We start from the raw sequence: 144,179 nt of genomic DNA on the forward strand, positions 1-144,179 counted from the left end.
CTAGTGCAGGGGGAGGGGGCAATTCCAGGTGGCGGGGTCAGAGGAAACCAAGAGCAGGGGTAGGCTGGTCGGGGGGTGGGGGCAGGTGCCCTGTAAGAATCTGAAGGAACCAGGCAGCCAGTCAAACGGCAGAGGTGGAACATTAGCAGGGGAGGGGGTTAGGGAAGCAGGAAGAGAAAAGGAGTGTCTAGAAAAGCTTCCAGAACTTAAGGAGATCCAGCTGAAATATGAGAGGGGCAGGGAGGCCATTCTAGAGGCAGGCACCTGCAGAGGAGAGAGATCTATCCCCACTCACTGCTTGGAGAAGCTTCTGATCTGCAGAGAGTTGGAGCTAGAAGACCGAACGGGTCTAGCAGATAGATATTTAGGGAGAGAGAGTTGGATGTAGCAGGATCCCAGGCCCCAGAAAGCCTTGTGGATGATGCAGAGGGTTCTAAACTTGATCCTCGCAGCAACCGGGAGGCAATGAAGAGATTTTAGGGCTGGAGAGATGCGGTCCCTAGGCTTGAGGCCAAGGATACATCTCATTGTCCTATTTTGGATTAGTTGAAGGGGCAAAGGGAGGAGTTAGGCAGGCTTAGGAAGAGGTTGTTGCAGTAGTCCAGTCTGGAGAGGACCAGAGCTCTGGGGACATTGAGTTTCTGGTGGAAGGTTATGAAACAATATGAGGAGAGGAAAGAGAGGAGTCAAAGGTAACACAAAGGTTTTTTTCCTCACTGGAGGGTGAGGGGAGGGGGCCCATAGAGAGTGGACAGAGAATAGGAGGTAAGGAGCTAGATGGGGTCCCCCTGAGAAAGACCTCAGTCTTACTGGCATTAAGGCAGATTGTTAGCAGCGCACCATCCCTAAATAGCAGACAGAAAGGAAAGAATGAAAGAGGAAGAGGAGGAGGCAGAGGATGGAAGCTTGAAGGAGAGCTGCATGCAGTCCACATAACACTGGAAGTTAGGAGAGAAGGCAGAGATCAAATGGTCTAGGCAAGGTACATGTTGAAAAGCCAAGGAGAGAGAATAAAGCCATGAGGGGACACCACAGGTGGAGAGCGAAATGGGGATGAGCAAAGGGCCCAGTTGAACTTGGGAACATCGTTCAGAGAGGAAGTAGGTCATCCAGTCCAGAGCCAGGTCCGTGATGCCAAGGGTATCACAGAGCTGATTAATAAGGGTGCCATTATTGACCATATCAAAGGCAGTGCCATTATTGACCATATCAAAGGCGGAGGAAAGGTCAAGAAGGATGAGAACGGAAGGAGAGTTGGAATCAAAATGACACTGCTTATCAATCAATTGGGCAAGAGCCTCATAAAATGGGTGATGAAGTTCAATTGACCACTCTACTCCATGTCACCAGCACTGTCACTTAATTTTATGTTTATGTACCTTTAAGGATAATGTACACAGTGGGCCATAAAATCATAGCGACCCACTATTGTTCAGCCAGTACGGTATGTCCAGGTAGCCAGCGTGCTTAATTCTATGTGGGAGCAGGGATTTCATGCGAAGGTTCTTGTCCCTATACAAGAGGGGAGATAATGTATACGGTACATTGTGCTTAATGAACAGTATGTTATAGGCAGTTTGCTGTAAAGCAACTGTTACGCATAAAGGTCACATCTAATTCCCACTGAAATTATAATGCATACTCTAATGCATGCATACTTGCACTTCAGTACCTATTTCAAACATGCAATTGCTGTACAGATCCAGAGATACAAATATGATGTGTGCAATGTTATGTTTTGCATTTAATATGAACACCTCAACAATGTGACCAACCTCCCAAAGCCCACCCCCAACATTCTGAGTGGACACATGATATTTCCGAAGAATTTTGCTCTTGCAAAGGTGATCCCATCTAAAACTTGAGAAGGCGGTAGGGAAGAGTGAAGCAGTGCTCACCGTTGCAGTGAGTGTTCACAATACAAATATCACCGCAAATATAAGTATAACAATTAGCAAAATGTAAATAAAACATGCATCAGGACAGCAATCAAATATAAGGGATTGATCAAGCATTTCATAATGCATTTTATTGCAGACACTTTACAGAATATAACACACTGCGCTTGTAGCAACTGACCACTTAATAACAATGTACAGTAGGCTGCAACAGATACTATAAAAAGGTGATTATGCTCAGAGCAGCCCGATAGCCATATTGGTAACAACAAGAACCACTTCTGTCCCGGTTGGATCACCAACATCAGCAGAAAGAATGATCATTGTGGCTTGCACTCATATCTGAATCTTTGTTACATGCAAATAAACATAGAGAATGATTGAGATGAATCTTGCAAAATTATTCGGTTTCTATGACGATTGGATGGGGGTTTCAATTTAATTTATTGTCCTTAGTGTAATCCACGCACCACATCGCGACACGTCCCCAGCTGAAGCTGGCACAAGGGGCCGGTTGGCATAGACACTTCAGGGTTCCTAACAGCCAGATACAGCCAGAGACATCCTGCTACAGTACTATGTTGTAGGCTCATTCAAGGGAAAGTGATTTGTTAATTGGTATTTCGTGACCCATCTGTCTGTATTAATGGAAATAATGCCCGAACCCCAGGCACCGAAACAGCCTGTCCGCACGAGATCAGCCAACTAGTGCAGAGCTCCAGTGGGTTGTACACGTACATTATGTAGACACCTCAGTCAAATCATTGTGTGGATCATACGGTATTCATTACAGTGGCCAGGCTCTTGGTAGTGCAAAATATAGCGTTAGTTTTTGTCACCCAGCCTGGTCCAGTAAACAGTTCAATACAGCACAGTGGACACAGCCCTTCAAATCCAGGCCGGTTTGCAACAGGAGATGTACAAAGTAAAAGTGCGTTCTCCTAGCTAAGGTCAGAATGCTGAGTGCTCCTGGTGTGTGCGGTGTACAATACTCAAGACATTGGAAGTATTATGTTGATTGCTAGTATCAGGACAGGCACAACTATGCTCGTTACTGATTACAGTACATAATTTATAGGGACACTGGAGCTCTTTGTTTTCCAATGTATTACCAAAAATACATACCTTCTTAGGAGTGAAATACCAATATTTGGGCCTTGATCATTATTGGCAGGGCCCAAGTAAAAGTGGTTAATGTGACAAAATAGCTACTGCTCTGAGTACAGGGATGAGTAGTGGCTAAAGTGCCTACTCAGCCCCTCACTACTACTGAAGCAGCAGTGGTCCCATTCACAAAGGTGAAACAGGTACAGCCCAAAACATGTACATCTATCGCTATTGGGGGTACAAGAGGCCGAGGTCATGCAATTCTATCAAGAAAGGGGTGGGGGGTTGCTGTTGCACAAACAACCCAGACAAAAACATCTTTAATTAAACTAACATAACTACATACAAGTAATACCATCACTACTGGCCCACTACTGTAAGGTAAACTAGGAAGAACACTGATTTCTTTTAAAAAAAGGATACTTTAAGGTTTGTAGATTATGTTGTTCAGAAAGGGATTTTAGCAACAAAGCATCAACGCTATTAGAAATGTATTTCAAAAAGCTAGAGAAGGAGGCACACATGTCACCGGGTCCTTTAAAACAGACAAAGGGGACACAGATTCAGCAAATTCACTTTTGATTCGACCGACTGACAACTAACACAATTTACCAACCGCAACACTAAAGCAGTTATCTATTGTATAGAACACCCTTGCCATTTAAGATATATAAATCAAACCCAAAGGCAGTCAAGACACGTATCTTGGAAAACAAGCCTAGAATTATATGCAAAAAGGTTAATGCTCTATTTTTCCAACACTTTTTAGAATGTAACCTTAAAATAGTTTTCTTTTTTGTGGTGGATCATAGAAACCCTACCTTCAGTTGTGCCAGCACACATGATTAGTAGAACACTCATCTGCCACGAACAAAACAGGATCTATCCCCTAAACACACACATTCTTTGCTTGAATTAATGCATTAGTTGGTCTGCAACAATTGTCATAATGCAACCATAAATGTAGAGAAATCCTCTTAATTACAGACACGTTAATTCATTATCAACATGTTGCAACCTTGAATATAAATGATTGTTTATCCGTCCTTTTAAAAAATATATATATTTTGCTGCATTATTCATTTATATATGACTTTGACATTCATGTATCTCTTAGGACTGAAGCAAAATAATTGACCCAGTGTTTGTGTCTGATCATAAGCAGTTACAGAGTTCAATGTCACTGTCAGCTTCCCAGAAGGCAGCGGAACTCCATTTAGAGATAGGAAGCTGATGCAACTTCCTGAGCCTAACTACAGCATAGTTTCTGCAATGCTCATACTCTCTGCGTCTTAGTGAAATGGTGGTTGGTTATCATGCTGTCTCCACGCAAATGATACAAAACAAGGGGCTCATGGGAGTCCCTCTGCCAGCCAATAAATCCTGGTTTCCAGGGTCTTACCCATTTTCTTTAGCTCACTATCTCTTTCACAGACGAGAAATAGCCATAACATATCAGTCTTTGTCCTGCCCTGGGCAAGTCCAGCACTGAAATGCGAGGCAGTTCTCCTCTGCACAAGAGTACAGACAGAAACCCCAGACACGTGTTTTGGCTTTGTTAGGCCTCATCAGTAGGGTGTAGCTGTGCCTCTCTAAGAGCAGTGAGCAAGGGCTTCACGTCTGGATTGCCTTAGTAACTTACGGTAAGACCCACAGTTACTTTAATTAAGCAAAACAAGGGGGGGTCCTGGGCGTCCCTCTGCCGGCCAATAAGTCCAAGTTTTGTGAGTCCTACCCAGATTCTTTAGCTCACTATCTCTTTCACAGAGGAGAAATAGCCATAACATACCATCTTTGTCCTGCCCTGAAGCGGTCCAGCACCAAATCACCAGGCAATTCTCCTCTGAACAAGAGTACCAAGATTAACCCCAGACACATGTTTCGGCCTCCTTGGGCCTCATCAGTAGGGTGGAGCTGTGCTTCTCTACGAGCAGTGAGCAAGTGAAGCACATCTAGCACCACCTGGTGAGGTGAGTTTTTCATATTCACTGTACTGTGAAAGGCACGACTGAAAGTAATTTAACAGTCTGTGAGGCGAGCTTTTCTGATTCATTCATAGGTTCGGACTCTGCACTTTAAGCTGCAACTTGAAAAGACCACACCATTGCGGCCAACACAGGAAATGCAACTTTTGTGAGTTGTACTTCTCAGAGATCAGATTCACTGATTTTTATTAGAACTTTTTGGAAAACCTTTTCTTGTTTTGATGTTCGCTCTAGGGCTCTAGGATACAATGGGTGTGAATAAATATCCCTGCTATTGAGGTCTGCCCTTAGTACCTTTACCCCGTACAGAGGTGAGTAGTACTCAGTGTGCTTTTAGTATCAATTTCTCACAATCATTGCTCTGTTTTTGCTAAACTGGTTCTAAATTGCTAACATTTGTTTTAGATATTCTTTTATTTACTTGTGAAATAATTACTGTAAACTACACCAATGTTGTAATCAACATGAACAGAACACGATTGATTGGTTTTTCTGCATTACATGTTGATTGGCATAATATATGCACAGCAGATTAAGGGACCTTGTGAACCATTATTTATACCACATTTCTTGCTCCTGATGAAGGCAGAATTTCCTTTTGGGAACGCTGGAACATTGTACACGTCAATCTACGTCTGATCATTTACAATAATGCAATTAATAATAAAATGCTAGAAATACATTAGACCCGCACCTAAGGATTTATGAATAATGCACTTAATAATGAAATGCATTAGTGAAGTAATATAAAGAGATGATTTATGTACAAATTCCATTTTGATTCAGGGCACACTTTGATGCTCTACTTTTTTTGTTTTCTTTTGTTAGTATGACAAAACATTTTGAGGCACTTTTTACAAACATGTATTTGAAGTAAATATGTCTGCATTGTAGTGAGTAATTGCTGTATATGGCTATGTTAAATAATGATTAACTTTCTTCTTTTTTATGAATTCATGATTTTTGATTTTTTATAAGTGTTCTTTTATAAGCAGGCCCACTGAATTGATTTCATGTGTTTGATTATCTAAAGTGTAGATCGAAATAATTACCTGGTGGTTGGCAACTATGTCCGTTTTTTCTATTTCAGGGCTCAACGACATCAAGCCAGGCTTTCCAGAATTGAAACAGGAGTCTGGGTGCTTCTGGCAAGAACCCGAGGTTGAGTCAGAAATGTCAGCAATGGGTTCAAACAATGTAGTCCTGTTTTGCAGCAACTGTTTACACATCAAAGATGTAAGGAATCACAGTCAGTGTTTGGTCAGCAGCATCAGCAGCATCGGAAGATTCTGTGGCTTGCAGGGAAGCAGACAGTTGCCTTTGGCTGTGAGTGGGCCCGACTGGCTCAACACAGCATTATGGTACTCCAGCGGGAATGGAATGGAGTTAAAAAAAAAAAGCTGATGTCCAGGCAGACTGTGTCACATTGAGTGCTAGTAGCATTGGCATGTCTCAGATGGGGATAGGGCTAGGGTGGACCTTCAGCATTAAGTGAAACTCAATGTGAAGGTGGACAGATTTTGTAGTCGAAGATCACTCTGGCTGGTCCCCGGAGCTCCTTGGACAGCGTTAATGGTTCCCAAACTGAAGTCAAGCCAGTTCAGGAATGCAATGGGAGCTTGCGATTCTTGTGAAATGTCCTTGGGTGTTCAGTGACCCAACCCAGTGACCCTGGGGCAAGTTAAGACTTTCGTATACTCCTCCCCATCAATAAGGTTTGCAGAGAGCATTTGGAGTGTTCTGTCATTTCCAGAGAGAGCATGGTCCTGTGTCATGTAGTCTGAGATGCAGTAGGGCTTGTCCATTCAGCTGGTCATCCAACATAGGCTGTTGGCTTCTGACTCTCAGACCAAGAAGGTTGCTAGCTTAATACGCACCTGGCCCTGTCATTAATGAGTCAATGTCCACCACGCTGAAAAAATGGCTTGTTGCTGTTTAATTGTGCAATCTCATTAGCCACCATGTCAAACCTAGATATGGCTCATTTTGGTTTATAGCAACTGACACCAGATTACTGAAGTACACAATTAAATGAGAGGTGCATACATTTAAAAATTCTGCTTCCTCTGCCAGGCAGCTTCCCGGGATGACAGCAGACAGTCACACATGTTGATTATGCTTTTTGACAAGGGAAATTATGAAAGTGGGGTCTGATTGACTGTTTACACTTACAGAATTACATGCATCTTTTTATTATTAATCATCAAAATGCTCAAGCTTTCCGATCCCTCACAGTTGTCATTCTATCAGTTTTTTTTAAATCGCTTTCTATTCCAGTTTTCCAACATGACACACAAATAAAGTGAATGCTCACATTCCCGCCCCACCTCTCCCACAAACCCCCATAACACAGGTGCGTATATTGCAATATAACATATGCCATTTTCGATCTAGAGTAGGATATGTGCATTACCCAAAATGTCTCATATGGGTAAACTTTAGCAGGGCCTGCCAGCTCCAAGCAATAGGTTTCTTCAACACCAAAGAAGAATCGCCATGACTAGGGGCTGTCAAATCTTTGTCCACAAGAGTGCATTCATTGCTCTTCACAGTGTTTCTTGTTTTCATTCCCAAGTGCATAAGAATGGAAGGGTGCCCAATAGTCGAGTGGTGTGCTACCCGAGGGAAGAGCGGCGGAGTAGGTGGCTTCCAGCAGTTCACACACTTTCATTGTACACAGCCATTCCTGCACTGATCGTGGTTTCCTTCTCATCCAGGTCTTGGCCACCACAGCTCTAGCAACCACAGAGGCCATGGCTGATAATTTCCTTTTGGATATGGAGGGGGCATTCAAAACGACTAGCAACCAGACCTCAGGAGAATCACGGGATAATCAAGGTCATAATCCCAGACACACCCTCCCAAAAGAGCTGCATGTGGTTGAAGTTCCAGACCATGTGAAGGAAGTCAGCATCACTGACGTTGCACTTTGGACAGGCCACACTTCTCTCAGGGTAATATTTATGCAGTTGGGTCGGGGCAGATAGGGCTAATGCAAAAATCCTGGACTTGTTGGCTGAAATCAGGGAAGAGTCTAATAATAGAGGAGCCGTGTTGGAGTTCGTCCTTGTCCCTGGCGGTTCTGAGGAGGGCATCTCTGTATTTATGATTTAGGATCTGGCCAATTATTGGTCTGGCGGGAGCACCAAGAGGTGGTTTAGCCATCAAATAGCTGTGTGCCTTCTTGATAGAAACATAGAGGACAGCATGGGGTGGTCAATAATTTCCAGTAGACGTTTTTGGACTAATAGCTCCATATTGTCGATGTGCGTGGACTCCGAGACCCCCACAATGTGGGTGTTATTTCTCTGTGATCTTCCCTCCCTTCAGGTCATCATTCTTAGCTTCCACCCACCTCACTGATTGTTGTAAGGACACCAACTCCCTTTGTAAGGATGTAAGGAAGCGACCCTGTCCTCAGTATCCCCTATCCGGCTGTTGCGTCACTATCATGCGGCCACACAATTTGTCTATCTGTATAGCGGCGGTCTCAACCCAACCTTACGGGTCAGTGTATCTTTTCTTGACTGTGGGAATCAGTGCTATTCTTCAAGCTCAATAGATTTTGGTTCAGACGGGTTATATCGATGGCAGTGGGGACTGAGATTGAAGGGGGGGCGTTGGATGACTGTTCCTGTCGAGTGAATTGGTCCATCTTCACCTGTTTCCTGTTACCCATTTTCGCGTGCCTCAGTGGTGGCCCAGTAATGGGACCCCAAACAGGGGCCGCGTTCTACCTGCCCCCCATGTAAAGAGGTGAAGCCACCACTAAGATCAGGGGCCACAAGCCCTATTCTCACCACCACGGGGCAATGTAAATGAAGAATTTGCTCTGGGGTGTAGTTGGGCAACACTGTAGTGTAGGGCCCCCCAGGGAGCTGAGCTCCAGTCTGTCTTGGCACTTGGCAAGTGAAGGGTAGTGAGGGGATTGCTCAGATTCAGCCTACACCCCTGTGAAACAATAGCATGCACAGTGATCACCCTTCCAGGGGTGCTGCAATGGTAGAATGCACTATGGAGGAATGTCAGCAGGGGTGGGTGTCCAGTGCGTGCCGGCCAGCACCCGAACATCACGCTGCCCAGGAAGGGAATTTATGGCCTTGAGGAGGGACCAGGCCAAGAACACACACGTGGCTTGTAATACGCTTTCTGTGGCTGGGTTAAAGCTGGAGGCTCGGTGCACCGGGGGCCAGGAGCTTCAACAGGTTTCTCTGCGGCATGTGCTGGAGTGTGGTGTAATGCGCGCAGCTGGGCCTGTCATTGTGGAAGAAGCCAGTGTGGGCACACTGCAGTAGCGTGGAGAGAAGCGTCCCAGAATGGGATGCACATCGGAGGAGGAGCCGGCCCAGGATGGGTAGTGAGATCGGGGGAGGTAAGCCCTAGGCTGTTGCTTGGACTCAAGGGGGGCCCAGAGGTGGCAGACCCACTTCACTTGTGCAGCGGACTGTGTCCCTCCCAGGAAGGCCATCAGGGAGGATCAGTGGGTTCAAAGTCCGCAGGCTCGAGCCCAGCTGGCTCCTGAGGTTCCGCCTTCAGGGAACTGGAGAAGTGCCACAAGCCACTCGCGCTGGTTTCAGCATCCTTCGGCGACCCGCAGACTTCCCTCAGAAGCGGGCCGCTGGGGCTCATGTACAGGGATCAGCACGTCGGGAACATGAAAATTAGATCCAACTGAGCGCTTCATCTTCTCCAGGGCTGTGATGATGTTTTATCTTACGGCAGGCAGTTATGAGCAGGATATTGGAGGATTTTCTGCGTCATTGAGAGTGAGCTCTCTCAGGCAGCTGCCATCTTTCAGCCGCACAACAGCACCCCCTGCCACAGTTACTTTTACAAATAATGCTAAAACAGGGGCCTGAAGAGAAGAGTACAGTCAATTTATTGCATTGGCTTACATTTTTAGAAATGGCAATTTAGATTGCTTTTGTTCTTTTTTTAAACACATTGTTTTGCAAATAACAACTAATGAAAAGGATAAAAAGCCAAAACACAGATCAACTGGACAAGATTGGGAAACATCACAAGACACAAAGGTCTATCAGGAGGATCACAACCAAGGACGAGGAGGTAAAGCAAATATAATCCCACCATGAAAAGGGCCTGAAACCTCCCCACTAAATCCTCCACGTTCCCCATATTTTCACCCATTTTTCTGGGTAGCCCTGAGATATGTACACCCTTTTCTTTGCTAATTGTATTTTTCATAATTGAATTTTAATTGTTTGAAGTGCTTATACACAAGTGTAGTGATTCAAAGCGCTTCAAGGCGGGAAGGGAACAGGGGAATACAGTCATTCTTAGGGCTTGAAGTTTCCAAATGATCTAGCAAAAAAGACTAACAAACTAAGCATGACAGCATTACTTCTAGTGACAGTGCATGACAAAGAAGGGAGGCGAAAAAGGGGAGAGGAGAGGGAGAGAGGCATTCAATCCTTAAACAATCGTGCAAGGCCAACAATGTTTCAGTGCATGGTGAACTAGGCCTAATACAGTCTAAGGTAATGTAAGTGCGCAGGCAGGAATGGGAGGGAGGGGAAGGGAACAAGGGCGCCCAGTTCGGCAGGGACCTGGATTAAGTGCAGAGAGGTTACCCTTCCCGTGAAATGAATTCCAGAAGTGCAGTGTTCGTGAGCAGAGTGCAGAGGCCTGGGGGCAAGTGCGAGGACTGGTGGGAGAGCCTGAGACCTGTGTGGCTCTGGATGTGCATCAAGCGACCAGTCAGCAAACAAAGCAGTGTTAGGGAGAGAGGTAGGCGGGAAGTAGGCAAGAATAGAGAGGAGGTTAACAAGGGAGCGAGAAAGAGGAAGAGAAGAGCAAGGTATTGAGGAGTTTCCGGAGCTTAAGGAGATCAGGCTCAAGGCAGAGGAAAGCATGGAGGTTGTTCCAGAGGGAAGCACCTGCAGAGTATAGAGATCGACCCCTAAATCTCTGTTTTGAAAATTGGCTCACCCGCAGACAGTTGTAGAAGGAAGTGCGGAGGGCTCTAGAAGGAGAGTATTTCGGGAGAGTTGTAGATAGTGGGGCCCCAGCCCCAAAAACCCTTGTGGACTATGCAGAGGGTCTTGAACTTGATCCTTGCATCCACGGGGAGCCAGTGGAGGGATTTTAGCACCGCAGAGATGCAGTCCCTGGCCTTGAGGCCAAGGATAAGTCTTGCAGTTCTGTTCTGGTTAGTGGTATCATTCTGTCCCCCGGAGGCTGAACGTGGTTGGCAGGTCATCAAACAAGACTAATGCACCTTCCTTTACCACATCTGCTATCTGTAACACCCCACATCTTACCAGAGACTCAGCCTCCCAAGCTTATTAACCTCCCGCAAATGTCCATAGCCCCAAAGCGGTTGGCACAGGGTGCCCCCCATCCCAAATGCTGGTTTTCATCTCTCCACACCTGTATAGTGTGTTGCATGATGGGTGAAGGCATCCAACCCCCTGGCCCACTATAGAGAATCCGGAAAGGAGGCAAACCTTCATCCACTGCATCTCCACTTCAACATGTGGCAAATTTGTGCATTCATGTAGCCAGTTGTTTACAACTGCCAGATGGCCTGCCCAATAATAGCTAAGGAGGTTGGGGAGCCCATTACCCCCTTCCCATACCGAATGCTGGAGTTTCACAGGGCTGGCCCCCACCGAGAGGAGCGTACAGAGGATAGCTTCTATTCTATCGAACTCAGCTTTGGGAATAGGAAGGGGGGCATTCTGGAGCACGTACAGATTCTGTATCAAAGCTAACATCTTGAAGAAGGCCGCCCTTTCAAGTAGCGTCAGTGAAGGGATCCCCAATGAGTGACATCCCTGGTGAACCTGTCTGTGATAGGCTGAAGTTTGGCATGTATGAAGTCCTCAAATTTAGATCCCAGGTGGACTCTAAGATATTGAAACCCCTCAACGGATACCTTGTACCACAGCCCACTAACCTCCTGAAACTCCTGCAGCATGTGTGTGACCTGGCGGAAAGCGACACCTGGGTCTCCCAGGTAGACCAATAGGTCATCCGCATAAAGTGAGAATCTGTCCTCCTCCTCACCCTGCCAGTGGAACACCAAGCAAATCAGATCTGCCCTCAGATGAATCACCAGATGCTCAATTGCCAATGTGAATAACAAAGGAGACAGGGGGCAATCCTGTCTCGTCCCCCTCTCCATTCACCCAAGCTTCCACAATTGGTGATTTATACAAAATGTGAACCCAGCTCAGAAAATTCACCCAAACCCCATGCAAATCATCACGTCCCAGGGAAACCATGACCACAGAGTCAAAGGTCTTCTCAAAGTTTACAGAAAGTGCAAATGAATGCAGAAGTTCAGATTGCTGAGATATCACCAACCACAACCTTCAGATGTTCATGTGGGTTGATCTGTCAGGCAAAAAACCATACTGGTCTGGATGGGCCACGGAAGTCACCACCCTATGCAAGCATTCGACCAACACTCACGCCAGGATCTTCACCTCCCCATTAATCAGGGCAATTGGCCTGTTGGATGCACAGGACTTACCCGCCTTGTGGATGAAAACAATATAAGCCCTCCAAGGGTCCTGGGAGAGGAGGGCATTCGTCTTCGAGTGGGTGAAGAGATTATTCATGTGCAGGGATGTTAGTTCTCCAAGCCTCTTCCAGAGCGCAATCAGGAAAACATTGGGCCCGGGGGCCGTCCCTGAATGAAGGTGCAAGATGCCTGCAGAAAATGTCATCCCCCATAATTTCTGCCTCAAGGTCAGACTGCTGTACAGGGGTCAGTTGTGGCAGGGAAAAGCCATCCAGAAATGTGAATCCCACTGATTGGCTTCTGACCTGTCAGGAGCGAGAGAGGTCCTCGTAATAAGTGGTAAATGCTTCTGCAATCTCTGCCCTGTCCGTCATCTGCACACCCCCAGTGCCAGTCAATGCCCTCATGTGCTTATGCCACTTGTCCCTTCTCTCAAGCCAGGTCTACAGTTTACCATCACGGTCACCATTCTCATAAATCTGACTATGTTTGAGCCAGTGTGCTTGCCTGGTGTTATTGAGAGCAATGCTTCTGAGCCGGTCTTTGTCACTAAGGAGAGCCTCCGCTTGTCTGGGGATCCTGCCTCCAGATATTCCTCCTCTGCAGCGGTCTCAAGGTCTTCTGCCTCATGGACCGCTTGCCTTTGGGCCCACCTGTGTGCTGTTACCGAAGAAATAATTTTTTCTCCTGAGCACTGCCTTGTAACCCTCCGACAGTATCCCCAGATTATGCACTGACCCCTCACTTAGAGCAAAATACTCTGTTTCCTTGGTGGTCACACCCTCTAGGAACTCAAGGAAACCCATGTATTAGCTGTTTAAATACCACAGTGTCCTCGCCCTGGGTCGGATGGTAGTGAGCTCTATAAGTAATGGGAAATGGTCAGAGATGCCTCTGGCTAGAAATGTAATGGATGCAAATTTATGAAGGTCCTGCGGTGAAAGGAAGAAAGAGTCGAGCCTAGACATGGAGCCATGCAACCCAGAGAGAAAGAAGAAGCCACGATCCAAGGAATGTAATGCCCACCAGATATCCACCAGATACACTGCATGGGAAAAAGTGCTTATCTTCATGGGGGTGTCAGTGGTCTTGCCCCTGGTTTGAGTATGATCCATCAGCGGTTCCATGACATCATTAAAATCCACCCGTCAGGACCCAGGTGTCTACCTGATTATTCCAGATGCATGTATGGATATTATTCCAGAGCTACATTGCCAGGGGTGGAGGGGCGTTTACACACACTATATCCTAGACCTCTCCCCATATCTCCCCCTTATCAAGACAAAGAGTCCATGGGAATCCTGTTTCACAGACAGAAGCCATAAGTGGAGCTGCAAGTGTACCAGTACCAGAGCATCTTTAGCCACTGTAAAAAAACAGCATGTACCGCCATCTGGTAGTTAGTGCACTTGAAAAACGGACACTCCAACTAAGTCAAGTGGGTCTCCATGAGGAGGGCTAGGTCAGGTGAATGGCAGTTGAGGAACTGTAACACCAGTTCTTTATTGACACACAACCCCAACCCATTCACGTTCCAGGTCAAAAAAACAGAGTGATGTAGAGCCATCCCCCTGTCATGGTCATGTATGAAAAGCATTACACGAAGAGAGCACAATCCACTTGCCTTGGTCTAAGAAAACAAAAATGTCATGTCCCATCCTAAAACCCCTATAGGCAAACCGAACATTAGAACAGACTACAAACGAACTTAGACCAACATATCCCTGCTGCCCTCCCCAACAGCCCAATGCCATCTCCCCCACCCTGCACTTCCCCCCAACTAGAAGCACCTGTCGCCCAAACCCCATGCCAACATGGCATGAGAAAACTAAATCAAACGTGAACAGGATTGTCAAGAGAGCAGCCAGAGCACCCTTTGAGTCATTGCATGGAGCACACCGTACATAATAACTTTTGTTGCAGGATACATGAAGCTGAGATCAGCACCACAGTCACTATTCAAAAGTCAATAAGGAAGTTGCGATGCCCCCTCCTTCTTCACCCAGTGCCTGTCAGTTCCGAAGCGCTGACCGTACCGTCAGGTCGATCAGGGCCCTTCATCGCAAACAAGGCAGTTGAAGACTCCTGTGAAGGTCGAGGTTTGGGATGTTCCCTTGGTGATCTGTACCTCGGTTCTGATAAGATATACGTCTCCACCCAGTCTCACGCTTCTTTAGGATTGTAGAAAAGGTGAACCATTCCCTTGTGGTACACCTTAAGCTGTGTCAGGAAAAAGAGGGCATAGTTAATATCGAGGGACAACAGCTTCTTCTTGATGGAATCGAAGGGTTGGCATATCTTCCTTGTGTAGTCCGTAAATAATCCGATCCAGTTCCCATTACACGTGATCGGGCCAGTGGCCCTCGCCATGTGGAGGAGGATATTGCGGTCCCTGTAATTAAGGAGCCATGTGATAATAGTGCACAGAGGCATCCCAGGAACAGGGTGACCCATCGTGCCCCATTGGGCTTGCTCTATAGAAAAAAGGTTTGACAGTTTTCTCTGTGCCATCAGGTCCGTTAAAAATTGTTCCAAGAATAGTTGCATACTAGGCCTTTCCCCCATTTTTGGAAGCCCAAGTATGAAGAGGTTGTTCTGCCGTGATCGGCCTTCACTGTCCTCTTAACTGCTCTCCCGAGCGTCACGTTTTTGTGAGATGGTCACTAGTTGTTTCCTCATCATCAGGAGTGCGTCCTTCAAGTCTGAAATGTGTTGTTCTGCCTCACCCACTCGTGAAGAAAACTTGCAGAGATCCTGCTGCAGGTAGGATACCTCTGATTTCAGTACCTCAATCGCCTCCACATCTCCCCTGCTACTCGCCAGTTCCGTTCCAGTGCAGGGGAAACAGGTTGGGGTTCCTCCCCGACCTGCTCAGAAGGAGCAGGACCTGCTGGGCACAGCGATCTGTCAGCCCGCAATGCCAGCCCCACCCGCACACACTCTGTTGTCCTGGGGCACTCTCCTCCAGCGAAATGCTCCTGGGATAGAAGCACAGCAGGGGGCTCCAGCCCGATCGCTGCAGCACCAGTCAGGGATCGCACAGCATGGGAGCCACCCCGGTTCACTGTCCACTGGGTCACGGCCGAATGAAGCCAACCAAAAAAGACCCTGCTTTAGGCATGTCAGAACGGATCTTTCCTGGCCCGATTCCTGCCCTGGAGGTAGACAGTGTATAGCCAGGACAGTGTGCACAAGCTCCTCACCAAAAACCAACAGGATTGAGTAATTTAAACAGAATATTTCGGTCAGGATGTCGGCGGTCCCAGCAGAGCTCATGAGGCTCAGGGCTTCATGCGCCAGATGCTCAACATTACCCTCTAGATTGCTTTCTTAAATCATATCCTGAAAGCCCCACTCTCCCACTGGCCACATTGCATGACAAAAACAAAAAAAAAACAAGAAATGTGCTTGTCCCACATTGCTCGACTTTCCACTGAAAACCATTTCAGATAAGCACGAGTGAACAATTATTGATAAGGCCTTTGAGCTATATTGTTTTCATTGTATTTGTTTTATTTTTTCATAAAAACCTATACAAAATTATTTTAAAAATATTACAAATTTTAAAACACAATTTCTAATACATTTCACATTGAGAAACAGGACAGGCTAAAGGAAAAAAGAAAAAAAAAGCTCAAATAAGTTACAAATACATCCATCTAAAAAAAGACAGGAGAAAATTAAACTTGACATAGACGATTCCACTAAAATAAAAATCAATAATCCTCCGCAGGCAATGCGACTCCAGGGGAAGGACCGCTCTTAATACCCAAGTGCCACCATATCAAAATGACTAATATCAATTTCGAGCAAGCAGTTGCTTCTAAAAGGTTGGAGATTTTCATTGGATTAACCCACAAACGTATGATAAATACCTAACAACAGCTCTCTTAAGGGAAAACGAATTTCCATGTAACATGTCCCACCATAATAGGTCCACGTTCACTCAGTATCCGTTAAACATTTTCCAAAGCTGGAGATGTGCTTCAAACTAATAGAAGTGCATTCTAAAAGACGATGCCTAAGCGTTTCTGTTTATTTTCACTTTTACAGAATCTACAAAGGGCCAGTCCACTGGGCACTTGATCGCGGATTTCAGTAATTTCCCCCATTAAATAAACATTAAATCAAAACCTCATATAGGCATTACGCCATAGCTGATGTGGGAAACAAATCAAATAAAACTCTAGAGTTCCCAACCGTTTGGATTAGATACTAATTGGGGATAAAGTTTGGAGTTAGACACAGTATCTATAGTATTCAACCAATTAGCGTATTGCAAAAAAACGTTTCAGTCGTAATGGATTGTGCAAAAGGTTATCCCTAGTCAAGCCAACCTCCAACCTTTTCTAATAAGATGTGGCATCCTTGGACAGATGAGACATAAAATAAGATTCCTGTGTCCCTGCTCTTAGCCTAGTTCCCAAATGAAAGTATAAACTGTTGCCTGTCTCCATGATAAGATTCCTGTAAAAAGAAAGACGTCTCCATTCAATTAAGCTGACAAAAGATTAGAGGCCCAGTTCATACCTCAGGGCGGCAACAGATTCTAGACTCAATTTTAGTCAACTCTGGCTTCAGCCTAGCAGGGAGCAACTCCAGACCATAGGACAATTTCAGAATGACCTCAAGCTTATAAAAGCGTAAAAAGAGGGGACATAGAATATGTACAACTTTTTTTTTTTATTATTTTTTTTTAATTTTTTTATCGGTTTATTACAAACCTTTAAAAAGTTTACAGACAACAAACAGCACTGAACTTCATCAAGAGAGAAATGTCCTTGACAATCCCTTAACAGACTCTTGGCAGTCACTAGCAATGCCCCTCCAAGATCGCCGACGACAATGCGAAACATTGTCATCCTTGAACATCAACCGACAGGGCGTTCAGTCGATTATCAATCAACATCAGAAATCGAGTTAATGGTAAGCTCAGCTTCCGGTCACGTCCTTGAAACATGGAAGCCCACCACTCATCCGCACAGCGGGAGGGGTAATTTGCTCCCCAAGGCCCCAGATGGAATGTCCTTTCAGAACGAAGTTTAGTGCAGAATAGCACCAAGTGCTTTAGTGTTTCCCTGTCTTTAGAGCATATTCTACACTTCAAGGATGCAACTTTATTTACTCGCCAAGACGCCAGCCGTTCACTAGTTTTAAATGCATTCAGCCGCATCAGCATGAACGCTCTTCGGGCCTGAGGGCCTGGAAATAATTCAATGTAACGTTGTAAGATGTAAAAAGGCCTTATCTCGAGCGGGGCGTCCTTCATCATGGCAGCTGTGGTGCGTCGAGTACAAGTTTGTTCCCAGTCGGCACGCCAGATTTTTAATTTAGCAGCATTCGGGTCATTATGCAGCTGATCCATGGTGATTCCGTGAGTACTTAGGATCGCTTCGCATCTTTTCGACCATAATGATAACATACTGTTAAATGCTGGTGAGGGGTCGTGAAAGATGTCAAATTGTGGAATGTGCTCTCGCAGGCGCGATTTTCGAAATAAGCTTATTAGGGCCCAGCACACCCTTGCGTGTAACGAAATAAGCGAAAGTTCGTACCTCACACAAGCAGTTGCGATCCCCCTGGGCAGCGCCAGTACCTTCGACCAAAAGCAGTTCTCCAGCGAAGACCATGTGTCATAACTGCAGCCCAAGGCGTTTTCTGCGCCATATAGTAATACTGGGATTACCTTCTGATGATAAAAGGCAAGGACCGGTTTTAGTGAAAATTTCCCATATTTGTTCTGTATGATGGCTGCTTGACTGGCCAATTGTTTGCATTTCCTTTTATTTTCAGTTATCCAAGGGCCGTCGTTGATTGATGAATTTAGTAACATTTGCATTCATTTAGCCTCATTTGAGCTATCAAATAACCGGTCTTCTCCAATAGATGGTAGTAGATAAGGCCGTTGAGCTATATTCGATTGGGTACAAGTGGGCACCTTTGGTGGCACTGATAGCAAGTTTGGGCTGCAAGATTCAACTGTGATTATTTGCAGCTGTGTAAGATTGAATCAATTGATTCTTGCACATTAAACAAAAAAAACAGCCCCCATTCCACCCAAATCCCTCTGCACCAGAATTCCCCCTTGACACCGTTTCACAGCAGCTACAGCATGTCCGCTTTGACTTAACACTGTATTTCACACAATCCCAGTCTTCCCATATATGAGGTAATAAAATGCGTGTCTCCTACCGCAATGAAATTATGTTTGCCAAAAACGTTTCCAATACACCCGGTGTTCCATGTGTCTTTACTTAAATCGACAGCTCCGGGAATGACCACGAAATGACCACCGGATGTGATTAAGGAAGGCCAGAAAGAATATGAAGTAAGATGGATCATGGACGCCAGAAGAAGACACAGAATTTATGGTATTTAATTCATTGGGAAGGTTATGGCCCTGAGGATTGTTCTTGGGAACCGGCAGGAGCGGTGCATGTCCCCAGGTTGGTGAAACAGTTTCATGTGCGCCACCCGGATAAACCTGGCCCTGGGAAGAGCCCTGGGAGAGGAGGTACTTTCAGGAATAGAGGATGGGGCAGACGAGGAGTGTTACATTATGCACGATGAAGTGCATTGGAGAGCTGGGGAAGCAAAGACTACCTATCCCAGCAGAATTAGCAGTCACTTGTAGTCCTGGGTTGCGCACGCGTTGCCAGCTGTCTCTGATTACTCACAGCTTATTAACTGGCAACGGTACCAGACAGGTGTGGCTTATTTTGGTTTGCTAGGCGTTATTCTGTCGGAGGAAGCAGGAGTTCAGGGTGCGCCCGGCGAACGGTTATGCTGATGGTTGGAGGACTAGCGTTTCGTCAGGAGGACAGATGCGCTGCCGGCTCGCCTTTTTCTACAGAAGTTCACATTGTCCGGGTAGTCCCGTGGGGTTCCCGGACTAAAGATAAGAACTGGAGGGACTTGTGATTATACTGTCCTTGACAGATCGACTATTGCATTGCCATCGTGGTTTGGGGAGATGGGGCTTATGTCTAGTTGTTGGGTTATAATCACCCTTGATGGAACCTGTGTAATTACAAACGTTCAACTGCAAAACGGCCAGTATCACAAGTCATTGTTGGTTAAGTCACAACAGTTCCTGGAATCAGGAAGTTATATGTGTTCGCAAGAACTAGTGCTGTTAACTAGAATCTGCTACTACATGTGTTCACGTTCTGTTACATGTCGCTTATGCTTGCTAACAGGGCCATGTGTGTGTCTCATCATGCTGGGAAACTTCCCATTTGTTTGCTTCATCTCGTTTATGGCAAAGTGTTTGTTACGTGTTCATGTTGAATTTCCATGTATATGTATTAGACAGGATTAGGAGGCAGGTCGTTTAGGAATTATTTGCATTATGTGTGTATGTGTTAGTTCTACAGGTATCACGCATTTGAATATGTATGATAGGGTTGTGTAGGTCAGGTTTTACCCTGTGTTTCCCCAGTCCTATCCAAACTAGGTATTTCCTTACCCTCTTTCCGGTGTTCCTCATTCCCCCACCCTATACACAACCTGTCCCTAATCCCTCTTCCCCCCATTAGCTGCCACGTGGTGTCCTATGTATCTCTATATCAGGTACCTGTGCCAACCACGGTGGGAGGGGTCAATTCATTCGGCTTCTGTGGTTCAGGAGAGAGTGTCGAACTCTCTTTCCTTACAAGGTGTGATTGTGACATATTGTACTGATTGTACTGATTGCTGTAGACGTTTATTAAAGTAAAACGAGGGTTGGAGAAATACCTATCTTGCCCTATCACCAGAATGGGTTTCCCTGCCTCAACAAAACGATTGGCTGTCGGGGTCAGCCTGTCCAAAAATGAAGAGTTCTCTGTCCTGTGTTCAAAATCCCAACCTGACCCCTACATGCTAAACTCAAAATAATGTGCAAAGGGGTATAGCCTTTCAACTGCCCATCATTAGCTTGTTCCAATGTTCCAACACAATGTTCCAGAAGGTGCTAAAATAAACAAATGATCAACATTCTACACAGTTCCACAATCCTTAGATGGGGGGTGCAAGGTCCCTTACCCTGAGATTCCAGGTTTTTCACAGTTCAAAATAACAGTTCCCTTCCTCTTGATATACAATTTTGTAATCCAGAGGGTATGGCTCCCTTCCCCTGGATTTTACACACTCAAGGGGTTTCCTTTTTCTTCTCCTTGATTTGCACAACTTATTCACCTTTCCAGCCCAAGGTGCTATGGTTCACTTCCTCTGGGGTTCACACTCTTGAGAGGCTTTGTTTCCTCTTCCGGTATCTCACAGTTTGTTTATCTTGGGTGCTGGTCCAATAGATACATTCACATTACCTGGTGTACTTTCCTGCCAGGACTTTCACAACATTCCCTTTAGGATTGTGTATGGTCCCAGTCACACAACAGGTTGCCTCGTATACTCTTCTGCCATGACTTTCACAGTGTTCACTTTTTACTTGGGTGCAGGTCCCAGACTTGCAACAGGTTGGCTGGTATACTCTCATGCCAGGGGTTTCTCCACATGCAACTATTCACTCCATTCAGCTACTGTGTCTTTGACCCCTTTTCATTCATCTCATTTTCAAATGCACTCAGCATTTCTGCTCCTTTGCCCAGGTACGTCCTGTGAATCTCACTGCCTTTGCTTGGCGTGTGGTATAGGTTGCGAAGTGCCCCAGTATCCCTCCCCTTTCTGGGCTCACCGGTGCAATCGCTTCCCGACCTGCGTTGACAATAGTGGAACTCCATCTTACTCACAGTGCCAGAGTTTTAAATGTCCCGGCACCTATTGTATCCTCCCGACCACTAGAGTGAGTCTCTTTTTCTGCAGCTTCAGCATTCTACATTACTCTTTTGTTCTTCCTCGTCTCAGTGCTTTTATGAAAAAGATCAGAAAGAGTTCTAATATCAATGTAAAGTGGTTGGACTTGATCTATACATCAATATGCCATATAGGTTTGGGATTTCAGGGGGATGGCATACCCTGAATGGAAAGAGGGATGCCATGTTCCTGCCAGTGAATCTCCTTCCCTCCCATGAGGGTTGTCTCCACCCGTAGGGACCTCACCCATTCAGCAACCCTCATGATTGTGATCAGGTAGTGGCTGCCCTCCGCTGGCCATATGGGAAGAGAGTTTTCCTGGAGGGGGAGTGATGTAGTCACTAGGTTCATCACAACTCCCAAATAAAATGTTCAAGGATTATTTGAGCCCTTATTGATATATGAACAGACTTAAAACACTGTTTACAATGAATATGACTAATCAGCAGCATCTTCTGTGCTGCACATCTGTTGGTTAAATAGAATTTGGAATATAAATTGTCTGTATTTCTTTCTTTATTACATTACACACTTTTTATTTTGGATAGCATCACCAAAACATGAAATAGGATGACAGTAGAGTTAGATGTACAGTACTCTAGAATCGCACCGCAGGGTCAGAGAAACAACAACACATCTCTGATTGCTTGTTTGTTCCTCTACCATTCAACTAAAGCATGAGATGGAGGACCTTAATTGGTGGTCTATTTTCAGCAGAGAGGTGTCAGATGTCAGTACCTCAATCAAAATGTGTGTGATCCTGGCAACCGCCTCAGCCTTCCTGGGGGACTTATAGACATATTTCACGTAAAGCTTATGTTGAGCCAAGACCATCTCAATGGGGCTTAGGTATGGAAGTTGGTCCACCATAAATGCAACTACTGCACAGTGCTTGGGGTTGTATACTGGGAGACCCAGACAAGTTTCCTTAGGTAATGGTGCAAGAATAATTGCATTTTGGTGTTTTCTTTGGAAAAGGCAGTGTCCATTAGCTACTCAAAATTGTTAGTGCCAATTTACCCCTCTTGGAGATACCACCACAAACATGTATATTCACAGGGGTCAGTGCTCACATCTTGGTTGATTAGTGTCCTTTCCTCTTGAATGCCATTAGATAAAAACTTTTTAATGCAACAGTAACATTGTCCGTAAAAATGTATGTCCCTAAATTTGCTGGTCTCCATCAATGTGTTACCATGGGTAACCTGCTCTTGTTTGTTAATGGAATAGTTAATATGGGAAATCCTGTGGTTGAAGGACAACACAAGTCAGTTTTTGGCAAATGCTCTGGAAAAAGAACACCTCATGCTTGGTATTGTTGAATATAACAGTATGAACTGCATTTCTGATGTGGTGACCATAGACACAACACAGCAAAATGCAAATAGATAAAAGAAACAGGTGATTTACAAATGTAACATTGCCTTATATTACAATTGTTTCAAAGTACAGATGAAAACTCAACAGATATATAAAATTAAACATGCAATGTGTTAGGAGATCCAAACTCACTGTGAGAACACATCCAGCAGAGACCATATGGTCTGAAGGCACTAAGCTATGAGCACAGACCTCACTGTAGGCTCATATCTTGGAGAAACTACATTTCCAGGCACGCACTGCATTAAGAGGACACAACGTACTGTGGATGTATATCTGTTAGAATGCACAGAAACGTGTACAGAAAACAAGCACGGCCATATAACCTGTTCTATGGGAAGGTGCCCACATATTTCTTCCACTATGCGCCATCCTTCTCCACCATCCTACCAATTCCTGAACTATCTTACAAGTTCTCCTCATCTGTTTCCAATGCCAGCCTCCATCCTTGCCATTCTCTTTCTTTTTCATCTTTTGCCACCTGCCACTCTCCTCCAATGTTAAACTCCCTCTCGCCCCTGCCTTCATGCATTTTCTCTTTTTGTTTGTCATCATCAATAAAACTTTATGTTGGCAAAAAGCCTCAATAAGCCTTAAAAGCAACCCAAGAAATGCAATTCATCATCACGTGGCAAATGCCTTATAAAAAAAGTGCAAATTGCAAGTGTGCCATATATGTATGTGCACACACTAAACAAGGCTACAGCTTAACTGAGGAAGCTTAGTTTAATACAATTCATAAATCAAAATTCAACAAGGTAAAAATCATCACTTAACAGCTTTTTTGAAGTAAATATCCTAAAAAAGAGAAGCCTCGCTCCATTTAAATACATACATTCAAAATCTCAGTTCATAAACCATCATTCCGGTACACAGGTTAAAAAAACATCAATGAATCAAGTAGCAGTGTATTTTTGTATTTTTATTTATTTGTATAGCGCACCAAGCCCAGGGGCAACCAGGCGCATCACTTGGTTACAACATAAGAAAGACAGATAGAGCAATAATTACAAAAGTTTACAAGTATAATACAGAATTTACAGGTATAATGATATCAGTGGAAGGGCAAGCAGATTGTATATACGGCTATGTACAAGTTAAACAGTGAACCCAGAGCTAGATGTCTTGGGCGGCCAACCAAGTTTTAGTAAGGTGTTTGAATCTCAGGAAGGAGGGTTCTGCTCTGAGCTCATTGGGAAGCGTGTTCCATAGTTTGGCTGCCATGATAGGGAAGCTAGTTCCACCTGATCTTTGGAGATTGAAACGTGGAACGACAAGGCTGTTTGAATGAGCCATTCTGCGGGGTCTAATGTAGTTGTGGAGTGCAAATTGGTTGGCCAGGTAACAAGGGGCTTGGTTATGTAGGCATTTGTGGGTAAGAGCCAGGGTTTTCAGGGAGATTCGGTGTGGGATGGAGAGCCAGTGAATGTTGCGCATAGCGAAAGATATGTGTTGTCACCTGGGAATGTTGAGGGCCGCTCTAATCGCATTGTTTTGGAGAATTTGCAGCTTGTTTAGGTTGCAGCGATTGGTGCCTAGGTACAGTGCAATACAGTAATCAGTCTTGGATAATACAAGAGTCCGGGCCAGGTAACACAATTGGTTGCAGAGAGAAAAGGGCGACAGGCTGTAATAAGCTTGCAGGGATATGCCACTGTGGATGAGACTGAATTGGTTTGTCTGGTCAGGGATAGAGTTGAGTCAATCTAGATCCCTAGGGTTTTTGTGTCCTTGGCGGTAGGGATAGTATTCCCATCGATGATGAAGGACTTGAACGCAGGGTCTAGTTTGGTACTTTTTTTGGCGAACCAAGAATGAGGAGCTCTGTCTTTTCATCATTAAGACAGAGTCCGTGTTGTGCCATCCACGCTTGGATGACCTGGTAGATGACATTGATAGCGAGGGAGTCAGCAGAGTAGTCGCCAGAGATGGGGATTAGTATCTGGGTGTCGTCGGCGTAATTAGTGTAAGTGACACCCAGATAGTCCAAGATATCGAAAAGGGGTTTGGTGAACACGTTATACAACGTGGGTGAAACACAAGATCCTTGTAGTATGCCGCAGGAGACAGGTGCAGGTGGGGCGGCTGCTAGTGGGGAGAACACGCGCATTGCTGTATTGTCTAAAAAGGAGCTAATCCAAGTTGTAGCTTTATCAGAGAAATGTGCAGCTGATTTGAGGTGGTGGCAAAGAATGTTATGATTTACGAGATCAAAGGCCGCCGATTGGTCCAGGAGGAGTAAGAGAGCAAGTTTGCCTTTGTCTTTTAGATCTTCAATCTGTGTTTTTAAATCTATGAGGGCAGTTTCGGTGCCGTGACGTGGCCGAAACCGAGATTGCCTAAGTCCCAGGAGGTTGTTAGATTCAAGGTAATCTTGAATTTGTAGATATGCTGCTCGGTCGAGGATTTTTAGTAAAAATGGGACCGTGGTGATTGGCCTGTAGTTAGTGGGTATGCTAGCGTCCAAGGTAGGTTTTTTCAATAGGGGGGATGACCCACGCATCCTTTAGATTGTCAGGTACAGTCCCAGAGCTAAATGACGAGCTGATGAACGTAGTGATGAATGGCGCTAGGTTGTGAGCTACTTCCTTAATAATGGGTGCCTGGCAGACGTCGCCTTGGCAATTGGATGGTTTAAGGCTAGTGATGATCTTTTCTACTTCGGAAATGGAAAGTGGAGAGAAGCTGAAAGGAGTCAGAGAATCAGGGAAGGAGTGGATTGGGGTGGGAATGGGGTTAGGTTGTGGGTTGGATTGTAGGCTCGTTTGTTTGCCGAGGAGGGCCTCTTGGATTTTGGTGCACCAAATGCTATCTTTCATGCAAGTATCTGGTGTGGTGACAGGAGTTTCAAGTTCTTTTAGAATTCTGAACAATTCTTTGGTGTTAGATTTGGCTTGTTCGATACGTTTATTGTAAGTATCTTTTTTAGCCTGGAATATGGCTTCCTTCTAGTTAAGGGTGGCCAGGAAGAGACAAGATTTGTTAGTATGCTGATTGGTTGCTTTTCCAATGTGATTCCGCAATTAATTTTTCTTTGCGCAGGGTTCTGAGCTGGAGAATGAACCAAGAGTTTAAGTGGGCTTGAGGTTTGGGTTTTCTCAGTTTGGATGGGGCGATGATGTCTAAGGCTTTTTGCATAGCGAGGTTGAAGGTGTCGACGATAGCCGTGGGGTCGGAGCATGAGCTAGCCTGGTCATTGAGAGCAGGAAGGAGGAGGGGGAGGAGTCTGTTGCAGGTGATGTCACGATTATTACGGGTGGCGGTAGCCGGTGCAAAGATAGGAGGGGGGCTGGCAGGTTTGGACTGAATGTTAAATGTAACTAAATTGTAGTTGGTCCAAGCATACTGTTGGTTAGAGATGATATGGACGGGACAATTATGGGAGGCTAGCTAGTCAAGGGTTCTGCCCTTGGCGTGGGTCGGTTGGTTGATAAACTGTATGAATCCTGCATTCATAAGCAAGTTATCAATGGTTATGGCAGCAGTGTCGTTGGGATCAGTAAGGCCAAGGTTAAAGTCCCCTAGTATCGAGGCTTGGGAGTTAGTTTTGGTGTTATGCGTGATGATGTTAGAGAGGTCCTCAGCGAAGGTGGATAGTGGCCCGGGTGGCCGCTAAAGTAGATGGAAGGTGATGGAGTGGTTAGGGGTGACAGCTAATTTGGCTGTCAGTGCTTCCATGGAGGAAAAGTGATGCACAGAGGAGAGATGGAAGTTTAGAACATTTTTATGGATAATGGCAATGCCACCACCTTTGCACTGGTTAGAGTTACGATCATGTCTGATAATATTGTAGCATGGAGGGATGGCAAGGGAGAGTAGTGGGCCGGAGGCTGCGTGAAGCCAAGTTTCGGTGATAGCCATGAAGTCGAGGTCGAGGGTTAAGATAAGGTCAGCCACTTATAGAGCGTGTGCCGTAAGTGATCTGACATTGATTAGCGCACCCTTGATATTGCTAGTGTTAGGGCGGTTGGAGTGAAGTGATGAAGGGTTTTGCATGTGTGTAGACAGGGTAGAGGTCGGAGGCTGTTTGTTAAGATGTGCAAGGTGAAGGGAAGCGTGTGTGAGTCGCGAGCCAAGTCTGGCATTTCTCACAGTAACGGAGCATGGCATGTTTGGTGAGGGTTTGGATGCAAAATGTTGGAGCCACAAGGCTGGGTTGTTAAGGTAGGGGTTGGTGGGGTGAGCTATGGAGGACATAGTTATGGTGTTCAGAGGGTTGGGGTGCCGGAAGGAGGCGGTGGTGTGCTTGAGAGCGGTCCCATTGGTGTGCTGTGTGAGGTAGAGTAGAGTGGGAAGTATTCTTGCAAATAGAGTAGTCAGGGTGGAGGGCTTGTTGGCCTAAGACAGTCTTGAGGACAAGTGCCCACCGGATCTATAGAAGGGTGGTTAAGGTAGAGGTACTGTCGTAGGCACTTACACCCAATGGCATGCACACAATGTTAACATCAATGACAATGACCACGGTAGATGCAGTGGCATGCACGGAAGGTAGGGAAACAATAACCACAGTAGTAGTGTATTAGGGTACAGAGACCTAGATACCGAGATTTGATTTTAGCAGAAGGAGCCAAAAAGGCACAAATTCAAATGCAATGGGGCACAATTTCAAATGGATAATTTAGGGACACCTAGATTCGATTTTAGCAGAAAGGAGCCAAAAGGCACAAATTCAAATGCAAAGAGGCGCAAATTCAAATGCAATGGGGCACAAATTCAAATGCAAAAAGGCACAAATTCAAATGCAAAGAGGTGCAAATTCAAATGCAAAGAGGCACAAATTCAAATGCAATGGGGCACAAATTCAAATGCAAAGAGGCACAAATTCAAATGCATAAATTAGGGATGCCTAGGTTAGATTTTAGCAGAAGAAGCCAAAAAGGCACAAATTCAAATGCAAGGAGGCACAAATTCAACTGCAAAGAGGCACAAATTCGAATGCAATGGGACATACATTCAAATATCAATTTGCCAAAGGTTTTTAACTAACACCACATAAGCTGCGCTGCCCCAGCGAATTTACAAACAGCACCAAGTCTCCATTGCAACACACGAGGTGTGTTCATTTCAAAGATGGCCGTCGGTGTTATTCATCTGGCCCTCCATACTCAGCCTCCCCACCAGAGAGATGCCTGGTGTTGTTTGGGCTGTGGACTACCCTTCCGAGCCTATCGGAAGCGGGTAGGCGTGTGCCGGTCCTCCAAGAAAGGCTTTGTGAAAACGACTACATCTGCCATTACCCACACTGTACTCGAGCAGGAGCTCGGATCTACTGCAGGAGCAGTGGCTCACAGCACCATCCGGAGGCAAGGCAGCCCCACACGAAGGTATGCTGCTAACCTTCGTTTTAGTACGCCATTATTAGTTCCTTGGCTATTCTTAGCGCACTAAGTGCGGTAGCCCTGAAATATTGCACAACATCGTGTGCTTTTATTGTTATGTGCTCTTGAGGCACATGAGCTGCGCTGCCCCAGCGAATTTACAAACAGCACCAAGTCTCCATTGCAACACATGAGGTGTGTTCATTTCAAAGATGGCCGCCCGTGTTATTCATCTGGCCCTCCATACTCAGCCTCCCCACCAGAGAGATGCCTGGTGTTGATTGGGCTGTGGACTACCCTTCCGAGCCTATCGGAAGCGGGTAGGCGTGTGCCGGTCCTCCATGAAAGGCCCTGAGGGCAAGGCCAACAACTGTCCAGAGACTGTCCTGAGCTGACCAGAGCCCAGGGCCATACCCCTGCTTGCCTCGAAGTTGTGAGTAATTCATATTTGTCTTAGTTGTGCTACCTGCCCCCCTTAAATTATCCACTCAATCAGCTCTCATCACTACCTTTCCAGCACTTGCCATGTGCTCCAGCCACTGTGTCGGACGTTAAGGTTGCTTAAACCTTCACAACAGTGCGCCACATCAGTCGGCCCCATGTACTCCACTTCCTGATGGTCATCCTTACTATGCCCTCTCCTCTTTAGGCAAATCACATTGCTGTGTTCTTTGTTTTTACACTTGAATTTAGTGCCTTTTTGGCTTATTCTGCTAAAATCTAACCTAGGCATCCCTAAATTATGCATTTGAATTTGTGCCTCTTTGCATTTGCAAGATGCATGCTGGAGAACAAGATTTACAGGTAAGTAACTAGTTCCTACTCTAGCATGGGGTTTGGTTTGGGTTTTTATTTGTATAGCACACACAGCCCTTAGGCATTTCGGCGCTTAGCTTGAGAACATTGTTACAACAACTGCTAAAAAGAAAATGGTTCCATACAGTAGCATAGATGAGAAAGAGGTGCAGAAGAATACACACATGAGGGCTGCATAGATGAAGGAAGGGAGCTTAGCAAATACAAGTAGACTGAGACCTAGATATGGAGCATTAATTACATGTGAACAAGTGCAAAGTACGTTGTAATCCGGGTAGGGAAATATGCAAAATGGAAAGTTTGCTTCTTATAGGAAAGCTACATCAAATGCATGTAAAGTCGTAATCAGGGCAGAGGTATGCCATTTGAAAAGATTGCCTCTTATAGGAGAGCTTCATCAAATGCATGTTAAGTTATAATCCTGGTAACGGTATGCAATATGGAAAGTTCACCTCTTGTAGGAAAGCTACATCAAATGCATGTAAAGTTATAATCAGGGCAGTGGCATGTAATATGGAGAGGTCACCTCTTCTAGTTGCGGGTACATATATAAGGATAGGCAGTATGAACTATAGGAGGCAGTGAATGCATGCTGAGTAGCAAAGTAATAGTGGCTGAGGTGGCATCAGGAGTATAGTTCGTGAAGAATGACTAGCAAGAGTAATAGCAAGGTTGAAAGTGTTATATTCATGCCGGTTCAGTTGGTAACGCGGGTAGGTGAATGGTCAGATGTTTTCGGCGACGATAAAACACGGGTCCGGCGAGGAAGCGGGAGGTAAGGGCCGGTTGGTAGAATAATCATATCGTGTTAGGTCCATGAGCCAGATAAATAGTACATAGACAATGAACATGGGGTGGAGTAGCAGATGTCGTGAATGGTTTCAGGGGAACGTGGAAGTACAGGATAACATCAAGTACATTTCCTCAGGCTTGTACCGCAAATGTGGCATTCGAAGTGGGCAGAAGGGTGAGCTGGCAGCAGGTGGAATAAGAATGATGTTGGGAGTAAGCAATAGCCACCGGACAGGCTGCATCCAAAAGTGTAGCTCGAAGAAAGGAGGTCATAGAGAGCACATCTCTTACCTTGGTCAGCAAGTCAGGCTAAAGGATCTTCTTAGGTGCCCCCAGGCAACCAGGCAGCATCGGTAGATTTAGAAAAAGAACGCTAAAATGCGACGGCCATCTTCTTGTGTGCCGGCGATGTCTACTGCATGATGGTGTCGCAGCATGCTCTGTCCCATGGTTGGATAAGGGACATCCTTTCAGGTGCGCAGATGGGGGGAAAAGAAAGGGCAGAGTCTTAAACTGCTGGCCTTTAAATGCGGGGCATGGCTTTGCCTTGCGGCTCGGCCATGCCCCGGCTTTTGCACAGAGAGGTAGCCAATCAGGCTAAAGGATCTTCTTAGGTGCCTCCAGGCAACCAGGCAGCATCAGTAGATGTAGAAAAAGAATGCTCAAATGCGGCGACCATCTTCTCGTGTGCCGGCGAGCTCTACTGCATGATGGTGTGGCAACAGGCTCTGTCCCATGGTTGAATGAGGGACATCCTTTCAGGCGTGGAGATGGGGGGAATAGACAGGGCAGAGCCTTGAACTGCGGGCCTTTAAATGCAGGGCACATCTTCGCCTCGCGGCTCAGCCATGCCTTAGCATTTGCACAGAGCTGTAGCCAATCAGGCTAAAGGATCTTCTTAGGTGCCTCCAGACAACCTGGCAGTTTCGATGATGTAGAAAAAGAACGCTGAAATGCTGCAGCCATCTTCTTGTGTGCCAGCGAGGTCTACTGCATGATGGTGTGGCAGCAGGCTCTGCCCCATGGTTGAATAAGGGAAATCCATTCAGGTGCGGAGAAGGGGGGAAAAGTCCTGGACTTGCATGGATTCACATTCTCATGCATCTGACTATACAACAGTACATATACACAACCACAGGAGGTGGCAAGGCTCAACCAAAGCAATAAATATGCCCCTGGAACAGTCTCACCTCAAACAAACAGGTTACATAAAACAAATTGGCCGACCTGGTACTCCTTCCTGGAATTCCTGTTGAAGCAGTAGAATTTCATAAAGGTTTAGGTAGACCTCCATGTAGCAGCCCTCCAGATTTCGAGCAGGAGAACACCAGAGAGAAACGCTGTCCTTGCTGTGATGCTCTGGTGGAGTGGGCTCTCGGCCGGTCTGGAAGAGGTCTGTTGGCCAGACAATGACAGTGCATGATACAGCCGGAGAGCCACCTGGATATGGAAGCCTTAGGCAGGGCCTTCCCATGTCCCATAGGTCCAAAATTGACAAACAGCTGAGGTGTCTTCCGAAAATCCTTGGTATGTGCCACAAAGAACTTCAAAGTATGAGCAAAGTCCAGCAAAGGCAAAGCCCTTTAAGCAGGTGTAGAAGGGTTTGGAAAGAACACAGACAGGAACAAAGGCTTGTTGAGATGAAAATTTGAAGGGACCATTGGCATAAGGGTGGGATGAGTCTGCAGAACAACCTTTTTAGCATGGAAGGCCAAGTACGGCTGCTTGCTATATAGAGCCTAGATCTCCCCAAACCGCCTGGTCAAGGTGATTGACATCAGGAAAGCCGCCTTCCACGGAAGAAACCTAAGAGGGGCATGATGGATTGGTTCAAATGGAGGCCCCAGGAACTTTGAGCTTAGTCAAGACTACATTCAGTTCGCAACGCAGGGCGTACCCTTCTGAGTCCTGCACCACAGTGTGAAGCACTATCATTTGTGCCTGTAACAAGACAACATAGAGGCACTTAGAGTTGGCAGCTGTCACAAAGAGATTAATCTGGGGAGGAACTGACCTGCTAAAGAGCTGATATACCTTTGCTTGTTAAAGTTCCCACTCATGGAAGGACTGCAGCTCCCCGCTTAGCGAGTCCGCGATGGTGCTCTTGGTGCCTGCCAGGTGAAAGGGGACGAGGAACATGTCCTGAAAAATCACCCAGTGCCACAGGGACTGAGCTTCCAGGGAGAGAGCGAGGGAGTTCGTCCAGCCCTGTTTCCATATGTAAAACATGGTGTTGTCTGTTAGGATCTTCTCCAACTTGCCCTGTTGTTGAGGCTGGAACGACTTGAGAGGTCAGAAGACTGCCTGAGCTCCAGAACGTTTATGTACAAGTCCTTCTTCTCTAGGAGCCCGAGGCCTCTGGCATTAGACTGTCTTGTGTGGGCTCCCCAACCCTCTAGGGAGGTGTCCATGCGGGCTGTAGCCTGGTATGGGGGATCCAAAAGGGAGCTCCTTGTGTGAAATGTGGATGCACTGACTACCAATACAGAGCTGGTAGGAATGCCCGATTGAAGGCCATCTTGTCTGTCCAAGAACCTGCAAAAGGGCACCAGATGGATGCAGGAGGACATCATGCCCAACAGGGATTTGATGGATCAAACTGATGCAATGGATGCTGTCGACAGCTGCTGCACCCTCCCTAGAATGGCCTTCACTGTCTCTTCCAAGAGGGTTGCTAGACACAAGACTGCGTGGGGACTTGCTCCCAGAAAAAGAGTGTTCTGAGATGACACCACATAGGACTTTGGATAATTGATGGAGATTCGGAGGGAAGTCTGCAGGCATATGGTCTCCAGTATGTGCTGGGTCACCAGAGGGTGGGAGTGGGATCGAATGAGCCAGTGTTCCAGATAAGGGTAGATGTGAAAGCCCTTGCAGCCTAGATGCACTGCTACCACGGCCAAGCATTTAATGAACACCCTTGGAACTGAGGCCAAAAGACAGGGCCTTGAATTGGTAGTGCCCCCATGACATCAAAATGCAGGAACAAATGCGATGAATGGGGATGTGAAAGTATGCATATACATACAATACCGACTCTCTGTCCTCACCAAGAAGAGAGTCCAAATTCAAGCTCGTGTCTCTGCGGCATCTATCAACTCGGCCAAACTCTTTACCCCTCCTGTTGCCTCCCAGGCTCTTTGCAATGCCCTTGCCTCTCACTTCGTTTCAAAAACCCAGGACATCCTGTCCACCCTCTCCACCCACACCCCTCCCCTTCCCTCTCCATCTGTGCTTGCTGACCCTCCTTTAGCCACCCTCCCACCATCCTTCTTGTCCTTTCCTCTTTTCACCCCTGACAAGGTCGCTAGTCAAGTCCGATCTATGAAAGCCTCCTCAAAACAAGTTCATCCCTGTTCCTCTAAAACCATCAAGGACCACATTGACACCCTCGCTCCGGCCCTTGCTGATTTTTGTAACCACTCCTTTGCCTCTGGATCCTTCCCCTCCCCTCTGAAGCACTCCTTTGTGCATCCTCTTCTCAAGAAACCCACAGCTGATCCTTCTTGTCCAGCTAACTATCGCCCAATTTCCATCACTCCCTTTCTTGGCAAACTCCTGGAAAAGTTGGCCATCTCTCAGCTTAACCTTCATTCCAATTCTGTTGGCTGTCTCCATGACCACCAGTCTGACTTCAGAACTGCCAGAAGCACGGAAACTGCTCTCCTGAACATCCGTGAAGATCTGCTCTCCAACCTTGACTCTAACATTCCCTCTGTCTTCATCCTCCTTGATCTCTCTTCTGCCTTCGACACGGTCAACCATAACATCCTGCTCAACCATCTCTGTGAAAACCTGGGTATCACTGATCAGGCTCTGGCTGTCTGACCTCTTTCCTCTCAGATTGACCTCCCAGGTTGTTAGGAAACATTTCATAATTGTATGTAATTTTCCCTCCATGTGTCAACCCCCACACTTTTTGCTGCTGTTTTACACCCTGATCTAGACTTTGCCAGAGAAGCACAGCCCTCAGCTGCACTCCTCTGGGCTTTCGCTCACTTTTTATTGGGAAACTGACATGCCCTTGAGACAGTCAGTACTGGGAGATTTTGTTTCCCTTAGTCCGTTTCCTCCTGTTGCAGCTTTTGTGCAACATGTAACAAGAGTGCAATGTAACTTACTTTACAGCACCCTTGGGTCTCTAGTCTTTCCTAAGGCCCTAGAAACTCTCGCTGAACTTTTTATGAACTGTGCAGATGTGTCATAGGCAGGACTGGTGGCAGCTATCATTTTCATGTATTTTTAACCCTTTTCTTGCCATGTTAACCGCGCTTACTGCGCTTGGCACGAATAGGTGGCCTGGCCCCAAAATGGCCATGCCACGAAGTTCTTTCTCCTGTCCATTGGCCATCTTGCCCCTTCACCTCCCCCAGGTCGAGCCGATCCAGGGCAGTCCTTATTTGGTCATGCACTTTCCCGCAAAACCCAAAGCTTTTGTGGGCTTCTGCATGCCTGATGTGCGCCTCCAGGATGTGGGCTGGGATGTCTGGTCCCAATACACATCCTAGGTGCCAGAGAGTCTGGAGTGTCCTAAATGCCTGGGACCACCGTGGTCCGTGATTGATCCACGTATGGTGTGTGTGTTTGTGAGCAGATCTCCCATTGGGTCCTCTCCGTTTTGGCGCGAAGGGAACATTGGATAAGAGGAGGCTGGAAACACCACTACCATGTCGATCTCCTGAGTTCACACGAACAAAGGAAAAGGAGCCAAGTATTCTGTAACAAGAAGCAGAGTTGAGGAACAGCTGGTGATCCGCTGGAAGGTTTGGCACCCTGAGCCCGCTGTCGTCCCGTGGGACCCCTCTGCATCTGATCGTCCTAGAAGGTCTGCGAAGACGCTTCGACGCATTGGAATAATGGGATCAACTATTCTCGGCACCTTCAACAAACCCTGCAAGTAAGCCTCTTCGGAAGTGTCCCTGGGCCAACCAGTGGGCTGACCAGCTTACATGGGACATTTGCTACCGCCGCTGTTTCGAGGAGGCCCTCGAAACTTGGTATACTGCTTGCTCAGGGTCCACGGCATCCTCACTCTGAATTTCGTGCACTTGGAATTCCCAGGTCTGAAGTGAGACGAGTGCACCCTGACCGGAGTAAACGTGATTACTGTGTTGCCCTGCTGTGGCAACAACCTGTGCAAGTTTGCTGCATTTGTGACCCCTTTGCCCCTGAAGCCTCCTGCAGTGGAATAGGCTGTTTCTTCCTCCCGGAGCGGAGAAATCACCACTGTCCCATTTGGGAATCCTCGCTGTATCTCTGAGTCTACACGGTGTCGAGTCATCCTGATTGTCGCATTCGAACTTGCCAGCGATGTGGACTGTACTGGTGAAGTTTGGGTCTGCCTGCGTCGGGTACCGGTGAGTAATCCTTACCCCAACAGGTGGCCCCTAGCGCAGGAGCCCATTTTTGCGCATGAAGCGGCCCCTGGGGGCCCGTTTCCTTTCCACAGCTATTGCGAAATAACGACTCCATCTGCAACTGTTAAACTGCCTCTGCCCTCAAGTGGAGGTCCTATTTTAATAGTGGGAACTTGTTCTTCATCGCCTCATCCACCTTCCTGAGCTGCTAGTGACCCTTGAAGAGACCCTATTTTGTCCATTGGCACAAGCGCGTGCATGTACTATTGAGCATAAGGCTCATCTCTTCGTAGGGCTTGGACTGCCTCTTAGTTAGATGTATTTCTGATGTCGAACTGGGTCTAAAGATTACCTGCACTGCCTGTTTTCCTCCCCATCTAGGTGGTCTACATATTTCGTGCTTATAATTCCTTAGACCCCTATGGTCTTGTATATATATTGTATTGGTTGTGATGTATTGGTTTACTTTAGTATTACTGTAATTCTTTGCTATGGTCTATGTTACAAAGGCCTTGTAATAAATGTGTCTATATTTTTAATATAACACCTGTCTGGAGTAATTTGTAAGTGTCCTTGTTTTGTGTGCTCATTGAGGTCTTTCAGTCACCCTCACCCCTCCTGAGACTTAGTCTTGACCGCCTGCCATAACTACCCTGATTGGTCTGGCTTGTCCAGAGGTTACCCTGTTCCAAGAAACTAGGTTGGCCTTCTGAATCTCTGCTCCTCCTGGTCAGAGTTCAGAAATCCTTCTTAACACAGGTCCAACTTGGATCCTTCCTTTCATCTATATTCCTCTCTACCTGTGGTGTTCCCCAAGGGTCTAACCTCTCGCCCTGGCTTTTCAACCAATACCTGGCAACTCTTGTCCACTGCATTGCCACTTTCTGCTCAAATTTCCAGTGCTACACTGACAACACTCAACTCATTTTCAGGCTGCCCTCCGCCACCTCCTCTCCCTCTCTCATCTCTGATTGCCTAACTGCCATTCAAGATTGGTGTGCCACCAATGATCTTTGTCTGAATGCCAGCAAGATGGAGATCCTCCTCATCAGCACACCTTCACCATCCTTTCCCCTCACTCTCTGGCCGGCCTCCTTTGGCCCTGCTCCTACCCCCACCTGCGAGGCTAAGAACCTCGGGGTCATCTTTCACTCCACCCTGTCCTTCTCTGCCGACATCTCTGAGGTCTCTAAAAAGTAAAATTTCCGACTGCACCTCCTCAGAGGTACTCTGCCTTTCCTCTCCTTCCCTCAGAAGCTCATGGTATCCCAAGCTCTGGTTCTCTCTAGCTTGGACTATTGTAACAGCCTCTTTCTAAATCTACCTGCCTCTACTCCCCACCCTCTGCAACTAATCCAGAGCAGGTCTGCGAGACTTGTCCTTGGCCTCAAGCCCTGGGATCGTATCTCTCCAGCTCTGAAATCTCTGCACTGAAATCTCTGCACTGGCTCCCAGTGGATGCAAGGATTAAATTGCGTTGAAACGTATTTTGATCTAATCTATGATTCAATAAGAACTAGGTATTTTCGTTGTAACTTCCTTCTCCTGATGAATGTTCATGACTTATGTTTTTGGAACAGAAACATGTCGAGACAAGCTCTCTGGAGTAAAAACAGAGATATGACAACACGATTTACTAACCTGAATGGAGTTTGGTACATTACTATTTGTCTTATACTGTACCTTGTATATTTGTTTGAACTTGTTTTAGCTAGCATTTTGTGCCTGTTATGTATTCCTTGTTTTATATTGAATGTGAAGCTTTGTATTGTGGACCTGTTAATTTAATGACTCGTTTTACCTTGGATTTATTATTAAAAAAAGACACTTATTTTTTAGTAGTTTCTGGTCCGTCCCCTCCTTCATAGAGGTCTTACTCTAGCCTCTGTTTCCACTAGCTTTGTCTTCTATTATATATTGTCTCCATCGAAGGGCATGTCCATAACCTTGGACTGCACATCCGCCTGGAAGTTCATGGTGTTAAGCCAACCTTGACGCTGAAGGGCCTGCTCCAAAGGCACTACAGACTCTCTGTCCTCACCAAAAAGAGGGCCCATATTTAAGGCCACATCACTGCAACCTCTTACAACATAGCCAAACCCTTTAAAACATGCAAGGAACTGGCCAACCATACTGCAGTCTCCACCTCTCCTGTTCCCTCCCAGACCCTCTGCTCGGCTCTGGTCTCTCATTTCACCATTAAATCTCATGACATCCTGTCCTCCCTTTCCTCTTCCTCTCTCTCTCTCCATTTACCTCTCCTAGTACGCCTTTGGCCACCTCGTCCCCTCCTCTCCTTTCCTCCCTCTCTCCGATAACACCTGATGATTTCACTAGACAAGTTCTGATCTATGAAAGTATGTTCCAAACATGTGCTCCCCTGCCCTTCCAGAAAACTATCAAGGACCACATTGCTTACCTCATTCCAACCTTGGCCGATTTCTATTTTGCTTTGGGTGTTAGACAAAACAGTCTATAGGCAATACCAAAGTTGTATTGAGGCAAACAGTATTCTTCATCCTAGACAATCGGGTTTCATATCCAATTACAGCACAGAGACCGTACTTGTAGATCTACAGGTTCATATGCTTAATATATCTGACAAGGGCAGAGCCGGCATCCTGGTCCTGTTGGACCTGTCGACGGCTTTCGATTTAGTTAATCGTGATATGTTAAAACAATTTCTTCACCTCTCGGGGCAATGTTTTGACAATACCTTTAAATGGTTCCTTTCCTTTCTGTCAGTTCGTGAATCCCTCATCCAGTGGAGTCCAGCCAGCTTTGCCACCAAACCGATCAGGTGTGGCGTTCCGCAGGGGGCAACCTTATCACCAACTTTATTCTATCTATATATCTGGCCTCTCTGTACCCTGCTACACAATAAGGGGTATTTCTATACCAACTACATGGACGATTTCCAACTAATCATTGAGACAATTGAAGACGATCTTGCAGACTCCACCGCCTTGTCCACTGCCTACCATCTGATCAAGAAATGGATGTCTTGCAAATGGCTCTGTTTAAACAGCAACAAGACAGAATTATTGATTTTTCGTCCCAAAACATCATGCACCAAACTTAGCCCTGAATATACCAGCTTCCTAAACGACAGGAACAGCATTTTCATGCTCAGCAGGCTCAAAACCCTGGGCATCTGTATCGAGGCGTCTCTTAATTCTGACGCACATGTCGACCTACTAACAAAGTGTTTCAATTACTCTCTTCACCTGTTAAAATACATAAGGCCTTTCAGCTGCAAGAATAATACTGCTACAATCAGCCAAGCTACTGTCCTGGCAATACAGGACTGTTGCAACGCCCTGTTGATAGGAGCCTCTGTTAAGAACCTGAGGAGATGGCAACTAATACAGAACAGTGCTGTGTGCATTAGCAACAATCTCCCTAAGCGTGTGCCTATTGCTCCCTATAGACGGAAGTTGCATTGGCTGCCCATGTGTACATGGAGATGCTCCAATCTACCTAAAAACGTTGATTCCACAATATAGCCCGGCAAGAGCACTGCGTATGACTAGCAAAGGGTTCATTATCTGTCCGAGGTTCAAAAGGGAGAAGGGTCTCGGCAGATCCTTCCAGGTCAAAGCTGCCACATTTTGGAATACTCTCCCTCGTCCCATGATGCAAGACCAGAATTCAAAGACCTTTAAAAAATCCTTAAAACCCAGGTTATATCAGTAGATTTGCCCTCCAGTCCAGTCTTCTATGAAATCGTCACATGCTATCTATTCGTCTCTTTGTGTTTGTGTCGCGCCCTGATGCCTGCAGGCTGTCGGCGCATTATAAATAAATAAATACATAATATAAATAAATAAATAACCCAGAATAAAATGAAGTATGTCATTCATCGTTCCACTGATTCTTGGTGAAGCTTCAGATTGGATTGTGTGTATATATTTATGATGGACAGCAGAAGGGTGGGCTATCATGTGTTGCAAAATGAGGTCTATTTGATGTGTGAATCTAGCAAAGCTAGCATACTATAAGTAAACATTGAAGCATAAACATAAAGAGTCATTCCATGCATCGAAGTTAATAGAAGCACATATAAGCCTTTACTCCGCATATATGTAAAGACGTGCTGTAAAATGAAATTTTTGACATAACATGTTATATGATTGTTTAGCTGGTAATGTAGCTCAGCAGGTTGAGCACTTGCTGCCGCAATCTGCGTGTGAAATGCAGGTCACAAGTTCGAATCCCGGCAAGGACAACGCAGTTTTTCATCGTTCCGAAGTTGATAAATGAGTGCTAACTTTGTTTGGGCGATAATTGTATGTAAATGCGCTATGTAAAGCACTGCGGCGGAAATCTTCACAACATTAACATAGCATTACGCACTATTTGTAGGTTATGACCCCTTCAGGTGGTGGGGTTCACCCGTGTCCTCAGTTAGCCGGTGTGAGAAAGCAGGGGTTTGACAGAGAAATGAAACCCTAAGGCTGTATTTCGTTATCACGCCAGCTTTAGTCTGGAGAAAACATGCATGTCATCCATCAATGTGTACAGATATGGATTGCTTGCTGAGGCATCAGAAAACATAGGACGTTTTGATGAGCACGGATGTTATTTCCCCCAAACTGTATATGAATGATGTCATTTAACTGTGCAGACTCCTCGTGAAAGTTTGAAATCGGGTGCCTGCTGCAGTAGCTGAAAATGTTAACCCTTTATGGTAGCAGCAGTAAAGACAGTCGAAGGCTGATATACAGAATGCATGCGGGCTGAGGCGCTATAGAAATGCATAATTGCATAAACAAATCGTTCAATGCAATGCACTTTACTTTAATGCCGCTTTATGGTGAACATTTAAAACGTGGCTTTCTCTCTTGTCATACCACACAGAATGCCGTATTACTTATGAAGTGTGTGGAGCATCCTGTATTCACAAAGAACTGTTTTAACATCTTGAAAAGAAAATATAAAGTCGCAGAGAAGACGACTGCTCAGTTGAAAGCAAACAAATTGCACTTCTTCGTGCATGCATTATTCATCAGAACGCCAGAGATGCAAGGTGATAAGAAAGACACACAGCTCTGCATCCTTTGCTGCAGATGTAAACCACGCCACTGCTCTCCAGACAGCAGGTAGCTGCGTTTATTTCACCCATCTGCGGATGTGGAGCTCTGAAGCGGACAGCACAATCAAAGGCCTTCGCCGGGAGAGCTGATTTAAGAGGAAGGGGGGCTCTGCTTCTGTTCAGGCTTATTTTCTGTCGGAGGCAGTCTTTCTGTGCTGCGGCGGTTTCCATAAATAACAAGAAGCAAGTGCGCGGGATTGCTGTGTGTTCTGTGACAAAACAATGCATCATCAAGCAGGCCTTTTCAACGTGCACCGTTCATCTGAAAGAAAGCCTCGACCTTTCCGAAAAAGGTGTTTTTACCGACAAAGGACAAGAAGACAGTGGCGAAATGCATATTATATCAGTGGGGGTCAGCAATTAGCGTGCGGAATGACAGGGCTTCTACGATCAACAGAAACCTTGTCTAAACGTGGTTTAAAGTGCATTTTTTTTACAACACAACATTATTTATTTATTAATGTTGTTATTTATATAGCTCACCAAACCCGTAGGCATCTGGGCGTTTATATTACATAGTGAATGGTACATACATTACTTGGTTGCAAATACTTATCAGTAGCATATTCACACTGTTACATGGTTGCATACACAGATGTCATAATAGCATACATATTAACATATATAAATGGTCAAATCAGTTGACCTAGGGGAACTATTCAGTGTCTAGTCTGATCCTTTGCTGTGAGGCACAGGTTTATTCATGTGTTCCCTGTCTGAAGAGGCGGGTTTTCAGTAGTTTGTGGAAAGACCAGAAAGAGTTTTCGTCTCTCAACATGGCTCGTAAAGCATTCCATTGTTTCGCAGCCATTGTGGGGAAACTGCTACCTCCATCTTTTTGCAGTTTGAATCTGGCCGTGGCTAAGAGATTCTAGTTCGCTGAGAGCATGGGCCAGTTGGAGTGGGCTCTGACCACTTTGTCTGTGATGTAAGTGAGCGCTACTTTAGACAGACATTTGTCAGAGTTTTGAAGTTGATACGTTCTTGCGCTGGTAGCCAGCGGGCTTTTTGACTGGTGGTGGAAATATGTGTAGTTTTCTGAACGTCGACTGCAGCTCTCAGGGCATTATTTTGTAGTACCTGAAGTTTTATTTTATTTTTTGGGTCTTGGTGCCGGCGTAGAGGTCATTACAGTAGTCCAACCTGGTCAATATTGGCGCTCTGGCTAGCGTGATGTAGCTGTCGGGTGACAGGAACGGTCTGCATGCGTTGATGAGCAGTTGTAGACGCAGTGGCGTTTACTTGTTTGGCTAGAGTTAGAGATTAGTCTAAGTAGAACACAAGGGTTTTCACTTCTTTGGACACTTGTATTATGTTACCGTCAATGTTGAAGGCTTAGAAGGCCTTGTTTAGTTTGGCAAGGCGGAATTGAGAGAGTATGAGTAGCAGCTCCGTCTTATCATCATTGAGGCACAGACCATGGTGGCCCCCCCAACTTGAATGGTTAGGTAGATATCATTGAGGGTGGCAGAGTTAGTGGCATGGTCCCCTGTGATTGGGATGAGGATTTGGGTGTCATCTGCATAGTTAGTTTAGGTGACACCCAATTCGTCCAGGTGGTCAAAAAGAGGTTTGGTAAATATGTTGTATAGCGTTGGAGAGACGCATGTGCCTTGGGGTACTCCCCAAGTGACCAGGGTTGGTAGTGCTTCTGCACAAGGGGAGAAGACTGTTATTGTTCTATCTGTCAGGAATGTTTTTATCCATTGGATGGCGTTGGGGGAGAAGTGGGCTGCTGACGCTAGGTGTTTACATAGGATATTGTGGTCAACAAGATCAAATGCAGCGGATAAGTCCAGTAAGAGTAGTAACGCTAGTTTGTCTTTGTCCTTAAGAAGCCCGATTGTCGTAGGCCAAGGAGGTTATTAACTTCTAGGAACTTTTACATCTGTAAGTAGGCTACTCTATGTAGTATTTTCAGCAGGAAGGGCACTGTTGTGATCGGGCAGTAATTAGTAGGTGTATTAGGGTCCAGAGAGGGTTTTTTAACAAAGGGAGAACCCATGCAATTTTTAGATCGGTAGGTACAGTATTGTTAACAAAGGAGGCATTCATTAGGCTCGTAATAAATGGGGTGAGTTTGGGGGTGCAGTCCTTTATGACTGTGGCAGGGCAGGGGTCGCCTTGGAAACTTAAGGGTTTAAACCGGTGATGATTTTAAAAACGTAATGATTTGTGGCAGTTGTGAATTCAAAATGGGGCGCTGAGCTCGAGTCTAGGGCAGGGATGGGTGAACGTTGACGCTGTGACGGTTGGATAGTGTTTTTTTTCGATTTGATATTGGACTGAAGTAGTCCTATTGTGTCTGACAAAGCCTTTTGTATGTTGGAGCACCAGTTTGTGTCCTTGTTGCAGGCTTCCTCTGGTGGAACAGGGGACTCTAGTTCTCTAAGGATGGCAAAGAGCACCTTAGTTTCAGAGTTGGTCTTCGTTATTCTTTCATTATATGAAGTACCTTTGGCCAGATGTATAGCTTGTTTGTAGTTGTGTGCCGCTGTCATAAATTCTGCTTTGTTTGATACATTAGGCAGTTTTTGCCAGTTTGTCTCCGCTAGTCTTTTAGCGGTACGTAATGTTTTTAAGGCAGTGGTGTAACATGCATTTAGGTGTGCTGCTGGCCTAGCCTTACGCAGTGAGAGTGGTGCCAATTTCTCGATGGCAGTGAGTACAGTTTCATTATACATTGCTGCCCTTTATATGAAGGCCTGGCGGTGATGGGAGCAGTTTTAAGTTTGTGGGGGATCCCTGTAGGAGGGAGCTCCCACCAACATCTTCACTGATAGATTGTGATTTTATGCCAGCATATTTCCAGGGGGACATGCCTCAACTTCAACACCCCCACCATTCTCTAATCCCTGCCTTCAAATGACAATTACGTGTTGTGGACCTGACAAATCAGAGTTAATGGGACGATCAACACGATCAATTTTCTCATGTAAATCTCTGCACATTTTTGTAGGTGGTGACCTGGTGACTCAAAGAGACCAATAAGTCTACCCTTGCCATATGTGTGGCACCATATGACTTCACTTCTCCCTGCATCAACTTTTTGCATCTTTTTATTGCCCACCCAGGTGGAGGGTGATCACCATCTGTGATTCCATTCTGCCCAAAAATGACAATAAAGCGGATATATACTATAATATGGCCACGTATGTAAAACATATTCTGGTTTATTGCATGCAGCAAGCAGGTCTGCCAGACCTTTAATAGTGTGGAATCCCCCAATAAACACCTGTGTTATTGCTGAGAGAATAGGACTAGGTAGATTGATCTTACCTCTTCCCCAAATCTAGTTTGCATTTCCTAACTTTGGAAAAATATGTCACATGATGCCATGTTGCTATTGTAGTGACACCATTTACAGGCGGAGATGATCTGCAACATTGCATTTTAATGATTACATGATTTTTGTTTGTTTTTGTAGAACTCTCACAGATGCACAGAATTCCCCAGCGCCTCGTTGAGTTCCCTTTATGGCTGGCATCACCTGCTGGCCCACTCCCCACTGCACACTGGCATCTGGAGCCTTTGCCAGGACTTGATCCATTCATGTGAAAGTGAAGGTTGGTCAGAGAGTGAAGGTTCTTTGCTGTTGTGATCCTCTTTGTTGCATTGACCAGTGCCCAAACCCCCAAGTGAAGTGCCTCCCAATGTGACATTGGCTCCTCAAGTGACATTATCAGAGGAATTGTATTTATGGACACCAATATGGCAATCATTTCTGGCAATATTATGCCAACTAATTTGATGCTGTGTTTTTTCCCATTCAAGTCTCCAATTAGGAAAACATCCAGGGCATGCGCCCACAGTCTCCACAACAACTTTGACAGTGTGCAGATGACGTGTCTGCAGTTGCACTGGATGCATAACATAATTCCCAGAACTCTGGGAACTGTCAGGGTGGATTCTAAGAGAGCCAGAAGCAATCGTCGGAATAGAGATGCAACTTGTAGGACATTTGCCCAAATGATATTCCATGATTCGCATGGATTCCACTGAAAAACTGTTGCCAAAGTTTTGATGACTAGGTCAGACTGAAGCATGGAGAAATGGCATCCCTGTTGGGTGCCACTTCAGTTATCCAGGCTTCTGCATGTCAACCAATTGAATGAGCCCACGGCCCATAAAGCTGAGTATCTAAATGGTCTGGAAAAAAGTGTAGGGCAAGTCCATACTTCTCGGAATTGCAAACAGAGAGAACCAATAGACATTGTTGAATGCTTTGTCCATGTCCATCCTGAGGACTATGGAGGAATCTGCGTACGCACTAGGAATTAGGTCACTGTTTATATTCTTTTTTCTTGATTTGGTAGAAATGTCACTAATGCATGGGCAGCTTTATGACTGAATCAGTTAGTGATGTGGCGGGGTAAAGGTCAGATGAGCTAAGAATTATTTGGAGTAAATGCTATTGGCTTAGATGAGAGGGTATTGGTTGTTGACACGTGGGTTGTGGTTGGCGCAGCCTTTCGGCCAGAGGAACTGGCACTAGCATCCCCTCCCTGGCAAGCTTGGATGCATGTTGTGAGATATGAGACATGCTGTCACTTGCAGTGTTGTCAAGGGCCTTTCTGTGCATGACACTGATGACATTTTGAGGTAGCTCAGTGCATCTCATAAAAAATGTGTATACACATGACAAATTAGGCATGCTGGGTTGACCTCTTGGGCTAAATATGTGAGGTGACATGAATGTGACTGGGTGTAAATGGCACAACTTTTCATTTGGTTGGTGCTGAGTGGTCAGATGGACAATTCAGCTGCTCTACTCTCTGTTTACATTTTGCAATGTGTCCTCTCAGAAGTCGTAGGTGCTGTGAGATGATCATATCACCACTGAGAATAAAGGTAATGTAGAGGAGGAGCCAAGTACCTCTACCGGAAGTCGCACCCCCATTCTGCCTATATGTTGGAAGCCGTAAATGGCAGCATGCGCAAAGCCAGTAATGGTACATATACCACGAAGAGTACTCGAAACTAGGTATCCATTGAGAAAACCCTATATGTATCCACAATGAAATGACGGTCTTCTGACTGAAGTTCCAGAAGAAGTGTGAAGATGAATGAAAGAGAAGACAGGTGACACCATATGAAGCAGAAATGACGCCCCCAGAAAGATGCCAATGAAGAAAGAATATAACCTTATAGAATCTGATGGCGAAGTAAAGAATTGAGTGGGATCAAAATGAAGATTGCATGTGCGGAGAAGCATTGAATAAAATACAAAGCTGTTTTAGAATTGTACAGATGCAGTACTGCAAGTAGACAAAGTAATCATAAGGTTGGCTATACGTAGTAACTTGGACCCCGCGAGTGAAAGGGTTGAAAGTGTGGCGGAGCAGAATAAAACATCTGACGGCGAAGGAGGATTAGAGAAGGCTGCCTCTCCCAGTGCCAAGAGTCGGGGCCGCCAAGAGATTGGTTATCTACTCGAGAAGATACAATGAATGTGAGAAGCGAGCCGAGCTCCTGATTGAGGTATAATGGAAAAACAGTAGAAATGCTAGGTTTTCTTCTTTTAATAGCATTAAATGCAACGGAGGAGCTCAAAACGTGGTCTCCAGTCACATGGTCAGATGAAAATAGACTTTGGGGCGAGCTACACAGAGATCAGAAGGTAAAACCATGCTCAAACTCCCATTTATTTCCAGAGACGGGAGGCTATTGCAAGGCCGAGATCAAAGACTAATTGACTGGCGGACAGTAGGAGTGATGATGAATGTTGGGCTAATTGGGTGGGGAGGCATGACCAGGCCAACACTCCAGCACCTGGTATACCAGCTTGGGTGCTGCTAGCCAGTGGAATATTCCAGAAGGGTACAAGTGTGCCAACCAATTATAGAGGGCCACGTAGCAAGAACCCTATAGTTTGAGAAGCCAATAGAACGTTGTGTCTTTCATGACACTGAAGATGACTTGCAATTGGGGTGGGCTTAGTTGTCCACCTGACCTTAGAGATCCAATCACAATCCCTGCTCTTATAGAAAGTATACTTAGATGTTCCCGTTAAGCCTGTAACATCCCCTAGTAGGTTTTCCTATTTTGCCACGTAGTATGACGTCACTTATGATTAATCTTTTGTATAAAGTTGTGTTTTATCATGTAATGCTTCAAGAGAGAACTCATGAGCAAGCTGTGCGGTGTCCGTAGATGTTCATTGTACTCCCTGATTTAAGAAAGTGTTATTAAAACAGTCGTGTTTGTGCTAAACTTCCTGAGTCGGTCTGATTATTGATGTATGAGTAAAATCTGCATCCACATCCATCTCAGATACTGTTACCTAGTCTTAACAGACCTCTGGGTTCACTAACGTTGGCAACTGAACGGTCCAGTAGCATCAATCTTGGGTTTGACATTGACAAAGTTTAAATATACTGTGCACATGCGATGTTGAGCATGCTTATTGGCACCAAGGTCCTTTGTGTTTTGCAGTACATGTGATATTTGCCTGAGAATAATACATTTTCCCAGTGTGTGACTGTTTGACCTTTAACATGCTCTGTTGTGTCGTTCATAGTTCATAATGTATTGGGATTGCATTTGTCAGAGGTGGGCACAATGTGGTGGATTGTGTTGCACTGGGCCGCTCTCTAGTACTCCACATTAGATTTGCCACAGGAACTTGATTGTTGTGCTGTATTAACAATATTGTCTTAGTGCCTCAACACCAATCCAGCGGTATTGGTTGTTTCCATTCAGCGAACTGACCCATTTCCTCACAGACCAGTTTGTTCGAGGTCCATTTGGTTGTACCTATTTTACCACATTTTACTCCAAATGTAGATGGGTGTTGGGTTTAGGTACTTAGAAAGTTGGGAGGAGGTGTGTGGGGATTTGCGGGAGTCTCCTACTATATTTTCTGTTGTAAAATGTGGCACATAAAAATTCACCCAAAAAGGCCTCGAGGATATTGCTGCGAGGAAACATCATAGATCCGTCGTTCAGAATAACCATAACTATTATTACCGCCTGATTCTGCAGTGTGACTGGCAGGTTACAGTTTTGCACTGTTGTTAGGCATTAATATTGACAACAAGACAGTCAACTTGGCCTACTTACACCTCGGCAGCTCCTTTTCTATCCAGGCCAGCCAAGTGCACGATGCTAGAGACGTTCTCCACCAAAAACGTGAGGTTTAGTATCACCTTAGTGCCACCTTAAATGACTACTGTCTGACTCCCGTGGGCGGAGAGGAGAATGTGAACCTTGGCATACATGTAATTCTGATTTTTTGTCTGTCCTTGATGTCCTGTGTTTCAGTTTCATCAGTCAGCACCTCGTCCCTGATATGACTCCAGATTGCAGTCTTCATCTGCATGTTGGTTCTGCCATATTGGCCTGAGAATAAGCAAACACCTCCTCTGCAAGATTGTTTTGGTCTTTTGGAGCTTTTGGAGTTGCATATCTAGTGCCTTTCGTTTCCCCTAGTCACTAACATGATTGTCACCCCTTTCATGCTTGGATGGCTGCAGGAATTTGGTGATTTTCAGCGGATTTTTAAAGATGCATACCGCTCAGTTTCCCATTTCCGAAATTTCACTATTTTTGTGGTGCACTAATTCTGTCACTATTAGAAGGAAATACGTTTATGATAAATCGTCTAAAAAATAATTGTGTGATTGTTAAATCTGGCAAAAGATATTGGACGCATCATTCTGTAATGATTTTTGGAGGTCATTTCGCTACATAAATATACCTTCACCACGAGGGTTTTTAATTAGGGCCATGAGGTCATCATTTGAAGGTAATATTGACCTCTATGATGGTAATGCTAATTCAGTCGAGTGGAGTTGAATCCATATTTGTAATGAGGGCCATATTCCTCATGTTCAGATATCTCAGTTTACCGTATGATTTTACACCATTTGAGGTTACACGTTCAGAGGTATTAGTTGTGTGAGTAGATTTTAAGAGGATTATAGTGGGGCCTCCACCGGATGATGAGCTTCTGTTAGTTCCCCTTCTGAAGTACCAAAGGACTTCATTGAAGAATGGAAGTATTACTGCTGGTTGTAGTCGCACCAGGGTAATTCTTCCATATGTTGGAAGTAACACTGCCATGCAGTTGAAGGACGTGTTCTTGCTTCCGGGTTCACAAACTCATAATCAGTCTGTAAAGCAGTATCTGTCTTTTCTTTTCAGTTACCTCCAACTAGCAATGTCAGCTCTACTGAGATTCTGGAATGGTCCAAGATTGTTGAGCTTAAAGTGGCGGTGATGCTCCAAGAAGAGATTTAGGGTGCTGGATTTTTTTTTGAAGGTTCGAACGTATCCAGACTTATGTTATTGGCCTTTCAGCGACATATGGGTGATTGAGCATCAAAGAAGTAGGTGTCAGGCAGTTCTGGTTTGTGCTAGCTAGAATGCAAGTGCTCCACATTTCCAAATGTTGATCTGTATTTCTAAGCATCTGCTGGGCTCAAGGTGCATTTTTGGTTTTGGCACGTTTTGGTGTTGCAGCCACCAAAGCATTGCCAACACCATTACTACAGAGAAGAAAGAGAGTAATGGGGTTCCAGAAATCAGACCTTTTGGTTGGCATGACAACTGGAAATGCTGTGGCATAATCGGCGTACACACAGAGTGCCTGATTCACAGAAAAGTATGCATTGATCGTGCAAAGTCCCCACACCGAAATTGGCACTGCGCAGCCCAATGCACAAAGTTTCCAATGCACGGTCCGCTTATTCATGGAATCCAAATCGCCAAGCAAGCCAACCCACACAGAAAACTGAGCTGCGCGTGGAATGCCCACAACACGCCCCCATGCAAACCAAAAACATAGCCATAGACTAACCTTTGCACAAACCTCTGCATCCACCCCTGACCCACCATCCAGCACCCCTGCAAAACCATGTGAGAACCCTCGTAATTAAAGGCTGCACTGCTGCGAAAACACATAAGCACCCTCGTAAGTCAATGCAGCATAACTGCGAAAATGCGCATGCTCCCTCGTAAGTCAAGGCTGCACCCTTGTGAAACCACACAAGCTCCCTCGCAAGTCAAGGCTGCACCCGGGCAAAACCGTGCATGTTCCCTCATAAGTCAATGTTGCGCACCTATTAAACCGTGCACGCTCCCATGTAAATAACAGCTGCCCCCCTTCGAAACTGCAAACCGTCGCCCTTACGCCCAAGGCACCCAAACTGCCGGCATATACCCATACTAGACACCAGCCCCCTCAAGCCCATACACCATCCACCAGCCCCCTCAAGCCCATACACCACCCAACATCCTCCCCATCTACAACGCTACATCAGGCATCCCCCTCAAGCCCAGGCACCACCCACCAGCCCCCACACCTCCGACACGACACCAGCCATCCCCCACATCCTCAGACATCACCCTCCAGACCCCACACCTCTGACAAACCAGCCAGCCTTCTCAAGCCCAGGCACCAGCCAGCAGCCCTTACTCCTCTGTAGAGGAGCAGATTAATGCCTCTGCAGGAAGTCCCACCCCATTCTACCTATATGTTGGAAGCCAGAAATGGTTTCATGCGCAAAGCCAGTGATGTTGACTATTCCAGGTAGAGCCTTTGAGACAAGTTATCTGTTGAGAAGACCCTTTGTGATGTACCCTTGGAGTGATGACAATATCTTGGAGGAGTCCTTGAAAGAATATGAAGATGATAAGAAAATAGGCTGGTGATGTCACAAGAAATAAACGTGATGCAATGAGAAGAATGGTCAAAGAAGATGCATAGACCTTATAGCATCTGATGATGAAGTAAACCATCGAGAAGACTTTCATATTCAGAATGAAGATTGCACATGTGAAGAGCACTGCAGAAAATGCAAGCCATTTTATAACTGTACAGATGCTGTAACGCAATTAGATTACGTAATCATAAAGGCTGTATATACGTAGTCAATACACTGCAGGTGGTGCCGCCGGTGTCACATATTTAGTAAGCTCAGACCCATGAAGAAAGAAGGCTCTGAGGGCTGTGTGCCGCAGTAAGAAAACAGCTGAAGATCGAGGAAGGTCCTTGAATAGCTGTCTCGCCTGGTGCCAAAAGATGGAGCGGCCAAGAACCGGTTATCTATCCTTGAAGAACAGTGGAGATGAGAAGCTGAATCAGCTCTTGTTCAAGTTTATTAATTTAAGACAATTACATGCTGCAAAACAAGCTGACATAAGGTATCGTATCACGTGAATCAAGGATGAAAATGTGCAGATCTGATCTATGATAAGGATGTGCCTATACTCCCTTTTATTCTCAGGAGCAGTGATACTTTGCAAGGCCAAGTTCAAAGACAATCTGAATAGCAGAAGGCATGAGCAATGGGAGTTGTAGGACAAATTGGGTGGGGAGACATGTTCAAGTCCACCCACCAGCAACTGGGGAACCAGCTTACGTGCTGCTAGCGAGTCGAATGTTCCAGAAAGGCATTAGCACGCCAACCAATTGTAGAAGGCCATATAATGAAGGGTCTTATAGTTTAAGAGCCTATTGTGTACCATGTATCTTGCAACTGATGAGGATGACTTGCACTAGGGGTGGCCATAAGTTGTCTACTGGACTGTAGAGACCCAATCACAACCCGATCCATTAAGGAAAGTATGCTTAGATGTTACCCTATTGCCAATTACAATGGCACATAGGTTTTCTTAGTTTGCCTCATAGTATGACATCACTTACGACAAATCTTTAGTACTTAAAATTGTTTTCTATGCAAAATTATTGAGAACACGATTGAACGTCCATTGATGTCCGTTGTAACTCCCTGAAAATAAAACAGGCAGAGGAGACATTTTGTCTTATTATTTGGTGTAAGAGTTATTCTGGATCCTCATCCTTGTATGACGTGTTACTGATTTAACAACAGTAACATAAAAAGTTATGGGGCAGCAAGAGATTTCTTTTGTAAATGAAGAGAGAGAGAGGGTTTTAGAAGAGATTGTCTTACACTCCAGTTGGAGTAATTTAGGCTATGTGCAGGACAGGTTCGCATAAACTAACAATCAAAATGCTGTGATCAGGTTATTATTAGGGGCAGAGATTAAGAGTGATCACTAAGGCTTATGTAAGGAGTCGACTTGTCTGTCTGTTTATGTATTTGTGTCAAAATTAAGGTGTTGAGGAGTGACACAAACTATCGTATGAGAATTGAGACAAGATTAAAAAGTTATATTATCTATCTAGGGAAGAAACCAGTGCCGATTCAGAGGTAGACAGAACAAATTGGAGAGATAAAGGTTCTGAGCTGCGATTGTTGGAGTGCGCTCATATTTGTTGTTTTTATAAAGGTATTTTGTAAATACTGATAAGTATTGACAGTCAATTGGACTTGTCACAATGGGAGACATTACTTCTCTGATGCATTTATGTAAGACATTGCCGAGAAACACATGCCCAAGCTCAAACAGTATAGTGCTGAATGGGTGATGTTCATGCCATGGCCACAAGGGGGATCACTGTCGAAAGCAGTATTGCAAAACATGTATTGTTTATTTATATAGCACCTATACACAGGACCGTGTTTCAGGGCGCTCATGGAGGGTGGGAACACTGGTAAAAAACAACAGTCGCTCAGGGCCCTTGAAATCTGAGACGATAATATTCTGCATAGGCAGAGTAAGTACATAGAATATATTTAACGGTATGGGACATAGCAAATAGGCCTAATGGCGATTCTGCAATTTTAACAGTACAAATTATGGGTGAAGACAGGGGAGAAACAGTCAGACGATCTCCAGGCGTGGTGCGTACGGATCGAGCAAGTACCCAGGGGTTAACAGGGAGGGGAGCGTCAAGTGCACCCGGTCGGTTGAGACTGGGTTAAGTGCAGAGAGAGCCACACTCTTGGGTTAATTTCACAGTGCGTTGACTGTGGGTGGGATTTTGGGCCCTGGGGCAAGTGCGAAAGAATATTGGTGGGTTGCCGGGGACCAGTGAGACTCTGAGGTACACGAGACAGCCAGTCAGCATACTGTAAGGAATAGGAGGGAGAGAGGGAAAGAACAGAGAACTAGGTTAGCAGGGTAGAGGGAGAGGGAAGGAAGAGGAGAAGAGGAAGGACTTGAGGAGTTTCTGGAATTTCAGGAGATCAGGCTCAAGACGTAGGGTGGCAGGGAGGCTATTCCAGAGGGAGGCACCTGCTGAGGATAAGGATCTCCCACCAAATCTCTCTTTGGAAGACCGGCTCACTCACAGAAGGTTGGAGGTAGATGAGCGAGGGCTCGTGAGGGACAGTATTTAAGTAGGCAGCGTTGAAGGTAAGTGGGTCCCAGGCCCAACAAGAGCCTGAGTACAATGAAAAGGGTCTTGATTTGATCCTTGCAGCCACAGGGAGCCAATGGCCACATACTTGCACGCTGCGTACACGGGAAAGAAGTTAGAAAAAAGGTTACCTATTCTAAAGCTTTGCAAGTTGTACCAACTAGAGAGGGAGCATATGCCACCTGAAGACTGGATGCTTAATCAGTGTAAGGAGGAAGGTGTTGAGCCTTCTGGTCCCCTTACCTCGCTGGAAGTAAATGGCGGTAGTACTGAAGAAGTAGGATTGTATCTTTTAAAGAAACTGAAAGCGGCGACAGGGTATAGTAATCCAATATACAAACTGCCTGCTTATAGCAGTGACGATAGTCCAGAAGAGAGTAAGAGAAAAGAGGAGATCTATAAGATCTTACAAGACAAAAGGGAGCAAAGCGAGCGACCGAATATATCAACATAGATAGAATGAGAGCTTACGAGATGGAAAGAAGAGAAGGATAAAGCTGATGAAAAAATGGTTGCAAAGAATGAATTGATATGAGCACAGTTACTAGATATGAAAGTGATCATGTACCTCTGTGTTGGCTTCTTACGTTGCCTCGGCTAACAAACACCGTAACTGACTATGATGAAAATGGCCAATTATCTCTCAACGAGGGGGAGAATCGCATTCACTGGCATCAGCACAATATCGACCAAGCCAATATTGTAGTATCTGCACTGCTACCTCATTTCATACAGACAGGGTCTGGTGGGGATAATGTAGCCGAGGGTATGCTGTCTGACTTCTCTGATATTATGTTGGCAATTAAAGAGAAGATAGCTGAAAGACGATCCTACACTAGCACCGTGGAACAATCTAACATGCCGATTAAGCGACGTGATATCTTTGATAAAGCAATCAGCAAGGCCAAAGAAAAGATGCAAATTGAAATACAAACAATCCTAACAGAGAGTGCCATTTGTATTCCATCATCCGTTATACCTTCCTTATTTAAAACAGCCACAAGGAATTATAAAAAATGGTTAGATCAACATAAGTTAGAATGTGGAGCTCGTTTATGGCAACAAATTGCTGAGACGACCCGAACCGGTGATTCTGTTGGCATATGGCTATTGCTTCAACACACAAAGCCACATTCCTTGTCCATTAACTGCATGACTGAAGCTCAATGGTGCAGTCATATAAGCAGTTATTTAGGACATGCAGCCCTGAATGAGGACATACTGCAAATTCCATCTGAGCCATGGGTTTGTCGAGCCACTATACTAGATATATTAGTGATCATCAAAAACAAAAAAATAACGAGCTGCAGGGCCTGACAGAGTGTGTAACCTATTAATAAAAAAGCAACCACAGCTCTGGGCAGCTGCTTTGCACTTATTGTTAGTCCAAATAGGCATGACTGGTTCCACCCCTAAATCTTGGCAGTCCAGTCACATATTAACTGTTCATAAAAGGTGTTTGGGATTGGCCGAGGAACATCCGGATGCTGGCAATGCTTGACACCTCATCCAAGATATTCACTCATGTCCTATTGCAGGAACTGAATGTGTGGATTAAAGAGAAAAAGATATTACCACCAAACCAAATCAGATTCCGAGAAGGATCGGGAATTGTGCATGGTTTGCTGTTACTGTCCACTGCGGTCAAACATTCCTGGGCAAAACAAAATCTTCATGTGTATTACGCATATATAGATTTCTCCACAGCGTTCGATATGGTGCAGATAAACTGATTATGGAGGAAGCTGTATAGTTGGGGCATTCCAAAGGGTCTCCTTAGGATGCTTATGATGCTGCACATGGCCACCACAGTGCAGATTCGTTTAAACACAGTGGGTAAACTGTCAGCCTCCATGATAACTTCTAGTGGTGTAAAACAGGGGTGTATGGGTGCTGCTGTACTCTTCAACCTATACTTGACAGATATGCAAACAGCTTTCCGTCTCGATGCAGCAAACCCTGTGAAGATCACTGACGTAATCATCGGATGGATGGAGTACGCAGATGATCTAATTCTGCTAGATTATATGCCGGCAGGTCTCCGGCAAATGCTGCACGCCCTTGGAAAATATTGTGCTGATAATGGACTGCTGATCAAAATAGATAAGAGCAAAGTGATGGCTTTTACAAAAAAATGTAGACCTAAAAAATATGTGTGGAGATTGAATGGCAAAACAGTGTAACAAGTAACGTCCTACAAATACCTGGGAATCATTGTGGATGACCGAGTAACATGGAATGCTCACTGGACTTCCCTCTGTGCTCGGTTTATAGTTTTGACTAACGCCTTGAGCATATTTATCAGAAGAAACAGTGGTTACTCGGTATCAGCGTTACTGGCCATATATATAGCAAAAATAAGAGCAATATTATTGTACGCTATTATTATATGGGGGCACAATCTAATTAAGCTGGTGGAGCATTTTGAAGCCCGTTTGTTACGTAAATTACTCCGCTTACCTGCCAACGTAAGCATGGAGTATCTGTACTTGGAATTTGATCTACTTGGAATGTCATATGTATTTATCAATCACTGTGTGATACATTTTGAGAAGCTAAATAGACTGGAAATAGACACAATTACAGGCACGTATGTAGCTGCGTTCTTGAGACTTGATGGTAAAGCCTTGTTTGGAATCATGGGCAAATTAAAAATGTTACACACTAAGTGGGCTGGTACATTTCTAACACATGGCCAAACCAGTATACATACCATGAAATCTTTGCTAAAAAGAGCATTGAAAGAAGTCAGTTATGAACAACAGCTAACTAATCTTGCAACAAAATCTCATAGTAGTATCTACTGCCAAGAACGTATAACCAGATGTCCCCCCCACCCCCGACCCCCTCGGGCTATATTAATGCATATCCAAGCCCACAAACTGTCCGGCAATATCTGTTATTGAAATTTAACATATCGGAAGCACTGGAAACAAAGGTCCCCAAATAGGGATACCGCATGCCAGGCGATTGTGTCGCCTGTGTGGCAATGAAATCATTCAGACGCTGCACCATCTATTGATTGTGTGTGATAGCTTATACGCTTTCCGTTGTAAGCATATGAAGTCATACCATAATCTCATTGAGCTTGAGGAAATGGAGGCACTATGGCCACAATTTATGAGTGGCAATGATATAAATTTGATATATTTTATGTTTGTGTTTTATAAAATGATTGTATTGATTTTACGCTGTATTGATTGATTTTGTGATGTATTGATTTGAAATGTAAATCTTATGGACTACAGGCCCTTATGACGTAAGCCTCTTGAAGGGGGTAGGGGAAGGTAAAATAAAACTAAGACCAGGAGCAATTATACATCGAGCAAAACAGCACCCAATGTCTCAAGAGTCATATGAAGGTATTTTAAGACCTTCTCAGCATTGATGGAACAAGGTATCCTGGTACCGTCAGAATCATGGTGCGACACCGCTGTGTACCTTGTAAATAAATCAAAGGGAGTGTCGTGGAGATTTATGCAAGATATGAGACCGATTAACCAGATTGTAAAGGCAGAGTTTCCTTTAGTTCCTAACCCGGCGAAGATACTGTGCAGTATCCCAATAGAAGCTCAATATTTCACGGTGATCGATTTGAAAAATGCATTTTCTCAATCCCGTTGCACAAAGACGCACAAGACTTGACTTCATTTAGGTTTCGCAAGCCTTGTCTAAAACGCAGTAGGCTGCCCTAAGGTTATTGTGAGTCCCTATTGATCGTTAACTGAGTCCTACAGATGGACCTATGCAATATTGATATGAAGAGTGCTGTGATACTGTTAAGAATTCTGATTGGCCGTCACACACCAGCCCAGGACTGCTGCCAATGGCCTAGGTTGCAGCGCACAACTAAAACATTTTAACTTTATTTCCTAAAAATTCAGATTGAGATGGCACCCAACCCGTCTCACACTACCTTTTACAAATACCCCGGACCACAATGGACCATGAACCAAGCCGGGGGGGGGTGGTAATACAATACTTATTTATTTTCAAATTTCCATCAAAATCACACAAATTTAATATTGGGCAGCAATCACCAGTGGGGTGATAATTACACTGTAAAATGTTAGCATACACTTAGTTTGACCTTCTAATATAACATACACAAATCACAAATGAATGGGAGCAATATTACTTTTCAGGTAGATAGCACCCCAGTTAAGATTTCCCCTTGCAACGCTCCCTCAAACCCCGATTAACTGAACTTTGATTTTGGTGTATATACATGAGTAGCAAGGAGTCAGGTATACTAGGCAGCAAACAGAACTAAAATGTGACCTTCCCCCACGAAATGGAAGATTTAGAAACCTTTGCAATTTCATAAAATAGCACTCAGAATTAGTAAACATTTAATTTATATGTGCGGTGGAATGAATGAGGTAAATATGAGTTATAGCAGTATCAGGAATGTAAGAGCAATAGTAAACTACAAGGCAAGGTACTAAAAATTGGTAATTAGTTCAGAAAATCAACTTTGAAGTGAAAACACATTGCAGCCAAATCACATGTGTAGAAATTGCATTTGCTTACTTTCACGGGTTTAAATGCCAAAAACGGTTTGAAAAACTGGTGGAATAGACAAAATCGGAATGCAGTTTTTATGCTAAGGGACAGATACACATCACAGGGATAATATGAAAGTGAACAGGGAACTCTAGATGAATGACTGGATGAGATTCCTAACAGGAAAGGAAATTTGGTTTTAAAAGTGAAAGCAGTGAACAGGGAAAATCGGTTTTGGAAAGAAAAGGAAAAGCTTCACTTAAACTAAATTTTAGTGGCTAGAAAAGAGAAACGGCACCCGTGAATAGAAAGGTTAAGCTGTAGTTGTAACCCCTTCACACTGCGTGCCTCTTTTAGGGAGAATTAATTTATTTAATCAAAATAATACTAAGGACTTACACAAGGACAAAAATGAGTTGGAAAGAATGGCGCTAACACTTGGAAATCAAGGACAGCATGCACAAAGGATTTTGACAATTTTAAGGATTTCTGCTAAGGCTGTTAGGGGATTTCTATGGGATTGGGCCTAATACAAGGTAACAGAGCAAAGGATGCCGTTTGTGGTTGTTGGGAGGGGAAATACTCACAACAAGCACTAGAATTGGGTATTTTGGACAGAGGACGGAGTTTCTGGACAGGGAGGCAATATCTGGTCACAGCGTTGTACTCTCCTCGAAGAAAACATCTGGGCAAAGGTCTGGTCATGGCACAGCAGCACCTCAGCTGGATTGAGCGGGAAGCAGGGCAAACAGGCAGCCCTGGATAATCCCAATGAGGATTCCCCTTTTCCCTTTCTCCCTGAGTTATTGGGATTTTTAGTGGGTTATTTCTGGATCAATGGTCCTGTCTGGATAGGGTCAACTATGCTCTTGCCTGGCATTGGAATCTGGAATCTTGCAGAGTGAATATGGAATATCTGGATGCGCAGGAGCTGGAAAATTCAGAAGAGAGTGTCCTTTGTCTCTGTGAGATTCCACTGTATATAAGGAGGATGACATCACAAGATTATATTGTGTGGGTAAGCTTTGGCTGGACATACCTCTAACAACCGGATTAGTCAGGGATGACTGTTACCGCCTTCCTGTCAGCCGGTTGGACTTAAGGGACATGACATTAGTTTTTATGGTGTGTGCTTACAATTCCCATGGCCCTCCCACAGTTCCTTTAGCCAAAATCAGTTATGACATAACTTTCACATTTTTACAGTTGGGGCACTTTTGAAAATCACATAGGCAGATTCCAGATTTTACCCTGAACCTGTCATTCCAATTCCCAAATTTATATGATATTGTTTTGTTGTTCTAATAATATTTCACCATTTCAAGTGGGATCCGCTTCACCTACATTTCTACAACTTTAGATATGTGTACCTATCATCATAAAGCATGTTTGCATTAAATTACAAAGTTGCACCATGTATATTTTTCTCATGATTTACATTTATCTGCTGTTTTTGCGTCCCCCACATGCTAGGGAATTCAACAATGTCTTGTTTTAATGGCACAAAAGTTCCTTTTAAACTGTTAAACTGTTGTCATCCTGCATTTTCGGGTTGCTGAAATAAAAGTCTTAAAGTTTATTAATTCAGAACAGTCTTTTGCCCCAGATGGGCTAGCTTTTGTCTTCCAAATAAGGGCACACTTCCCAACCCACAGCATAATGTCAGGCTTTAGCCAGCCTGAATCCAATGTGGCTCTGGAGTTGCCTTTGAAACTCTCCAGTTTGAGTGCAGGGGAGGTGCTGCTAAAAAGACACACTTATGTGTCCCAGAAATCCATTTTACCAGGCTGGAGCACTGCCACAGAGTCTGACAAGGGTGCGAGTGTCATGTCTCGGCAGGGACGGCGGGTTTGGAACTGCTGGCGCTATGGTCCGTTATAGCATTTTCCATCACATTCTTCCCCTTTTGCGGATTTACCGGTCTAGTTCTTGCACGTGCACGTAAGTGGAAGTATTTATTGTACCACTTCCTGGTTATGGACGCGTTGCAACGTTTCTGGGTTTCCTCCTGTGTTGCTGTCACTCTCGTTGAGTGTATTTTTTTCCACTCTCGGACTTTCGTCCGTTTCCTCTCTTTTCCCTCCGTTCCCTCTTGTTCCTCTCCTTTCTGCTTTCGCCCGCTCGCACCTCCTTCATTTGCTCCCACATATTTCCTCTCCCTCTCCTTCTAGCCCTCTCCCTCTCTCTCCCTCTTGCTCCTCTTTCTGTTGCCTTAATTTTTCTTTCCTTTCTTCCTTGCCTGTGTACCAGCCATCAGCCTGCCTTACGGATTGCCTTTGCCAAGCCCTTTGTACCTTTCTGTCAGCGGTGTACCAGACCTCAGCCTGTCACACTGATTACCTTTGCCAAGCCCTTTGTACCTTCCAGTCAGCTGTGTACCGGACCTCTGCCTGTTATATTCGGATTGTCTCCGCCACACGTCTGAAGCTCTACAGCCGCCATTGAATTAAACTTCAGCCTACCTTGCAAATTATCTTACTGCCTCAAGTCTCCCATATGCTCCAAGTTCCAGCCCACTCGAGCCAGTTCCACATTCTCTGGGAGGAAGTCTCTCAAGGGTTTTTTTGTGCCATTGGCTTTTTCCCCTAGCGTGACGTTCATGGAGGGTTTTCCCCTGTCACACCTATTACGGTGGCACGGTGGTATCCTTCCGTGGATGTCCCTACCTCCATAAAAAAAAGGAGAGACCCACAAGCCACGAGAAAAGGAAAACCAGGAAGAAGGACGAAGGTGAGGAGGTGGGGGAGGGTGGTGAAACAGAGTCTTCTTGTGAAGAAGAGGATATTACCAACCCTAGTGACAGCGAGATCCACCACCATTTCCTATTCAGATGCCCCGGTGGCTGCCTACTTGAAGGGAGGCAAATCTTGTTCCCAGGTAGCAAAGTCCTTTAAAGCCAGGCCAGGAAAAAAACCTGTTCTGTGGCCTCAGCAAATTCATTTCTTTTTTATTAATGTTTTTCTGAACCAGAAAGTAAAACTGTTGGAATTAAATATCCTGCATATGTTTTAAAACACCCCCCCCCCCGCCACTATTTCTATGCAAGGACAGGGCCTTAATTCAACAATTTACTTTTAAACAGACCTTTTCTTGTTTGTAAAAAGCACCATTCTACACATGGTTTATTTTCCTGTCGCTTCACAATGTGGTTTTCTCTTACATCTAGCGTCTAAACATTATTTGTAGCCCTAGTCAATTTCTCCTACACCGAAATCTGTTCAAGGCACAGGTCCACTGAAACTGACATATGCAGAGAGAGAGAGAGGGCTTCTTTTGAAGAGTTTAGCTGTGATATTTTGTTGCAACAGTCAAGTGTTTTTCCATATGGCTTGGAGTGAAATTCTTTGCTATTTCACAGATCTTGCCTGACACAGCCTGTCATTCAGTGAGAAATGCCCCCCTTTTGCTAGAGCACAACCATATGGATGGACATAGCTGGGTCTCACTGGGACAAACTGTGTACTGTTGTAACGGTGGAAAAGAGCATCAGGGTGCAGTCATTTTAAATGCAAAACCTTTCCTTTTTCAAATGGGAAATTCTTAAGATGGCAGCATAGCGGTGCTGCTTTTCAATTATTTTCTTTGGTGCACATAAGGAAAACACTGGCAGGCTTTCTCGGGGTGTTCCATGTTCCATCTCGCCCCATATGTGCTTGGCAAAGACAGCACAGCCATTATTTGGGTGACTGCAAAACATGTTTTTGGTACAATGCAATGGTGCTCAACCGAGCCAGCACAGCCATTCTACTGGTACTGCTGAAAAATGCAGTTTGGTGATGTGGGGGAGTTATGCTGGGCAGATAAATGTACCCCACAATACAGTACGTAGTTGATATTTTAATTTGTAGTACCACAGAGCATGAGTGCAGGCAGGACTTGATTCAGTTGATGACTATCCTAGCAGACAAGGGATATAATGTAGACAAGGAGAAGTTGCAGTATTGTCAAGAAGAGGTGTTGTACATAGGTCAGTTGATCTCGCAAGAAGGAAAGAAGGCAACACCTGAAAGAGCTGAGGTGATTATGAAGACTGCAAAACCACACACGTTGATGCAGATGCAACAGTTCTTGCGACTATGTAATTATTTAAGAGCCTGGGTGTTCAACTAAAGTTCATACACAAGACCCCTTTAACAGGCTTTAAAGAAAGCGCAGGCAAGCAAGTAGAAAATGGAATGGACTGAGGGAAGGTTTGAAGAGTCAAAGAATACAATTTTTACAGCTCCTGTTTTAGGAATTTCCAATTATGCAGAAGACTTTTTCTTGTTTTTGCACACAAATGGGACAGTCATGACTGCCGTGCTTACATAGAGGACCACATTGGGGTATAAGCCTCTAGCATATTAGAGTGGAATTCTAGACCCAGTTATGAAAGGACACTTTCCTTCTGAACAGTCATTGGCAACATTGAGAAATCTAACAGCATTGTAATGGGCTGCCCTATGAGGCTTTTTGTAGAACATGCATTGTTTGCCATATTAGAGAAACCCAAGTGTACATTGACATCCCAGAGAACTCCGGTATACAAAGTAATGAACTCAAACTCAGCGATTAAAATCGTCAGATGTAAAATAGTGAATCCTGTCCCATTTGGAGTTGAGCCAGTGATAGAGGGCAAACATGTGCATGACGACAAATATTATATAGAGTTTTATGATGATATACCGTGCGTAAAGGAGAACGCATTGTCAGGAGGGGAAAGCTTTTTATTGATGTTTTTTTGAAAATGTATCAAACACATGGAGAAAGACATTCTGGTGCAGCTGTAGTGAGAAACAGATCAAATGGCGAGTTCGAAGTTGTAGCAAGTGCAAGACTGCCATCTCATTTTCAGCACAAGTGCCAGAATTGGTAGTGCTATTGTTGCGCTCGAAAATCATGCAGGGCAGGAAGTGACTGATTGCATTGATTCCACTTATGTGACATCAACCGTACAGACAGTGCTAGCATGTTGGAAAAAGAGGGCCTACTTCTGAGCGGATGGCACTCCAGTGCAGCACGCATCTTTATTGGACAGGCTTATTAAGGCACTACAACTCCCAGTAGCCATAGCAATAGTTGAATGCGCAGCACATAATAATCAAACTGACTTTATCTCTTGCGGGAACAAACTCACAGTCGCAGAAGCCAAAAGGGTTGCAAATTCACCAGATATTTTAAGTTTTGATACTCCAGATGTTAAGGAATAAGTAGTCATGATTATTATACTGAAAGAATGATATCATCATTTACTAAGAACGCAATCAATGAAGATTAAGGAAATGTACCTCAGGAAGACAGGAATTGTGGAAATGAAGGGGGTGTTCTTTATCCCCCACTGAGATATTATGGTAAAAGGACAGCACTGGAAAGCCGTGATGGCAGTGGCTTTGTTAAGGGTAGCGATTGAACTGCTGCACTACCCTGCACACATAACTAGGGAGAGTCTTGCTGCAACAATTGCAGAAGACTGGTTTGTTCCAAACCTTTTAGAACACATTGAATTGTATGTAGTACATTTCAACGTATGTCAAACGTTTACAGCTGGGAATACACTGTGAATGATTGGAGGAGTAATTCCTTGACCAAAAGGCCCTTTTCAGCATTTAAATAGCGATTATGTTGATATGCTGCAAATATGTAGTGAATACAGGTATTTGATAATGGTAGTGTGTCCCTTCTCTAGGTGGATCGAAGCAGGTCAGTGTACACACCCTGATGCACCTTGTGCAGCAAGATTTTTAGTAAGTGAAGTCTTTCCAAGATGGCGAGTGTGTGAAGTGCTGAGATCTGATAATTGGCCACATTTTGTCAATTAAGTATTCAAACAGACCAGTCTAATGTTGAATATGAAGCACATGTTTTCTTCTGCTTGTCACCCGCAAGCGAATAGGATGAGTGAGAGACGGCCTCCTTAAAGAAACGAATGGATTTGAAAGGTTCATTTTGTACATGGTAGTAACAAATCTCTTATATCACATCCACAGAGCTGCATTTCCCTTGGGATCCTGATGAAGGTAGGGTTACATATTTCCTGTTAAAACGTCCTTTCTGCAATGCCGTGTTATTAAGTTAGTCAGCACGGGCAAACATCGATATTGGGGACGTAGACTTGGGATGTGTTTTCGGTCTTGAATAATGGGTTTCATATTTAGGTTATGTGGCACTGGGAAGTTGAGGATGTCTCAAATCTAGTAGTAAAACAGGGTCAGCAAGACAGTATTTGTTTGCGGTCTCTGTATTTGGATTAATCCATTGTATCATCTATGGATGTGGCCATTAATCCTATATTTTCACTTTTGATTCAGATTGGGGATTTGTTCTCCTTTGTTCGCAAACTTTGCTTACAAATCTGCCAAAAGTGATTTGATTGTAAATAGTGTATTGTCAAATGCAAAATATGTGATGTGCGGCAATAAGAGTGAATTCATGAATTTGTTCATTGTTTTATTATCTGTATATGTCTTGTTTTATCTGCAAAATAATAAACAGGTTTAATTAGTGATATAGATATTATAGCAGGTGTGCAATGCTTTTGCTTGAGTCAGAGGAATCTTTGAAAATGACTTTAGAGAAATCCTGATATATCGTGATTATTGTTAAATGACAACACTTGGTTCACAATTGGAAACGTGAACAGTACCCTGAATTTTTTCTCACTGAATATTTGTTTTGATTGATTTTATGGTTCTCCCTGAAAGCAATGTGCATTGTATCATGTTTGCTATTTTTGTGTTTATTCTTTGAGCTTATCCGGCCCTTATTAGAAGAGATGTGGACATCCACACTTTTTTACAGGATCCTAAGAATGGCCCTGCAATTAGAAGGCTGCTCATGGGAATAGTAGAGGAACTACTGCAGCTGCCAAACATATTACAGTTACCTGAGTTAAGTGTTTTTTCTTCCTTAAATTGTAGGAAAAATGAGAAATGTTGAAGATAACACAATTTCAGAGAATGAAAAAGCTCAAGAAATTCCAGATTGGCATAAATGGTAGGAATTATTATGTTGGTTTGCAATATACATTTGCTTTGTGTCTTTCTGTTTCTTATGATTCACCTTTTTATAGGTTTGATTAAAAAAAGGCAGAAGTCCCTTTGATTTTCCCCACTCCAGGAACTCTTGTAGATTTGCCCATTACCAGTGAGCCATGGTCTCGCATGTTTTCTCCCCAGCATAGAGCTGCTTCAGAGTTGTTTCCATGGGCTGCAAACATTTTGTTAAAGAGACAAAAAAGAAATACAGAGGAAGACAATAATGAGGTAAACAAATATCTAGACAGTACAGCCCACTTCGGTAATAACATGTGTTATCAGCACATGGAAAAGGTGGGGGAGAGAATGTCTAAGGTGAGTTTCTATGCCTGTGCGCTCATACCTTATGCCATGAAACCTGGATGAAATTTCTAGAGAAATGTCAGTACACAATGCCAGATGTCTTGTTCATCTTGCAGCATGTACAACCAGAGGACAGTTTCAAGGAAAATTGGCCACTTTGCAACGGGAAGCGGAATGGTTGTTTCCATTTCAGGATTATATCAAGACTAGACAGATGTAAAAGGAACCTGCATAGAAAAACAAAATGCTTACGTATCCTGCGGCAGGACAGGAAGAGTTAGCCATTAAAGTATTGGAGAAACTGAACTGTCCTGATAAGGCAGAGATACCTTGGATGCCTGGATGCTGGAAACGATCTCAGCTGCAAATCTATAGACAAGTGAAAACCAAGAAAGTATGGGAAGAAGGGCTGATGTCATGCACAGCTCATTTACTCAAGAATTAATATATACGAGAAGTACAGAAAGTGGAAAATGAATGTTCAAAGTCGTGGGCCAAGTATGCCAAATTACTAAGAGTGACCTGAACATTGGAGAGTTTCCAAAGGCAGGTGCCAATATGAGGAGGAGAAGATAATTCAAATTTCTCGACCGAACAAAGAGGGAGAATTACTTTTCAGCTAAATCGATAGAAACCGTTGATGCTATTCCATATGAGCACAGATTGTTCAGCCAGACTTCTGCATTCTTCACAACTATCTTTATGCCAGGAATCCAGACAATGGCGAATGCTGAGAGGTTACAGATCACTCGCTGGGAGCTCCTGCAGACGATAAACACTACCATAAAGGGATTCAATACGATTAAAGAAGAATTGAGGGCCATACGATTGATGACCCTCCAGAACAGATTTGTCCTTGATATGATTACATCAATGGATGGAGGAGTTTGTGCCAAAATCGGAGAATCATGTTGCATGTTCATACCTTCTCATGATGACAAGAATGGGACTTTGACAGAGACCATAACGTGCTGATGAAGCTACATGACAAGATGGAAGATGAGACAGAAGATATTGCAGAACACAGCTGGTTCGCGTTTATCATTTCATGGTTTCCACAATGGATGGCAAATATCTTCAAGCACCTGGGAGCAGTATTGGTGATGATAATGTTTGGATTCTGTGTGATCAGGATTATAATCACACAGTGCAGGAAGATAGCAAATAAAGCGGTAGGCATGAACATCATGATCAATGTCGAGTCAGGGTTTGTACCCAAGGAATTGACTGAGGAAGAAAATCAGAAAGTATGTACAGGGCAGCACCTTAGCACATGAAGGAACAGAGTTCCTACATTCAATAAATCATAGAAAGTATTTGGGATGGTGGATTTACTGTAATCCAAAGGGACAGTGTAGTCACATGACCTGGAGTGGTGATGAACATTTTAAATCAGCAGGATTCCTGAAGGGAGTAGTGAAAATATGGACTCGAAAGAAGCACCTTTTTAAGAGGGAATACCAAGATATGGAGACTGATGAAAGAGTGGTTGATTAATCAAAAAAAGTGGGGAGTGTAGAGGAGCAGATGAATGCCACTGCAGGAGATCCTGCCACCATTCTGCCTATATGTTGGAAGCCGGAAATGCAACATGCGCTACACCAGTGATGGTGCCTATTCCACAAAGAGCCTTTGAGACAAGGTATCCATTGAGAAGACCTTATGTGATGTAATCTTGCAGAGATGACAATCTCTTGGAGGAGGTCCCTGAAGGAATATGAAGATTAGAAGAAAAGAGGCTGGTGGCATCACAAGAAATGACCGTGACACACTGAGATGAATGGTTGAAGAAGAAGATGTATAGACCTTAAAGATGACGAAGTAAAGAATCGAGAAGACTTTCATATGTAGAATGAATTGCACGTGTGAAGAGCACTGCAGAAAATGCAAGCCATTTTATAACTTAACAGATGCTGTAACGCAAGTAGATTAAGAAATCATAATGGCTGGCTATAATGGTAGCTAATAGACTGCAGGTGGTGCTGCGATTATATAGAATTCTGGACATCGGTGTAACATATTTAGTAAGCTCAGACCTGTGAAGAAATTAGGCTCAGAGGGCTGTGTATCACATTAAGAAAACATCTGAAGATCGAGGAAGGACTTGGAATAGCTGTCTGGCCTGGTGTCAAAGGATGGAGCAGCCAAGAACCGGTTATCTATCTTTGAAGAACAGTGGATGTGAGAAGCTGAATCAGCTCTTGTTAAGGGGCAAGAGCGAACACTAAGAGTGCCAAGTTTATTAATTCAAGACAATGAAATGCTGCAAAACAGGCCGAAATACAGTCTCCTGTCACATGAGTCAAGGATGAAAATAAAAGTGGATGTGCAGACCTGAGCTATAATAAGGATGTGCCTGATCACCTTTATAATCTCAGGAGCAGTGATACTTTGCAAGGCCAAGTTCAAAGACAATGGGAGAAGCCATGAGTGATGAGAGATGTAGGGCTAATTGGATGGGGATACTCAGTCAAGTCCACCCACCAGCACCTGCAATACCATTTTACGTGCTACTAGTGAGTCAAATATTCCAGAAAGGCACAAGCGTGCCAACCAATTGAAAAGGCCATATAATTAAGGGCCTTATAGTTTGAGAGCTAATGGTGTACTGTACATCTAGTAACTGTTGAGGATGACTTGTACTAGCGGTGGGCACCTGACTGTAGAAACCCGATCACAACAACCGATCCCTTAAGGAAAGTATACTTAGATGTTCCCTTTAAGCCAATTACAATCACACTTAGGTTGTCTTAGTTTGCCACATAGTATGACACACTTATGACACATTTTTAGTACTTAAGTGTTATTTGTATGCAAAATGATTGAGAGCACGATGGAAAATCCGTTGATGTGTCTTGTAACTCCCTGTTTTAGACAAATGAAAATAAAACAGTCGGAGGAGACATTTTGCCAAACTTCCTGAGTCGGTCTTATTATTTGGTGTAAGAGTTATTCTGCATCCCCATCCTTGCATGACGTGTTATTGATTTAAGAGGGCCCATTCGTGGGTTCACCTCTGACAATACACCAGCTGGCCCCCTCATGCCCAGAAACCACCCACCAGCCCCTACACCTCCAACACTACACCAGGCATCCCCCTTAACCCGAGGTGTCACCCACAAGCCCCCTCACCTCTGACACAACACCAGCTAGGCCCCTCAAACCCAGACACCACACATCAGCCCCCACAGCACTGACACTACATCTGCTGGTCCACTCAAGCCCAGACACTGCCCACAAGCACCCCACACCCCCAACACTGCACCATCCAGCCCCCTCAAACTCAGACACCACCCACCAGCCCCCACACCTCTAACACTACACCAGCCAGCCCCCTCAAGCCCAGACACCACCCACCAGCCCCCACCTACCTCCAACACCACACCAGGCATTTCCCTCATGTCCAGACACCACCCACCAGCCCCCCACACCTCCATCACTGCACCAGCTAGCACCCGCAAGCCCAGACACCACCCACTAGCCCCCACACCTCTGACACTACATCAGACTGCCTCCTCAAGCACAGACACCACCCACCAGCCCCCACATCTCTGACGCTACACCAGAAAGCCCCCTCAAGTCCAGACACCACTCACCAGCCCCCCCTTCACTCCAACACTACTCCAGGCAGCCCCCTGACAGTCTGCCACCCTACCAGTCCAATGTATAGCTGCAACTCACCTTAACCTCTGTGGTCTGCTTCCAACATGAATCAGACCTTCAACATGTCCACCACCAACACAATCAACTGGAAGCACTGCTGTGCAATACAGGACCAGAGCATCTCCTGTCACTCCATGGCAGACCTGAATCTGCATCACCTCAACTGGACAGCACGTGCTGGTGGGCGTGTGAGCATGACACAGGAGTGATACAGCAATCAAATAAAACATGCACAAGGGGTGTGTCCAGGCACCCATCCACAGTGAGCCCACCTCCCAGCATAGCACCCACAATGCTGAATACACACTTCAGTGAATAGAGTGCAGGCACACACACAAGCCCAAGCATGTGCAAAGGGGACGCATGAACAAAGCACCTGAAATTAAAACAATGCAAATACACATGAACATGGATTGCCACCTGTACACATGAACAAGTGGCAATCCATCCATCCACAATGAGAGTCAACCAAAAAATACATAATACATCTACACATCATTGCAACCATACCCATATGTACATGATCACACATACAACAGAAGCCTCCACACCAACCACACTGACACACTGATGCCAAACATGCAGTGAGGCTGCACACATATTGGAAAATGAAAATCATCCAGTGCAGCATCCAGTTTTCTGATGGCCTCACCTCCACATTTATTTTATTTATTCATTTTTGGGATTTGTAGAACACACTACAGCCCATAGGCATCGAGGCGCTGTTGCATGAGATTATTAAAAGGCTTTGTTCTGGGATACAATTAACGGGCAGCTTCGCAATTAATTTTCTTAGTTACAAGTACACGTGGTTCAGAATACGTACATACATGGTTACAACATTAGCATAAGGTACAGTACAGAGGGTTTCATGATAAAGGTGGAGTGGAAGAAACATAGGCATTACTAGGTCAAGTAAACATCATATTTTGTATCGCTTTGCGGAAGGCTAGATGCCAATCAATCCTCCTAATGTGGTGGGGTAAGGAGTTCCAATGAGTCGCTGCTATAGTGGGGAAGCTGGTCCCTCCTGCACAAGCTCTTCGTGTCTTGGGAATGGAAATTCTGTTTGTATAGGCAACTCTAGTAGGTCTTTTATTTGGTGGTTTTCTTGGGTGGTTTTTTGAATACAATTGTCAGTGTTTAAGAAACACTATTAGGACTTGATGTACCAATTCGGTCAGCCGACACGTGTTTCGACCCTGGGGGTCTTTCTCAAGGCATGTGTGAATTTCTGTGAGCCCTCATTGGGGTCCTGGTTCAGTTGTTGAAGGCTGTCCTTGTGGCAGTCTTGGCTCCTGTTGGGCCCTAGAGAAGGGTTTAATAGAGAGTGATGGATTGGTAGGTGAGTTGCATCCAGTGGGGGTATGGCTGGGCAGCGAGCATGGTTGGGGGAGCCCATGTTGGTTGAACTGCCATTTGGTGTTTGTGCCATGGGGGTGAGGTCACTTAAGGGTTGGCAATTCCAAGCCTATTTGGAGCATGGCTGTTAATTAGGACAATTTGATTATCTAAAAAGAAACCGTTTTGGTCTCAGTTGCCGAGATTAATGAGGTGAGAGAAAAGGAGGTTAATGGCTGCAAGCTATATAGCTGGTGCAGAGCCCATGTGTGGCGGGGCAGTGTCTCCCTCGTTCTGTGGGGATGTGGGCGCTTACCTGGAGTCCGAGGTTGAGCGTCCTGGGTGCTCTGTCACGCTCCTGCTGTAATGCCAGGTGCAGCCATACTTATTTAATCACGCATGCGCTGTGTCACGTAATGTGGACACCAGCGCATGCGCGATAGTGTAGTGTTCGCTTGGCAGACTTCCCACGCATGTGCGTATGATGACACCAGCGCGCATGCTTGGTGGACTAGTGAGGCGTTTGAGAAGCATTCACCTGGTCTGATAGTGAAAGCCGTAATTGCACTAGGCCTTGGGGCGAGTCAAGGGGAGTGGAGGGGGGATCATGGAATGGGAGAGTGCTAGGCTCTCTGGAATAAACCCAATTAGAAGGGTCTGATTGGGAAAAAGGGCTATGCCTATATTATGAGCAATGATGTGAGTGCCATTTGGTCAAGGAGGATAAACCAGTTCAATAGTCACCTGGATCCTGATGGGATAGCTGTCCCAGTGCACGGTACGGTGGGCTGTGGAGCGGTCCATGTGGGACTGATTGTAAAGACCGGTAGGGGGTGTCTGTACTTCTGCTCTCTATATGGTAGAGGAGAGGCACAGAAGACCCCAGCCAAGATTCTCTATTACGGTAGCAATGGACGAGCAATCAAGGCCTAGCTTCTCAGGAGGTGATGCAGGCTGGTTCTTAAGTACAGTGTAATCCCCAAGCCCCCACAAAGGAATGTCCACACACTGTATTGGTTAGAACACAGTCTTTATATAATCAATATTCAAGGTTATGTACACTTATCATAATAACTCACTTTGTACTTAGGAAAATCAACAATGGCAAATATATACAGTTCTAAAGTGGTACCACCCTTTGTATTAGATCTCATGAAAAGTGCATCAACAATACTGTAATCATGTCACACAGATCAATAGAGTGAAACCAGCAATAGAGAGAAGAGAGAAAATAAGGTGGTTGAACAATAGGCAGAATACTGGCCCCTACCACTAGACACAGTTCTGTGTGGAGATCCCCCCACCTGGGCAACCTGTAAAATAAAGATATTGCACAAGCCCAGTCCATATATTGTTCTGCAAGTCTTATTCCCTCCTATAATGTTTTTACCCCCCCAATGTACCTGGTGGAGTCGAGTCCTTCGAAGAGGCGTCGACAGATCCATCTTGAGCGACCCCCTTTCAAGCGGGAGTCACGGATCGTCGAGAGGCGTCGAGAAACGTCGAGGAACTCGGGGTTCGGCGACGGGGAATCGACGGTCCTTCTTGAATGCCTTCCCTTTTAAGCGGGAGACACGGGGCGTCGAACGTCCGTCGACAAACAGGGTAGAACGCGTCGACGAGGCGGCAGCTTCGTCCGAGCGGTGCTCGTCGGCGTCGGAGCGTCGGCGTCCTGCAAGGCAGAGGCGTGCGGGGCACCTCGGTGACAATAGTTCTGGACCGCAAAGATTGTGGAGATGGAGGCCCAGCAAGGGCGTCGAGTCGTTCGAGTCTTTGTGGTCTTCGGGTGGCGGGAAACCCACCGGCAGGTTTCTCCTCGGCGCGTTGGTCGTCCTCGACTTTCTCCGGCAGGATAAAGCGGTCGACGGTGCGGACGAGGGAGTCCTTCGATTCAAATGTTCTTAGGCAAGGAGCGGACGGCTCCGGTCGTCGGCGGCACGGCGTCAAGTGGTTCCCACGGCTGGGCAACACAACTTCGACGGGCCTCCAGCGGTTACACAAACCTGCGAACCCTGGTCGACGGCAATGGACTTCGACGGCGTCGATGTCCGGGTGCTTCACTTCGATCTCCTCGGCGGTCCCGTCTCGGGTCGGCAGCCTTTCGAGGGTCTGTCTTCCAGGGCGCTTCGGGGAAGATGGAGCGGTGCTCGATGGTCCCTCGGAGCACGGGAAGAGGGCGCCTTACCAGGTCCTCTCTCGGTTCAGTCCTCGACGAATTCGGCAACCTTCAGATCTGTCGAAGCAAATGCAACAGCAAGTCTTCTTCTTCCAGCTGGACGTCGAGGATCAGCAATTCCAGTTACTCTTGAGTGGAGACTCAGCTTCTGAACGCTTCTGAACGTTCCTGAACGTTCCTGAACCTCCTGAACAGTGGTGAGAGGTCCCCAGATATACTATTCTGTCTCTCATCCACACTGCTGGCATACACTCAGCAGCCAATCATACAGAGGGGCATTCATGCAGTCAGTCAGCCAATCAGGCACACAGTGCATTCAGGCCACACTCCTCCCTTTCAGACACTCACAACAAGGAATGTGGATTGGGACAAGTACCCAGCCATTCAACACTACACACTGCATTCAGGCCAGTTTCGGGCAGGGCTGTCTCAGTCTTTGTCTCTCATGCCAGAAACCAGACAACCACAACAAGGAGTGTATATTGGTCACACACTCCATTCACCCAGGTCCCACCCACAGGAGGTACCAACAACATACAGTCACTGGGAAGGCTCCAGTCAGTCTAGCTGGGCCTTCACAACAACACCATATATGGAACTTCCACCCAACAGCCAGTCAGGGGGAAGGGACAGAGTCAGGGCTTCCCAGGACTTTGGGAAAACAATGTAACAGGCAATAGAAAGCAAGAGGCCACAGGGGCCATCTTGTTTCCTATCAGGAATCAACTGATTCCAATGGCAGGGCCTGGGTATCCCAAAATGGAGGACACCCAGAGCACCTGTCAAATTCAGCATGGAGCTGCCACCAGCCCATACCTTGCTCTGTGGGCCACCCACAGGTGCCCAAAAACATACACTAGGGGCACAGGGTTGTACCCCTACCCAGGGGTGCCATAAGGGTATCCCATGGGTCTGTTCACCAAACCAAAAGAGAGAGCTGCACTGCCAGGAGTCCCACATGGACTCCTGGGCAGAAAACATGACAGAACACACGATAAAAAGCAGTAAGGGACAAGGATTCAGAGGCTCTGTCCCTCTGATGCATTTCCAGCATCACAGTCGCCCCCCCCCCAGACTGAGGTGGAGGGTGTCTAATCTCCCACGGGATAGACACCCTCATCCAGACGGTCAACATACCTTCTGGAAAGGCCATCTGCATTATCGTGACTCTTCCCTGGTCTGTGCTCTATGGTGAAGTCTAGCCCTTGCAGGCTAATGGACCACCTGAGCAATTTCGGATTCTCCCCCTTCATCTGCATAAGCCACTTCAGGGGCTTATGATCTGTTTGGACCTTGAAGGTAGACCCCGTAAGGTAGGGCCTAAAACGCCTAAGGCTCCAAACTATACTAAAACACTCCTTTTCAACAGTAGCCCACCTGAGTTCTCTACCCTTGAGTTGTCTACTGATGAATATGATAGGATGTTCTCTCCCTTTGTCATCTAACTGGGACAAGACAGCTCCAATTCCGGTGTCGCAGGCATCCGTCTGGACGATAAAGGGTCGGCTGTAGTCAGGTGCACACAACACAGGTGCCCTACACAGACTTTCTTTCAAGCCATCAAAGGCCCTCTGACAGTCTTCGGTCCAATTAACCTTCCTAGGTTGTTTGGGTGAAGTTAGGGCTGTCAGGGGTGCAGCTATGGTTCCATAGTCCGCCATGAAATTGCGATAGTACCCAGTGAGGCCCAAAAAGGCTCTCACCTGGGTTTGAGTAGTGGGAGTCTCCCAGTTCTGTACATCCTGTACTTTACTGGAGAGAGGTTGGATTTGACCCCCTCCTACCTCATGACCAAGATAGGTAACTTTCCCCTGAGCTATCTGGCACTTGGTGGCCTTGATAGTGAGGTTTGCCCTTTTCAAGGCCTGCAACACCTTATCCAGATGTGTCAAATGCTCTTCCCAGGTGGAACTGTAGACGGCAATGTCGTCTAAGTAAGCCACACAAAAGGCTTCCAGCCCACTGAGCGCATGGTTGACCAATCTCTGGAAGGTGGCAGGGGCATTCTTCAACCCAAAAGGCATGACCCTAAACTGGTAGAGTCCCTCAGGTGTTGAGAAGGCCGTCTTTTCCTTGGCATGGTCCGTCAGAGCTATTTGCCAATAGCCTGAGGTAAGGTCAAAGGTGCTCACAAATTTGGCAGCACCTATGGTGTCTACGAGCTCATCAGCCCTGGGCAATGGGTGCGCGTCAGTTTTGGTGACGGCATTGACTCCTCGGTAGTCCACACAGAACCTCCAATCCTTGGTACCCGCCTGGGAACTTGCCTTGGGGACAAGGACCACTGGACTGGACCAGGGACTGGTTGAGGGTTCAATAACACCCAGATCCAACATCTTGGCGACCTCAGCCTGGATGTGGTTCTTGACGGTATCTGACATACGGTAGCACCTGCATTTGACAGGCACACTGTCACCAGTGTCAATTTCATGCCTACACCACGGTGTAAGGCCTGGTGTCAGTGAAAACAGAGAGGCATACTGTTGGAGCAAAGCCCTGCAGGCCCTCTGTTGCTCTGTTGTCAAATCCGGAGAGAGATGTACTCCCTCCACTGAGCCATCCTGAGGGTCGCTGTGCAGCAAATCAGGAAGGGGCTCACTCTCATCCTCTTCTTGCCCTGAAGCTAGCAAGAGACATGAGACTTCTGCTCGCCGGTGGAAAGGCTTGAGCCTGTTGACATGGAATACCTGAGGGGCTACCCCAGAGGCTCCCATGTCAACCAGATAATTGACTTCGCCCATCTTGGAGATGATCCTGAAGGGTCCAGTCCACTTGTCTGCCAAAGCTCTAGGCTTGGTAGGCTCCATCACAAGGATTTCCTGTCCCGGAGTCCAATCCACTTGCGAGGCTTTAAGGTCATGCCAGTACTTATTCAATTCCTGGCTGGCCTTGAGATTTGCTGTCGCCTGACCCATCATCTGTGTCATCCTCCGTCTGAGGCCTAACACATAGTCCCCCACTTGCTTGGCGGGACCGGGAGGGGTGGCTTCCAAGCCTTCTCGGATCAAGGCGAGGGGCCCCCTCACGGGATGTCCAAAGAGTAACTCAAAGGGGCTGAAACCAACACCCTCTTGAGGCACCTCTCTGTAAGCAAACAGCAGGCATGGCAGGAGGAGATCCCATTTCCTCCTTAGGGGTTCTTCCAAAGCCCCTAGCATGCCCTTGAGAGTTTTATTAAATCTCTCAACCAGACCATTGGTCTGGGGGTGGTAAGAGGTGGAGAACTTGTAGGTTACCCCGCACTCTTTCCACATGGTTTTCATGTAACTAGACATGAAGTTGGATCCTCTGTCAGAGACAACCTCCTTGGGGAATCCAACACGGGTGAAAATGCCCAGGAGAGCCCTGGCAACCACCTTGGCAGTAACAGTCCGAAGGGGTATTGCCTCCGGGTACCTGGTGGCATGATCTACCAAGACCAGGATGAACCGATGTCCACCTGAAGTGGGAGGGTCAAGGGGACCGACGATGTCGATGCACACCCTCTCAAATGGTGTGCCAACCACTGGCAATGGCTGCAGTGGGGCAATGACCTTGCCTCCAGTCTTGCCAGACAACTGACAAGTTGGGCAGGTTCTGCAGTGGGACTCCACCTCTACTCCCATCCGTGGCCAGTAGAAATGGGCAGAGAGCCTCTGCTTAGTCTTCTTGGTCCCAAGATGACCAGCCAAGGGCACCTCATGCGCCAACTGCAGAAGGAAGGGCCTGTAAACCTGGGGTACCACCAACCTCTTGGGGGCACCAGGTTCAGGCTTAGTGGGCTCACTAACAAGGAGCTCACCCTCCCAATAAATCCGGAACGTCCTAGGCACTTCTCCTTGTGCCTGGGACAGGGCCTGTTTCCTCAGTCCCTCGAGAGAGAGTGGCACTCTCTCTGTCCCTTACAGAAGTCTGCCCGGGAGGGTCCCCCTTCAGCTAACAAGCATTGAAGGTCGGGATGATCCTCCGGGTTGAGAACCTCCCCCACAGGAGAGTCTTCTGTCTCTTCTCCCACAGGAGTTGAGTTTGGGTTTTCCACTGGACCCAGCCCATCCGGAGCATGGATCCCGATGGGTGCTGTCGGAACAGCAGGAAGAGAAGGTGTTCCCTCCGAAGAGGTGGCCTTCTTGCTCTTCCTTCTTCTTGCCTTAGGCCTTGCCTTGGGCTCGGGTACCTGACCCACAGCCAGACCCGGTGTCACCTGTGACCTAGTGACTGCAGCAGCAGTCATGGGAAGACCATCCGAGATCAACCCTAACTCTACTAGATCATTTCCTAACAGAATGTTAGCAGGGACATTGTCCTGAACCAGGACAGGAAGCTTTGCTGTCTTGTCTCCAATCATGAGTGTGACTAAGGCTACAGGCGATAGTTTGGGAGGCCCAACAGCTAACCTGGTGGTTCTCAGAGGAGCACCTACATAGTCCTCTGGCTTGAGCAGGGTCCTGTCCACCACTGTCGTGCTTGCCCCAGTGTCTCTCAAACCAGTAGAAGGCTGGCCATTCAAGAGGACACTTCTCAAAAACCTACGGGTGTTCTGTGGGATAGTCGCCAGTACTTCTGCATACTGGTCCCAGGCCCCAAGGGACACTAAGGAAATCTCTACCGGAGCACCAAATGTGATCCCGGTAGAGGAGGGGAGGACAGTGGCCTCCACCTCAGACACGGGGTAAGGGTAGGTCAGGCTGACAGCCTGTACTCCAAGTGCCTTACCTTTACACTTGGAGTCACCCCTTTTGTGATCCAGAGCCCCACAGTCCCAACAAGCGCCAGGAGTGCGGGGTACGGTACTGGAACCACTGGGAGCCTGCTTTGCAGCAGGTGGACCACTACTCTTATTCCCACCCACAGATGACTTATCCCCACTAGATTTTTGGGTCTTAGGAGAGGAAGGTTTTGGTTTACCCGACTGTGAATGCTTCTGGGACTCCTCAGCCTTCTGAGAGGCCCCCTTTTCTTTGTCCTTGTCCTTCCCACTGGAGTCCTTAGGGGACACCCGGTGGGAGACCCACTTGTCAGCCAACCTAGCCAGCTTAAAGGGGTCCAAAATGTTCTGGTCAGCGACATACTGACGCAGCTCTGGTGAACAGGCTTCAGAAAAATGCTCAAAAAACAAGAGGTGGGACAATTCAACAAAAGTCTTAACCTTGTACCCATCGATCCACCCCATCATGTTCATGTGCGCAGCACTCACCCAGTCAACCCAAGACACATTCTCTCTTTTCTTAAAATCCCTGAACCTTCTAAGGTATTGGGTAGGTGTCTTGCCAAACTTGGCAATCAAAGCAGACTTCATACACTCATACTGACCCCTTTCTTCCACACTCAGCTTCAGAATACAGTCATATCCAGTTTGAGGCACTCTGCTTAACAAACACTTAGCCCAATCTCTTTTGTCAACATCGTGAATCGCACAAGCCATTTCAAACGCTTCAATCCATTGGAGGATATCTGAACCCTCCACAAATACACCAACCAAATCTTTCATAAACTTGGTGGCTGGGGACCTGACACTCTCACTGGTTTTAGCTGAAGTCTCCACTCTAGCTTTCTCTAGCTGGATTCTCTGACATTCAGTGTCCTGGCTCTTGAGTTCAAGATCCCTATTCTTGAGCTCCACTTGTTGCGCCAACTCCTCTTTCTTAAGCTCAGCATCTATTTCCAACTTGCGGTATTCAAAGGCCAATTTCATCCTTAATAACTCAAGCTCCAAGGAATTGCTGGGGTTTGGAACAGAGGCAGCAGGAATGGCGGCATTTCCAGAAACAGATTCAGTAGAAACCCCAGGGGCAGAGTCCTCATTGGTTGCATTCCCCCCCTCATCAAGAGTTTCACCATCAGTCTGGTAGTCCACCAGGGCAGCTATCAGCTCAGCCCTAGACTTATCCACAAAGTCTAACTCCCTGGCTTCACAAGCACTCTGGAGAGCCTTCAAGCTCATCCGAGTCAATTTGCCATTTGCAATAGACTCCATTGTTTGTAATGCAGTTATCTTGTACACAACTAAACCTTAATTTAATAAAGTGCAGATATTCTTTGTAAGTGGCACGGTTATACACTGATTCTTAAAACCATAAGCATCCCACCGCTGCCACCAGCTGTAAAGACCGGTAGGGGGTGTCTGTACTTCTGCTCTCTATATGGTAGAGGAGAGGCACAGAAGACCCCAGCCAAGATTCTCTATTACGGTAGCAATGGACGAGAAATCAAGGCCTAGCTTCTCAGGAGGTGATGCAGGCTGGTTCTTAAGTACAGTGTAGTCCCCAAGCCCCCACAAAGGAATGTCCACACACTGTATTGGTTAGAACACAGTCTTTATATAATCAATATTCAAGGTTATGTACACTTATCATAATAACTCACTTTGTACTTAGGAAAATCAACAATGGCAAATATATACAGTTCTAAAGTGGTACCACCCTTTGTATTAGATCTCATGAAAAGTGCATCAACAATACTGTAATGTCACACAGATCAATAGAGTGAAACCAGCAATAGAGAGAAGAGAGAAAATAAGGTAGTTGAACAATAGGCAGAATACTGGCCCCTACCACTAGACACAGTTCTGTGTGGAGATCCCCCCCACCTGGGCAACCTGTAAAATAAAGATATTGCACAAGCCCAGTCCATATATTGTTCTGCAAGTCTTATTCCCTCCTATAATGTTTTTACCCCCCCAATGTACCTGGTGGAGTCGAGTCCTTCGAAGAGGCGTCGACAGATCCTTCTTGAGCGACCCCCTTTCAAGCGGGAGTCACGGATCGTCGAGAGGCGTCGAGAAACGTCGAGGAACTCGGGGTTCGGCGACGGGGAATCGACGGCCCTTCTTGAATGCCTTCCCTTTTAAGCGGGAGACACGGGGCGTCGAACGTCCGTCGACAAACAGGGTAGAACGCGTCGACGAGGCGGCAGCTTCGTCCGAGCGGTGCTCGTCGGCGTCGGAGCGTCGGCGTCCTGCAAGGCAGAGGCGTGCGGGGCACCTCGGTGACAATAGTTCTGGACCGCAAAGATTGTGGAGATGGAGGCCCAGCAAGGGCGTCGAGTCGTTCGAGTCTTTGTGGTCTTCGGGTGGCGGGAAACCCACCGGCAGGTTTCTCCTCGGCGCGTTGGTCGTCCTCGACTTTCTCCGGCAGGATAAAGCAGTCGACGGTGCGGACGAGGGAGTCCTTCGATTCAAATGTTCTTAGGCAAGGAGCGGACGGCTCCGGTCGTCGGCGGCACGGCGTCAAGTGGTTCCCACGGCTGGGCAACACAACTTCGACGGGCCTCCAGCGGTTACACAAACCTGCGAACCCTGGTCGACGGCAATGGACTTCGACGGCGTCGATGTCCGGGTGCTTCACTTCGATCTCCTCGGCGGTCCCGTCTCGGGTCGGCAGCCTTTCGAGGGTCTGTCTTCCAGGGCGCTTCGGCGAAGATGGAGCGGTGCTCGATGGTCCCTCGGAGCACGGGAAGAGGGCGCCTTACCAGGTCCTCTCTCGGGTCAGTCCTCGACGAATTCGGCAACCTTCAGATCTGTCGAAGCAAATGCAACAACAAGTCTTCTTCTTCCAGCTGGACGTCGAGGATCAGCAATTCCAGTTACTCTTGAGTGGAGACTCAGCTTCTGAACGCTTCTGAACGTTCCTGAACGTTCCTGAACCTCCTGAACAGTGGTGAGAGGTCCCCAGATATACTATTCTGTCTCTCATCCACACTGCTGGCATACACTCAGCAGCCAATCATACAGAGGGGCATTCATGCAGTCAGTCAGCCAATCAAGCACACAGTGCATTCAGGCCACACTCCTCCCTTTCAGACACTCACAACAAGGAATGTGGATTGGGACAAGTACCCAGCCATTCAACACTACACACTGCATTCAGGCCAGTTTCGGGCAGGGAAAGAGGAGGAGACAGAATCCAAAAGCTGAGACAAGAGGAAGCACGATTGATCTGTCATTTCAGATGTGTCAAAAATGGCTTAAACAAAGATCATGACCTCAATGTTTTCCTGTAACCTCCTCTCTAATCTGCTTCCAACATATCACTTGGCTATTTTCTGGGGCGTTCACACCCAGCATTTTTACTGAGCCCCAGACAAATTGACACATATTCCACATCCTAGGACTTTACTCCTGCCCATCATACAGGGATCACACCTTAGGCAGGACCTTAACTATATTCATACCTTTACTCAGCAGGCTCAACCATCAGTCCCACATGGACCGCTCCACAGCCCACCGGACCGTGCACTGGGACAGCTATCCCATCAGGATCCAAGCACTATTGAACTTGTTTATCCTCCTTGACCAAATTAGGCCCACACCCAGGCACAGCGCACTGGGCCACCACACCCAGTAGGCCTATGGTATTACTCCATGGCACTCACATCATTGCTCATAATATAGGAATAGGCCTTTTTTCCCAATCACACCCTTCTAATTGGGTTTATTCCAGAGAGCCTAGCACTCTCCCATTCCATGATCCCCCCTCCACTCCCCTTGGCCCGCCCCAAGGCCTAGTGCAATTACGGCTTTCACTATCAGACCAGGCGAATGCTTCTCAAATGCCTCACTAGTCCACCAAGCATGCGCGCTGGTGTCATCCGACGCACATGCATGGGAAGTCCGCCAAGCGAACGCTACACTATCGCGCATGCCCTGGTGTCCACATTACGTGACACAGCGCATGCGTGATTAAATAAATGTGGCGGCGCCCGGCATTACAGCAGGAGCGCGACAGAGCACCCAGGACGCTCAACCTCGGACTCCAGGTAAGTGCCCACATCCCCACGGAATGAGGGAGACACTGCCCCACCACACATGGGCTCTGCACCAGCTACATAGCTCGCAGCCATTAACCTCCTTCTCTCTCACCTCATTAATCTCGGCAACTGAGACCAAAACGGTTTCTTTTTAGATAATCAAATTGTCCTAATTAACAGCCATGCTCCAAATAGGCTTGGAATTACCAACCCTTAAGTGACCTCACCCTCATGGCACAAGCACCAAATGGCAGTTCAACCAACATGGGCTCCCCCAACCATGCTTGCTACCCAGCCACACCCCCACTGGATGCAACTCACCTACCAATCCATCACTCTCTATTAAACCCTTCTCTAGGGCCCAACAGGAGCCAAGACTGCCACAAGGACAGCCTTCAACAACTGAACCAGGACCCCAATGAGGGCTCACAGAAATTCACACATGCCTTGAGAAAGACCCCCAGGGTCGAAACACGTGTCGGCTGACCGAATTGGTACATCAAGTCCTAATAGTGTTTCTTAAACACTGACAATTGTATTAAAAAAAAACACACCCAAGAAAACCACCAAATAAAAAACGAATTGCTTCGTACCTACCAGAGTGTTGGAACTGATCATTGCAGCAAATCCAAGCAAGATATCCAGGAGTAAAAACTCTTTACCTACCTACCAAACTGGGGTCCAGGCTAAACCCCAAAACCACTCCTGTGATCTTGCGATACTCCAAAACCTTAAATCAAATGGAGCTTAGCACAGGCAGGTTCCACTCCTAGAGCCTAAGTTCACCCAACTCTAGTAGGTCTGTCTAAGGTGGACTTGGCTATTCTAAGAGACAGGTAGGGAGGAGCCAGGTTATGGATGCATTTATGCGTAAGAGCAAGGGGTTTAAAGACAATCCATTCTTTAAACGAGAGCCAATGGACCTGATTTCTGGCCTCAGAGATAATGTCCCTTTTAGAAATACAGGTGGCCGCCCTAAGGGCATAGTTTTGTACAATTTCGAGTTTGGAGATATTTTTGCCAGAAGTCCCAACAAGGAGGGTGTTACAGTAATCCAATATGGATCCTATTATTACTCGTGCAATGGTAAGGCCATTCTTGTCAGATAAGTAGGGTCTGGCGGCATTGAGAAGTTTGGAATGATAGGCTGAGGTGAAAGCAATGACATTGACCTGTTTGTTCATAGTGAGATTGGAGTCCAAGTAAACCCCTAAAGTCTTGACTACTTGGGATACCGTGATTGGTATATTGTCAATCAAGAAGGAGCAATACTTGTTTTGGTGTCCAATTTACTGAGGGTGGCAGGTGATCCAATTAACCAAAGTTTGTTTTTTTCACCATTGAAGCACAACCAGTTTTCTGCCATCCAGGTCTGAATAGTTGAATAAATAAAGTTAAGAGTGTTCATGTCGGACTTGTAATCCCCAGTGAGGGGATAAGCACCTGTCATCTGCATAATTGGTATATGAGATGCCCAGTGCGTCCAGGAGATTAAACAATGGCCATGTAAATAAGTTATATAGGGTAGGTGAGATGCAGGAGACCTGTGGGACTCCACATTTAATGTGACTTGGATGGGCACAGGCTGAGTCCGAAAAGACTTTCATAACCCTTTCATGAAGAAACAAGGTGATCCAATCACAGGCCTTTGGGGAGAAGTGACAAAATCTCCTCACACAGGTAAGCGTATACAAGCTCTTTATTGCGTGGACCCCACAGGCACCACCTCCACCTCCAGCGTCCCTGATCAACCGGCCGCTGTGGAATGTTGACTCCTGAACCGGCATCAACATTCCACAGGCGCCCGTGCACATTACAACATATCCTCTTCCCTTACATAACAAAAGTATTAACAACCTGTAAAACAGTTAAATGCAAAACATGAATTGAACCAATGGAAACATAAACGGTAACATATATGTGACCTTCATACATATATTCTGTCTCTCTCTCTCTTTCTCTCTTTTTTTTCTCTCTTACTCTCATATGAATTGTGTTATTTCTCCTATTTTTCTTCATTGTTTTTATGATAAATGGAAAGAAATTGTTAATTGCCTAACTAAGCAAAAAGATGAAAAAGAATGAACAATTGCAAATATGTTTCTTTTCATGATGACTTAACAAATTTGTCTCGCACACATAGGTTCAACATGAGCCAATGCGACGAAACGGCTGAGCAGGCTGAAATGTTAGAGAGAAATAGGGATGCCACTAGGGCAAGTAGATTGAGCAATGTGGAATGCGTTATAAAATATGCTGCCATACTATTTGCAATAATGATGTTTTATTTTATTTGGTATAACGTTGTTTTATTTGTGGCAAATGAAATGAACAAAGGGGGGAGCGGGGCTAACATGATAAAACCAGGGTCTAAACTAATATGGACTGGAGTAACAACCATTTGGAAGGACACTTATAACATTGAATCGAATAGTATAAATGCAACGCCACCCTATAACCAATTGCATGTAAACAAAACTGCTATTCCATTGTTGAGTAATACTATGGCCAAGGAAATAGAGCCTGGATGGGATGTAAATGACGGTTACTATTGGTTGACTAACTCCAGAAATACAAGCATGCACACACACACGGCACCAGAAACCACTACTGAATACACACATCCCGTCACCCTTCTGGACCAAAACCACAGGAAACAACCACTCTGACGACTCAATAGGCTCAATTAGTCCCACCGTCTGTAGTTTGGTCAACTCTGCTTTCAATGCCTCCCTTGCTGCCACCGGCACTCCCCTGACTTTGTATACTTTGGGGACTGCACCCCTCTTCAATACAATGCGATGGGTAAAACCTTTGAGCTTACCAAGAGTGTCAGAAAATACTTCGGGAAACTCCCTCATGAGCACATTTGGGGTAAGTATGTCGCCCTGCACCACTCCCTCCTCCATTCTGAGAACCGGCACTTCCTCACTCAGATGAATCTGCATTTTCAAAGCTGCCTGCTCATCCCAACCCAAGACACTAGTGCCCTTTGAAGCCACATACAGTTTACCCAAAGCATGCCTCCCTTTGAAGGAAAAATTAGACCAATTGTATCCCAGTACCTCAATAGGGTTCTGCCCATATGCGCATGGCTTGATGTCCGAAGCCAACAAAGTTGAAACTTTTTTACCCAATACTTCCTGTTACACCTCTGGGGCCACCAATGTGTAAGGTGACCCTGAATCCACCAGCATATCCACAGGATACTGATCCACCAGTACTGACACCCATGGACCCTTCCGCCCACTTCCCTCCACATGCAGAATCACACCCTGTCCAGGTCCGCCTCCTGAGGCACCTTCTTGTAACATTGTGAAATCGTCTGGAACCACATTAGCCACCACCTGCATCTTACACATGCGTGCAAAATGGCCCAGACGTTTACATTTCCTGCATTCAACATTGCAAGCAGGACAGGATTTAGAATCGGCCGCATGGCTGGACCAACCACAATTTTTACACCCATCCTTGCTCTTGGATCCCCTACTCCCTTGACCAATCAGCTTATCCACACTTTTCTTGTTCCTTGGCATTACAGCATGGACCACCTCCCTAGACGCATCCCTTTCAGTAACAATCTGTACACTCGTCTTGGAAGCTTCAATTTCTCTAGCAATCTCCAATCCCTTATCTAAAGACGGATCACTCTCAATCCACAATCTTTCAATAATTTTTTGATTAGATGTCTTCATCATAATTTGGTCCCTAATATGTTCATCCCCATTACCAGGAAACCCACACGTGGCCATGAGTGCGCGCAATGCCGTAACATAAGTATCTATGCTTTCCGTGGATCCTTGTGCCCTGGAAAAGAATTTATATCGCTCCAAAACCACATTAACTCTTTTACCAAAACGTATTTGCAATTTCCTTAAGGCAGTCTCATATGTGCTTATAACCATCTCTCCCTCACCGCCCCCTTGAACCATTACATTCTCTCAAGGCAGGTGACGGAAAACCCTCAATCCCTCAGTACCAATACAATTGAGCAATGTCGCCTCCTTTTCATCCTTGTCGCCAATGACAAAATCTCCTCACACGGGTAAGCGTATACAAGCTCTTTATTGCGTGGACCCCACAGGCACCACCTCCACCTCCAGCGTCCCTGATCAACCGGCCGCTGTGGAATGTTGACTCCTGAACCGGCATCAACATTCCACAGGCGCCCGTGCACATTACAACAAGAAGTTTGCTGCAGATGAGAGATGGTGGCAGAGTGTCTTGTGATCCACTAGGTCAAATGCTGCGGATAAATCAACAAGCAGTAGGAGCGCAGGTTTGCCCGCGTCTCTAAGGCCATCCATTTGATTTTTCAGGTCTAACAGTGCAGTTTTGGTACCGTGTCCTGGACGGAAACTCGACTGCCGGAGGCATAGAAGAAGATTATCTTCAATGAATTCTTGGACTTGCAGATAAGCTGCCTTGTCCAAGATTTTTAGTAAGAAAGGGACAGTGGTGATAGGTCTGTAGTTCCCTGGGGCCATTGGGTCCAGGATGGGTTTTTTAAGGAGAGGGCGTACCCATGCTTCATTAAGACTAGTTGGGACATGGCCAGACTGGAAGGATGCATTAATGAAGGCTGTAAGGAAGGGGCAAGGGTAGGGGCACAGTCTTTAATGAGCTGAGCCGAACAGACATCCCCTTTGCAATGGGATGGTTTAATGAATTTGAGAAGGGCAATGACTTCAGGGTCACTCATGTCCTTGAAGTCAAAAGGTGGGGATTCAAAAGGTTCTGTTTCAGCAGACGTACTACTCTGTAAGTTAGCTATTTGGTGACTAAGAGCCTTCTGATGAGAGAGGATTCTAGTTTGCAACATATTAAGTTTCTCAAGCATTGCGGTTTGGCACAGATGATGGTGTCATGTCAGGCACATGTCAGGCAAATGTACATCCCTCCGTGCCTGACGCAGCGCCACCTCTGCCCTGGGCACCATCATATGTGCCTTCCGTGCCTGCTGCCTCATTGCAAGCAGCTGCCTCTCATATTGCCAGAACATGGAAGAAATGGCTGTCAAGGCCCCCCTGTGATCCACCTGCCTCATTGATGCCACCTGCCACCTTGGAGTGGTTTGCAATGTGACAGTCTGCTTCCTCATATTTGCCACCTGCTGACGCTGTGCCCAGTGCTGGCTCTGTTGGTACAACCTCCAACGTGATAACATTTGTCGGGGCGTACAGCACCTGCACTGCTCCAAGGTGCCTGCTGACTCTACATTGCCTATGTCTGTGTCAGTGCCTGGGTAGGCACAGTGAGCACCTCAGGTGACGTAGATGGGACTCCCACCTTTGGATGGGGATGTTAGCTCAAACAGACGGGGCATTGGTGCTGGGACTGGTGCATAGGGAGCTGTGCTGGTATGTGGACCGGAAGGCACCATGGAGGATAACTGGTATACAGAAGAGGAGGCTGAGGAGGACGTTGTGGCAGTGATCAGCCCACACAGCCCACCAGAGAACTGGGCTGTTGCCAGCAAGATCACAAGGCAGCACAGCTCATTGTGATGTTGGTCAAGCATACCACGAGTAGCCTATCCATCATCACAGATGACTGCGATATGCCTCATGAGGCCGGCCAGCAGGGGCAGTACCTGATCCCTGATGATCATATCAGCTGGTAAGGGGATGCTGGTCAGAGTGGAGGCATCCCAGAAGGTTCCCACTGCTGCATCCAATGGCCCAGGGACAGGATTTTTAACAGGAACCTTCCCTGTTGCCTACACAGTCTCAGGCCCCTGAGGCAGGGTTGCAGCATGAACACCCACGTCGACACCCCCACCTGACCCCATGGACTGGGCTGCAACGGCCACCTCCTCCGCCACCAATTCCGTCAAACTTGATGACTCCAGATCGTCTTCTAACATGCATGGCCTCTGTGTGGGTGGCATTGCCCTTTCCCACAGCTGCTAAGGAGTCCCCTGCCCCTTTCACCTCCTGGGACTTACCCTCAGCAGCCACGCCTGATGATCCTGGCGCCACCTCAGCCATATTGCTCTCGAAGATGAGCTGTCACAGGGAAGTGGCTGGGGCCTGCACATTTTTCTGGTGGAATGGTCCCCGCTTCCATGCTCATCAGCACCGTTTCTGCCCTCTAGTACAGCTGCAGCAACTGCAGTAAAGGAGACACAGACCACTGACATAAGTGTACAGTGTTAAAGCCTGTGTGGCATAAACAACATTTAGAGTAACATGAAGTGGCCATGGTACAACAAGCAAGTTCCACACTCACACACATGGCCATGCAATTCCCATTAAAACAAACACAACAATCCAGGGTCAATGATAACCACAGTCATGACACATTCACATATAAACACAGCACAAGGAGGGCAGTGCACTGACACACACCAAGAGACATGACATGGCACCATGGCAAAGGCAATCTGACCCAACTGCATCCTGCTGCATTGTTAAGGGAGACATGGCACTGGGGCACAGGAGGGGGACAGAGTCAATTGGTAGGTTGTCCAAAAACGGAATGCACAGAAGCACAGATGGGCCCGGGTACCACTGTGTACACATAGGTGACAAGACACACAGTGGAATTTTGGCTCCCAGTAGACACTAATGATTGCACCAACCTCACTGTGCGGAATTGCATTTAGAATGTAGAAGTGTGCCTGATAATCCCTCTGTGTAAAGTTGCATTTAGAAGTGTGCCTAATAGCGTGCCCTACCTGAATTTAGACATGTGCCTAAAAAGCCTCTCTGTGCAAAGTTGAATTTAGAAGTGTGCCTAATAAGCATCTCTGTGCTAAGTTGAATCTAGAAGTGTGCCAAGTATCCTCTCCGCACAAAGTTGAATTTAGAACATTGAAGAACATGTAACCCATCACCACGCTTACTCTCTTCTTTACACCACCACTCAGCTAGAACACAGAGATGCTATGACACCATTCGGTATAGCTGTTCTCATACCAACATCTGCCGCATACTCCCCATCACTCTATCTAAACACTGCTGGTTACACACCCCCAGCCAGGCGTTCTCCTCAGGCCTAACGCAGCCACAATCGGTCTGGATAAATCCTGCCAGAATGAACACATACTCCTGATATCTCAACCACCACACCTACCGCTAAGAAGCAGCTATTATACGAATACCACATCAGCTGCACACATATCCGGTACTCACAAGTACCTTTAACTCTCTCTACTCTCTCTACTGACCTGAACTTCGGTTCCCAAGGGCATTCAACCTACTAGGGCCTTCAGACCATACCAATGGTATATAAGGCGCTATATAAATGCAAAATAACATAACATAACATAACATAACAGCATGGCCATGCCAACACCTGCTTGGGCATCTGTCCACACACTCATTTCAAACAGCATGGCGCCCTGACAGCCTAAACTGTGAGCATGCAACACATACATGCATCAATTGCAGAGGCACAAGTGAGTATGCCATAGTCCCAAGTACCCTAGTATCTTAAGCAGGAACACCAGACTAAGGGCCCGTACCATGAAACACTCGCATCCTGCCCATAATCACGCTGCTCCCCCCTTTGACGCCAATAATCTCGCCCATAATCCACCACCAACATCTGAAAAAAACCTCAAAAAAGATAAACTCATCAAAGCAGCACTTGTGAACGCCAGGTCTCTTCCTGCCCATGCTCTTGACATTGCTGACTTTATAACCTATGAAAACCTTGATGTCCTCGCAGTCACGGAAACCTGGCTGAATGCCGCATCTGGACCATCTCTGGCCCTTGCAATACCTAACGATTATGCCATTATAAGATCTGACAGAAACACCACTCAAACAAAGGGATGCGGACTTGCCTTCATATATAGAAATACATTCGACATCAAAATCATCCAAGATGCGCAAATCCCGTCTGCCGAATCCCTGTCAATTAAGCTACCCCTCTCACCCAACCACACAGCCACCGTGCACCTCATTTATCGACCACCAGGACCCATCTCCTCTTTCACTGAGGACATTGCATCACTTATATCTATAAACACCAAACCCAACTCGCAAACCATCCTACTTGGGGACTTTAACCTCGGTTTCAACGATCCCAAAGACACCAACGCCCTTGACTTAGCTAATTCCCTATCTGATCTGGGTCACACGCACATTATCCACGAACCCACCCATATCAAAGGTAGAACCCTAGACTGGCTCTCACACAGCAACTGCTCCATTGACCTCCTATCTAATGACCCATGCATCTGGTCTGACCACCACAAACTAATCTTTGCTATCAAAGCTAACACCACTCACTCAGCGCCTATCATCGCCCCGGCCATCCGCACGCGAAACAAGAAAGACATTACTCCCGACAAACTCCTACCTATACTACTCCCTATTCTGAATAATATTGATTCAGATGCAGACCCAACAGCTCTAGTGGACACTTACAACCAGGCTATACTTAAAGCCCTGGATTCCATTGCCCCGCTAAAACTGCGGAAACCGAAACCACAGCGTCACCTTAACACATGGTTCACGCCACAGTTAAGAGAACTACGTAAAACCAAAAGAACCGCTGAGGCACTTTGGAAAAAATACCCCACAGCTCCTAACAAAGCTGAACTAACCCTAGTATCCTCTAGCTACAAAGAAGCCATACTCCTCGCCAAAAAAGACTCATATAACAAAAGGATTACACAAGCAGAATCCAACACCAAAGAACTTTTCAAAATACTCAAAGAATTAGAATCACCTATTGCCCCGAGTGACAAAGGTATTACTGACGCACTATGGTGTAGCAACATCCAGAAAGCCTTATTAGATAAAATAGCTCGCCTACAATCCAAAATTACCTCAAAAAAATCCCTGCTATCTGCTGACCCCAACCACAAACAACTTCCTAACATACCTCCAACCTTCCAGTCAACTTGTAAACCTTTCAGCTTCTCACCCCTTTCAACATGGGAAGTAGAAAACATCATCATGAAACTAAAACCTTCAAACTGCCAAGGGGATGCCTGCCCTGCCCCAATTGTTAAAGCAGCTGCACACGATCTGGCGCCATTCATCACCAATTTCATAAATGCATCTTTCAAATCCGGAATAGTCCCTGACAATCTTAAAGACGCCTGGGTCATTCCACTCCTCAAAAAACCCACGCTTGACCCAGCCAACCCGTCTATCTACAGACCAATAACGACGGTACCATTCCTATTAAAAATACTGGACAGAGCAGCCTACCTACAAATACAGGATTATCTAGAAGCTAATAATCTCCTAGGGCTCAGGCAATCAGGCTTCCGACCAAGACACGGTACGGAAACCGCACTTATTGACCTCACTACCCAGATCCAAACCTTGAAAGACCATGGCAAACTAGCACTCCTTTTGTTGCTTGACCTGTCAGCAGCGTTTGATTTGGTTAACCATCAAACACTCTGTCAACACCTGAAATCTGCAGCCCACTTCTCAGATGCAGCCACGACATGGATCAGCTCCTTCCTGGCGAACAGAACCATGAGGGTCTTCTCTCCCACAGATTCCGCCGAGCCGGCTCCAGTACCTTGTGGTGTCCCGCAAGGCTCCTGCGTGTCCCCGACACTTTATAACATATTCACGAAACCCCTCTTCGATATCCTAGAGTATCTGGGTGTTACGTATACCAACTATGCGGACGACACCCAGATACTCTTTCCTATCACGGGTGACTACGGAATAGACAGCACAACCCTCAACGAAATCTACTCCGTCATACAAGCATGGATGGCACACCATGGCCTGTGTCTCAATGACGATAAAACTGAGTTGATCATCCTGGGCACTCATGCCAAACTTAAAAATCTCAATCCTTTATTCAAAGCCTTTACCATAGATGGCAACCTCATTTCAGTCTCTAATAACACTAAAACTCTCGGTATTTACATCGATGCTACCTTATCCCTCTCTAAACAAACTAACGCAGTAGCGTCATCAGCTGCTTACACCTGCAAGCTTATTACTGCATGTAGACCATTCATATCCGCACCCAACTGTATCACTCTCGCGAGAGCTCTAGTCCTCTCCAAAATAGACTACTGCAACGCCCTTTACTTGGGCACCAGCTACAAAAATATCAATAAATTACAAGTAGTCCAAAACAATGCAATCAGAGCTGCCCTTAACATCCCCAAAAAAGCACACATATCTGAGACCAGACGTAACCTACGATGGCTCCCAGTCAAGCATAGAATATCCCTGAAAACGCTTGCCCTCACACACAAAGTTAGGGCTAACCTTGCTCCAGCATACCTCACTAACCATTTCACACCACACTCCGCCTCGAGACCTCTTAGAGCAGCCCAAACTAACACCTTAACCATTCCGAGATTTAAACTCCACAACTCGGGTGGAGCTAGCCTACCGGTACAAGCATCTAAACTATGGAACACCATCCCCCCACATCTACGTGCAGAACCTTCATTTAACCGATTCAAACATAGCACGAAGTGTTGGCTCCATAACATGGACTCATGACAGCTTAAACCTTAACCTATTGGACATGGCCAATCACTTGGTATATGCACTTGCTTACTATGCCAGCTCCTACCTGTAACTATTTTGGAACTTGGCTTACTGTATTGTTGTGATTGCACATTTATGTAACTGTAACCTTCCTGTAATTGTAACTGTAACGTAACTCATTTAATTGCTCCTTTGTAACTAGCTCCTCATTTACACGCCCTTATGCCCCCGGGCCTGGCTGCGCTTTATAAATAAACTAAATACAAAATACAAATACATACACATGGCATGAGCACACATCACCTCAGAGTACACATGCAGTGGCATGCCAGATCACATCAAAGTCCCTGAAGCGTCATTGCTGTAACTTGACACCGCCAACCATCCATACACAGGTGTCTCCTGCAGATGTTGAGGGTGGATAGCCACAGAATGAAATTGTCCCCACAACATCATGTCCATTATGCATGCCCTTCACATGGGCACCAAATCCTCATATGGCACCCTTGCTGTAAAAAGCATGTCTAACTAACTATCAAGTGACATTGCATGGGCACAGTTTGTGCAACTGTACAATTACACACACTGCAAATGTCAGCACATGTCCAATCAACAAATGTCTCACATCACACATGGGGATCATTGTCTGGGGGCTGCATGATGCTGCGGATCACTGAAAAAGGCTACATACATATGGGTTTAACTAGTAACATGCAGGCCCATGCACAATACAAATACACTGTAGAGGAGTGTACCATATGGCAACTCACCAGCAGCCTCCAGAGGCTGTTTCCACTCGCAGATCTGTGGATAAAGCTTTGGGTAGAACCTGGCCAGGACCTGCACATTGGTGCTGGACAACTTGCACCTGACCACACTGGGCTCCTCCACGGTTGCACCTGCCTTCAGGGTGTGCAATGCATTGGTGTGGGTCCTGGATTTGAGGTCCTCCCACTGCTTATGGATGCTCTTGGACCGCAGACTGCCACCCCCTCTGCATTGATGGCAGCTGTTATGTCCTCCCAGATTTGCTTGCATCGTTCTTTCAATCATTGCTTTGCTGGGCCGAAGAGGATATCATAGTTCTTCAGGACTTGATCCACCAAGATGCCAACTTCCATGGAGCTGAAATTGGCAACCCTCTGTCTCACTGCTGTGTGGTTGCCGCTCTGTTCAGAGGATGATAGTGCAGGCATGCAACCCCTGAGGCAGGTATGGGTGGGTGAAGTGGTCCTGGGGGTAGGCTGTGGAGCAGTGGTGGTAGAATGGAGAGGTGGGAGTCTGACTCAGCAGCTGAGGTGATCATAGGGTCGATCAGACTTAGAAGCACAGACAATGGTAGGTGAGTAGGCACTCCCAACACAGTGCAGGACAGCAGCAGGAACTCACACTGGGCAGGCAGCAGCAGATGGCAAGGTGGGAGGCACCATAAGGCAGGAGGAGGTAGTAAAACCAGCATGGAGCAGGAGAGGGGTTTCTTACATGTCTAGGTATGAAGGCAGCTGAAAACAGAGCATATGTCCTTAGCATGTAAGTTACCTGACACGCACTGCACACTGCGTGTCTAAGCAGCTCATAACATTGACATGGATATTTAATACTTGGATGTGCGACACTGATTGTGTGTTGAAGGAATTAAGACACACAAGTATTGTTTACACATATTTGGATTCGTATGCAGAACTAGATGTGGAGGACTCGCTGAGAGAGAAGGTGAGTGCCCCAACGGGCAGGTCAGATGCGACTGTTGATTCTCTGGTGGTGCAGCTGGCTACTCAAGGCCAGTTAGTGCAGACCCCACGTCCATGGTGGCATGGCTGCAAGGCCACTCTCCCATGAAATGATGTCAGGTTCTGGGGCTGATGTCCAACAGAGGGTTGCGGACCTGCAGCTAATGACAGAGGCACCACAGCAACGGGTCTGGTCCTTTGCATCACACCGCCGTGGAGCCCACACATGTGGACATGTGAAGACTGGAGGGACAGAGTGGGATCAGCAAATGTTGCATAACGCCATCTGACACATTAATTTGTTGGATAGAATGGCAGAGGGCATCGATCAACTGGCCAATAACGTGACCCCACTAGCGGTAGGGATGTGCAGCAGCAGATCATGCAGTCCTCAAGCCACTCCCACAGATGGGGCATGGAGGATAACATCAAGGGCCGGCAGGCTGATCAGGGGTGTCTGCAGGAGTCCCTGCATGCAGATGCTAGGGCACATAGAGAGGCACTGAGCTGAGAGAGAGATTATGGATGGGATCTCATAGAAGGAATCACAGTCAGATGGAGAGGTTGAGGATTGCACTGCATGAGGAACTTTCAGCCACAAGGACACACCTCTATGAGGAAATGGATGCCCTGAGGCAGACACTGTCCCAGCAACTCGATGTGTCACGAGTGAGCATGCATACAGACTCTGTAGCCATTAATGAGGAAGCGCATCTTGGCCTCACTGCTTTGGGATGTTGGTGCATGCTTCAGTTTGGCGGCTAGCCCTGGATATTGAAGAACAGGCTTTGGGACTGCATGGATTGAATCTAGCAGCACAACTGCCTGCAGATCAACCGCAGGATGTGGGTCCCAGCACACCCACACCTGATCAACCACCGTTGCTGTGATGTCCATGAGCCTATGGAGGAATTTGTTTTTATTTTTCATGTTTTACTGTCCACTAATGTGATTTGGACATGCACCCTCCCCTTCCCGCTCCAGGGTGGATATTTTTTTTCCCCTTTCCAGAATGGGCTTTTTTTTTACCTCACTGGTGTGGTCTGATTTTTGTTTTCCATTACCCCTTTATGGGGAAGGGCCATTTTATCTTCATTTGTAATACCCCTGTCCAAGATGGAGGCATGTGTTTGTTTGCCCTTTCCAAAATGGACAATTCTTTCTTTTTTTTTTCTTTTTTCCTTAAGAGATGTGCTGTTGCCACCCTCAATTGATTGATGAAAGTTGCACTGGAGATGCATCTATGCACAGGGGTGTCACCTGCCATGGTTGCCGTGAGTACAACAGGATGACATGTGCAGGTAACAATAGGTTGATGGCATGTTTCCACATATGTGCTGAATGCATGATTTGGTACTATGGCTGGTGAAATACCATGTCCCATGTTGTTGCAGTGTTCCTGATTCCTCCAGTGAGTGTACTCCATAGGTGTCCTCCCTGCACCCTTTCACCTCCCTAGGCCCTTCTTTCACAAATGTGAAGGTGCAGTTTCCTGTGGAGGTGATGAGGGAATCACATCAAGGCAGCTCTGTCAGCAGGTAAGTATGATCACAGCCTCTCATGTTACATCTATATTAGTCATCACCACAATATTTGCATGCATTCTAACAACTTTTCTTCCTGGGGGTGTTATGTTTGAGTCACAGTAAATGTCAGTGCAGATGTGTGTTTGTCCACATGCATGTGATGCATCGTCCACTCCCCCACCTTTTCTGTTCATCTGTTGTCTCTATAGGTGTTGCCAGTGTACCCTTGATCCACACACACTTACTGGGACAGTCACACCCAGTGTGTGCGGTCTCTTGGAGGGTGATTGTACAGCTGTGTTAATGTCATCATGTCCATTTAAAGTGGAGTCCTACAGGTGGCACTTATTTGCGGGGAAGTTACAACCATGGGTGACTTTTAGGTTTTAAATGCATGGTGATTTCTGCATGTGTTTTCTCTGAGGTGAAGTTGCTGATTGACCTTTCACAGGTGGCCTTATTTTTCCAGTCTGCCCTTTCCCAACACACTTTTGTCCTTCCTCGCCACAGACATGTACTAGTTCTCCATCTATGTGGCTTCTGGGCTCTCTGACCATTTTATTCATGTGTTTCTGTGTTTGTATTCCTCTCTTGCCCACTTGCTCACTGTCCTCACCCACTGTAAGGTACTACATGTCTCTCCTCATCCCCCTACCTGCAGGGTACCTCCTTGCACTACGATGTCCCTATCCCTCTCTCTCTCTATGAGCACCACTGCTATACATTCATCCATCAGTGTCCTGTCTCACTCTTGGCATCTGCCTTGCTTCTAATCAACTACCACACGTGTACTTCCACTCCCAATACCATCTCCCCCTTCACTTGGAGTACATTTCCTCCCCTGTATCCATGGATGACACAAATGCACATCTGACACCCGACAGTGGGTGTGCAGTACTTGTATGCCTGCAAACATTGTCCCCACTTGTTCCTCCCCCTGAGGTGGGGGGGGTGGAGGGGTGTGGTGGCTGACGCCTGTTACCAGGGTGCATTTTGTCCTATGCAAGTAATCTGTTTCCTTCTCATGGAATGTTCATGCTGGCACAAATTCTGTGGATTCCTATGGATTCTTCCTGCTAATACCTCAGCATAAAGCAGGCAGATTCCATAGGTATTGATTCCATATGCAAACTTCCATGCATACATGGAAACTTATTTTTTCTATTTGGAATTGCATATGATGATTAAGGAGCAGATTGGGATCAAGCCACTGCTATCCTGAATTAGATTGTTGCATAATTCTCATGCAGAACATTACAAAAGGTAGTTGAACGCAGAAATTGTGATTGCCATGCAGGGCTGTGACATTCCAAGGACAAGCTCTAGGATGTCCAGTGTGGGTTCAACTGTTCTCTCCAAAGTGTGGAATGCCCCAGATGATGCTATGGGAGATGAACAACAGGGAGTAAGCTACAATCTATACTACAATCTATAATGCATATGATTCCATATAAAGCCCGAAGACCAGTACCTAGATCAATTTGACTAAAACGATTTTGCAATGGCATTGTAAGTTCTTCATTCTATCTTCATGTCCCACCAGTTCTGAATGTCTTCAGTGTTGGTCCATACCAGTTAACATGCACAGATTAATTCTGTGCTGTCACATATGCATCCTTTCAGAACGTCCACATTCCTGTTGCTTCTCCTCATGGTGACTCACAACTTTTTTGACCAGTGTGACTAGGCGTCTATTCTGGAGCTGCACATACACTTTCCTACAATGTTCTCAATCTTCCTCTGTATACCACAGTATTACTTAGCAACTAACAGTTGTGTACTGTTGCCCTGGTAACTTGACTTGGATACCATTGTGAGTTGGGTTTGCACTAAATTCACCGGCAGCCACTGCAGCCTGCATTGCAGTGTAAAGGCATATAGCACTGGATTTGTCTGTAGATCATTCTTGAACACTCCCGTGTGTTGCTTAGTGCTTTCTGCACCCCGTTCTAGTGCATTGGATGTTATGTATTGGTGTTGGGCTCTGATCATCCATATACAGACCATCTGTGGAGCCGTAAGGTTTTGTCCAGGTCAGCTTTATTGTACATATTTACACTTGTACGGGAACCAGGTTCCCTTTATATGTACAGTACCATCACTGGTAGCCATGGTAGACATCACAGGAACATAGACATATAGATATATGGACAGAGACCCACCGGCCATCCTTACAGGCCCAGCTCAGGCCACAACTGACATTCATGGAACACTCACTCACAGACCCACTCAACATTCTCCTGAGCTGCTCATCATTCATGCATCAACATTCCAATGGCATGCACTCCTGGCCAGTGACAATACAAGACTTATAATACAACATCTCCCTTCCATACCGAAGCTCACAGCACAGCACCTCCCTTCCACACTGAAGCACACACCCCACACTCATGACCATAGCCAACAACCTTCCTTCCGGATCTGCCACATCCAGAAACAGAGCCTGCCACACTCTGGCACTAACAAAGGCAATCATCAAAACACCAATCACACATCCAGGATGGGGAACAGAAAGGGGGGTGCTGCGGATTGTCCCACACCGGACCTGGGTGCTGTGAACAGTGACACAGCAGAGCCAAACAGACCCTAACCGTAAGAGTCCAACAGACTAACCTGCTGCGAGAGTGGTGTTGTCTGTGCCAGGAACAACATAACAGAAGGGGCAATTTGTCCGCCAACTTCCACTCTAGCAATCGCAGCACCTGGGTCTGCGGTCCTCCCTTTTCTGTTCCCCACCCTGGATGTGTGATTGGTGTTTAGATGATTACCTTTGTTAGTGCCAGAGTGTGGCAGGCTCTGTTTCTGGATGTGAGTTTGGTTTGCAATAAGGTCAATGGCAGCCATTGCAGCATACCGGTATGTAGCACTGGATTTGTCTGTAGATCATTCTTGAACACCCCCTTGTTCTGCTTAATGCTTTCTGCACCAAGTTCTAGTGTATTGGAATTCAAACGTTTTGATTTTGATCTCCCCCCAGCAAAGTTATTGTTGCTGCCCCCCAAGATGTCATATCTGCTTATATGTTCTATTAAAATAAGTCACTGTATCTCCTTTTTGAAGAGCCGTGTGCCCCCTTAGACTTCATATGGCCACCCCAGTTTGGGGCCAGCCCCACATTTTGAAGAGCACTGGTCTAGTGTGACTTCACTGACCCACTGACCACTTTTTGGGATGTGGTTAGACAAACTCTTCTTTTCAGTCCGTTGTAGAAGGTCTGCACACAGCATCACCATTCCATATGTTCACGCCATGGTTACCTAAGTATTTCTTATATATCGAAACAAATACATTTTATTGATAAAAGAAAATGTATCATGACGTCGGGATTGAAAGAGCAATGTTATTCTACGTGGACATCTAAGACGGGATATTGGGGATGTTTCCATCAAGTTGTTGGGACTGCTACATGAAATACAGCGAAACAAGTCTATGGAGATTTCCGCTTCATATTGTTATTTATTTTTTTGTTGGGATGTGCAAGATATGAAATTATGAACAAACAATTTTAAAATGATTTGCAAACCTTTGCCAATGTTGACTGTTATATAATTAAGCAATATGCCCTGAGCCGCGGGGGCATTATCCGAGTCCTTCGCTTGGGCCTATGACTATGGGCCCCTGTGGCTTGGGGCATATTGCTTAATTATATGATCACATTCTGTTTCAAATAAAAATGGAGATATTTTCGACTGATTTCAATTGGCATGGCCATAATCCGATTTCAATGCACATAAGCAGAGTGCATGCTTTACAATGAGTTCACATTTCTCAAAGCAAACAGTTTGCTAGGAAATATATGTGCCTTCTAGACACATGAAAATCAAATTTAACTCCCACATTGAAATAGTAATCTGCTTCAAAAAGGTCCGGCCATGCAGTGTAATTTGTCTCGCAGGGATTGCGCACAGAAAGTGTGAGGGATAGACATAGATTTACACTGCACTTAACTCAATAGTGTTTATTTAACTTGGTAGCTGCCTTGAACCAATGTGTTTCTGGATATATAACGTGTACTTTGAGATTCATGTAACATTTCCTGAAGTCAAAGTAAGAGTACACTGGGCATGAGGCCCTGCATAATACGATTCAAATTCAGATCATAGTGAACAGAATTTGAAAGTGGCAATACACATTCCGCAGTAGGAACAGTTTTGTACACCTTTGAATCCATTTGCATCGATTTATGCCGCACGGAGGCAATTATGCACAGAAAAAGATTCACTTGCGCAGGTACTTCCAATTTGTGACATGAACATCCTTATATGTCATGTACCACGCAAAATGAAGGGTGCACTCCAGTTCTCAGTATCCCTGGCAACTCAGGTGGTGTCCTTCTTCAAGTACTTTTGAGCCTCATGCTCTCTTCAGGAAGGTGGTCCCAGGTGTTGATGATTAATTAATCGCCCGTCATTGCAGGGAATTCATCATGATCCTGATGATGAACTTGCTATATTGTCTCAGGAGGAAGGTTCAGGGGCAACACGCTCACCTTGGAAGCAAGGCAACGTGGAGCAACACAGGTTCGATCCCTGGGTCCGCGCTTAGAAACCTCTGGGATTTAATTGCTTTATAAATAACCAATTACAAACATATTTCAAGAGCATTGCATACATAATATACTGGAAATGATAGAGAGTGTAAAGGCCCTCAGGGCTCTGGTTTTTGAGCCATCCAAATATCAGCCAAAGGCTTGTGAGAAAGCAGGAAATAGTAGGGGTACCAGCCAAATATCGATCATAGGTCTTGATAAGGAGGGAGAGAGGAGGGAGGAATGGCTAAAAACAGCATTTTAGATGTGGTTGCTTGTATCATTTAGTCAACGACAAAGATTTCCCAGCAGTCAAGATAATATGCAGGACATAGAGCAAGGAAGATGGGACCATGTGCCGCAAAGGCGGACATATAAGCATGGTGGAAGAGCTGTCTGAGCTACTGGAGGATGTGGTATTGTCTTTTGGCGTGTCAAGCATTGATGTCATGTCTAGGATTTTTTTTTTTTTTACTCGGGTGCCAAGTGTTCCTTCCTTTTATAATAATTGTGACTATACTTGACTGAAGCTGCAGAGTATTCACATTAAGCATGTTGCTTAGATGGGTAAATAGTCATGATCCTGGTGTGGTGCAGGGCCTCCCTTGGCTCCAAAGGGTTTGAGATCCAGGATAACATGTATGCTTCTGTGAAGGTAAGATACTGCTTCTTATTTGAGAAAAAAAGATGAAACTTGGTCCTACGGTCATCAAAGTGATTATGGCATGTAATGATAAGGACAGGGAGAGATGGGAGCCCCATGGTAACATTTTCAGGAAAGATATTGAGTGCTCACATGGATTGTTTCACAGTGCAAGGCCAATGGAATGAGCTACCCATGTGCTCCACACAGTCAGTGGAGTCCCTGTCATTAAGAGAGATGAAGTCGGGAAGGAATTGGAGGAGAGGGGCAAGAACAGTGAAATTGAATAGGTTAAGGCTGCCTAAGAGGTGTGCCTTGATATGGTCTATTCAAATCTACAGGAACATATGATAGCACCAAAGTTACGTTCTAATATCAGCAGTGAATGATGGACAATAAAGTCTGCAACCTGTTCAGCACACATGTACCTGCAGCAATGATACGTACTTGGTACATTTGCTAGCGACATGGTGTTAGGGTGCCACTCCTCACCTGTCCATACCTGCCCCTGAAGGGTCTGCGCAATGTAAGTAAAGATTGAAAAGTATCAGAATTGGGAGGGGGGCTGAAGGGGTTCCAAGGTGCAGGATTGCAAAAGACATGTTTCTGGAGGATGTTAGAACACAAAAAATAAAATTGATAATCCTAACACACTTTAGAGAGTGTGCCCACTTTCAACTAAAGATCAACACATATTGATAACTGTGCGTACATGTTGATTTGCCCATGTGATATGCAATGACTAGGGCACACTATTCAATAAATATAGTTATGCATCTAGAAGGACATTTGTGCTCTTAAGAATGCAGATGCACATTTTTCAGTGGCTATATAGGGCCTCATTACGAGTCTGGAGGTAACCATGGCGCTATTAGCGCCATGGCTGCCTCCAAATCCTTACCGACTCCGCCCTGGTGGCTGGAGCTATTACCGCCCCATTCCAAGTTTGGCGGGGGCGGTAATTCCCCATTCTCCAGGGCCCTTCCCCATTCCCATTTGAGCCCCCATAGGGCTCAATGGGAATAGGGAAGGCGCTAATAACGGTACTGCAAATTGCGGTACCGTTATTAGCTCCAAAGTCCCTTTGCGTGTCCTGTCCTTAACGCCTGGTAAAACCAGGCGTTAAGGGAGGACCCGCAAAGGGAACTCGTAGTAGGGCGGTAAGGGATTACCGGCACCGGCACCCTTACCGGTGCCGGTAATCCCTTACCACCCACCTCGTAATGAGGCTCTATTCATTTTCTGGAATACAACAATAGCGACTGCATACTTCTGAGCTCTAATAATCAATCGTACTTTTATCTTTGGTATGATTCTTAGTGCTTTGCAATACCCTTGGAATTTTCCTTTACTGTAGTACTCATGAGTATTTTGCACATTTGCGTTTTTTGCACAAAATTTCTTTTGCACTTTGCTTTGGAAATATATTTGTATTTTATGTTAGAGTTTTTCCTTATCATTAGGGACATGGCCTAATGTATGTCTATACATATATGTAACTTTAAGATGCAATTTCGGTTATAATTATGTGTTTTTATGCTGTGAAATCTGAGATTTTAATCTATATAACTTGTAATCATTCTTTGTTTTTCAATTTGCTTATGCTATACAGATATTTTTGTAAAGGATTTTTTTAAACCATAAACAAATAAAAAATAAAATATAATAATAATACAAAATTAGCCATTATGTCAGGGAATGTATCGAGAACCCCTTTTGAGGGCAGCAGCAGAGTATGAATGGATTATGAGATTTCAGACAAATAATCCCCAAAGGAATTCTTTTGGTGCAGGATACTTTTTCCTTATCAAATTAATTTGAATGACAATATATCAAAATATATTATAGCCTTTACATTCTTCACGTAAGTGTATTTCTAGGAGATGTTATTTTTACCTTTGAGCCATCATTACTATGTGACAAATATTACACCATCATTTTCAAACTGAGTTATAAAATAATACATCCACGGATGAGATTACAGATTTAGAAGGATAGGTTAGTGCACACATTGAATTAAGTGTTGGTTCAATTCGATGCAGTGAGCATTTATTAATGTCCTAATTTAGGATGGGCATCACCTATCTTTGGTGTTCCTCAAATATATCATTTATTTTGTTTATATTCTTTTACATATGGATACCTTGAATATTTTGAATATCTTGAATTTTATGTACTGCTTTAACTGGCAATTATATTTTTAATTATCATTGCACAAGATGGCTATTTTGACTAAACGCGTGCAAGCGGCAAAACACATGTCGGCGGAAGCGGCAGGGCTGTTTCCCAATATATATTGTGAACTGATATTGAAAGTAAAGTTCATTTTAAATACCTTGCAGTGTGACAGAATTGTGATTCCTTTGGTGCTGGCTTCACGGGAGTTTCTAAATTTTGTTAACTATGTGTACAGTTGAAAGCATTAATCTATTGTGCTGTGCCAGACAAAAACCTATGTCAGACAGAAAACAGGTACCGAGCATTGAGGAGATGGTGGCCACGGCGGGTAATTCTGGGGGTTTCTCGACCTAGCCACAGCACAACACCAGATTTGCCTACACCATGACTCGAAAGCTGTGACACTGTTCATCTTTCCTGAAGGTTCTCGCAGCCTGGTGCCACGCCTTTCAGATCAGTCTCAGCAGTGTCAGTGTCCTAGAAGATAATCTAGCAAATGTTACAAGAAGTGGAGATGGTCTCATTCTTTCAGGACCATTTCCTGGTTTTCCACAAGAATGCTTATGAGCAGGACACGAGATGTTAGACGGTGTCAGCTGCTTTCCAGACAAGTGGTATGATCCTGCGGCCACATAGATTATACGGGACATGTTATTTCCGAGCATGATCTCGATCTCAAAAAGGATTTGGTTGGTACAACCAGGGGCACCACTGAGTCAAGGGCAGACTGCCTGGGATGCTACGCCCCCCCAGGGCGCCATTAGCTCCCACCACGCCAGCTCTGCGGAGTCTTTCAAGGGCTCCCCCGAGCTGGAGTTGTGGGAGAAGGAGTGGCAGGTGGCCTTTTGCTGTTAAATGTGCCCACCGCCAAAGGCGCCTCTAGTGACAAAAGGCGCAATTAGCCCCCCACCACGCCCGCTCCGGAGAGTCTTTCAAGGGCTCCTCAGAGCTGGTGTAGTGGCAGAAGGCGTGGCAGGCACCTCATTGTCGTTAAAGGCATCCGTGGCAGCAGGCTCATTTTATGACAATAGGTTGCTGACGCGCCCTATTCATATCATTACCTCCACGCCGGAGCGAGGAGGTTTAAAAATAAATAAATAAATAAATAAAAGTCGCCCCTCCTGGCCCGCCCCCCCTTCCACTTTTTCCCCTTTTAACCAGGGGCGCGCAGAGAGCGAGGGGGGGGGGTCCAGTTCGTCCAGGCCACACTGCACTTAAAGCCAGCCCTGGTCAAGGGATACAGATGAGTTCCTGTTGTACTGGGATGGTTATGAACAGTTCCTGACACATGTTGCAGTAAAGGCCATACATATGTGCCACATCTGGGTGAATTGTAGGGGATGCAGTAGGTCTTTGAACAGGAAGCAACTTTACATAATCACTGTCATGGGAGACGGACACCAATTTCTACTGATGCAAGAAATATGACCTCATGTGCTGCACTTGTACAAGTGGTTAATGGGGTGGAGCAGGTCATCCGTTTGTATTGTGGATGCAGAATGAACTATTCCTATTGGTCTTCATGAGTACTCTGCATGCAGCAAATCCAGAAGAGAAGCGCACTGCAGCGACGATCAGTCTCACCCAGGATTGGGAAAGGGGTGACCTGCTTGCACAAGCAAGCCACTGATGTCCTGACGAAAAAGATGGCGTGCTCCATTAAAAGGCGGTGCCGCAAAAAAGTGTCAGTAATGACGTTACCGCCACTTTTGCAGCACTGCCAAATTAGAAGTTGTGGCTGATTTACCACTGAAGGAATTGCCGTGCAGTAAATCCGACGATTTTCAGAGGAAAAGTGGTGGATTCTCCTCTAGCTTGTTGATGGACGGACATCCACCGCTTTACTGAAAAAAATGGGAGGTTTTATTGCGCGGTAATTCCGCCTGCACTAAATTTTCTAAAATTCCCGATGGAGTACTATACATTCCAAATATGGGCAATTACTGCCACTTGTAATCCCATGGTAACTACATGGGACCAGGTGTTGGTAACTATAATTGCATTTTAGGGTATGTCAGCATATTTACCACTGGAATACCACCAAATTCATAATGAAGCACTAAGTCTATTGGTTTTCTGTCTTACATGACCACAAGAGTAGAAAATGAAAAACAAGTGGTGGTAAAGGCAGGTTGTGTGTAGGGTTCTATGTCATTGCATCATCGACTGTTTCTTTTCCGCAGCATTTTTTACCGCTGATTTTTTCCACAAAAACTCTTCATTTTTTGGGGGATTTTGTTGGGGGTTATCCTCCAAACCGCCCTTCCCACCTATTAGAAATCTAGTCCTCACACTCCCACTACACTTTATATCCCTTTACCCAGCCCCCCACATTTTTCGACGTTTTTTTTCGGTAAAACATCTGCGGAAAAAAATGCCACAAAAAAAAGAAACTGGTGATGACTAGACGTCGTACTCTGTGTAGTGTCCCAAGTGGGATGTTAGCCAACAGGAATGGGAGGATGCTACAGATGAGGATCACCTGAAATGCCACCTGATGCAACCCTCTTTACCAACAAACTAAACAATGAGGACAATATAATGATGGGTAATACAAGTCTGAGACCAGTAGCGCAAGAGCAGTATGTAGAATAGTCATTTGTCTTGTTTGTTTTGTCGGGGTAGGTTTCCAATACACTACCCAAGTCATGTGTGAGTATAGTGACTACTAAACCGTGTTCTCCTTGGTCTAAGCATGGAACAGCATGCAAGCATACCCTCATTTCATTTCAAGGTTTTTAATAGCAGGGCAAGGTATACCTAATGATGCTTAAGATGGCCACAGAACTGGCAGCCTGTCATTGTAATAGTAGGAAAACTAGGCAGGGGTTAAACAGGCAGAGTCCTTTAAATCATGCGGGTCAATATGGTTGCCAGTAAAGACAGTTCTGGGTAACTAGCACAATGGCGTGAACACAAGTGATGACAGGATGTTCCTCCAGCTGCACAGGATCAACCTAATGATTCCTCCATTGTAGAGGCATCCTTCAGAATGAACAGGAGAACTCAGGAACAGGAATACTATGTTCAGTAATGGGGATTTCGGGTTTAAGGCTTAACATCACTCTTTGCAGGAGTGTGGTGTAATGTTTAATTCCACATTTCCATTAGCTGTTTTATTTGGACTAGGAAGGGACAATTGGGATATTTTGCACGCCTGTTTTGTTTCTGTGTATAGGGAGATGTGCCACATGCAGGTCTTCATAGCATATCTGCCTGCCCTTAAAAGCGTCATGCATGGGTACTCCCTTGAGTAGAAAGTTCAACTACATTCCTATTTCCTAAGTTGATGCTGTCTGTGTTGTACTGTCCGTCAATAAAATAAAACATTTAAAAATAAAAACAAGTTGTTTGAGTTACAGGCTCTGTTTCTCTTCTTTCAGTATTACGCCCACCTGACGGGGTTCATTTTGGTTAGTGACTTTCAAGGGTAATGATGTGTTTTCCCCATCCAATCCTTTTCACAAATAGATCTAGACATATTTATATTTGTAGCTGTGCTTATGTGGGCTATTAAACATATTTGCACATATCTTCTTATCAAGCATATGGTAAAGTGGCTTGAACAACACTTTTTCTGTTGTCTAGACCAGGATAATTGTCACAGAGGTTCACCTACTGTTTTACTAATATCTTCACACAAATAGAAAGCGTTTGTTCAAAGTCAGTGGCCAGTGACTGGTCCAATAAAAATAGTCAGAGACTGTACATGTTTGAGAAACTGTGAAGAATGCACTGCTATGCAACAATGTCACAGGGTGCTTGTAATTGCATGAAGAACATACTATGTCACAAAGAGCAAAAGATCAAAATGGTAAAGTTGTCATACAGAACAATCGACAATCAACAATCATGTACGCCCCTTTTGTCTGCACACCTGTATAATGATAAACACCAGTCAACTGAATTCATGAGGATCCTGTTAATGCATTCTAAAAACAAATCTTTGAAACATCTGAAGAAAAATAATGTAGACAAATTGCTGATTAATCAGAATATCTTTTATATTCAAGAGTAGGCCCAACACGTTTCGGGATAGCAATCCCTCCTTCAGGAGCAAGTTCTCAGAATCTGTCAATATAACATAACTATGAATCAATAAATATTCTCAGCACAACATCTTATTTTATCAAATTGAATTACCACAACCCAGTGTTTTTCCTGCACATAAAGGTGCAGACAATGTAAGGGAAGATATCTCAGTGGGTTTAGCGCTCGCTGCTGGGATCTGTGTGTGATCTGCAGGTCGCAGGTTTGAATCCCGGAAAGGTCGACTCAGCCTTTCATCCTTCCAAGGTCGATACAATGAGTACCAATTCTGATTGGGTAATTATTGTATATAAACACGGTCTTTGTAAAGCACTTTCTATACAAGTGCTATATACATAACAAGTTATTATTATAATGTACATAAATGATGATTAAAACCACTAGACAGTGTGTGGTCAAGATAATGATGCTAAATATAGGAGTAAAGATTGATACAACAAAATCAAAAAACACTGAAATTAGGTGTCATAAATGTAGAGCCATAAGAGATAGCACTCAAGAAAAAGAGTTAAGCCATCCTTAGTGAGACCATCACTGATAGTGAAATCACCATACAGTCTGTGATAGTGGATAAAGTGCTAAACTGTCACCATATGGATGTACCTTGAAAGATGAACACGGTTTCCACAGCAGTAGGTGAACACGCCTATATAGATCAATCTTCCGAAACGAGGACATAAACAATGTATATTCCCAAGTTATTATGTGGAGATCATAACCTGAATATATAGATCCAAGTACACCGATCGCAAATAAAAAGTACCTTTAACAACGCTATTCAGACTGAGGACACTCCCACCATTAGCTGATGCTGTATGGAAAGGGAAACTGAATACTAAGAGCCACTCTAGAAAGCTCTAACTATATCACCATTCTTTATATATACTGTATATATAACTATATAGCCCATCTCCCAATGGTGAAGCACTCAACAGCACCGAGCGATACATTTCACCAAAAGGGTCAATCCTTTGAGGGAAAATGGCATGGGTCTGGGGAAAGAAAAGAAAAAACATGATTATCTTGTCTACACATTTCTTTAGTTTGCACGTCATTGCCACACATAGTCAACAGTTCCCTATGGATGTCTTCTTCGTATTTGTAAGCACTGCATGTCATCTTAATATCATGAAGTATACATAGACCTAAACTTTTAACAATAATAGAGTTGATCAAGTGGTGGCCCTGTAATGAAGATAATATTATGTGTTATATTGAAGTTATATCTGCTGGTGTGTAGGGGTCCTGTCGTTCCCTATTCGAGCTATTTATGAATCCTAATGCTGCCCACAAAAAAATGATGTATAGTTTCACGGTTCCCTTTTTTTTGTGACTGAAAATATGCACTAATTTGAAAACTTTTCGTACCTTTGGGGGATGTCATCACGGCAATTAACATGACCTCACCAACAGTGTCAGAAAAGGTCGTGGGGATCCCTTCTCTTAGCTTACTGGAATTCATATATTATTATATTGCATATGTCATATTATTATTGAGCCCCTGTTAGACAATGATACACAGGTGAGCACAAAACACTGTATGAAGCAATCATAACAACAGGGCGAGAGAGAAAGAGAGAGAGAGAGAGAAAGGGAGAGAGAGAGAAAGGGGGAGAGAGAGAGAGAGAGAGAGAGAGAGAGAGAGAGTGAGAGAGAGAGAGAGAGAGAGAGATTGATTGCTTCTTTGCCCAGGGGCTGAACAAAGTGTCTGAGCACAGGACAATATTATTTTGTATGCAAACGTTACCTGGTTAGCTGCCTAAATATTTTTTCAAGAGTCTGAGTGTTGTGATTGACGCCAGCAACTCTTCATATTTGCCACATTTAAGGGTAGGGCAAATGTCAGCAAAATGATCATCTGTGTGTTCCAGCAGACTGATCACAGAGTGATTTTTCAGTCTCGAGGTGGTAGCTGGTGATTGAGTGGTGGTTCATATGTCTGATAAGCTAAAGAATGTGGATGGTACTAGCCAAAACTGAGCATCTCTGTCCAAGATAGCCTCCTCCGAAACTCTTTCCCAGCAGAAAATCAGCATCAACTGCACTAATACCCCACAAAACGGTGACAATATTAATGCTAACAGTTCATCCAGCTTGTAGAATAATGAACCAGAATGAGGATAAACCTGTTGCTACTGCTCATAGGATCTAAGACGTTGATGATGTCAATTCCCATTGTGAGACATTCCTACGTTCTTGCCCTTGGCCTGGTTTTATTGCATGATCAACGACATGTGTCTAGATAACCTTTGATAGTGGGCCACATACATGTCTTCAGGTATTGTCTCTGGCATTCGACAAGCACATGAATCCTTTGAATAGGGTGTCATGTCCTACATTGAGGCCCCCTGCTCCTTCTCCTTATCAACCATTAACCAGTGCTTAGGCCTAGTGTGGGACTTGTCTATGGTCTGTATATAAAGCAGACCATTACTCCACTGCACTGGTGCCTAGTTTCATGTTCTCCTTCCAGGCATCCGTATAGCCTTGCACCTCGATCACAACCCACCATTTGGCCAAGGTCAACTGTGATCTGCTCAAAGGTCCCATTGCTGAATGTAAATTTTATTTTCTGAGCCTTCATGACATCTGGAAAACTGTGTGTTCCTCTGAACATATTTAATCTTCTGACAGTAGCAAGCAGAGTTGCCCCCTCAGTATAAAAGCCACGGCTAGTGGAATATATGTCCCCAATGGATATACTCAGCAAATAAGTGTACCCCCTTGAGGGCATGCCTGTGATATTCTCTACATTAGGTACCGAATTAACTACACTTACAGCTGTGTTTCCTCTGAAAACCTCTCGATCCATCATTGTGTGGATCCTTCATTTTGTCAACATTTTCTATCATCATAGGAACTAAACGTGACATGCACCCAATAGCCCCCATTCCACTGGAGTTCAATCCCAGGCTTGTTAAGTTTTATCATCAGTCCCTGTTATTGCAACTGATTCTTAGGATGGTGTGATGTTGAGCTCTGTGTAGTGTTGAATCAGAGAGAACACAAGTGGACAGGAGTGCTTGCATTCTAGTCTGCTAATCTCTTCTTCTTACCCTCCAAACAGAACATTCTCCATCTCCTCGTGTGCCAAGGTCCTATTGGCTCCCAGGAGATTCCCTGAATGTGTCAGAGCAGATCAGTGCATAGGGAACATGAAACATAAAGGAGTATATAATAAGGTGTAATTCCTTGATACTGGAATCTCCTTAGTCACTGTTGTGATCCCACTGTAATGATTAAATACAGTGGAATCACGATTCGCGCCTAGAAACACTTCTGTAAAGGCGCGTTATAAATGACATATATCATATCATATCATATCCGAGGGGTGGGAATCTACCAGGGTTACCATGCGGTTCTTGTTCTTATTCCTCCTTCCCTTGGTGGATCTGATTTTGCCATCAGGAAAGGAAGGTGAAATAACTCAGGTCACATGCTATTTTAGACCCTTGTTTGGGCCACTGCAACTAGGATGAATGTGAAAAACTAGGCAACAGAACAGTTAGAATCTTTGCCTGGCTATCTGTGGGCATATTTGGCTTACCTCTTTCATAGTGTCACTTTCTGCCATTGATGCCTATTTTAATGTGGAAGCACCTTCAAATCTGAGAGTTCCTCCCAGCTGGAGCAGTCATCCCATGTGTTACTTCACGCTGATGCGTACCCGTGTATCTGTACAGGTTAAGTCTCTGCTCTTTTTCATGCATGGTGTATGTTTTCTTCTGGTGAGTGACCTATTTTCTGCTATCTGGTCAAATGTGCAAACAAATCGGCAGAATAAGGCTTCTTTTCCAATAAGATCAAGTCAATAAATGTGATCTATAGACATTGTTAAGCAGCTGTGAAAGTGGCTAAAAGGGTTAAGCAAAAATTACATGTGGCAGGTAGGCAGAATGAAAGCGGCCGGTACGGTGGGATGTCTCGGATCCACTACATAAAGGATACAATACAATAAATTAAAAATGAGATTTCAAAAACTACATTATTATTATAGACATCTGCAAAAGATGTTTCCACAATGAACTCAACCTCTGCAATCTTGAGATGTTAATTGCAGTGCTTGCTAAGTTCCTGAACATTGATTTGGTTGGTCACTGCCCTGCAGATGGGTGTGATCTACACTCTTGTTTTTAGGTTTTACATCTTGCACCCTGCGCCTTGATTGTTGAAACCTACATTTTGCTCCTTTACTGCGTAGATCATCTACTGATCCCTTACTGGTGCATCCTACCTACTGCCTCTTTAATGGCCACCCAGCCTAATATCTCTTGATTTCTAGCTCATGCGTATTGTTCCTAGTTCAATGTATGGTTTGAGTGCATGCCCCTTGAGTGATTACCCCTTCATGAATGTTGGCTTCTTGATGGTTTGTCTTTCTCGGTAACCTGCTATCCATTCTACTTTGCACCTTAAACTGCATACATCAACAAACTACCCTGTTGCTTGCACATTCTCACACCATCCAAAGTCAACAGCTGTTTTACCAGCTTGCCGTAGACCGACTACAGCAATCTTTGGCCCATCTTCACTGTTAGTGTAGACATTGTAAGTAGCAAATCAGGTGTCACTCCAACACCTTCTGTTCTTTTCTGGATAACAATACCCTTTTGATATGCCCTCATACACACTTTTGAGTTGTGTCTTCCTGTGCCCCTCTAGTCCCACTAAACTAACATCTCTGAATAGCACACGGTGGCCACAATAGCAGATGTTTTGTTATACAGGAACACTGTAAAAAGACATTTTTCTCATGGGAGCACACTTGTCAGTACACCACCGACTCAGCTAGCAAGTTTTTGTCAGCTATGGGATATCCATGAAAGAAAAGTCAGCAATGGGCCATTTAACTACATGAGAGAGTGACTGAATACATTCGCATCACTTTTTCCTAATGTTCTCAGTTCACAACCACCCCATTAGGTTTTTAGAGCGGCCAGTCTCCCTGAGAGTACCTGAAGCTGACACACTTTGACAAAGAGCAAACACTGAAACAGTGTTTGTACAGGGACAAACATGGGGCCTGATTCATGGAAGCTTTTTATTATGGTGCAATCCCATAGGAAAACGTTCTGTGAATCAGAGCCATTGTATTTGCAACCCAAAATGTGTTACATAAACCTCACATATCATAGCCGGTAGCATACTCCATAAAAACATTTTAATACAAAAGGACACACAATGTTGCCGTATGGATCCCCAATCTGTCATGAATCTAGGAGCACATTTGGCCAACACAACCGTAGACAATATTTCTTTACAGTAAGGGAACAGGCGAGGAAGAGAGAGAGAGAGAGAGAGAGAGAGAGAATGAGAGAGAGAGAGAGAGAGAGAGAGAGAGAGAAAGAGAGAATGAGAGAGAGAGAGAGAGAGAGAGAGAGAGGCAAAATATGGAAAACAAGTGAAAGAGAGAGAAAGAGAGAAAGAAAGAGACTGAGAGAGAGACCGTAGGTGTGCATCAGAAAGCCCACATCACAGCCATAGGGCCCTCCCTTGAGCTCATATTATGCCTCTCTATGATGCCTTATGATGTTTGAGCAGAACCAAGTGTCTGATGACGGTACAATGTTCTACTCTTTGCCAGGCTTGACCTGCATGCCTAAACAACACACACGTGGCGCCGGAAATTAAATTGCCCATCTAAGTGGATGGGCAGAGCGAATGTTAACCATGAAGTTAATTTTGCTTGCCACTCAGCTTCTTCCCCACCACACTGAAATGACTGCCACTGACAATATGGGTCCAGGTGATGTGAACAAGAAAAGAGATTAAAAATGCACTGGTCAAGACAAACTGACCTGGGGCAGGGATTGTCAGCCAAGATTATAGATTGATACAGTGACACCTCCTTGGGAGGAGTCACCAATTTGTAATAGAGTGCAGGGCACCTGTGCACAATACCTAACTAGACAGTACTCCAAAATATAACACTACAATCCATGCACAATACCCTCTTCACATCCACACAGTGGGTCAAACCATTTCCCTTCCACCACCACAATCAACGAAGGATCCCAGACCAAATTAGTTATCTGTACCCTCTGCTTTTCAGCACAGACTCAGTAGCTCATTTTGCTCAATAACGTAATTTGATGGTGGGGAGCTGGTACATTTGCGGGGACGTAATTTCACCAAAATGCCAGGAGTAGCAGAAGTGAGCAGAAGTGACATCACATGACCTGTGAGTTCTGATGACAAGAGGTGATGTCATTTGACCTCACCCCAAAGTGACATTACGGGAATTGATGGAACACTACCTTTCACCCCTTGACAAAACTGGAAGTGGAAACACATAACATCACATGTAATCAAATAGCATTCTTCCTAAGCACACTACAAAACATATGGTTACGAAGAATGGATCAGCAAATGTATTATTAATATCACTGTCTATAGGCCCATATTACCAAATTACTGTGAATGCACGCAGACATCCAAGGCCAAATGATAATGATGTGCTATTATATAGCAGTTAGGTTTACGCACTTTATATAGCACACATATACATACAATATCACCCAACTTGTGTTGGTACTTATTTATCAACACAGAAGGATGAAAGGCTGAGTTCTCCTTGTCGGAATTCGAACCTGCCACCTGCAGGTCACACACACATTGCAGTAGCGAGTGCTCAACCAACTGAGCTATTTTATCGGTTTCTAGCTATCTTACCGGCTATAGTAAAATGAGCAATTACATGCCCGGATGTTCTCAAAGTCAGAAAACAAATTACACTCTGTAGTGGGTACCATTAAACTGCTAACTGCGATTTAACAGCAGGCCATTTCATCTGCAGGTCCGGCCACATGTCAAGCCTGCATGGATCTACTTTTCAGGCTTCAGAGTTTGGCAAAATACATACCATTGGGAGGGTTCATAACTGTGTATTAAAGAATTTAGAGTAGAGCAAGGAAAGCAATGCGCTCACACGGCATCCCGTACTCTGGGCGCTCGTTACCTCATACATGCAAACAAACATGCTGAACAGCATGCCATGGAGAAAGGAAAGATAGACACATTACAGAAACACATTAATTGTGTCACAATGATATCAAGGGCCAATTTATGTGTTATGGTCAAACATTTCTAAACTCTACACAAACTTTTAGGTGCAAGGATGTTGTCAAGTGACCAAGGACACAGGGATGGAATGCCTCGTGATGATCGTTGCAGAGACAGCGGCAGAAAAAAACATGCTACAACTGCAATTTGCCAAAAGAAAAATACATAGTCCAAAACGGATGCTTAATCTACTCTAAATTACTTTTAAATGTTTTTTCTGCATTGTGAATTTGGGGTGTTTAAGAATAAACTAAATCAGTGACTCACCCCCTGAAGTGTGCCTGAAATAAACATTGAATGAGTCTAGCAATTAGTATATATAATTCCAGAAATACAAACTATTTGATATTCCTATTCTTATTTAGGGTCACTGCTCAAATTGTTGCACTTGTGGAACCCCCTGTTTTTGTTAAGAGGCCTGAACAATAAAGCAAGCCACTCCAGAAACAAAGAGCCACATGGCGCTGGCCACAGCCCAGGAGCTACAATTTCTTGGGAAATAAAATAAAAACATGTTTTATTTTTCATTTCATTTTTTGGTGGATAGGAAGGGCGACCACTGGGGCAGCAAGGGAGACCTCAGTGATCGCAGATGCGACCCGTGGCAACCCCAAAATGACATACCTGTACGTTTGCTCTCCGGCATAACCAGATGCCAGCCTACAAATGTTGTCAATTGAGTTTTAATGTGCAGGGCAAAAGGCGACATACATGTGTGTACGCTGCCTTTTGCTCTACACTTTTGCAATCCGCTGTGCAAATGACAATACTATAAAGGTGCAATTGATGATACTCTAGAGATGCATAGAGCACGCACGAAAGTGGCAGTACTGTATGCAGCCGAGGTTTGGGGGTTTTGTGAAATGGCTAAAGTGAAGTGAACACATGTTTTATTAAGTTACTGGTGTTGCCTGCGGTAGTCTTGGTGCAACAGTCAGAATGGAACTATGTCAGACTAGTATTGACTATAATGCTGAGTTGAAACTCGTTTTTCTCTGGGCCAAGCTATGTACAAGCACTAAATTGAAGGAATACAGGGAGCTATGCTGGATGTTTTAACAATAAACCACTTCAAACACTGGGCTTGGTTTAATTATGTGAAGAATGTGCTATGTGTGATCCATGTAGTCTTCTTTTGAATTCACCCAGAATGCTTAATCACCACAGATATTAGAAAGATAAGGCTGTTCTACTGGTACAGGGTTCTATTCTATTTACATTACACACATTTTACAAATAGACAATTTGTCCCCTAAGTAGAGAGAATGGACTTTAAAAATCTTAAAAATGCAAGTGTTAAGGAGACATTTCTCCCCTCCAATAATTCATCCCAGAACCAATCTGACTACATACTGTCTTCCTGGGCCACACATCTTCCCAGGCAGTGCACCCTCAAGGCTTTACTCGCAGGACAATGGGGCCCTCAATGTTTTATGCTCTACAAAGGCTCTTTTCTGCACAGTCTACATGACCACTCATTTCCCGGTAAGCCTCCGATTCTTCTCTGATTCAATAAAGATCTAGGCCTCAAGCAGGATTCTTCTGGATCACATCTTCAGGAGGAAGGAACCTGGATGTTAAACTGCAAATAGACATTCTTCTGTTAAACATTTGTACCAGAAACTGGATCAATCTATTCAGACCTGTCCAATGTGTAAGGCAGAAAAGGAGGATGAATATAGTGTCCTAGTCTTCTGCCCAGTCCTTTCTGTTATTAGACAGAGATAGTTAGTTCTGTGCTGAAAGCAAACTATGTTGAGATCGTAATGATGCTCTATAGCTTTGCAAAATTCGTAAATGTGCGTCAAGAATATTTGATGTTACAAGTTATTTTGACTTGGGCCTGGAACTGCCAGAAAAAACTACTGCCCGATATTTTAAATGATTTTCTTGTTTGGAACTGATGGTGTTTTTTAATTGCATAAGATATTTTACAAGAGTTTTGTGTATGAATTTTTTGTATTTGTTGTTTGTGCTTTAATGTTTTGTTAACTGAAATAGAACAATGAATCAGCATTTGACACTGTAGACAACCAGACACTCGCTGGCAATCTTCTTTGCCGCTTGGGGATCAGAGAGATTATCACCAGCTGATTCAAATCTGACCTTGCTAATCATCAACAGTCCATACAAATGGATTTCTTCAGACTAATCAATCACATCTGGAGTTCCTGAAGGATCCATCCTTTTCCTGTGATCCTCAATATTTACAAGAAACCATTAGGAACCTTCCTTCCTTCACACAACATCCACTTTCACTAATATGCAGATAGCAAACAGATGTATCTCAGGATATACTCCATCTAAGACATCCACAGGTTCAGGGCCTGCTTCACATTGATTCAGTCATGGATGTCCAGTGCTTATCTGAAGGTCAACCCCTCCAAGACTGATTTCTACTGCTGACCAACAAAACCAAAAATCCAGACATCCAACTATGGCTCTCTGCTATAAACCTTGAGGGTTGCACAACCCATCTGACCACCTTGGGTTCCACACCGACAGACACCTCACCGACAAACAGCACATAGCAAGGAAGACTCAAATGCTTGATACCAAATTTCTCTCCTGCAGAACATCAAGCCATTTATCCCAGAAAAAAGCTTCAGATCTGCAGTTAAAGCCTTGGTCCTCTCCCTGGATGGTGACAATGCCCTTTTGAAAGGCTTTCTCGTAACTACCCTGGCACCCCTTCGATGGGTCCTGCATGCAGTAGCACGACTCAGAAAAGGGTTCCACAAATTCTACCACATCACCCTGAATGCCATCGAACTGCACTGTCTCTCGCTGCAAGCATGTATCATCTCCAAATCCTGTTGTAAATCCTGTTGCATCGCCTATAAGACTTTCACCCTGAGGTCCCCAAGCTACCTCTCTGAGAAACTTAGCAACTCCAGAGGCCTGCAATCCACCAGATGTAAGCCCATATGCAGACTTGAACTACACTGGTGCAGAAGGACCAGAAGACAGACCTTCTCTGTCTACGCACCAAGACTTAAGAACCTCCTCCCCGTCAATTTAAGAGTTACCTCATCGCTTCTACAGTTCAGAAAATTGCTCAAGAGCTTCCACTTCAAGGAATGACTCCTCCCTAACACAACCTCCTCTCCGCACCCTACCTGAGACTTGGTGATCTGCTCCTTATAAATCCCTTGCTGCCAAATGCGCACCCTCGCATGTTATCCTCCGGCTCCCTTTTTCTCTGCTTCCCTCACTGTGTTCTTGCCCCTATGATTGTAAAGTGCTCTGTTGCTTCCTGAAGCTAGGACCCGCGCTCAATACATATCCTACTAACAATAACAATAATAAAGGCCCTAGTAGGTAGACATTATAGTCAGATAAATTAAGAACTGTACATTAATGAATGGATGAATTGTGCTTGCATTATTTGATATTTTTAAACACAACGCGGATGTCATCAAAAAATATGTGCGTGCATGTGTTTGAGGATATCCAGAGAAAGCATCTGTATAGATGCTTTCTACCTACAAACTCAAGATACATGTTCTGAGATGGGCAGTTCTCGACAATGTACTGTGTGAGTTGTGTGCTAGTTCTCTGGTGAAAAATCCAGTATGGCTCAGTAAGTACACACCGCACAGAATTTGTCCTGGGGAGATGTGTCTCCTCTTTACTCACATTTCATGATCACTTAACTGCTCTAAATTGATACTGTTCATAAGATATTACACACTTGAGTAGCCATGATGCAATGTTTGGTTTTATGCCTCTCTCCATATTCGGCTCCCTAATTAATGTTTAAAAACATCCTAGTGATTTCATTAGTGCTCAGTTCTAACTAAATAATTTAAGCGGCACTGCTCTCAACGTGGGTGATTACCGGAGATTAGCAAGATCTCAAGTGCAGATGAAATGTTTTTCAAATGCAAATGCAGTGAATTCAGATCATCGGAAGATGAAATGTAAATATTATATTTTTTAGTCAAAAGCTCCTCTCGAAAGCATTCCTATGAAATTAAGAAAATGTATATAGAAAACACAATAATAATTTATCAGTGTGAAACACGACCCCTTAAAAAACAACATCATGCCCCCCTATCTTCTTGGGACACTGTATATGAACTCCAGTGGGTTGTGTACATTAATGTTGTACTAAATGTACCTTTTTTTGCAATTTTGTTTCCAATTGCCGTAAATTACATATGGCGGTATTGTACATGGCAGCCATGCAATTTATGAGTTGACAAGCTATACTTGTTCTGCTCTTTGATGTTGCTGCTGATGTTTGTGGCGAATTAAGTGTTCTGTCAATGAATTACACGTTTTAAACCAGTCTGCAGCTAATTAGAGCACATCACCTCTACCTGTGCAATTTAGCAAGACTGGCGCAATATATCGACAGGCAATTATTCATTACTCTGTTCATTTGCAGTATGCAGCGTTCATCCTTAGTATACACAGACATTACAGTTTGTTTTAACAGAAATCGTAGGGAAATGTGTGGGTGCAAGAAACCCTATCATGAGAGATGTACATTGTTAATGGGTGGGAACATATTTAACATGTCCACCTGCTTGGAGAGATGATAATTGAAAGTGACTCCTTTGAAAATGTTGGACCATCCACTGTGAGCTAAAGTTATTCTATAATTATATATTTCAATGTACTGTGTGCAGTATAAAGCAAACCCCCAGCTTTTTCTCCTTGTTATTGTTCTCCTTACTTTTCCATGGGAGCCTGTTGAACATGTATATATTAATCCGAGTTCTGTTCCGCTTGACGTGATCACTGTTCGATCAATTTTAGCATGTTCACATTGTCTAAACAAAATTTGAGAAAGGCAACATTCAGCAGCTCTCTCCAACCTTGTAGCTGCATTCACTTCTACAAAATGGTAGTCTCTAAGGCCGAACCTTCACCAGGATTTACACTTTGCATCAGAGTGCAAATGATTGACACTGCTGCAAGAGTTCAAGTGGAGCTCACTCTTGCCAGTCATAAAAAGCAAAGCAAACAGAGGATTATGTGTTGAATTAAGTACAACAAGCACATGCCCTCCAGCCCCTGAAAAGAAAAAGGAAATCACATAACTACAGGTACTACAGTCATTTAAACACTGACAGTCGTGGACTCCATACTAACATGACAAGTGATGCAGTCATGAGAATGATATACAATTGCTTAGACAACATCTGAACTGTGTGATATACTACTGTCAGGGCTAGAAATATTGCAATGCAGGGGCTGCTTTTTGTAATTGGCTGTTAGGCAATTAAGTACGGAATGTGTGTGCCACCTATATGTTCTCAACCACTAACAAATCAGATAACAGCGCAATCCACACGGCCTCCCACCGTCTACAGTGCTCACATGGCAGAATCCATGATCATGCAACTAAGTTGTATATCACCATCGTTGGCTTCCCCATGGCAATAACAAACACACATGCGTCAACCAAACTCAAATACAGATTCTTTGTAGCACACAGAGAACAGGGGCTTCCAACCTGCATGCAATAACAGGACAGGGCTTACATCTTGCTACTTCCTCTTCTCTCCCATAACTCTAACATTTCCCTTTTACTTAAAGGAACTTGTACCACCACATCACCACAATGGGATCATCTGATGTATGCAAGTCCTGCTTACATTATTATCATGTTGTTAAATTGTCAAGTTGTATAGCTAACAGGTTAATCATTAGCCACATATATGGGATTAACATGACATTAGCAGATTTGAATCTCAAAGCAAGACTGACTCGACCCTAAATCCTTCTGAGTTTGATTTAAACTAAGCATCACTAAATTGTCTAGTATTTCTGTCATTAGATAATTTAGAAGCAAGAGCAATCTGCATCCTGTCCCCATAAAAAAAAAATGTTTTTAATCGTTCTTAAGTTGAAAGGCTAGCTTCGACCCCAGTATTTGCATGTTCCCTCGCATGGGGTCTAATTGCATAGTACCCCCCCATATTGGAGGTCATTCCAAGGTGGGCAGTAAGGGATACCGGGCACCGGTGAGGAGACTGGTGCTGGTAATCCCTTACCGCACTACTACAAGGTCCCTTAGCGGGTCCCACCAGGAACGGCTGGTCTAATCAGTCGTGAGCCCGTTATTAGCGCCCTCCTCATTCCGATTGATCCCTATGGGGACTCAAATGGAATGGGGAATGGCATTTTCAAAGAGGATTTACCGGTCTCACAAAGGTCGGACTACACAGGTAAGTCGCCATTGAACTATACCGGTGCCGGACCCGTTATTGGTGGCAGTCATGGTGCAAATAGCGCAATGACTACCACCAACCTCGGAATGAGGGTCATTGTGTTAGACATTCCCCTATTGAATGTGAGGATGGGCTTTGAATATCATTTATGTTTCAAGCATGCCTCATCCATGTTCATGATTGCTGCTTATGCGATCACCAGAAGATTAATGATTTGATTGATGGAGTGCAACGCCATATCCTATACATGGCACCAGCTGCCTGTGGTACACCTAAAACCAGGCTGCGGTTAACCTTTGCAGGTATCGCTGAACAACTCTTTCAAGCATTCACACTTTTGCAAATGATAAACATAGCTGTCATGTTTGAACAAGTCCTGATTTTTGTTTCCAATTGCATGCTGGTACTGGTAATTTCTTTTTTCCCATTGTAAGGAAAGGTCTATAAGTTCCATCATGCTGTGGAAAAAAGGAAAACAAGACTGGATCTAGGAGTCACACATGATAGTTACGGCGATGATACATTTGGATGTCTGCCCTATCAACTTTTGATGGTCGTTTCTGTGCCTACCATGGTGACCACAGGTAATGGAAGAGATTCCAGAGAGGGAGTATAAGAAAGGGCTACCACATCCAAGGAAGGCAGGAGACGCACAAATTACCCACTCTCCTCTCAGGAGGCAGTGATGAAAAATAACAATATAAGACTCTTTTTGATTGCCTGTAATTGAAATGAGTACATTTTAGATCCTTTAATGAGGGGCCACTGGAGGGCAAGTCTGGTTTCAGCATTCATGATAATTCCAGCTCCAAAAGTGTATACTAAATTTGCTGCAGTTAAAAAGTTTGCAGTTGGATTTTGAGATCAAACTGAATCAGGGTTTGATTCCAGAGAGGGAGCATGAGAAAGGGCTACCACATTCAAGAAAGGCAGGAGACACATAAATTACCCACTCTCCACTCAGGAGGTAGTGACGAAAAATAACAATATAAGACTCTTTTCGATTCCCTGTAATTGAAATGAGTACATTTTAGATCCTTTATGAGGACCCACTGGAGGGCAGGTTCGGTTTCAGCATTCATGGTAATTCCAGCTCCAAAAGTATATACTAAATTTGCTGTAGTTAAAAGGTTTGCAGTTGGATTTTGGGATCAAACTGTCAGCCTGCCGCCTGTACTAGCTCCTGCCTCTTGGTGCCAACTTGGTGTTCTTCATTGAGTGCCTTGGGGGTGTGACGTGCTTGCTTTGAAAGACAGAGGATGTTCAAAGAAGGCCCATCCCTTTAATATTTCAGCTACGACTAATGGAACAGGACGCTAGTTCTATTTTGTTGTTTTTTTGGAACTGGGGCCAAAAAAAGAACCACGGCCAGGGGCATTCATATTGTGCCAAAAGTTTCCCAAATCCAATGTGTGATATGATATGATATGGCATTTATAAAACGCCTATACACAAATGTTTCATGGCGCGATGAGGCAAGGGGGGGAAACAGAGGGAACACAATGACCCAACTAGGCCCAGTGACATTGAGATTGCGCAAGTGCAGGGGAGAGGCAAAGGGGGAACTGCAGGGGGAAAGGAGAGGGGCAGTGCAGTACATAGGATAACAGTCAAATAAGTAAGACAAAAATTAAAAGTACAGCCATCTGGTGGAGAGTGCAAGGGTAAAAGCAGACATCAGGGGTCAAGTGCCGGTGGGGGCTGTAGGGATACAGATATGGTCCCCAAGTACAAGGGTTGCCATGGGGCAGTGCAGGTGTGCAACTGGTGGGTGACGACCTGGGCCCGAGATCAGAGGGTAGCCAGGTAACCAGTGCAGATTCAGAATCAGCCAGGAGATCAACAGGGGAGAGGAGGAGAGAAAGCATAAGCAAAGAGGAAGGTTTTGAGGTGCTTCCAGAACCAGAGATGGTTGTACTCAAATTTCAGAGAGGCAGGGAGGCCCCAGCAGAAGAAAGAGATCTACCACCAACTTGCTGCTTGGAGAAGAAAATGACCCTGAGGGAGTTGGAGGCGGATGAGCGAAAAGTTCGAGAGGGCAGATATTTAGGAAGAGAGAGTTGAAGGTATTGATGTCCCAGGCCCCAGAAGGCTTTGTGGACAATGCAGAGGGTTTTGAACATAATCCTCGCCGCCACTGTGAGCCAATCAATAGATTTCAGTCCTGGAAACATACAATCCCTGGGCTTGAGGCCAAGGACAAGTCTTGCAGACCTGTTTTGGATGAGTTGCAGAGGGTGGAGAGTAGAGGCAGGTGGTCAGATTTAGAAAGAGGCTGTTGCAGTAGCCCAGCCTAGGGAGAACCTGAACTCTGGAGACAGTGAGCTTCTGGGGGGAAGGAGAGGAAAGAAAGAATACCTCTGAGGAGGTGCAGCTGGTAGTGTGTCTTCTTAGAGATGCCAGGGATGTTGGGAGATAAGCAAAGTGTGGAAGATGACCCCGAGGTCGATAGCCTCACAGGTGGGAGCAGGAAGAGGGCCAAGAGAGGCCGGCCAGAGAGCGACAGGAAAGGAGGGTGCAGGTGTGCCGATGAGGAGAATCTCGGTCTTACTGGCATTAAGGCAGAAACTCCTGGATGGTGGACAGACAGTCAGAGATGAGATAAGGAGAAGAGGAGGCACAAGGGAGTCTGAAAATGAGTTGAGTGTCATCCGCATAGCACTGATATCTCAAGTCAGTCCGGATGTTTGTTTCCAATTGCATGCTGGAACTTGTAGATTAAATTTTCTCGTTGCAAGTGCCAGCATGCAGTGGGAAAAAAACAGTACTGGGCCGAGGAGTCACTCTTGGAAGTAGGCAATTTGGCAGCTATGGAAAAAGGAATGAGGACAGCTTCTTGCTAAGCATGAATATCACAAGCAATCAATCTCCTTCGATATATTTGCATTTATGTTTGTTTGTTTGCTTGTTTGTTTGTTTGTTTTTATTATTTGTAATGCGCACCTAACCGGGAGGTAACAGGGCACAGGAGCAACAAGAGGATTGTATAGATTAGGTTACATATAATACTGTGGAGTCCAGCTATGGTTGCAGTGCAAGACACAACAGCAGAATTGAGAATAAGTAGAATGGGTCGATAATTACATGAAGAATATAATATGCATAGTTTACAAATTTATAACTGGAAGGACAATAAGTCCCAATACATTAGATATCATGTTCCTTGATCCAATGAATGAGGTTTTCTCTGAATTGTAAGTATGGCAAATCTTCCCTTAGAGATGGAGGTAGCGAGTTCCACTGTTGAGCTGCTTTGACAGAGAAGCTGCTTCCCCCAGTGGTAGTACGTTTAAATCTGGGCACCAGTAGGAGGTTGGAGTTTGCCTTTCTGGAAGGGCGGCAAGATACTTGTCTAGTGAATCTTGTTATTAGGTTTTGGGGGGCAGAGTGGTGGAGACATTTGGGGGTCAGTGAGACAGATTTGAGGAGGATCTTGTCTTTCGTGGCAAGCCAATTGACAGATCTTCCCGTCTCAGAAATATGGGCTTTCTTCGGGAGGCATAGGGCTGCTCTTAGTGCATTGTTTTGCAAGATTTGAATCTTATCCGTGATGTACTTATTGCTACCTACATAAAGAGCATTGCAATAGTCCAGTTTGGACAGGATCAAGGCTATTGCTAAGGAGATGCAGTTGTTGGAGGAAAGGAAAGGTTTGGCTGCTCTGATAAGTTTGCAGGTGTATGAAGTGGCGGAAGCCATGGCATTTACCTGTTTTTTAAAATGTTAGTGTGGAATCTAGATAAAAACCCAGGGTTTTGACCTCCTTGGCTACAGCGATAGTGTTATTGTTGATTATAAACGAAGAGTAGGTATGGCCAAGTTTGTTGAGATTAGCTGAAGTGCCCAGGATGAGGAGTTCCGTTTTGTCATCATTCAGGCATAGACCATGGGAGGCCATCCATGCCTGGATGATGAGGTACACTTATGTGTTTTTATTGACATGCGTCAGTGTCACTGTTCATGATTAAGGTGTGAGCCAATTCATGTGTGTCTGAATGTGTATATGCATTTTATGAGCATTGCAAGATATGACTTGCTCATTATATTCGTATCCTTTAGCTTTGTGCATATGTATGTGTCTGTGTGGGTGGGAGAGTGGAGGGGTGGAGCTGGTGTCCCTGTATCTGTGATTTTTCGAAAATTCTATTAAGTACAATTTCCACAGGGTATTTGCTGTTTGAATGTGCCTATTGTTCATCTGGTAGCTGGTACAGTCGTTGGTTGATCATTTACTCATGATTTGTTTTTCTCTTGGTTGTTTGTATTCTATGAGTGAGCTAGTTGACTCCACCATCTTTGGTAAATGATGGCCAAGTTGTGCAACAACAATAGTTTCCATTAATTGCACCAAGTGCAGTTACAGTCACCTTTGAAAAACTGTGAGTGTTCTTTTGGGACTGCTTTTGCTGTTACTCACTACACTATAGGAACCCTTACACAGTGTTGAGTGACACACTGAGTGCATCATACGAATGCTGGCACAGTCACATTGGACAATCTGTGAGCATTTTTGTGGGGACTGCTTTTTTTGTTACTCCCTACACTGTAAGAACCCTTCCGTGGTGGGCAACGCCACATGGACTTTGGCATTCAAGTGCAGTCACAGACTGGGAAATGTGAGTTAGTGACCTAACTTCAATATAAAATGTACAGTTTACGCAGCAATTCCCTTTCCACATGCAGTGTGGAGGATACTCTTCCGATCACTCAAAATATTTCAAACATTATTTCCAACCACATACACACTAAAACATTGAGCCCACAGTTGACCAAGGCTTCACAACAACTTGTAAACTCTAATTCACTTAATGCACGGAAATGTGTTTGCCATAAGAAACCAGTGACACCGAGCAATACAAATAAATACTGGGTCAAGCACTGAGCTAAGGAAAGCTGTAGCCGCTGTTAATTGAATGGGGCACAGTAACTTCATAAATGATTTAACTCTACTTGATATGGGATCAGCGTCTCCACAGTGGCATTGTCACTTTGGGGGTTAAAAAAGTACCATTGCTCTAGCTTCTCTGGCTTCGGCATCATTTCTGATGCAACATATCATCAACAATTCAGTAATCTATTTGCTAACAAGTAGCTTATCTGCTTCCTCTAAGATAAATAAAACTCTCTGAACTTGGATGACAAAATTAAATTGACTTATCTCTCTCAACTTAGTTTGAACTCATTTGTCAATGTATATAACCATATAAATTCCAAAGTTAATTCACATACACTTGTTTTGAGCAAGATAAATATAAGGCTGGAAGCAGAGAAGTTATAGTTTATGCAGATATAATCTTCTGAAAGACTAAGAATAGAAGGCTTGCAGCCCGAGATGTTGGAGAAACATCCACAAAAACTATTGTGAACAGAAATGCTAATTCCTTGTTATCCCTAATTGTGGAAAATAAATCAACAGTAAAGTTCCTACAGGCAAACAAACTACACAAAAGAAGAATATTCAGCAACAGAAAAAAACTAAAAAATAAGAAAAGGAAGGGGCTAAACAGAAAAAACTATGAGAAATGTTTAAGCTCTCCTCACTTGACTGAAGAAAACACAGCAATTGACTCTAACAATGGGCCTCATTACGACCCAGGCGGTAAGTTACCGCCTGGGCCGTGACTTTACCACCATGGCGTAAACTACGTTTACGCCATGGTGGTTGGCGGACTTACCGCCCCATTCCGAGGTCGGCGGGGCGGTAAGTCCCCAATCCCCATTTACCCTTCCCCATTCCCATTTTTGCCCCATAGGGCATAATGGGAGTGGGGAAGGCGTTAATTACGCCACCGTAAATTACGGTGGCGTAATTAACTCCATGGTCCCTTAGCGCCATGGATTTTAACACCTGCTAAAAGCAGGTGTTAAAAGCGCCATGGCGCTAAGGGACCTCGTAGTTGGCGGTAAGGGGTCGGCGCAGCTAACGCTGGCGTTAACCCCTTACCGCCAGGGTCGTAATGAGGCCCAATGTATGTGTGATGCGTAGGGCTGGGCGAAATTGATAAATTCCATTCTGCGTGCCGTAGAAGCGAAATCTGAAATCTGTTTCATCGTAATATGGTGTTCCACCACTCCTGCAAATCGAAAAGTGCAGCCCAAAGTTTTTTGGGCTGTCTCCCAACCCAAAAAGATCCACACAGCGTTTCTTGTGCTGCTGTGCGAACCTAGCACAAATCGAAAAGAGCAGCACAAACCTTCTTGTGCCGCTGCATGGACCTAGTACGACTCGAGATGAGCAGAATGAAGTTTCATGTGCCACTTCGTTAATCTAGTATGAATCAAATGAAAGCTGCACAAAGTTCCTCGTGCTGCTGTGTGACGAACCTAGCCTGATTCAAAAAAAGCGGCATGATGTTTCTCCTACCGATGTGCGAACCTACCAAAATAGACCCATGCAGTGTTCCTTGTCAAGCTACAGGAAACTAACATGGCAACAAAACACCAAACTCCCCTCATAACTGGACAAAACTGAGCATAAATACCATGCCGGCGGACACAGGATGCTGATTTTGCAGATCTGGCATCAGCGTAATCCAGTGCTTATTGCGTACTATTCGCTTAGTGTGCAAAAATGACGTTCACCTCTAGTCATGAGGCATTAAGGAACAATGCACTTTAAGAATTGTAAAACCAAAAACAACCAAACAACCAAAACATAAGAAAGCAGAGTCCCTGGACCCAGCTGTCTGCCATTTTGATGACGTACAGATAAAGCAGTAGACGATGAAGAGTTACAAGACAAGTCTAAAGTATAATCAAATAACAAATAACAGATTTTTTGTGTTCCCAAATCATAATGATAAATCGTGATTCAATGACTGCACTTGGCCAAGCCCAATCTGCATAGACATAAAGGTATAACAAGCCTATAAATTGGAGCTCTCAAACCTCTAACTTAATCCTTAATACATCTGAAGATAATATAAACATATGAAATTCGTGGTACACTTAGTAAGGCTGAGAATATATTGGCATCAGTATCCTATTTTTTGTTTGAATTTGATCATCAAAATGTTCAGCAAATTATACTTAATCATTAAAATATGTTGAACTTATTCAATTAAATTCCTTGACCTTATTCAATTAAATGTATTGTCTATGACTTATAACCAGTGTATGATTTATAAATGGTCTAACCTGCCATATTATTATTCTGGAAATGGTAAACATGGTCGGAAAACATGAACTGCTACCAATGAAGGACATGAAGCCTTTGAAAATCTGCTGCAATGATGGTGAAATTATTAAGTGCATGGTAGAATAGGGTGGCAGTAGAACACGCTCTGATACCTCAAATTGTGATTGGACTAGGCTACCTTCTAGTCTTCATTTGATAACCATTTGCTCACCAACAACGGAATGTGTCTTTAATTGTAACAAACACGTATCAAAGCTGGAATGGAATGTGCGTGCAGATTACAACCTCTAGACAAATCAAATAAATATGTGTAGAATTAAGTAAACAATCAATACTAATTTTACAAGAGGTATGGTTTTTATCCCCTTACAGTTTTGACGGTTATCAGACAAGTCGACTATTGGTTACTTGCTATAAAGGTGGACAAGTATCTTGGTGCCTCATGATCACCAATCAGAATAATTTTGCTGCTGAAACAAACATTATTTCATACAAACACAAAGGGCCTCATTACGAGTATTAATAAGGGCATGGCTGCCTCCATACCAGGTTCTAGTACTGGGTTCTGTGAATGAGGAATTACCGGGCATTCCAACCTTGGAGGACCCGGTAATTCCTCATCCACAAAGCCCGTCCCCATTCCCATTGAGCCCTTATAGGGCTCAATGGGAATGGGGATGGAGCTAATAACGGGCCAGTTATTATCGGGCACGTTATTAGCTCCTTTGCCCCTTGCGGAACCCGCAAAGGACATCTGGTCTGACCAGACGTTGTGTGTGGGTCCCTCTAGGGGAGATTGTAATAAGGCATCCAGTAATGAATGGTGCAGGTCCTGTACCGGCACCCTTCATTACGAGAGCGCCAGCCTCGTAATGAGGCCCAAAGATTTATTGGTTGTGTGAATTAAGATAACTAAGGGGAACACAAGTGATAATATAAGATTAATTAACATGTATTGGAATCCCTTGCATTCCTCAATTGTAAATATTATAGCAAATGTAACAGATGTTTTGGAATTGTACAAGTGTGATTGGATGGTGATTCACTTGATTATTCTGGTCCACCTTTTTAAATATTGGTCTAATATTGGAAGTCTTGCAAATTTCTGGTGTACTTTTTGACTGTAGCATGTGATTGAATGGGATCCCCGAGACAAGACAGAGGCCCATAGAACCGGCTCACTCTTAAGGACTCTAATGCATAATCCACTGGATGAAATTGTCCAATTAACAAACAACGCTAATTAAGAAAAAATATAACATTGATAAAAAGAGTAAACATTTCTTTGAATACACAGTTAGCGGAGGCCTGCTTGTTATGACAGCAATAGCAAAATTGGCTCAGAGTTGCTGCTATATCTTCATACAAAAAGATGGAGACGTAGTAATACGAATGAATTGTGCAAATTATTGGTCACTTGTTAACAGAATAAATCAAAATCAAATGGCTATACAACAAAATCCCATCTCTGGAGAAAAAAGGGAATCTTATTTTAGAGGTATGTATACATCCCAGAGTAAATAATATATTGTTCAGCCCATTGTTTCAACTTGGAACCTAATCTATAGTTTGGAAGAAATAGCAGACCACATAGGAAAGTAATCTACCTTAAGAGCGAGTCGGTTCTATGGGCATCTGTCTCCCAATATTATACTAATATTTAAAAAGGGGGACCGGAAAAGTCAAAGAGAATCACCTTCCAATCACACATTTAAATGTTGAAAGTAAACTATTTGCTTCCTTAATCCTTGTCAAACTAGAAACTTGGGCAACCAAAATAGGACATCTTTCTAAATATCAGACAGGTTTTAGAAAAGAGATAGGAACAACTACTAACAGGGCTGTCATGGTTGCTAAACTACAAACAGCTTGGGGTAAGCATATGGCTTCTGTTATTGTCGCATGTATAGATTTGTCAATGGCGTTTGACAAAGTTAATCAAACTCAGATATGGTATACACTTCTAAATTGGAAGATCCCTGAATGATTCTTAAATATGTTAATACAAATTCACTGGAAAACCTAATTCCAAGTAAGATTACATCTGCATGGGAATTTATCTCAGCAAATCGGCACATATGAAGGTTTAAGGCAGGGTTGCATACTGGTGCCCTGCCTATTACACCTATATATCTCCAATTTAGGTGAATATTTGGAGAAGTTGGTCTTTGTATCTCCTGGCCTTGATAGGCATAACAATCGTAGGCTATCTTATGCTGATGATGTTAATGTGTCTAGATATAACACAGATAGGGTTGCAACGACTGATAGACACCTTCCAATAATATATAATGAGATACTTACCAAAGCTAATAAACAAAAATAATACGATTTTCAAATTCTTGAAAAAAATACATGCTGGAAATATAACAAAATAAACTAGACATAGTTTATAACTTGAAATACCCGGGATTCCACTTATCAGCGAGACCAAGCTAGTATTTTGCCATTACAAGGCTGCTGGAAAAAGCAGACCCATTCAGATCTGAAGTGATGCTGATTAATCAGAAATATGGCAGATTTGCTCTTATAAGCATAATCAACTTTTATAAAGCTAACATTGTGGCATCTATTATCTATAGGTTGGAAATCGTCCACCAGGTTGGGATGATTGATCGGAAAAAATAGAGGGTCGTAGTGACAGGAATACTCTTTCTCTCCCTAAATGCATGCCAGTTGCAATTATGAGATACAAACTTGGAATTGTTTCCTTGAACTTCAGATCAACTTTTAAAAAACCCTTTGGAATTAAAAAAGAAGCTCTGCGAGTTTTACTGATGCACTACAATAGAAACTAAGCTAAAACACACATCATGTTATTATTGACTGTTGACATAATGACTGTAGGTGCTTGCTGATTCTGTAAGAAATCTAATGCCACCAAAACTTAGCATAATCAGCTTTCAAAATGTCCGTTCCTATATGATGTGTGGAACGTGTTTTCTAAATGTGTTTATAACCAAGATCGTCTTAATGTTAATGACTTTTGGAGATGACAGGAAGGGAGACATCATTATCGATATATGTTGTTAGGTTTCTATATAGGACTCATTTAACTAATTTTCGATAATGTGTTATTAACTGTATGCACTCATTTATTGTTCTTATGCATTTTGTATATCGTTTTAATCACTATGCATGCCATTTTCAACATTTGTTATTTGGTATGCTTTGTATGATTGGATATGTTGCCCTCTCGTCCTTTCTTTCCTCTTCCTTTTTCATCTAATGTCAAAGTAAAGAGTTTCATTGAACTAATGCACAATAAAAAATGGATTCCATTAACTGGGGATTGTATCAATGGGACAATATTGGTGTATTTGAACTAGAAGCAAACATTTCTTTGCCAGAGACACCCTCTGTAATGTTCTCAATACATGGATGTATTATACATGTTTCAGTAGCAGGTTCGGTGCGTTTCGTGTGCATTCAAAGCATACAGTTCATCAGAAAATCCCAGAGCACCCCATAAAGAATGCCCCTACCTGATATTCGTTAAGATGTGCCCTGTGAATGTACATATTATTCATTTGTGAGGTGGGGTGGTTTGTCATCAGAAGGTCTTGAACGATGGGTGCATGCATTTTTAAACATTCACACTGCGAAGGGGACATGAAAGAGTAAAGCTAAGCAAACTCACTTTTACTCTTTCATTTTCCACGCCTTCCTGTGAAAAAGTAAGCAATACCTCTACATTATGCATTGCAGACTGCATTTACTAATGGATTCCCATGGGATCTGCATGGACTTTAGCACCTGCTAAAGAACATGCAAGAAGGATTCAATAGGAATCCATATATTTCTTGCCTGGATCCAAATGTCATGAAGGCACGAAAAGAAATACACTGATGAGATAGGGAGGAATGCATGGCAGATATCTTATCTTCACTCTGTGTCCCTCGTCCGCCTCATAACTGCATTAAAATGGGCTGGAGCATTGCATGGAGGCATAAAAGCAAGGCCCCTTAGATTCATACCTCCATTAAATCGACACCCATTGTAAAATGAGGGTGTATGTCTTGATTTTGGTATTTAGATGAATTTATTTTAATCATGAGAACATATTTGTACATTCACATTGCATACTATTTTTCTTATTCTATAAATGTCTTCTGAGTTCTTTAGTTTGAAAGGTTACAAATGGCTATATTTTATGCTGCCCATTACATATAGGAAGGTAACACACTTTTAAGGCACGATTCATGGAAGAATCTGCGTGGGAAAAATGGGACTTGCACGCAAATTTGTGTGCAAGTCCCCCAATCGTCGATTAATGGAAAACAATGCACAGGGTTTAACTGGAACTTGCGAGGAATCCACGCCGGTCCACCACGTCACTGTGACACCACAAACTCTTTGCGCGAGACTCCATGAGAAGGGCTGGCCGGACATACACAGCAAACTAAAAAGGGGGCGAAGCATGTGGAATGAGGAAGAACAAGCGAAAATGTGGGTGTCACAAGGGATGTTCCCCCGTCAAACAATCGCTCCGCCCATACATGCGCAAAAATCATGGAATTGAACAGGGAACGTTGGGTCGCAAAAAATCATGCACGCTAAACAAACGCATGGATACAGCCAAGATGTATGCACCATTTGTTGCAGCAATCATCCAGGGACACTACAGGAGGAGGATGAGGATGGCCAGGGCCTGGATCTTCCACCCAAGGACAAGTCTTTTTGGGATGCCTAATGACCAGGTCTATGGCAGGTATAAATCCCTCCACATATCATCCGAGACCTGGTCAAGGAGTGGGATGATTACCTCACATCACCCCCCCCCCCCATGTGTTCCCTTGCAAAGGTTGCTCACTGCTCTGAATTCTTGCTGCTTTCACCAGGTGTTGGCAAACATAACTGCATGTCATTCTGTCCACCGGCATATCTATATGCCCATAACACCAGCAAGCAGTGGTCCAGGATTTTTATGGGGTGGCGCATTTCCCAAATTCCCAAAAGTGCTAGGTGCCATTGATTACACCTATGTTGCTCTACATCCACCTAGAGCAACAGAGAACATCTACCGCAACCAGAAAAATATTGACACTCCATCAATGTTCAGGTTGTGTGTGATACCAAGGGCATCATTACTAAAGTGTATGCCAACTATCCTGGTAGCACACATGATAGTTACATCTTCAGGATGTCCCTGCTACACCGGACCCTGGAAGCTGGGAAGCATGGCAACACATGGCTCATTGGTGATTATGAATGGCCATGCACATACATGCATGTTGTACACAGGCCAATAGACACTGACAACAAATGACAATGACAACCTTTCTCACTTCTACAGAGGTCAGTGCCTACCCTCTGAGCACATACATGATGACGCCCATACGCAACCACAGCACACCTGACGAGGTAAGAAACAACACTGCCCAAATTGGGACTCAGGGCATAGTGGAGCGCAGATTCGGAGTGCTCAATTCACATTTCTGCTCTTTTGACCACTCTGGTGGTGTGTTGCTATATGCACCACCAGTAGTCTGCAGGATCATTGTGGCAGTATATATCATGCATAATGTTGCATGATGGCATGGCGTCCCGGTGGACATGGTGGTGGCACACCATCCACAACCACAGGCACACCTCTTACAAATGGCTGGGCAAAAAGAATGTGAGAGGCTGCACGTACCCAGTTTTTGCAATCTTTTTTCACCTAAAATCCTTCCCCTGTGGAGTGCACAGAATGCAGCCAAATCCCAGGTGTCATTCAATGATGACAACAGGCCAATCCACTGTGCCCACAAAACCACCCTGAGAAAGTGCCTTTGGAAGTGCAAATTTGTGTGCGTTCCTTATAACTAAAAAGACCTTTTATTTTGTGTTTCCAAAAGAAACACATTGACGAGGGAGGACGCCACTACCACCATGCCAACCAATTTAATGAAATCACCCCTTTGGCTCCAAAAACATCCCATATGACTAACTAACATACTTGTCAACTGCGTAAGGATTGATAAATCCTGAAATATCATGTCTGAGCTGCAAGCCATACATGGCCTCATTTTTTTAACATGGAAACAAAATGCAACAAGCACATGGAATATTGCTGCACACACGTCCTAGAATGTGTATGATGCCCACAAACATGTCTCTATTGTGGGGTGTAGAAAAGCAGTGCAGTAACGACACACATTTGACCAGAATCTAGCAACATGACCACAATAAATGCCTTCCCCAAAGCACAAATTAACAAGAGGTAATTTACAATTGTGACAAAGAGGGCGACACACCAGAATGGCCACATCCAGACATGCAGCAACTAATGTAGCCATTCCATAATGATCACGACAAATGCACATCTTACCTGTCCCCCATCATTCCCTGACGGAAGGATCAGCAGACAATGAAGACAATGAAACAGGGAGCAGCCAACACATCAAAGCACCCAAAAACTCAAGAATCACTGGCACCCCTCAGTGGCTTCGCACCTTGAAACACTTGTGTATAGGTGCGTTATAAATGCCATATCATATCATAGAACTCATGCAAACAGAAACTCACAAGACAACCATCAACATGTGTCCCAGCACAAATGCAGCAACACCTGCAAGCTACAAGCAAATCAAACACACAAAACACACACACTGACAAACAACAACACAGCCCACACTGCCTGTACCCCTGAATGAAATGCAGTAAATGTGCATGTCACATATCCCCATTCCCAAGACGATGGCACAAACACAACACAGGCATCAGTAAACATGCTCCATGAAAATGAGAAGTCATCACATATTCAGATAATTAACCCCCCCAAAAAAGCAAGAACACCCCTGGAAGATTATCAATGACATGACAAAGCATGCCGTCACCTGGGTAGTATTGGGACAGTGCAGTGAACACAGTCATGGGAGCCCATTATGCAAAGCACAAGAAGGCCAGTAACCAAATACTCACCAGAGTGTGTCCAGTGTTTGGACAATAGGAGTTATTATGGTCACATTGCTACATAGTGGCTACTGCTGGTGGAGTTTTGGCAGCTACATGCATGGGGAGTCTTTTTTCAATATTTATGACCAAATATTTAAAAGCACCAGGAAAGGAGGGGAGCGACGTGGAGTGCGTAAAGTGTTTGGACAATAGGAGTTACTATGGTCACGTTGATACATAGTGGTAACTACTGGGGGAGTATCAGCAGCTATGTGCTCGAGACTCTTTTTTCAATATTTATTAGCACACCTTTAAATACTCACCTCTTGCCGTCCAGGCAGCAGCATACTTGAGGCATCAATTCACATAGGCCGATGTCAGACTGGAAGGCTGGCCACCGAGTCAACCGCCATGGAAGACATAAGCAGACAAGACAAAGCTTTGTGATACTTCAAGCAAGGATAAATGCATTCTAAATGTAGGATGCAAAGTAAAAGTGCATGGTCAATGCAGATTTGATTGTGACAGCATAACATTGGTCCAATTATGCAATCAGTTGAATGCAGCATTACCATGCACCCAGCTGCGGTCAACTTGAGGCTGCAAACACCATGGTGCAGCATGCATGGGACATGCATGTGAAAACACCAACAACACACCATGTAATGTGTTAGTTCAGAACACAGCATCCCAAAAATGTGCATCAATGCTTCCATGGTTGTGGCTCGTAACTGGGGCTGGACACCAAAATTTTGGAACCCTATGCAAGAGAGGCCACATGTGCCCTTGAACCATTACCCCACAAACATTTCAAGGGAAGAGAAGTGCCACTCAGTACACATGGTCAAAGTGCAATGAGACACACACCAGCACAACTATCAACACCTGTCACAGGCCACAAACAGCCGGCCTTGCCACCTAATTCCCTACAAAGGGCCACACAGTTGGAACCCCCACAATTTTGAATATGAAACCAGTGGCCCCACTAATCCATAGAAACAACACCATGTCCAGACCTATTATACAAACCACACCCTGTGAAACATGCACCCATAAAGTAGTACTGGTGCCCCACAAGACAAGGCAATCCAAAGTGATAACCCACAATGCAAGACTCCAAGCCAACGGCCACACAAGTGTCATAATGTCCTTCACTTACTTGCACAAGGTACCCACCTGCCTTGCATACGATGCAACCCATCGGGAGACGCATTGCCTAAATGCAATGACATGTATAGTAACAACAGAAAGAACAATCACATCCATGACAACACATGAATGGATCCTGAAAATATGCAGAGAGCACCCACTGCCGAAGCACCACAGGCTGCAAGAGGGTGACAGGACATAGATTGTGATCTGCCTATGAGTGCAGCGTAGCACAACAAAGAAATGGAGAGACAGTGACAGTGAGAGGAAGTCCAAGTTAAACACACATCAAGGAGTACATTGCCTGGATTGGAGATGGACAATGACATGCACTACGCCACAGTAGGTGTGGGCATAGATGAGTTGACCGAGCGAGGTAACACAGTGACATGAGTACATCTTAAAAACATCCTGGCATGGTAGCATGCAAAGCCCATATAATTAAAGTTACACATGCAGCAAACATGGGGAACAATGACGCATGCTCAACATGCAAGGCACTGCTCATTCTTACCAGCTGACTGCGCTGGTATGCATGGTGTGTATCCCGCATCACCTTCACCAGGGACTGTGTCTCCGAATTAGTGACAGGAGGGTTAGTGCCTGTTGGAGGGCATGGGGCGCATGGATGTCAAAGGGTGTAGGGTGTCTCCCGCGGGATAGCAGTCACTGCCACGTTATGGATTACTGAAACAACATGGGAGAAGATATTACAACAGGCATAGTGATGTACCATTCACATAGCACACATGTGAGAGGATACACTGAACGCATAGTAACCTGCACATGCCATCCTGCACACCACCATGCAAACATGCAAATTGACCTCACTATGCATGCCTGCATGTCCACCACTGCAAAATTCATGGCATTGAGAGGGCAACTGCTCAACTCAAGGTAAAAATATAAACAAAACAAGCATAAAGGCTGGAAAGGCCAACTCAAAAAGAACATGCCAGCATCCAGGCCTGGAGTCTACAAAAGTATTAAAAAAATAAAGAAAAAACAAAGAGTGTCCACCATGGACCGTGGAGGGAGGGGTCCACCCACGAAGGTAGAGGGGCAGGAGGCATGTCAAGATCCACATGGGTGGATGTACCAAAAAAAAAAAGAAAACTCACAGACTGGATGGGTACAGTGGACCGGGAGACATGCCTGTGCTCGCACCCCCATCCTGCGTTGAATCTGAAGGTGGAAGTGGTGCTGGAGGTGCCCTGGCCTGGTCCTCAGTGGCAGCCGCCATGTGTGACAGAGATGAATGCACCAGTAGACTGAGGGCTTGGAGGTCACTGTGCACAACCTCACCGGTTGCACAGAGTTCCTCTGAGATTGTCTGCCTCAATGCTCACATCTCCTGGTGGAACAATCTTCTGCTGGCTGCCTCTTCCCCACGGATGGGGGTCATTTTGTTACATTTCTGCGCACCCATAACAAGATTTGCTGCGGGACTGATTTAAGGGGAGCCAAATGAAAATTTAGGAGCCCTCCCGGGAAAGCATTTCCCCCATCGATGTGCGAGAACACAAGGACCTGCACTATGGTCCGGAGGTTCTGCAGTGGGTTAAAGGCTATGATTTTGCGATGGGTGGGAATTCGGAGCCCGACTTGTTTAGGCTTTCTTGGCTATGTGTTTCTGGAAAGATGGAATTGATGGAAAAGAGTGCGTTAAACCTGCAAGGGCCACACACCGAGAATGACAGTGGACCCAAACGTGCATTTCTAGGAGACACGCAAAGGGAATCGAGCTGCGTGAGGAATGCCACAACACACCCCACTGCAAACCAAACCATATCCCAACCTAAGCGCAAACGTGTGCGTCCACCCCTGATACACCATTCAGCACCCCTGCAAAAATACAAGCGCTCCTTCGCACATCAAGGCTGCACCCCTGCGACAACACACTGCCTCCCACGTAAGTCGAAGCAGCGCTCCTTGCGAAAAATGCACAGCCTTCCACATAACTCAATGCTGAACCCCTTGCAAAAATGCGAGAGCTCCCTCTTAAGTTGAGGCTGTACCACTGTGAAAGCATGTGGCCTTCCTCGTAAGTCAATTTGGCGCCTCTGTGAAAATGCGAGAGTTCCCACGTAAGTCGAGGATGCATCCCAGCCAAAACTTGCTGGCTCCCTTGTAATTCAAGGCAGCACCCCTGCGAAACTGCAAGTCCACCCTGTACAGCCTAGGCACACAATCCGCACCACTACTACACATCAACCCCCTCAAATCCAGAGACCACCCACCAGCCCCTTCACCTCCAACACTAAGACATCACCCACCAGCCCCCTTCACCTCTGACACTACCTCAGCCAGCCCCCTGACATTACACTCCCCTCCGCACACTGTCCTCACCTCTAAAATAAACAATGAGCATTTTCGATGGAATGTGCATGTTAAAATGACAGGGGATGTAGTTACAGGCAATGAAATGACATGGAACCGACAGTTCACTGCCCTCCCCACACTGTCCTCACCTCTGACACTCCCCCAGGCAGCCCCCTCAAGTTCAGACACCGCCCACCAGCCAACCTCACCTCCAACACTACCTCTAGCAAGCCCCATGATAGTACACTCCCCTCCCCACACTGTCCTCACCTCTAACACTACCCCCAGGCAGCCCCCTGTCAGTACACTCCCCTCCCCACACTGTCCTCACCTTTGACACTACCCCAGACAGCCCCCTGACAGTACAACTGCTCCCCACACTGTCCTCACCTCTGCCACTCTCCCCAGGCAGCCACCTCAAGTCCAGACACCTCCCACCTGCCCCCTCACATCTGACACTACCACCAGGCAGCCCCCTCAAGTTCAGACATCACCACCAGCCCCCCTCACCTTTGACACTACCACAGCCAGCCCCCTGACAGTACACTCCCCTCCCACAATGTCCTCACCTCCGACTCTACCCCCAGGCAGCCACATGACAGTACACTTCCCTCCACACACTTTCCTCACCTCCAACGCTACCCCCAGGTAGCCCACTGACAGTACACACCCCTCCCCACACTGTCCTCACATCTGACACGCCCCCCCAGGCAGCCCTCTCAAGTCCAGACACCCTCCACCAGCCCCCCTCACCTTCGTCACTACCCCAACAGCCCCCTGACAGTACACTCCCCTCCCCAGTCTGTTCTCACCTCCGACACTACCCCCAGGCATCCTCCTGACAGTACACTCACCTCCCCACACTGCCCTCACCTCTGACACTCTCACAGACAGCCTCCTCAAGTTGAAACAGCACCCACCAGCCCCCCCACCTCCAACACTACCCCTGGGTGGCCCCCTCACAGTACACTCCCCTCCCCACAATGTCCTCACCTCCGACTCTACCCCCAGGCAGCCACATGACAGTACACTTCCCTCCACACACTTTCCTCACCTCCAACGCTACCCCCAGGTAGCCCACTGACAGTACACACCCCTCCCCACACTGTCCTCACATCTGACACGCCCCCCCAGGCAGCCCTCTCAAGTCCAGACACCCTCCACCAGCCCCCCTCACCTTCGTCACTACCCCAACAGCCCCCTGACAGTACACTCCCCTCCCCAGTCTGTTCTCACCTCCGACACTACCCCCAGGCATCCTCCTGACAGTACACTCACCTCCCCACACTGCCCTCACCTCTGACACTCTCACAGACAGCCTCCTCAAGTTGAAACAGCACCCACCAGCCCCCCCACCTCCAACACTACCCCTGGGTGGCCCCCTCACAGTACACTCCCCTCCCCACACTGTCCTCACCTCTGGAACTCCACCCAGGCAGTGCCCTCAAGTCCAGTCACCATCCACCTGCCCCCCTCACCTCTGACACTACCACCAGGCAGCCCCCAGGCTGTACACTACCCTCCCCACAGTGTCCTCACCTCCGACACTACCCCAGGCAGCCCCCTCAAGTTCAGACACCACCCACCAGCCCCCCTCACCTTCAACACTACCCAGCCAGCCCCCTGACAGTACACTTCCCTCCCCACAATGTTCTCACCTCCAACACTACCCCCAGGCAGCCCCCTCACAGTAAACCTCCCTACACACACTGTCCTCACCTCTGACACTACCCTCAGGCAGCCCACTCAAGTCCAGACATCACCCACCAGCCCCCTCTCCTCCATCACCATGCCCAGCAACCCCCTGACAGTACACCACCCTCCCCACACTGTCCTCATCTCTGACACTACTCCTCAGCAACCTCCTGACAGTACACTCCCCTCCTGACACTGTCCTCAGCTCTGACACTACCCCCAGGCAGCCCCCTCAAAGACACCACTTACCAGCCCTCCTCATCCCCAACACTACCCCAGCCAGCACCCGGACACTCTCCCACACAACAAGTACAATGCTTGGCTGCCACTTACCTGAATCCCTGTGGTCTACCTCCACCATGAGCCCAACATTTCAACCACAACACAATCATCAGAAAGCACTGAACACCATTCCAGGACCGGACCATCCGCTGTCACTCACTTGTAGACCTGAATCTGCAGCACCCCAGCCAGACTGCCCCATATTGCACCAACAACACTGTGGCCACCCCATCCACATGTGAAAAGTGAATGCAATGCAAAGTGGCATTTGCATGTTGGCCATGGCTCACTGCAATGGCACCAAAGCACAGCAAATTAATATAACTTCAGTACAAAAGTAAACATATTTGAACATTGACCAGATCAAAAGATAATGACCTAGCATGTTACAGCCTGAGCATAAGTGATCCAGGTGTAAGGGGTGTCAATGTCCCCTGTCAGGGACCACAACCTGACCGGCCTGTGCATGGGTGATGTCAGGGCAGTCTGAAAGTGCATGACTCACTGAGACAGGAATTGTGTGCTGCCACACAGAATGAGCAAACATGGGTCACAAAAGCATTCCTGGGGCAGAGGTGGAGCAAGACATGAGAGCAGGCAGTGTGTGACTGTACATGCTGGTGGGCGTGTTCACATGACATGAGAGTGAAACAGCAAAGCTAAAGCAATGTTCAAGTTATGTGACCTGGCCACCCATCCACAGTGAGACCACCTCCCATTGCAGCAACCACAATGTGAAATACATGATGCGGTGAATAGAGCGTGGTCACATAGACAATTGCAATCATGTGCAAAGAGGACACGTGAACAACAGTGGGCATGAAATTACGACAATGTGAACTTGTGCAAACACACAGGAACAGGTGACATAACATCCACAGTCACAGTCTAAGAAAAAAGAAATACATAAAAGGAAATACACAATGCAGTGAATAGAGCGTGGTTACATGCACAATTCCAAGCATGTGCAAAGAGGACACATGAACAACAGTGGGCATGCAATTAAAACAATGTGAACAAAAACATAGGAAAGGTGGCATAACATCCACAATCAGAGTCAAACAAAACATAAAAACATACCCAAATGAACATCATCTCACACACACCAGAACACCCCTCCCAAACACGTTGAGGCCAAAGACAAAGTGAAGATGCAATGTACATGTAATTCCAAAAACCAAGAACAACCCCCAGTTGCCTGGTGGACCCACCCCCACATGTCAGGCTCATGTGCAAGCCTCCACTCACAACCATCACAGAAACAGCATCACACACAGGAATGCCACAATACACATGAACTGCAATGGAGAGATGCACTATGTGAAATGTCAACATTCAATGTTTCAGAGATACAAATGAACTGCATGAAGCATGGAAGGGAACCATATAAAACCTATATTAAATTTAACTACAAGGTTCAAGAAGTCGGTGGCAAGGGATGAAACATGAAAAGAAACTTAAACCTAAATAATTATATACATTCAAAAACAGGGATGGAAATTCACCAAAGTCCAGGGAAAATAAAAATAATAATAAAAGTAACCTATACCTAAACAACTATATACAAAGGCAGTGAGCTAGTCCACATCCCCATTCTTACCCAACCTGTAGACCAGGGCTGAGTCACACGCCACATCCTCCTCCACGAGCCCGGCTGTCATTGATTCCTTGAGGGCTGGCAGGGTGGACAGCATACGCAGTTTGGCATCCCACAATGCCCTGCAAGTGGCCTCCAGGATGGCAGCTTGCCTCCTTTGCTCGATACTGTGCAACCTCAGCCCTGGCACCATCACCAGTACCTCACATGCTGGCTGCCTCTCTGTCAGCAGCTGCCTCTCGTAACCACAGAACACTGAAGATACAGCATTGAGTGCTGCCACATGGTCCTCCTGCCTCTAAGTATCTGCGTGCCTCCTTGTGGTGGACTGCCCGGCAAGACTCCAACTCCTCCTAGTTGCCACCTGTGGCTGCTGAGCCCTGTGCATGCTGCATTGGTATGCCCTCTGACCTGATCTCCATCGGGGGTGTACGGCACCTGCACTGCTCTACATTACCTGCTGTCCATCCATTGCCCATGTCCCTGTCGGTGCCTGGGGAGGCATGGTGATCACCACCTTCCACGATGCCTACACCCAGACCATCATCAGTAATGGGATGATGGTCTGGGTGTAGGCATCGTGGAAGGCGTGCAGTGCTGCATCGAATGGCCCAGGGACAGGATTTTGCACATGCACCTCTACAGTGGCCTGCACAACCTTGAGCCCCTGGCACAGGGTTGCACATGTTCTCCCTCATCAAAACCCCTACCTGACCCCATGGGTTGTGCTTCCATGGCCACCCGCTCGCCTCCCCCTACATAAACCTGGATGCTTCCAGCGAGTCCCCTACCACCTTCACCTCCATGGACTTACCCCCAACAGCCAGGTCCAAGGTTACAGGTGCTACCTCAGCCATATAGCTCCCAGAAGATGAGCTCTCACCGGGTATTGGCTGTGGCATGTGTCTTTGACTGGTGGAAGGTTCCCCGCATCAATGCTCCACAGCACCGCTTCCGCCCTCTTCATCAGCTGCAGCAACTGTGGTAAAGGAGACACAGAACAGCGACATTAGTATACTGCGTTGAAACTGGTGCGGCAGCAACAACATTCACAGCAACATGATTTGTCAAAGGCACAACCAACAACATCCCCAACCACACACAAGGACATGCAATAGACATCCAAATAGATACAACAACCCAGTCATGATACAAATCACAGTCATGAAACATCCACATGTTACGGCCGCAAAATGTAGGCATTGCACAGACACAAACTAAGATGAAAGACATATACCAATGGGAAAGTGAACGTGACACAACTGCAACCTGATGCACATCCATAGGAGACTTGCCACAGGGGCACAGGGGTGGGCAAGGAGTTAACTGTTAAGAAGGTCCACACACACCCAATGCATGAAAGCACTGATGTTCCGGCCCACTGCCGTGGACACATTGTGGACAAGACACACAGTGGAATTGTCACGAAAACTGGGGAACAGGCGAGATGGGTTAGGGCCTGGCAGGCTAGACACTCACTACAGGCAATCACAACTCTCATCCCTTCATCCAATAAGGCACACTGTACAGCCGGCACCTTTATTATGTATGAGCCGGATTAGCTTAGCAACACTTCCTGTACCTTCAAGATGGGCTCTGATTGCCCTTCACTAAACCTTGCAGCACACTCTAGTCTTCGGGCGTGGTTGGCTATATAAGCCACGTCCAGAGGTCGGTCAGTGCTTTGTGTTGCATCTGTAGCATTAAGCAACACCTTCAAGACTCTTCAGCCCACCTTCGACGTCCACTCTCAGTGACTCGGCCCAGCCACACTCACGCTCCAGCAACTCAGCGCACCTACAAGAAGACCGAAAAAGTAATTTAGTGCACGCGCTGTCATCCACCCTGGCCCACCCTCGTAAGCAGCGCATGCGGTTCGCAGCGTTTACTCACCTGGAACTCATTGGTGAATAAGGACATCAGCGGGCCTCTGCACTCATACTGCTCACTACAGACGTTCTACTTTTCTGCTCACAAATTCTCTGATGATACCTGTGGGAGGAAACAAAGAGGTTAGACTAACTCCCCATTTTCCGGCGCGCCTCTCTTACGCGCCCAGCCCACTTTTACCCGCTACAACCCAGACTGCTCAGCGGCTGCACGCTCTGCACCTGCTATTACTTACCTGCAAAACCCTTGCCTGCAAAATCAAGCGGCACAGGGACCCAGTGAGGAAACTGGATCCTTCAACTAACCAATGGCAGCACGATCGGACAGCAGCTGAGGGCAGTTTCATCGCAGAACCAGCAGCAACTGCGCTAAATACAGACAGCAACCCGAGGGTCAAGTGAGCAACTGGTCCACGGGCCTCCAAGTCAAGACTTGCACCCCTGCCTCATGCAGGATGGAGAGCTCGCCCAATTAAACCAGAAGGTGAACCAAGCCCCTAACCAATAAACCACCAATATGCACCACAGGGCAGGAGGGAATGGGGTCCAGGGGAGCAATCTTCAGTATTTTAAGCACCTCCCACTCTCATTTGGCACGTTGACTACGGCCCATCAGGCAGGGGTTCTGGAGAAGGGTTCAGAAGGCTCCATCGCTCCTGCAGAGACTCAGGTGAGTGTGACAGGAATCCTGACCAACAGTAGCCCCATAATTGCAACACTCTCAGCATGGCCATGCAAACGCCTGTATGGGCACCTCTCCACACAATCACAACTAACAACATGATTACGCCACAACTCGCCTCACATGCATGAAACAAACACATGCCTCAATAGCAGAGCCACACGTTGGCATGTCATAGCCCCAGGCACATGCACACACATTAACACTGAGTGCACAAGCAGCGCCATGAACTATCACATCTGAGGGCCGTCATAAACAATGCTGTGACGTAACAACGTCAAACATGCAAATGCACGTGTCATCTCCATACGTAGAGTATGCATCGTTACAGAGGGCCTATGTTTGTTTGTTTGTTTGTTTGTTTATTTATTTATATAGCGCTCTTGACCCGGGGGTATATATGCGCTTTGAACATCAGGTTACAGGTAAAAGACAATAGTACAGTATTGATAGGGCATAGATAATAGTATTCAAACAGTATACATAAAATTGGACATTCGGAGTGCATACATATGTGGTAGGACAGTTATTTGTTGGTTAACCAGGAAATGACCTTGGTTCTGAAGGGTTGGAAAGTAGGTGTGGATTTAATATCCAGTGGGATGGAATTCCAGAGTTGTGATGCCAAGGTTGGGAAGCTGGATCCTCCAGCTCTTTTGAGGGAGTATTTGGGAACTGTTAGTTGTAATGAGTTGGACGATCTGGTGGTTCTAGTGTTCTGTCTTAGTGTAAATTTGTTCGAGAGGTAGGGTGGGGCAAGATGATTGAGGGCTTTGTAAGTAAGGCATATGGTTTTCAAATCAATTTTCTGTTGGATGGACAACCATTTGCAGGCAGTTCTGGTGGCGGAGATGTGTTCCCTTCTAGGAATATTGAGGGCGGCACGGAGTGCGTTATTTTGTAAAACTTGCAATTTATTGATTACTGTTTTGTTGGCACCTACATAGAGGCTATTACAGTAATCCAGTTTAGATTGAATGAGTGCTCTGGCTAGGATGAGACAGTTGCTAGGGGAGATCAGTGGTCTGCAGGCCCTGATAAGTTTACCGGTGTAGGCAGTGGCTGAGGCGGTCATGTTGATTTGTTTAGCTAGATTGATGTTCGTGTCTAGGTAGAAACCGAGGGTTTTTACGCTCTTGGCAATGGGTATGGTATTACCGTCAATAGTGAAGCTAGTGTAGCCGGGACAGAGTTTACTGATAGTGTTCGGTGAGCCGACAAGAAGCAATTCAGTCTTGTCATCATTCAGGCATAGGCCATGTGTGGCCATCCATGCCTGAATGATGGAAAAGACTTCATTGATCCATTTAGCGTCCTTGTTGTAGTTGCCTGATAAGGTGAGGAGTATCTGGGTGTCATCTGCGTAGTTAGTATAGGTGACACCCAGATTGTCCAGCTTGTCGAATAAGGGCTTAGTGAAAATATTGTAAAGGGTAGGTGAGACACAGGATCCTTGTGGGACACCGCAGGTGATGGGGATGGGGTCAGCCGCTGCTAGGGGGGAGAAGACCCGCATGGTTCTGTTGTCCAGGAAAGATTGGATCCATGTGACTGCAGAGTGGGAGAAGTGTGCTGCCAGAGATAAATGGTTGCACAGGATTTTATGGTCGACCAGGTCAAAGGCAGCGGAGAGGTCAAGGAGTAGAAGGATGGCAGCCTTGTTTTTGTCTTTGAGTTCGTCTATCTGGCATTTGAGATCAACAAGGGCCGTTTCTGTCCCGTGTTGAGGTCGAAAGCCAGATTGGCGAGTTCCTAGTAGGTGATTGGCCTCAAGTTAGTCCTGGATTTGTAAATAAGCCACTCTATCCAAGATTTTTAGTAGGAATGGGACGGTGGTAATGGGTCTGTAATTCGTGGGGATGTCAGGGTTGAGAGTAGTTTTTTTTAGTAGCGGTAGGACCCAGGACTGTTTCAGATTGCTGGGGACCATGTTGTTGGCGAAGGACAGGTTTATTAATTTGGTGATAAATGGGGAGAGATCCCTAGCTGCATCTTTTATGATCTGTGCGGGGCAGCTGTCCCCCTTGCAATTCGATGGTTTAAGGGATGCTATAATTTTCTGAACCTCCAATATGGATACCTTTTTGAAGGTGAAGCCTGAATTAGTGGCAGTAGGTGGAGGGGGCGTGGGGAAGGAGGTGGGATCGAGAGTGAGTTGTTGACGTTTGTTGTTGATTTTAGTTTGGAGCCCTGAGATTTTGTTAGCTAGGGCATTCTGGATCCCTGTGC

The sequence above is a fragment of the Ambystoma mexicanum genome, chromosome 7q (assembly GCF_040938575.1).
Source record: "Ambystoma mexicanum isolate Mex_15411 chromosome 7q, UKY_AmexF1_1, whole genome shotgun sequence".
Taxonomy (NCBI): Eukaryota; Metazoa; Chordata; class Amphibia; order Caudata; family Ambystomatidae; genus Ambystoma; species Ambystoma mexicanum.